This window comes from Phaseolus vulgaris, chromosome 7 (genome assembly GCF_051622355.1).
Source record: "Phaseolus vulgaris cultivar YP4 chromosome 7, ASM5162235v1, whole genome shotgun sequence".
NCBI classification, from domain to species: domain Eukaryota; kingdom Viridiplantae; phylum Streptophyta; class Magnoliopsida; order Fabales; family Fabaceae; genus Phaseolus; species Phaseolus vulgaris.
Genome location: NC_143504.1, coordinates 54,644,913 through 54,789,091, shown reverse-complemented (window position 1 = coordinate 54,789,091; position 144,179 = coordinate 54,644,913). Strand labels below are relative to the sequence as shown.

Genomic DNA, 144,179 nt, shown 5'->3' with positions numbered 1-144,179 from the left:
CATAAATTGTTCAAATTACTGTGCGAGTGATGTTCTTGTGTAAACTTAGTCTTTAAAGGTTATAGTAAGTTTCATACCTTATCTATTTCAAGGTCAAACACTTGATTTACACCATTCACATAAACATCCAAAAATAAGTGAGGTGACAAAGCCTGAAAGATTAAAAAAAAAGTCATAAAAATGTATTAATTGAGATTAAAGGGTCGTTTTCAATTGTCTATTTTAAAAAAATAAACAACATATTTGGAGTCTCACCTGTAGCAAACCAATAAAAAATAGTGGAGATATATCTGATAGTTTTTCTACTGCAAGTAGAGTCGCAGAAATTGTAGCAGCAAACTAGTAAATAGAAATAAAGTTAATTTAAAACAACAAGCTATTATATATATTAACCTTATTAGCACAGACATTAACACAAATATTGATACAACACGGACACAGACACATATATTCGTGTAATCTTTAAAATGTAGGACACGAGAACACAAATCTATATATTATATAATTATGAATTATATAAATTGATAATAAAGATTTATGTGCACAAATATGTTTCGGTTTTTTTTGGAACAGAAAGATATTTTTCATGCCTAGTTCAAAATGATTTGTTCTTTATTTTAATAATCATACTAAAAGTTTATATAATAAGTTTGATTTTTTATAAAATTAATGTGTTTCTACTTTTTAAAGTGTTAAAATCGTGCTAGAATTGTCAAAAATCCAACAAATATTTTTTGAATTAGATACTTCACCAATAAGTGTCCTATGAGTGTCTTTCGAGTGTCGGTGTCCAATACATGTATTTGATATGGACACGTCATTTAAGAAGAGTGTCTGAGCCTCATAAATATTAACCAAATAAGTATTGAATACATAGAACATAATTCACTATTTACCATAACTTTTGAATATTAATTAGGAGAGTAATAAAAAAGTTATACTTACTTGACCATACATTGCATAAGGGTAAATAAATTGGTACAAAACGGCCAAGAAATTTTTGATAGAGTCCCCAGTGTTTTTGGAGTTGGAAGATTTGGATTCTGACTCAGAAGATGGTACCGTGACAGCTTTTACAACATATTTTGTATTGTTTTCTGCATATTTTTGTCCTCCTTCAATGCTTTTGTAACGATGATTAAAAGTTGATGGTTGAAACTTCAAAGGATAATATTGTATTTGAACGTTTATTTTATTCTCAGAAGCTTTTGATCCTCGACAACCTAACATATCAAGTGTGTTTGAAGTTGTATTATAATGTTCATACACAAAAAAGATATATTCCTATTTGGAAATCATTGCTACTAAATCATGACAAGATGATGATTGAGAGAATAATAACTTTGAGAATTTATTTTTCTATTAACACATTTTAGCTAATTGATGAACAAAAATATGTGAAAGAGTGAGAAAGTGAGAAAGGTAGTGAAATAAAGAAATAAAGGTGAATGAAAGGAGTAGGGGATAAATGGTGAGACATACTTGGATAGTAAAAACTCTTGGTGGAGAGTTTCCTACCCCAAAAATTTGCACCTACAATTATACCATGTTTCCAATATTACTCACCAAATAATTTTGCAATGGAAATGAACCAAATTAAAACATAGTGAATATAGATACCACTTTTGAGTAATGAGACGTTAGGAGAAGATATAACATATGCTCTATCCATGGAAACTAGAAACTGAGAACACAGACACACTCTATAGAACAAGTAAGAACTTATAGATGCCCTTTAGAATGTAGAAGAGAAGAGAGGAATGGAAGATTTTATAGACAAAAAGACTCCATAATATTTTATTATTCTTAAGGAGAGATTAGATTCGATTGGAGATACAAATTGATATACCACTCACATAGTCAACATTTAGTAGGTTTAAGTTTTAATGAATTATTATAACGTAAACGTTTTAAATGTCTGCTAAGAGATTGTCTATTGCGTAGATTTCTATAATATATATTCTAAGCTGAAAGATCCCATCAATGATAAATAAGATCCTATGAGTTTCGAAGAAAGAAAAAAATTGAAATAGTTTTTTTAATCATTTAATAATTAAATTAAAAAAATTATTAAATAAAAATTAATTTTAGAGTCTAAAATAATTAGTTATTATATTAATTAAATTAGAAACTATTTTATAAATTAAAAAAATATTAGTATATAAAATAGTTTCTATTATTAATAAAAATTTATAAAATAATTTTTAAATTCGTATCTAACAATTAACTATCAATATTTTAGTTAATGACTACTTTACATGCTAAATTAGTTTCTATTAGTTTTTTTAGAATAATTTAAAAAAAAATAAAATTTAAAATATGAGTAATTAAAACTTTGATAACTAATTTAAATATTAATTTAAAAATTATTTTCTAAACTTTTCTTAATAATAAAAATATTTTTAGATATCAATAATTTTTAATTTTTAAAATAATATTTAATCTAGTGAATATAATGATTAATTAATTTTTATATGTAGATTTAATGATTTTTTTTACTTGATTTATTATAACTTTCACATATTTTTAAGTAAGATTACCCGGGTATCAAAATATATTTAGTCTTTCCTGTACTGTAAAGTTAATATAATATATTTACTATTTTGCGTAATTAAAATTATTAAATTAGACTTTATTTTTAAATGTAAACAATATAGATTAAGTTTTCTCGTTCATGAGCTTGAGATAAATATTAGGGAAAATGACACACGGTTAATTTGAAAAACAATTCTTAGACTAATGATTGCATTTTGGAGTATAATCATTCAAAATATTGGTGTATGTGATCTAAGTGTTTTAATTTAAACTTTAGCATACAATTTTCATACTTATTTTTTTAAAATTATTGATAAAATAATGAGTTTCTTTTTATAGTTTTTTTACATGCTTGCATGGATTAAAAAATTACTAATTATTTAAAAGGTAGCAACTCATTAAAAAAATTGATGTGATATAATTGTTTCAAAGAGCAATGCTTGGACATGCTATTTTGGTTAAAATTGATTAAAATAAAACAAACCAGAAGATGAAGTTGTTAAATAAGTTACCTAACCAGTTAAATATTATAATTTTTAATCAATTTGAATCAACCATAGATTATGTTGCCACCTTTCCCTTTATTCAAATTTACAGAAAAAATGTTATAACACAAGTAAGTCAAATTGTTTTTAAGAAAATAAAATGGTTTCCTACGCCGAAAAAATAAATTTATCTAGCCATATCAATCAACTCGTTCCTAAGATTATATATTTATGGAGGATCCGATAACGTTTTAATGATATGATAAATCCAATAATTTTTTATAAAAAAAATTCTAAATCATTATAATATTATATAAATAAAGGTGAATTTTAAGTGTTATTCAACTTATAAAATAAAATTTACATCTATTTATATTTATATCTAGTTGATATTTAATCTTCAACAAATAATTCATATTTTACATGATTTTATGCTAAGTGTATTTATACAATTACTCTTTGCATTGCAGGGGAGAAGAAACTCACTAATTACCTATGAAGCTCGGACACTCCTTTTAAATGGCGTGTCGGTGTTGGATACTCATATCGAACACCAACACTCGTATGACACTTGTATGACACGTATCCATGAAATGTCCAATTCAAAAAATATTTGTGAGATTTCTGACAATTACAATATAGTTCTAACACAATTTTAAAGAGGAAAAATACATTAATTTTTTAAAATTCAAACTTATTGTATAAATTTTTATTATTGTACCGGCAGGTGCCGGATGAACACACGTGGCCGACTGACCGACCGAACTCATAATAAATGTGAGGGCGCGTGACAAAACTAAGGTAGTTAAAATACAACTCCGAAAAATAAGGAATACGCGTGTGAAGAAGATATATTCCCCGGGTATTCCGGAGCACGATTGGTAAAACCTATCCATAACCACCCTGAGCCCAAGGGGTAGAAAGCCCATTAGACAATCCTATAAATACGGTGCTCAAGCCAGAGAAAGGTACGTTTTTCATAGACTTACTAAACCACACTTAGAATCTCATACTTACTTGAGCGTCGGAGTGCCTTCGCAGGTACCCTCCCCCGCCCGACCGAAAGAGACAGCAAGAAGGAACGACTGACCGAAGGAGAAGAAGATCGACACGTCAGCAATTACACCACGTCAACCGACCGTGCCTGGGCCCCATCTCTCCACTCAGGTACAATTGGCGCCCACCGTGGGGCCGAGGCAAATCTTCAATCTTTGAAGCTATAATGGTTGCGACAAGAAACAACAACGACGCTATGGCCGAACAAATGACTATGATTCAAACCCTCCAAACTCAGATGGAGGAACTGCGACAAAAGGGGATGGAAGACCATAGTCAACACGAAGAGGACAGACGCCGCCAAGAAGAAGAAATCGCCTTATTGAGAGAGCAGAATGCACGACTCCAACGACAGGTCGATAATCCCGAACGAGAAGGTCAATCCCATATGGCCGACCGAATCACCTCTCGCATACCTACACCGACCGATCCTGCTTCCAGAGCTGAAACAGTCGAAAGAAAGTCAAGTAAAAGGGGTCATCCTTTTACATACTAAATTATCACCACACCACTTCCTGACAAATGGAGAGGTCTCGCTATTAAACTCTATGACGGCTCGACCGACCCGGACGAGCATTTAAATGTCTACAAGACACAAATGACTTTGTATACCACAGATAATAATGTGTGGTGTAAAGTTTTCCCCACGTCCCTTCAGGGAGAACCTCTTACCTGGTTTACAGAGCTGCCTCCGAACTACATTGACGACTTTGACATCTTAGCCGTAAAATTCTCCACTCAATATGCCACCAGCCGACCGCATCACATGTCCTCCATGTCTCTCCTAGCGGTACAACAAGAAAAAGGTGAATCTCTCAGAACCTTTCTAGATAGGTTCAACAAAGCATGTATGCACATCCGAGGACTCAAGCAGGAAGTTGCATTGCACCATTTGGTCTCAGCCATCCAGCCGAGCCGTTTCACTGAGAGTCTCATCAAGAAGCCGCCTCAAGACATGGAAGACCTTCGAACTCGAGCAACCAAATTCATGCAAATCGAAGAACACATCGATTACCACCAACGGTTCAAAACCGTTGGATCCGGAGTCCTCAAAGACCAAACCCCGAACAAAGAAAGAGAAGTCAAGACCGAACGAACCATCCAAACCACTCCAAGGTCCGACCGGAACAGAGGAGGCCGAGTCCCCAGGTTTAACAGTTACACCCCCTTAACTGTGCCGAGGGGACGAGCCCTAGATGAAGCACTACAAACAGACTTGATTCCGATATTGAAGCAATATCAAACGCCACCGAATGCAGATACCGCTAAGCATTGTCAATACCATCGAAACTTCGGCCACACGACCGAAAGATGTCAGGCGTTGAAGGACAAAATCGAAGAGCTCATCCAGGCTGGTCATTTGAGGCAGTTCGTTAAGAGGACAAGGAATTCAAGATCCCCACCACGGAGTACCGACCGTCCATCTCCTGGTGTCGACCGGTCATATCGTAACGATTACAAACGCCGAACCGACCATAGCCAGGCTTCGCGGAAACGCAGTGAAAGCCCCGTTCGGCGTACACGCGCCCGCAGCACAAGTCCGCCCTCGCCAACGAGTCCGCGAAGTCATCAACATGATTGCTGGACCCGTTAACTTGGGCGAACCGAATCACGAAGCAAATTATATAGTCGGGGGCTTTGCCGGTGGCGGGTGCTCAAATTCCGCCCGAAAGAAACATCTCCGGGACATCCAGTCCGCTCATGCTACCACAAGGAGGCGTCCACACATACCTCCGATCACCTTCACTAACGATGACTTCACAGCTATAGATCCAGCCCAGGACGACCCTATGGTAATCACCGTAGAAATTGACAAGTTCGCAATTGCCAAGACCTTGGTCGACCAAGGTAGCTCGGTCGACCAAGGTAGCTCGGTCGACATATTATACTGGGAAATTTTCAAGAAAATGCGCATCCCAGAATCAGATATTCAACCCTATAACGAACAAATTGTAGGGTTCTCAGGTGAACGGGTCGACACTAAGGGGTATATAGACTTATATACAACCTTTAGTGAGGAAGACGGTCTCCACAAAACAATAAACGTACGATATCTCCTGGTTAACGCCCAGACTTCCTACAACATCCTGCTCGGCCGACCGTCTATCAACAGATTAAAAGCCATTGTCTCCACCCCACACTTAGCCATGAAATTCCCTTCGGCCACTAACGACATTGCAACCATCCATGTCGATCAAAAAACCGCTAGAGAATGTTATGTCGCAAGTTTGAAAAGTGAGCCAACTCGACGACTCTACACAACCAATCCGGACGACCGAGTCCCACAAAAACGAGGACGATCCCCCACTCGGCGTTCCGGACGGCACATGTCCCGTCGTCAGATGATAGCCCTTGTTGACCTCGACCCTCGTATGGACAATCCCCGTATGGAAGCAGGAGAAGACTTGCATCCATTCCCGCTTCGCGATGATCGCCACACTACGCACATAGGCACTTCGCTGAGACCGGACGACCGAATGGCCATCGATACAACACTTGTTAAAAATGCCGATCTGTTCGCCTGGACGACCGCCGATATGCCTGGCGTAGACCCACAGGTTATCACTCACCGATTATCACTGTATAAAGAGGCTAGGCCAATAGCTCAAAAGAAAAGACATCTAGGCGAGGAACGGCGTCAAGCCGCACGTGACGAAGCGGATAAATTGTTACAAGCTGGATTCATTCGGAAAGCCCATTACACCACATGGCTCGCCAACGTGGTTACGGAAAGAAAGCGAACGGGAAATGGCGAATGTGCGTTGATTACACGGACCTCAATAAGGCATGCCCAAAAGACTCTTACCCTCTACCTACCATTGATCGTCTCGTTGATGGAGCGGCCGGACATCACATCCTCAACTTCCTTGACGCCTACTCAGGTTATAATCAAATCCAAATGCACCCGGCCGACCGAAAGAAGACAGCCTTCATGACTGATTCCAATAATTTCTACTATGAAGTTCTGCCCATCGGACTCAAAAATGCCGGGGCCACTTATCAAAGACTAATGGACCATGTATTCCACGACATGATCGGCAGGAATGTTGAAGTCTATGTCGATGACATTGTCGTCAAGTCCGACTCATGCAAACAACATATTGCTGACCTAAAAGAAGTTTTTTAGGCCCTCCGCCAACACCAGATGTGACTCAATCCTGACAAGTGTGCGTTTGGCGTCGAGGGGGGGAAGTTCTTAGGTTTTATGCTAACTCATAGAGGCATCGAAGCTAACCCCGAGAAATGTAAAGCTATCTCCGAAATGAGAAGTCCCAACTCCATTCAGGAAATTCAGAGACTTATCGGCCGACTCACCGCTCTATCCAGATTTGTTCCCAAACTTGCCGAACGAACTAGACCCATCGTTCGACTATTGAAAAAAGCATCCCGCTTTGAGTGGTCGACCGAATGCGAAGAGATTTTCCTCCAATTGAAAAATTTTCTATCTTTCTCGCTGGTCATCCAGAAACCGGACGTCCGAGAGCCCATTATAGTCTACCTCGCCGTTTCACACGAAGCCCTCAGTTCCGTCTTAGTGCAAGAAATTAATTTTGAAGAACGACTAGTTTATTTCGTCAGCCGCGCCCTCCATGGCGTCGAAATCCGATACCAAACGATCGAAAAAGTAGCTATGGCTCTCGTTATTACCGCCCGACGAATGCGGATGTATTTCCAAAATCATTGCATTATTGTTCGGACAAATTACCCCATAGTAAAGATTCTCACTAAACCAGATTTAGCCGGACAAATGATCGGATGGACGATAGAACTATCCGAATTCCATATTCAGTACCAACCACGAGGGACCATCAAGTCGCAAGCTCTTGCTGATTTCGCAACCGAACTCACTCCTTCTTCAGCCGAGACTAAACACTCATCGTGGATCCTATACGTGGACGGCTCCTCCAACGAAAAGTCGTGCGGCGCTGGAGTCGTTTTAGAAGGCCCTGGCGAGATTGTCATCGAGCAAGCCCTAAAATTCGACTTCAAAACTTCAAACAATCAGGCCGAATATGAAGCCATTTTAGCCGGTCTACGCCTCGCTCAAGAATTGGAAATCACCAAGTTAATTTGTAAAAGTGATTCCAAGCTAGTCATCGGTCAACTTAACGACGAATATGAAGTCCGAGAAAACTTTTTACAGCGATACTATCACTTAGTCAAACAGTCAATGAGCACCTTTTCTGAAATTTCTATGCAGCACGTTCGGCGCGATCACAATACTCGCGCGGACGCCTTGTCCCGGTTAGCAACCACGAAGTGTAAAGGAATGCATAGGTCGGTCATCCATGTTACGCTTGCACGCCCAAGCATCGACCTACAGGAATGCCTAACGACCGACGCGTAATCTACTTGGATTATCCCAATCAAGCAATATTTACTCGACGGCACATGTAGTCCTCTCGGCGAAAAAACCATGAAGTTGCAGGCCGCCCGTTTTGTCTTAATTGGCGACGACCTTTACCGCCGAGGTTATACCCGAACACTCCTTAAATGTTTGACGCCTGACCAAGCTTCCTATGTCGTCCGAGAGTTGCACGAAGGAATTTGCGGAACTCACTCTGGCGCACGAACAATGGCAGTCAAAGTATTCTGAGCCGAATACTACTGGCCGACCGTCCAAGGCGATTGCACCAGTTTCGTCCAAAAATGTCTTAAATGCCAAGAGTTTGGCACTTTATCCCACCAAAAACCTGAGGAACTCCATTTTATGCTATCACCTTGGCCGTTTGTCCAATGGGGTATGGACATCATTGGCCCTTTTGCCCCCGGTAAAGGCCAGTGTAAATTCTTACTGGTCGGCATTGATTACTTCACAAAGTGGATCGAAGTCGAGCCTCTGACTGCGATCACCGCCCGCAATGTTCAAAATTTCGTATGGAAAAATATCGTTTGCCGCTTCGGGCTTCCACAGATCATCATCACCGATAACGGTCGGCAATTCACCGACCGGACGTTATCTGAATTTTACAAGAAGCTCCACATCAAACACATCGCCAGTTCAGTCGAACATCCGCAGACAAACGGACAAGTAGAAGCTGCAAACAAAGTCATCCTGAACGAACTCAAGAAACGTCTCGGCCCAGCCAAGGGTAACTGGACGGAAGAACTCTTAGAGGTCCTATGGGCATACTGCTGTACTCCGCAGACGACTACACAAGAGACGCCGTACAGCCTGACATATGCTACTGAAGCTATGATTCCCGTGGAGATTGGAGAACCTTCTCTCTGCCGACAAACCCTTGATCTTGATCTAAACAAGGAAAGTCTCTCGGGACAAGTGTAGAATCAGAGAAGAACATGCAAAATTCGGGCGGCCAGACGATACAACTCCAAGGTCAAACCGAGACAATTCCACAAAGGCGACTTAGTATGGCGAATGCGGAGTAGCGCCCGGAAGGAAGGAGGCAAGTTCTCTAGCAATTGGGAAGGACCATTTCGCATAGCAGATACGACAGCCAGCGAAGCCTATTACTTAGAACATTTATCTGGGAAGGACATACCGAGAACGTGGAATGCCACGCATCTCAAATTTTATTACAGTTGAACTTAATAATAAAAGTGTACTCTTTCCTCGCTCGGTCGGTTTTTCCCTAAGGAGGGTTTACGACCGAGAAGGTTTTAACGAGGCACTATAAATTAAAATCCAAATCTCCTATTCCTTTTATTACTCAATTTATGCCTCGTCCGGCATCTGAATTATTACTTTAACGTAATTTGAATTATTTATGCCTCGTTCGGCATCTGAATTATTACTTTAACGTAATTTGAATTATTTATGCCTCGTTCGGCATCAGAATTAACTTACTACTTTAACGAAATCGCAATTATTTATTGCTCGTTCGGCGTTCGCATCGTTACTAACGAAATCAACTACGCCTCGTCTGGCATCCAAATAAAAATCTAAACAGCAAACACAAGGTTAAAATATACCAATTCGGTCGATCAGCAAGTAAAAAATTACATCCAAAATAAAATCATTGTACGATGCCCACATGCCGGGTCCAACAATTATCTATGAAATATTCATTAATTCTTCAAACGAGGCGTCCGGCTGTGGTCCCGGAGTCTCCACCTCAGCCTCCTCATTGATGTCACCAGGGTTGGTCGGCACAAGCTTTCCATCGACCACCAATTTCTCAATATCATACCGGTCGTCCTCCAGGGGCGCACCGTGCAGACAAGCCACTTGTTGGATGCCTAACTGGAAGTATTCTTCGCTAATGCGAAGCATGAAGTCCTGACACTTTGCCACTTCCGCCTTCAATGCCTCCTCCCGGTCGGCTCCTTCTTTCAGTTGCGCCTCAAGACTCTTCGTGAGTTCCTCTTGCGCTTTTAAGGCCGTCTGCTTCTCCTCCAACTGAACCTTCAACCTCTCTGCCTTCTCGGCCGACATCTTAGTGGCTTGAGTGGCCTCGGTCACATCCTTCTTTAACCGAGGTATGGTAACGGTCATCACTCTCTCCAGCTCTTCAACCACCGTCTGGCTTGCCATAAGCGCCCGACTTTGCAACTCTAATGTTTCCACCATCAGTTTAGTTGTCGGGATGGTGGCAAAAACCTCATTCTCTTCGGCAGTCAGCTCTGCCTGCAAGTGAGCCGCTATGTCCAGGCCTACCGCCAACAGCATTGGCTCAGAGGCCGTACGGGATGGCCCAGCTCGGCCCTCATGAATTCACTTCGGGGGCCGACCCCTTTTCTTCGCAGCAGTCGAGGCCCCCGCCACAGGAACCGTTGTGGACGGAATGGCTGCCAATGGCCCGGCCGTGTCGACAAAGGCCGACTGACCATCCCTGCTCTGACGCAACTTATTCATATACTCATGCAAAGAAGCGTCCACACGACTCATGATTTCTGCAAAACACACAGGAATTAAACACTATTAATGAAGTTATTCAGTCAAACCAAATTTACAATCACATACCAATAAAATCCGCCCAGGGATCGGACGACGCATATAACGAAATTATCTCCCTCGTAGGTAACTTGTGAGGGAGTTGGTCAAACACCACCATAACGGCCTTATCCAAAGCCGACAGAGCCGTACGAGAACTCGCGTTAAGCACAGTCGGATTCTGGGTCCAATGGAATGGAAACTTGGTAACACCATTATTATAAAAATACTCTCGGCCGTCCGGCTCTACAAATATCTTGAAATATCGTTCCTTGAAGTTCTTGTAGGACGTGGTGAAGGCCGCAAAACGCACACTCCCCCGGACGGCTGGTCAATGACACCCAACTTACGGGGTTGGACGAATGTGTGTTGTAATAAAATAAAAACACTTCCGCTCTGGGCGTCAAGTCAAAAAGTTGACACACCATTCGGAAGGCCTGCATGCACGCCCATGAGTTCGGATGAATTTGGGTTGGAGCTAGGTTGGGAAACCGTAGCACATCCATCGTGAACTCATCGAACGACAATGTCACTTTCAAATCAGCGAATAACGTACTATAAACATAAAAGAAATCTACCGGAGCATTCTCCCTTCCATGACAGACACGGTCGGTGTACCCACATATTTCAGCAATGAGAATATCTGAAGGTAAACCCGACCGCACGACGGGGGCCCTAGCTATCACTTTATCAAGGTCGTCCGGTTTTTTAAAGACAGTGGGTGTATTCCTAACGCTAATATCTACCCACTCATAGCTCGGACCCATGGACCCACTCGTACTTTCGTCACTTCCGGACGATGACTCCCCACTCTCACCCGACTCTCTGCTCCCTACTCTATTTGAAGAAAGTTGCGACATAACTAACCTTTCGTTCACAAATTAACACCTCGGTCGGCAACTATGGTTCGTACAGCGCAACAACTCGCAGTGTGGACTCGACAATCGGAGCAACTCGGATGCCGAACTCAATGAAACGTGATCTCTCTGCAACTGGGGACGCTATTTATAGCATTTCCCTCTCACCCCCATCCGTTAGATTCCATCTCATCCTACGACCCATATCAGCCGGAATTCGAAACGTCATTTAATCCACACCGCCGGATTCATCTCCGCCGTCTTCGACCAAAAGCGAGCGTCCCGTCATACCGTTACATTTAATGCCTGACACCTCGAAAGACACAACAATCATCACGACTCTTCGGCATTTATTCACCTCGAGCCTGGGGGGCAAGTGTACCGGCAGGTGCCGGACGAACACACGTGGTCGACCGACCGACCGAACTCATAATAAATGTGAGGGCGCGTGACAAAACTAAGGTAGTTAAAATACAACTCCGAAAAATAAGGAATACGCGTGTGAAGAAGATATATTCCCCAGGTATTCCGGAGCACGATTGGTAAAACCTATCCATAACCACCCTGAGCCCAAGGGGTAGAAAGCCCATTAGGCAATCCTATAAATACGGTGCTCAAGCTAGAGAAAGGTACGTTTTTCATAGACTTACTAAACCACACTTAGAATCTCATACTTACTTGAGCGTCGGAGTGCCTTCGCAGGTACCCTCCCCCGCCCGACCGAAGGAGACAACAAGAAGGAACAACCGACTGAAGGAGAAGAAGATCGACACGTCAGCAATTACACCACGTCAACCGACCGTGCCTGGGCCCCATCTCTCCACTCAGGTACAATTATGATTATAAAAATAAGAAACAATCCTTGTGAACCAGTCATGGAAAACATCTTTCTGTTCCAACAAATAATCTGAAACATACTTGTGCACATAAATCTTTATTGTCAATTTATATAATTCATAATTCTATAATATATATAGATCCACGTCCTACATTATAGAAATTATATGTATATTCGTATCCAATTCGTATCGGTGTCAGTATGATTATATGTGCTACATAGATAATTACTTGTCACTCATATTCTTAAAGAACTCATTTCATTAAACATAATCTTATCATAACATGTTGCTTCTATTTTCTTATTCCACTTATGAAAGATGTGTCTGTAGACATAAAGCTCTATATAGATACAGAAAATCTTAATGATACAAAACTCATCGTATATATAGGGAACACATATATCTGTAATTTTTATTACTTAAATAAACTTTTAGATGCGAAGGGTCTATGTTATTACGTGGCATGTGTTGCAAACGTTGTTTTAATCTTCAGTGACACCATCGTCTAATTAAAGGCAGGAGAAAGTATGCTCCTATCAACAACTGCAAAACAAATTATGATGTTCCACTTTGAATAATAACATAATTTAATACACAAATTTCGAAATAATATATAGATAAAGTGGCAATAGTTCATGTGCTGGTTTGTTCGAAGGTTTAAATTATATTAAATTTTTAACTAAGAGATTAAATTAGTTTAATATATGATTAATTACATATTTTTACATTTCAATTAAGAAATTTATGTAAAGGTTTGAATTTAATTTGGAAATTGGAAAAATAATAGAAATAAGCTAACATTGTTTCCGAAAACAGTTGAAAAATAATTAGATAACTGTTTCCTTTGAATTATAATCTGAATATTGAACTATGAAATGGTAAATAAAAAGAATTACCTTCCAGTTCAATGAGTAGAAGGATCTGGTGGAAGCTGGATTTGTCACATCTACATATTTGGTATGGTACCAGAGAATTGAAGCTAGAACAAAACTTCCCAGAATCTAAAACATAGCAAACATTAAACTTTTAAATAGTTTTCAAAAGTTTAAATAAGTTTATTTTCATTTTTAAGGATATGAAAAAAACAATAAATATATGCTCTGTCCTAAAATAATGCTTATTTTAAAGATAAATTTTTTCCCTTCACATCCACATTAAAAAGTTGGAATAATCGACGCAAAAAAGACATTCTAGAGAATTTTTTTTTGTCTAAATATAGATTTATGGCATATCATAAGCAAGCCATATTAAACATAATGGAGTTTGTTGGACTCTAAGAAACTTCGTATGCATAGACTGGTTGAAAAGAAAAATGAAACTATTTATTTTTAAAATAAAACAGAATATATATATATATATATATATATATATATATAAAACAAGTAAAAATCTGCTTAATTTATTAGAAAAAAAAATACTCAAATAAAACAGCGTATTATTTTAGAACAATTGTTTATCAAAATCAAACTCAATGTTGAGGAAAAAAAAACAAAAAAAATATGCATACCTAAAATCTCAACCTATATATATATATATATATATATATATATATAATAAAGATATATACCGTGACAATTTTAATCCAAAAGGGAAATGAAGATGTTGCTCCTGCCAAAAAGGCAACTCCAAATGCCATTTCATAAAGGAAAACACAAATCCAAAATACCTATATAAAATATTTAGAATGAGTCAAGTGTTACAGAAGAGAGCATAAGCATATCTGCCAAGATATATTGAATTTAATAAGAACATACTTTTTTCTGGCCTAAACGCATTGAGAAAGACTCAATGCCATGTTGTTTATCTCCTTCTATGTCAGGTATATCCTACATATAAATCCAGTTGAAGGTTTAACATTAATGGAACAAAAGCTTGATGTTAGAAAACAAATAAAGAGATTTTACCTTGGATAATGCTATACCAGCAGAGTAGAAAGCCATGAATAACATAGAAACAATCAGTGATCTTGGAAACACAACTGGCCTCTTCAACACAAACGTCTGAACATTTGTTACAGGAATTAGCAAATAAATAATATACCACTTTCAAGTTGTTATGTTACATTTATACAATGTATCATTTCCTAGGATGATTTGGAGAAAATGTATTCAAGTACATATTATATTACAAAGTGAACTTTAAGCCTAATTCAACCCCATAAAACTGGTTCAATGGAGTGAGGTTTGCACCCACTTATATACTATGAAAGGCTCTAATATCTAGTCAATGTGAGATCTCCAACAAGGCTCTTAGTTATTGAAATCATGATAGTTATAACTATTATAGATTATTTTCAATATATAAATATGTAAGTCAGTAATTCTTCTTTTTAACATCTTCATCATTTCTTCAACTTTCCCACTCATGCTTTAAATCAATCTCTGATTGGTGTATTGAAATGGTTGATTGTGGATCTAATGAAATTAAAGCAAAAATCTTGGGATGAAGGTTTGTTATATTCGTTCAAAAACATAAGCTAAGACATGGTTTTTCAAAAACTAAGGATGTAATTGAAGGAGAGAACCTGCATATGAAGGAAGTATGTAATTGGAAATATAATTGTCCAAGTAACAAATATGAATAATGCTGCAACCACCGGGTATTGCTTCCATCGTAAGAAAGGCGCCTGAAGAGTTTCAAAAGAGTGTTATCAAATGTAAATACAAATATTAAAATGAGCTTTTCTTATTACTGTGTTTTGTTAGAAAATATTCATATATGTTCATTTAGTAGCTTAATTAGTATCTGAATAATGAATTTCAAAAGAGTATGAGTTTTTTTACAAGACTTTTTATACCATTTAGCATAAAAGATATTTTTAAAATTGACAGTTTTCGATACTTAACGTTTGAGTTTGGATATGCAAGGTGGGGGAAATTTATAGTGATCAATGATTAAATGGTTAACCTATCTTATTTATCCATAAAAAACATTTCATAAGTAAGTATATCATGGACCAGAACTGCAACCACTGACCTTTTCATACTTATATACCTATCATCAAGTTAAGCCCAAAACCCTGTAAAAGAGAATAAAACAATAACTCTCCTTTGTCTCTGAACATCATCTTATAAAAAGTATTATTCTAGAAAGGGATGAATCAATATGGCACCAAAATTAGAGATGAGGCAACAATAAAGACACAATTTCTGAAGGATAATTTCCCAGATGCCAATGGAAGATATGGTTTGTTTATCTGCAATAAAACATGTAATTATAGATTAGTTATCAGAACCAATATCTACTTTCTCCAAAAGCTTTTTAAGCTATAAAAACCAGATTCAAAATTATAAAGGGATTACCTTTTTTACAAGAAATTATAAAGTGACTTCTTAAATATTCTCACCTTTTTTTTTGCTGAATAACATTAATAAACTGTAACAAAAATCCAACTATATTTTCTCTTATTTTAATGAATTCAGTTATATATAAATTAAATGTCAAACTACTGTAATGTCCATAAACTTAATTAATTAAAATTAGAAGAATAATTAGGTTTTTGGTAGACTTTTGGGGACGTACCCCCATTAAGAAAAGGTAGGAGTATGTTAGTAAGCCTCAATTATGAAAAGGAGTTTAGTAGCAAAAGTTATATAAATTGTTTAAATTGTTGTACGAGTGATGTTCTTGTAAACTTAGTCTTTATATGTTTCTGAATATTTAACTCTAGATAAATCTTATACCACAACAATGTTTTCATATTTTTTTATAGAGTATATATATATATAATAAAATAATTTATCAGTGATCTATTTTTTTTTATTTATAGTAAGTTTCATACCTTATCTATCTCAAAGTCCAACACTTGATTCACACCATTCACACCATTCACATAAACAAGTGAGGTAACAAAGCCTGAAACATTTAAAAAAAAAACAGTCATAAAAAGTGTATTATTGAGATTAAAGGGTAGTTTTCAATTGTCTACTTTTTTTTTTATATAAAAAAAACAATATATTTGAAGTCTCACCTGTAGCAAACCAATAAAAAATAATGAAGATATATCGGATAGTCTTTCTACTGCAATGAGGGACGCGGAAATTGTAGCAGAAAACTAGTAAAATGCGAATAAAGTTAATTTAAACCAAATAAGTATTGAATACAAATTTAAGGAATAATTCAGTATTTACCATAACTTTTTAATATTAATTATGAGAGTAATATAGAAGTTGTACTGACTTGACCATAAACTTTGTAAGGATACATAAATTGGTATAAAATAGTCAAGAAATTTTTGATCGAGTCCATAGTGTTTTCGAAGATGGAAGGTTGAGAGTCTGACTCTGAAGATGGTACACTGACAACTTTCACAACATATTTTGTATTGCTTTCTTTATATGTTTGTCCTCCTTCAATACTTTTAAAATGATGATTAAAAGATGATTGTTGAAATTTTAAAGGATTATATTGTATTTGAGCTTTTATTTTGTGTTGAGAAGCTTTTGATCCTCCAAGACCTAGCGTGTTTTTAAAGCTGTATTATAAATATTCATGCACAATAAAAATGTATTCCTATTTTAAAAGTATTGCTACTAAATCATGACAAGAGATGATGAATTGAAAAAATAATAACTTTGAAAATTTAAATAAAAGAAATCGTGGTAAAATAAAAGTCTATATTTTTCTTGGAGAAAACCTTAAGAAAACCTTCATATGGAAAATTTTGGTTTTAAAAGAGAGTCTAATTCAAGAGTCACTTAGAACACTACAAGAAAATCATGAAATAGAAATCAATTTTTAGAGGCCAAAATAATGTGTTGCAATAGTAACTAAATTAGATACCATTTTAGAAACTAAATAAAAAATTGGTTTCTAAATTTGCTTTTATTATTGTTAAATATTTTCTAAATTGGTATCTAATTAGCAACCAAGTTTTAACTATCAATTATTTAGTTTCTAAATTTGGTCTCTAAAACTTTGGTTACTAATTAGATATCAATTTAGAAACTATTTAACAATAATAGAAACTAATTTAGAAATTAATTTTTTTTAGTTTATAAAATTAGTGAAAATAAAAAAATGGATTAATGTAATGCATAATATTTATGATAACATCTTTAACTGATTTGAAAAACTTAATATTTGTTTGGGTAACTTCTCCATAATCTTAAAAGAAATAAAATAAAATAAGTTTATACGTAAGGTAATTTATAAAACTTATTTCATATTTCTTTTCTCTAATTCTGATTTTTAATTCATTTAAAAATTATGCAGATTTTTATTTCATCTTTCGCTTTTCTTTTCTTCTCTTTAAGTATTTGTAAAAAAAGAAAACTTATTCACATATGCTTTTCACAATTTTGAAAATATTTATTTTATCTATTAATAAAAAAAGACATTATATTTTATTAAAAAATGAATGAATTCTATTTTGGAAAAAAATAGCATGAGGGCCCAATTATCACTTCTATATATGCTTAGATGCTATTAAAGTCAAAGTCAAAGTAATTTAATATATAGTTAGATGCTATTAAATACAAAGTCAAAGTCAACTTTAACGGTAGATTTTTATTTTTATTTTCACATATATTGTCGGAAAGGTTTACTTTAATTTTGAAAGAAATTTTCTTTTGAGGACAACTAGAAAATTTAAGTGAAAATTAATTTTAGAATATGACTTTGACTTTGACTTAAAATTAATTCAAAATATTCCACTTACATAAATATATGTTAGAAAATTGTTATTTAATAAACCCTTAATATCCTAATGACAGTAAAGGTAACACTCATAAATGAATTATTGAATAAGTACTACTGTAATATTTAATGTTAACATCAAAATTATTATAGTAAATAGAAATTCTGTCAGAAATCTAGTTATCATCAAATATAAATAAGTCCAGTAAGTATTACATCCAATTAAAGACTGTTGTAAACTTTTTATGTTTCGGTCATCATGTGTTTTATAATTTTTATCCTTAACCATGAATCTTTTAAAATTTTAACTGAACATTAATAAAATCATTACTTTTAACTTGTTTATAAGATATACTTCAATAAATAAATTAAATGTATACTAAAATATTCATGATGATCCATTTCTTATAATTTGTATACTCAATTTTTAATTAAACATATTATAAATTATTATTATTATAATGAGATAAAACAGCACAATAATTTTAAAAAGTTGGATCAAAATGGTTAACATTTAATTATAAAAATATATTATAAATAGGATTAATCCAAGTGATTAAGTTTTTAGTAATGACTGTAATATAAACGGAGTTTCAATTTATAACGGAAATTTAAGCATAAACATGTATACACGTGCACATTATTAGAAATTATTAAATAAAAATTAATTTTAAAATAAAAATGAATTAATTATTATATTAATTAAATTAAATATTATTTTAAAGATTAAAAAATTATTGTAAATAGTTTCTTGGTATTTAATTAACTATTTCAAAATTTTAATTACTAATTATTTGAATTAAAACTTGATAACTAATTAAATATCAATTTATAAATTATTTATTAATATTAGAAATTAATTTAAATATTAATAATTTATTATTCTATTAACACATTTCACCAAATTGAGAAAAAAAAATGTGAAAGAGTGAGGAAATGAGAAATGTTAGGAGAAGATATAACATGTGCCATATCCATGAAAACTTGAAACTGTGGTCAGAGAGTACACTACACTCTGCAGAACAGAACTGGTAAGAACTTATAGATATCCCTGTAGAATGTAGAAGAGAAGAGAGGAATGAGAGATTTTATAGACAAAAGGATTCCGTGAAATTTGATTATTCTTACGCAGAGATCAAATTTGGTTGGCAGAGAGATTGATGCCCGACGCACATAGTTAACATTTTGTAGGTAAATCCTGGCAAAATAATCATACCAAGCATAACAGCCACATATAAGAAAAATCTAAAAGACTTTTCTAATAGGATTTAGTAGTTTAGATTTTAATAAATTAATAACGTAAATTGCATAGACTTTTATAATATATATCCAAAAGCTAAAATAGCCCGTTATAATGATAAATAAGATATTATAAGGTTAGTTAAACATTTCACTATTTTTTTATTAACAGAAAATAAAAAATAAATAGATATAGGAATGCTTCAACCCATATAAAAAATAAAATTAACTGCGTATTTTAACTTTAAAAACGAGAATACTTACATCAAAACATAAAGTCTAAATATATAAAAAGCAATACACTTATTCTAGGTCTAATTAAAGAAAAATGATTTAAATAAAAAGTCAACATAGGCTAGAATAATGAAAGATAAAACAAAGGCTAGACATATGTACAAAGAGAAACAACGGATAATTAAAAAAGAAAAAAAAAATTAATATTAGCTTCTTTCTAGAAACCTTGTATCCATATCATTTGTTACCCCCACAAGTTGATGACCAAATATTGTTGAGACCCAACCTGGAACAAATACTCTTAAAAGATTAAGGACTTAGACTTTAGAATAAATGTCACTAAGTTGCTTTGAGGTAGAAATAGGGAGTAAATGTATGAGACCCTTATTCAATTTTTCTCTAACAATGTGACAATTTATTTCTATGTGTTTCGTACGCTCCTAACAAACTGGATTTCTGCAATGTATCTTGTTGAGTTATTGTCACAGTATAAAAGAGATGGCTGCTCAAAAGAAACTTTGAAATTTTGAAAAAGATAAGTTAGCCATTGAATTTCACATGTAACCGTGGTCATTGTCCTATATTCAGCTTCACATGAACTCTTTTGATATTGTTCATTTCTTATTTAATTTCTTAGATATGAGGGAATTCCCAAGATACTCACTAAAGTCAGTTACTGGTTGTCTTGAATCACTATAGGTGCATCAACACTACCACAAAAGGCTTTTAAATGAGAAGTGTTGGAAGAGAAAAATAAACCAAGACGCTCCTTTAATATATCTGAGAATTCTAATTGCTGCATTATAGTGAGTAATTACAAGCTTAACAAGAAATTTTAAAAGTTCTTGCACAGTTATGTCAAATCAGTTATTATGTGAGATACATAAGTCTTCCAATCAATCTTCTTTATGTTTGGACATATATGAAAGAAACACTTCCCGTATAAGATAATTTTGCATGATTATCAATTGAAGTAATTGCAAGTTTGCAAGATAAAAGACATGCATTTGTTAACAATTTTCGTGCATATTTCCTTTGATTCATCATTAAACCTCTCTTACTTCTTGTTATTTCAAGATCAATAAAATATTTTAAATCCTCAAAATCCTTAATCTTGAAACACTTGTTATCTTTGGATATACAAAAAAACTAATAACACATACTCACTACCAACAATCATATCCATTAATTATAAGGACAATTAATCAACCTTTGGGTGATCCACAAATTCCTTAAAATAATGAATTTCAATTTACCCATAAATAAATAATTCAACATCCATTCTATTTGTAATTGAAATAAAATTCATCAATAATTTTGAATTAAATAAAACATAAAGATTTGATCACTTTGGTGATTACAAATCTATCATACAAATAATTCCATAAATAATATCATTAATTGAAATAAAATTCATCAATAATTTAGAATTAAATAAAACATTAAGATTTCATCACTTTGGTGATTACAAATCTATCATACAAATAATTCTATAAATAATATCATTAATTGAAATAAAATTCATCAGTAATTTAGAATTAAATAAAACATAAAGATTTGATCACTTTGGTGATTACAAATATTTCTTACAAAGAATTCAAAAAATAACATCATTCATATAAAATATATACAAATATATATTTATGCCCTTACTTTTTATTTATCATAATCTTTTCATCTTGTATTTAAAATAAGACAAAAATTCATGATTTATGATGTGATGGAAGACTTGAGATTTTTTCATTATTTTAATTTGAAATCAATTTATAATGCAATAGAAATACAGAGATAAATCCTAGAAATAATATCATTCATATAAAATATATATTTGTGTCCTTACTTTTTATTTATCATAATCTTTTCTTCTTGCATTTAAAATAAAACAAAAATTCATAATTTATGATTTGATTGAAGACTTGAGATTTTTTCATTATTTTAATTTGAAATCAATTCATAATGCAACATGAATGAAGGGATAACTTAAACCATCAAAATTATCCTAAAATGATATTATTTTCTTTACAATATTCGTAATTTTAAAATTAGGGTTCATAAAATTGGAAAAAACATCATTCATGGAAAATCATAAATTTGAGCAACTATGCTCTTATACCACATGTAAAAGTAGAAGCTTGCAATAATAAACAATAATATACATTATTATTTTAAGGATCTTAGAAACTTTGATTCTTACCCATCATATTTAATTATAATAGAGATAGACACCTACCTTTATCCATAAGAGTCTTTTGTGAGCAATTTCTTTAATATTTTTTTCTTAATATATCTTTTGGCAATTCTGTTTTTTGTTACACCTTTTATTGATAGCCAACAACCTTCTTTGCAAAACCTCATTTCTATTCTTTTCCAATCTTCATCAGATTAAGTTTTATAATATATATATATATATATATATATATAATTTCTCACATTAATCAATGAATCTTTCATTTTATTAAATTATATTCAAGTCCAAAGTCTAAAAATCTATTTTATGAGTCACATTATGAAATTAATTTACATAATTTTTGACAGTTAAATCCAATAAACTATTATAAAAAAAACTCTAAATAATTTTGATATGATGTAAAAAAATATTAACTTTAAGTTTAACTTAATTTTATACCACAAATTTAAGGTAATTGTTGCTGAAATGAATCAAAAGAAGTCAAATGAAAATACCAAATCCTGTTGCTGTTTATAGGATGTGGAACTGTAAAAGTTGTTGGCTATGATGCTCAAGTTGCAGAACAGTTCTCAGCAACTGTTTGGGCAGGATCGGGGCTTGCAACTGCAGAGCAGGAGTAGGGGAAAGGTTGGTGCAGGGACTGTGAGGTTGTTTGTGTAGTAGCAATTTGGCACAGATGTTGGCACTGAATAAGGAGGCGAATGGAAAAGAGAAGAAGGAATGGCTTGGAGTGATGGAAAGAATTTATGGAACACTAACTAGTTGCTGTGGACTTGAAATCTAACACAAGCCAATCAAGATCAAAAAATTGAAAGATTTTTGCAGTGGAGATTTTGGGAAGCTGCATTCATGTGTGCACAACTTCTTTGACAGCAGTAAACAGTGGCATCATTCTGTCTGCAGAAGAACTGTGTTGGAAATGCATAATGACCAATGTGCAGTTTATATATTTGAATAAATTGAAAAGAAAGAAATAGAGAGTATGTACTTTGGCTGATATATCAATTTTGTAAGGGTTGTGAGGGCTAAATTTGTGAAGCCTAGACTCACCTCTGTTATAGGTCCTACTAGCCATGGTTTTTAATCACTTCACAAACTGAGATCTGTTTATTTCTAATTGATATGTAATTTTTAATAAATAATTCATATTTTACACGATTTTATATGAATTACAATTTTAAGTTGAGTGTATTTATAAAATTACTCTTTGCAGCAGAGAAGAAACTCACCAATTACATGTCACTCATATTCTTAAAGAACTCATTGCATTAAACATAATCTTATCATAACATGTTGCCTCTATTTTCTTATTTCACTTATGAAAGATGTGTCTATACACATAAAACTCGACATAGAAACAGAAAATTTTAATGATACAAAACTCATCGTATATCTAGGGAACACATATATGTGTAATTTTTATTGTTTAAATAAATTTTAAATGCGAAGGGTCTATGTTACTCTGTGGCATGTGTTGCAAACGTTGTTTTAATCTTCAGTGACACCATCATCTAATTAAAGGCAGGAGAAAGTATGCTCCCATCAACAACTGCAAAAAAAAACATCATAAACCACTTTGAATAATACATAATTTAGTACACAAATTTCGAAATCATAGATAAAGTGGAAATAGGTCATGTTGTTCTAAGCTTTTAATTATATTGAATTTTTAACTAAAAGCTGAAATTAGTTTAATATATGATTAATTACATCATTTTACATTTTAATTAAGAAATTTATATCAGGGTTTTGAATTTAATTTGGAAATTGGAAGACAATAGAAATTAACTAACCTTGTCTCCAAAAACAGTTGGAAAATTACTTAGATTACTGTTTCCTTTTTGTTTCCTTTGAGTTATATGTTGATTTTGGCTTAACCCAAGTTCCACATCGGTGGGTTCATTGTTTGTAAAGGAGGTTTGAGGGTTATATATTAACATCCTCTCCTTCACTGTGATATATCCCAATTTGTAATATCTTCTCTCATAATAATAAAAGTGAGTTGTTTTTGCTGTGCTCGGAGATTAGGCTAAACAGGCCGAACTCCGTTAACATTTTTCGGGTGTGTTTTTTCCTCTTTATCTCTTTTATTATGTGCATTCAGATGTGAAGGTAGGCATTATTTTGTCACTTTTGTTGATGATTTTTCCAGGAGAGTTTGGGTGTTTACTATGAAGAACAAAAATGATGTGCTTGAAATTTTCCTTAAGTGGAAAGCTCAAGTTGAAAACCAGACAGGAAGGAAGATTAAGGTTCTCCGAACAGAAAATGGAGGAGAATACAAGAGTGATCCGTTCCTGAAGGTATGCCAAGATTGTTGTGGCATAGTTCAGCACTTCACTGTTAGAAAAACACCACAGCAGAATGGGGTTTCAGAGCGTATGAATAAGACACTTGTGGAGAAAGTTCGTTGTATGTTGTCTAATGTTGAGTTAGGCAGAGAGTTTTGGGCTGAGGCTATGACATACGCTCAACATCTCGTCAATCGTTTGCCATCATCTGCTATAGATGGCAAAACCCCGTTAGAGGTATGGTCTGGAAAACCTGCAACTGATTATGATTCTTTGCATGTTTTTGGTTCTATTGCATATTATCATGTGATTGAATCAAAGTTGGATCCACGGGCAAAGAAGGCTCTTTTCATGGGCTTTAGTCCTGGAGTGAAGGGATACCGTTTGTGGTGTCTAGAGGCAAAGAAGACGATTATCAGCACGGATGTTACCTTTGATGAATTTTCCATGTTAAGGAAGGTAAATCCAGAAGGAGCTGATAGTACTTCACAACAGGTGGAGTGTGCCCGGAAGCAGGTGGAGTTTGAGCAGACAGTGGTGATTCCAACACGAAATACCACAAGTGACTCTCCTATGGCAGAAGAAGAGTCAGATGAGGAAGAGGTTCCTACCCAAGAATCTCAACAACAATCAGCGCCAATTGCAGTTAGAAGACAGAGACGAGATATTCAGAAGCCTGCTCGTTTCATGGATATGGTTGCCTATGCACTTCCAGTTGTTGATGACATTCCATCCACTTACCCAGAAGCCATTCTGAGTTCAGAGAGTGGTAATTGGGCGGGTGCGATGGAAGAGGAGATGCAGTCTTTGAAGAAGAACAAGACGTGGAAGTTGGCACAATTACCAAAAGGTAAGAAAGCAATTGGGTGCAAATGGGTATTTGCAAAGAAAGAAGAATTTTCTAATAAAGAAGATGTTCGCTACAATGCAAGGTGGTTACAAGGGCCAAGTTTGAACATTGTTTAGACTTGGTTAATATTTTGCACATTTGAAGTTGGCGCCCGGAGGCGCAAATTTGAAGCACTGCAAAGTTTGTTTTTGTTATGTTTTGAGAATATTTGTTTTAAGTGAGACTTGAAATTAAGCCAAGGTGGAGATTTGTTGATTTTGGCTTAACCCAAGTTCCACATCGGTGGGTTCATTGTTTGTAAAGGAGGTTTGAGGGTTATATATTAACATCCTCTCCTTCACTGTGATATATCCCAATTTGTAATATCTTCTCTCATAATAATAAAAGTGAGTTGTTTTTGCTGTGCTCGGAGATTAGGCTAAACAGGCCGAACTCAACAATTTTCGGGTGTGTTTTTTCCTCTTTATCTCTTTTATTATTTCGCTTTATTTATTCAATATTATTTGTCGGGTAGCTCTCTTAGGGTTCTGTTTTAGTGGGAAAATTACCCGTTTTTCCCAACATTATAATCTGAATATTGAACTATCAAATGGTAAATAAAAGAATTACCTTCCAGATGAATTTGTAGAAGGATCTAGTGGAAGCTGGATTTGTGACATCTACATATTTGGTCTGGTACCACAGAATTGAAGCAAGAACAAAACTTCCCAGACTCTAAAACATACCACACATTCAACTTTAAATAGTGTTCAAAAGTTTAAAATAAAGTATTTTTAAGATAAGCAATTTTTTAAATTCTTAGAGAAGTAGACAGAATTTACTTCGTAAAATAAAATAAAATAAATTATTTTTAAAATAAAACAGATTAGACATATATATAAACAAGTAAAAATCTGCTTAATTTATTAGAAAAAAAACAGAGGATTATTATAAAACAAATGTTTATCAAAATCAAACTCCATGTTGAGGAAAAAAAACAAAACAAAAATTATGCATACCTAAAATTCCAACTATATATACGTATAATAAAGATATATTACCGTGGCAATTTTAATCCAAACGGGAGATGAAGATGTTGCTCCTGCCAAAAAGGCAACTCCAAATGCCATTTCATAAAGGAAAACACAAATCCAAAATACCTATATAAAATATTTAGAATGAGTCAAGTATTACAGAAGAGAGCATAAGCATATCTGCCAAGATATATTGAAGTTAATAAGAAACATACTTTTTTCTGGCCTAAACGCATTGTGAAAGAATCAATGCCATGTTGTTTATCTCCTTCTATGTCAGGTATATCCTACATAAAAATCCAGTTGAAGGTTTAACATTAATGGAACAAAAGCTTGTTGTTGGAAAACAAATATATGTTCTGAGAAAATAAAGACATTACCTTGGCTAATGCTAAGCCAATAGAGTAGAGAGCATTGAATACCATGGAAACAATCAATGATCTTGTAAACACAACTGGCCTCTTGAACACAAACGTCTGAACATTTGTTACATAAATTAGCAAATAAATAATATACCACTTTCAAATGGTTAATTGTGGATGTAATGAAATTAAAGTACTGGGGATGAAGATTTGTTATTATTCGTTAAAAAACATAGCTAAGAGATGGTTGTTGAAAACTAAGGATGCATGATTAGTTAAAGGAGAGAACCTGCATATGGAGGAAGTATGTAATTGGAAATATGAATGTCCAACAAACAAATACGATTAATGCTGAAGCCACCGGATATTGCTTCCATCGTAAGAAAGGCGCCTGAAGATTTTCAAAACAGTCTTATCAAATATAAATATAAATATTAAAATTACTATTTCTTATATTTAAAAAAAATACATTTTTTAAAATAACAGTTTTCGATAATTAACGTTTGAGTTTGGATATATAAGATGGGAAAACATTTTTTTTATAAGAAAAAAACAAATAAATAAATATGAAGTATTTCTGTAATATAAAAAAGTCTTTATAAGAAACCTACACTCCTACTATCATCATACACAACAAAAACAGCATTGAAATCAAATAACGTAAAAGACGTAACTATTTTGTATATAGTGAATGATCAAATGGTCAACCTATCTTATTTATCCATAAATAATATTTCATAAGCAAGTATATAAAGACAACAACTACAAACCAATGACCTTTTCATACTTATATATCTTAAAACATATTTTAAGGGGAAAAATGCAATTAAAAAGAACTTACATTGACAGAATAGCCGGTCCATAATATAAAGTTCAACAAGATGTTTGAAATCAATGCCGGAGAACCTATCATCAAGTGAAACCCTAAAGACTGTAAAAGAGAATAAAACAATTACTCTGTGAATCTCCTCTTAAAAGGTATTATTAAAGAAAGGGATGAATCTATATGGCACCAAAATTGCAGATGAGGCAACAATAAAGACACCGTTTCTAAAGGATAATTTCCCAGATGCCAATGGAAGATATGGTTTGTTTATCTGCAATAAAACATGTAATTATATATTAGTTATAAGAACCAATATCTACTTTCTCCATAACCTTTCTAAACTATAAAAACCACATTCAAAATTATAAAGGGATTACTTTTTTTTTTTTACAATAAACTATAAAGTGACATCTTAAATATTCTCACCTTTTTTTGGTTGAAGTACATTAATAAACTATAACAAAAATCCATTTATATTTTATCTTGTTTTAATTAATTCAGTTATATATAAAATAAATGTCAAACTACTGTAATGTCCATAAACTTAATTAATTAAAATAAGAAGAATAGTTAGGTTTTTGGTAAATTTTTTGTGACGTACCCCCGTTAAGAAAAGGATAAGAGTACGTTAGTTAGCCTCAGTTATGAAAAGGAGTCTGGTAGCAAAAGTTATATAAATTGTTCAAATTGTTGTACGAGTGATGTTCTTGTGTAAACTTAGTCCAGATAAATCTTATACCATAACAATGTTTTCATCATTTTTTTATGGAATATATATAGTAAAAAAAAAATTATCAGTATCTAATTTTTTTATATTTATAATAAGTTTCATACCTTATCTATCTCAAAGTCAAACACTTGATTCACACCATTAACATAAAAAATCATAAACAAGTGAGGTAGCAAAGCCTGAAACATTAAAAAAAAAGTCATAAATAATGTATTATTAAGATTAAAGGGTAACTTTGAGTCTGTTTCAATCTCAAATTCGAGAGATAGCATTATTAGGGTCCATCACCGCATTCAAGGTATTATTCGTTTTGGAGATTAGTGTTCCATCACGGTTTTATCCTTAAAAGACGTCATTTGTGGGAATCGTAAACTCTTTTCCTTAGCCTTCGACAGGGGGGCTTATTCCGGTTCGAACAATATAGTCTTATATCGCTTAGGAGTCGAGGTCAAGGGTAGTTTAAATACATCTTCCTCCCTCAACCCTCCAAAGTGCCTTTTAAGAATAAAATCGATATGTAACACTGACCTTCAAATTGAACAATATCTCGAATACAGTTATTGATTCTATCTCTCAAACTTGAGATCGAAAAATCTACTTTAAAAAAAAACAATATATTTGAAGTCTCACCTGTAGCAAACCAATAAAAAATAATGGAGATATATCTGAGAGTCTTTCTACTGCAATGAGAGACGCAGAAATTGTAGTGCAAAACTAGTAAAATACAGATGAAGTTAATTTAAAACAACAGGCTATTATATATTAACTAAATAAGTATTGAATATAAAGGAACAAAATTCACTATTGACCATAACTTTTGAATATTAATTATGAGAATAATAAAAAAAGTTTTACTTACTTGACCATACATTGCATAGGGTTAAATAAATTGGTACAAAACAGTCAAGAAATTTTTGACAGAGTCCACACTATTTTTGAAGTTGAAACGTTGAGATTCTGACTCAGGAGAAGGTAGAGTGACAGCTTTCACAATATATTTTGTCTTGTTTTCTTCATTTGTTGATCTTCCTTCGATGCTATTGTAATAATGATTAAAGGTTGATTGCTGAAACCTCAAATAATTATATTGTATTTGAGCTTTTATTTTGTGTTGAGAAACTTCGGATCCTCGACAACCTAATGTGCCAATTGTGTTTGAAGTTGTATTATAATGTCCATGACAAAAAAAAAAGTATATTCCTACTTTAAAACTATTGCTACAAAATCACAAGACGATGATTGAGAGAATAATAACTTTGAGAATTTGTTATTCTATTAACACATTTCAGCTAATTGATGAAGAAAAAGATGTGAAAGAGTGAGAAAGGGAGAAAGGTAATAAAATAAAGAAATAAAGGTTAGTGAAAGGAAATAGGGAATAAGTGATGAGACATACTTGCATAGTAAATACTATTGCTGGAGAGTTTCCTGCTCCAAAAATTTGCACCTACAATTACCATGTTTCCACATATTTCTCATCAAATAATTTTGCAATGAAAAATTGACCAAATTAGACCACAGTGAGTATAGATACCACTTATAACTGAAGAGACGTTTGGAGAAGATATAACATGTGCCCTATCCATGGTAACAGTGCACACACTTCACTCTATAGAATAGGCAAGAATTTCTAAATACCCCTGTAGCATGTAGAAGAGAAGAGAGGAATGGGAGATTTTATAGAAAAAAAAACTCTTTGAGATTTTATTATTCTTGAGAGATCAAATTTAATTGAAGATACAAATTCATACGCCACGAACATAGTCAACATTTAATAGTTTAGGTTTTAATAAAATATTATAATGTAAACATTTAAAATGTCTGGTAAGACATTGTCAATTGCGTAGATTTTTATAATATATATTATAAGCTAAAAGAGCCCATCAATGTAAATAAGATCCTACAAGGTTCGAACAAAGAGAAAAAGTTAAAACAAATTTTTTAATCATTTAATACTTGTATGTAAGAAAATAATTAAATAATAATTAATGTTAAATATAAAAATAATTAATTATTATATTAACTAAATTAAATATATTTTATAACTCAAAAAATTATTGATATATAAAGTAACTTTTATTATTAAATAAAAATTTATAAAGTATAATAAAATAAAAATTTATAAAATAATTTGTAAATTTATATCTAATAATTAATTATCAAAGTTTAGTTACAAATTATTTTATATTTTAAATTAGTCTTTAAGAATTATTTAAAAACTAATTAAAAATATAAAATGTTAATAGTTAAAACTTTAATATAATTAATTTAAATATAAATTTAAAAATTATTTTATAAATTTTTTTAAATAATAAAAATCATTTTAATTATTAATAATATTTTATTTTTTATAATAATATCTAATTTAGTTAATATGATGAGTAATTATTTTTTATCTTTAAATTTAATGACATTATAAATAACTTTCTTATTTTTAAGTAAGGGTATCAAAATATATTTAGTCTTCCTGTACTGTAAAGTTAATATATTATAGTTATTATTAAAATTATTAAATTAGACTTTATTTTTAGATGTAAACAATATAGATGAAGTTTTGTCCTTCATGACGCTTGAGAGAAATATTAGGAAAAATGACACACGGTTAATTTGAAAAACAATTCTTAGACTAATGTTTTCATTTTGGAGTATAATCATTCAAGATATTGGTGTACGTGATGTGTGTGTTTTAATTGGTTTTGACTAATTTTAATTTAATTATTAATATATAATGTAATTGCATTCTTTAGGATTTTAAGAAACTATTTATATAAATTGTGATCATTAGAATTTTATAGTTTGAAATATATCATTGAAACAGATAAAGGAACATCAAAGCTAGCCTCTTCCTTATTCTTGCAAAAACAGATAGCATGACGATTCTAATAGTCCATGTTTTATAAGTGACACTTTTTCCGTAGAAGATAATTTTTTACATTATTGTAGTGAATAAGAAAATTATTAAAAAATCACGTAATATTTTTAATTTAAACTTTAGCATACATTTTTCATACTTATTTTTTTAATTTTTTTAAAATTATTGATTAAATAATTTTTTATTTTTTTACATACATGTAGTTTAAAAAATTACTAATTATTTAAAAGGTAGCAACTCAATAAAAAATTGATGTGATATAATTTTTTGAAAAAATAAGTAAGTAAAATTGTTTAAAAAAAATCTTTATTGAATTTTTTTTATCCCAATAATACCAACCAACTTGTGCGAATATATAAATTTTAAATATAATTTAATTTTATAAAATTAGTTTAAATATAATTTAACTTTATAAAATTAGTTTATAAGATAAAAATTTTGTGTGTATATTTATAAAATTACTCTTTGGAGCCGAGAAGAAACTCTTGTCACTCAAATTCTTAAAGAACTCATTTCATTAAACATATAATCTTATCATAACATAACATAACATGTTGCTTCTATTTTCTTATTCCATTTATGAAAGACATGTCTGTAGACATAAAACTCGACATAGATACAGAAAATTTTAATCATACAAAACTCATCGTATATCTAGGGAACACGTGTAATTTTTATTGTTTAAATAAATTTTAGATGCGAACTATGTCATTCTGTAGCATGTGTTTGCAATCGTTGTTTTAGTCTTCATGTGACAACCATCATCTAATTAAAGGCAGGAGAAAGTATGCTGATATCAACAACTGCAGAAAAAAACATCATAAATTATGGTGTTCCACTTTGAATAATAACATAATTTAGTACACAAATTTCGAAATAATATATAGATAAAGTGGCAGTAGTTCATCTCCTGGTTTGTTCTAAGCTTTAAATTATATTGAGTTTTTAACTAAAAGATGAAATTAGTTTAATATATAATTAATTACATCATTTTACATTTCAATTAAGAAATTTATATCAGGGTTTGAATTTAAGTTGAAAATTGGAAGACAATAGAAATCAACTAACCTTGTTTCCGAAAAGAGTTGGAAAATTAATTTATATAACTATTTTCTTTGAATTATAATGTGGATATTGAAGTATAAAATGGTAAATAAAAGAATTACCTTCCAGTTCAATGAATAGAAGGATCTAGTGGAAGCTGGATTTGTGACATCTACATATTTGGTCTGGTACCACAGAACTGAAGCAAGAGCAAAACTTCCCACACTCTAAAACATAGCACACATTCAACTTTTAAATAGTGTCTCATTTTTAAGGATATCTGAAAAACAATAAACCTATGCTCTGTCCTAAAATAATGCTTATTTAAAGATCATTTTTTCCATTTCACATCGACATTAACAAGTTGGAATAATCTACACAATAAAAACAACTTTTCCAGAGAAATGTTTCTTTATTTAAAGATATATTACCGTGACAATTTTAATCCAAAGGGGAGATGAAGATGTTGCTCCTGCCAAAAAGGCAACTCCAAATGCCATTTCATAAAGGAAAACACAAATCCAAAATACCTATATAAAATATTTAGAATGAGTCAAGTGCTACAGAAGAGAGCATAAGCATATCTGCCAATATATATTGAATTTCATCAGAAACATACTTTTTTCTGGCCTAAACGCATTGTGAAAGAATCAATGCCATGTTGTTTATCTCCTTCTATGTCAGGTATATCCTACATAAAAATCCAGTTGAAGGTTTAACATTAATGGAACAAAAGCTTGATGTTGGAAAACAAATATATGTCCTGAGAAAATAAAGACATTACCTTGGCTAATGCTAAACCAGTAGAGTAGAAAGCCAGGAATAACAAGGAAACAATCAATGATCTTGTAAACACAACTGGCCTCTTGAACACAAACGTCTGAACATTTGTTACATCAATTAGCAAATAAATAATATACCAATTTCAAGTTATGTTACATTTATATAATATAGCATATTTCCTAGGATGATTTGGAGAAACATATTTAACCCTTCTTTTAACAACTTCATAATTTCTTCAACTTTTTCACTCATCCTTTTAAATCCATTTTTGATTGGTGAATTCAAATTGTTGACTGTGGATCTAATGAAATTTAAAGCAAAAATCTTGGGATGAAGATTTGTTATTATTCGTTCAAAAACATAAGCTAAAACATGGTTATTCAAAACTAAGGATGTATAAAAGGCAGGAATAGTTGTAGGAGAGAACCTGTATATGAAGGAAGTTTGTAATTGGAAATATAATTGCCCAAGTAGCAAATGTGAATAATGCAGAAACCACCGGATATTGCTTCCATCGTAAGAAAGGCGCCTGAAGAGTTTCAAAACAGTTTTATCAAATATAAATATTAAAATGAGCCTTTCTTATTAGTGAGTTTGTTAGAAAATATTCATATATATGTTCATTTAGTAGCTTAATTTGTATCTGAATAATGAATTTAAAAAAGAAAATGAATTTTTTTATTTACACGATTTAGCATAAAATATCTTATATTTCAAAAAATATATTTTTTAAAATGACAGTTTTCGATAATTAACGTTTGAGTTTGGATATACAAGGTGGGGGAAACTTATAGTGAATGATTAAGTGGTCAACCTATCTTATTTATCCATAAATAATATTTCATAAGCAAGTATATAAAGACAACAACTACAACCAATAACCTTTTCATACTTATATATCTTAAAACATATTTTAAGGGGAAAAATGCAATTGAAAAGAACTTACATTCACAGAATAGCCTGTCCAAAATATAAAGTTCAACAAAATGTTTGAAATCAAAGCCGGAGAACCTATCATCAAGTTAAGCCCAAAACACTGTAAAAGAGAATAAAACAGTAACTCTTCCTTGTCTCTGAACATCGTCTTAAAAAAGTATTATTAAAGAAAGGGATGAATCAATATGGCACCATAATTGCAGATGAGGCAACAATAATGGCACAGTTTCTAAAGGATAATTTCCCAGATGCCAATGGAAGATATGGTTTGTTTATCTGCAATAAAACATGTAATTATAGATTAGTTATTATAAGAACCAATATCTACTTTCTCCAAAAGCTTTCTAAACTATAAAAAAACAGATTCAAAATTATAAAGGGATTGCTTTTTTACAAGAAATTATAAAGTGGCTTCTTAAATATTCTTATTTTTTTAAATATTCTTATTAAGAAGTGGACTTTAAGCCTAACTCAACCCCATGAAACCGGCTCAATGGGGTGAGGTTTGCACCCACTTATATACTATGAAAGACTCTAATCTCTAATCGACGTGAATCTCCAACAATTCTCACCTTTTTTTTGGTTGAAATACATTAATAAACTGTAACAAAAATCCAACTATATTTTCTCTTATTTTAATTAATTCAGTTATATATAAAATAAATGTCAAACTAATTGTAATGTCCATAAACTTAATTAATTAAAATAAGAAGAATAGTTAGTGTTTTGGTCAACATTTTTGGTGACGTACTCCTATTAAGAAATGGGTAGGAGTATGTTAGTAAACTTCAATTATTTGTTTTGTAGCAAAAATTACATAAATTGTTCAAATTATTGTACGAGTGATGTTCTTGTGTAAACTTAGTCTTTATATGTTTCTGAATATTTGACTTCAGATAAATCCTATTAGTCAATTTCATCATATTTTCATGGAATATATATAAAATAAGCAAATAAAAAAATAATTTATAGTAAGTTTCATACCTTATCTATTTCAAAGTCAAACACTTGATTCACACCATTCACATAAACAGCCATAAACAAGTGAGGTATCAAAGCCTGTCACATTAAAAAAAAGTCATAAAAAATGTATTATTGAGATTAAAGGGTAGTTTTGAATTGGAATCTCACCTGTAGCAAACCAATAAAAAATAATGGAGATATATCTGATAGTCTTTCTACTGCAATGAGACACGCAGAAATTGCAGCGGAAAACTAGTAAAATACAAAAAAAAATTAATTTAAAACAATGGACTATTATATTAATCAAATAAGTATTGAATACAAAATAACATAATTAAGTATTTACCATAACTTTTGAATATTAATTAAGAGAGTAATAGAAAAGTTTTACTTACTTGACCAAACACTGCGTAAGGGTAAATAAATTGGTACAAAATGGTTAAGAAATTTTTGACAGAGTCCACACTGGTTTTAGAAATAGAAGGTTGAGATTCTGATTCAGAAGATGGTACACCGAGAGCTTTTACAACATATTTTGTATTGTTTTCTTCATATGTTCGTCCTCCTTCAATGCTTTTGTAATGATAATTAAAAGGTAACTGCTGAAACCTCAAAGGATTATATTGTATTTGAGCTTTTATTTTGTGTTGAGAAGTTTTTGATCCTCGAGAACCTAATTACAAAGTATTTGAAGTTGTATTAGAGTGTCCATGCACAACAATAGTATATTCCTATTTTAAAGTTGTTGCTACTAAATCATGATAAGATGATGAATTGAGAGAATAATTACTTTGAAAATTTAAAAATAAGAGAATTAGTGGTAAAATAAAAGTCTATATTTTTCTTAGAGAAAACCTTAAGAAAACTTGATATGAAAAATATTTGATTTTAAAAGAGAGTAGAATTCAAGTCACTTATAAATAAAAAATGCATTAATGTGTATAATATTTATGATAACATCTTTAACTGATTTGAAAAACTTAATATTTGTTTGGGTAACTTCTCCATAATCTTAAAAGAAATAAAATAAGACAAGTTTATATGTAAGGTAATTTATAAAATTTATTTCATATTTTTTTCTCTAATACTGATTTTTAATTCATTTAAAAATTATGCAGATTTTTTTCTCTCTTAAGTATTTGTAAAAAAGAAAACTTATCCACATATGCCTTTCACATATTTGAAAATATTTATTTTTATCTATTAATAGAAAAAGACATTATATTTTATTAAAAAAAGGAATGAATTCATTCTATTTTGAAGAAAAAAAATAACATCAGGATTCAATTATCACTTCTATATATTGGTTAGATCATATTAAAGTCAAAGTCAAAATCAATTTAATATATGGTTAGATGCTATTAAAGGATAAGTCAAAGTCAATTTAACGTAGTTTTTTTTTCTTCTTTTCACATATATTGTCGGAAAGGTTGAGTTTACTTTTGAAACAAATTTTCTTTTGAGGACAACTAGAAAATTTAAGTGAAAAATAATTTTAAAATATGACTTTGATTTTGAAAGGATTCTTTTTTTCCAATTAAGAAAAAAATTCCACTTTCATAAATCTATGTTAGAAATTGTTTATTTATAAACCCTTAATAGTGCAATGACAGTAAAGGTAACACTCATAAATAACTTTGAAACACTCATAAATGAATTATTGAATAAGTAGTACTGTAATATTTAATGTTAATATCAAAACTCTGTCAGAAATATAGTAAATAGAAATTCTTTCAGAAATCTAGTTATCATCAGATATAAATAAGTCCACTATTATTACATCCAATTAAAGACTGTTGTAAAGTTTCGGTCATCATGTGTTTTATAATTTTATTATCCTTAACCATGAATCTTTTAAAATTTAACTAAATATTTATAAAATCAATACTTTTAATTATTGTTTCATAAGATATACTTCGATAAATAAATTACATGTATACTAAAATATTTATGATGATCTATTTCTTATAATTTGTATACTCAATTTTTAATTAAAAATATTATAAATTATTATTATTATTATTATTATTATTATTATTATTATTATTATTATTATAATGAAATAAAACAGCACAGACTAATTTTAAAAAGTTGGATGAAAATGGTTAATATTTAATTATAAAAATATATTATAAATAGGATTAATCCGAGTAATTAAATTTTTAGTAACGACTGTAAAAAAACGGAGTTTCAATTTATAACGCAAAATTTAAGCCTTTCTATATACATTATTAAAAAATCTTAATTTTAAAAATAAAAATAATTAATTTTTATATATGATTAAATTAAATATTATTTTAAAAATTAAAAAATTGTAATAAATATTTTTTAAATTCATATTGAATTAACTACCTCAAAATTTTAACTATCAATTATTTAAATTTTAATATTAATAATTAAAACTTGATAGTTTATTATTTTATTAACACAATTTACCTAATTGATGAAAAAAAAAGATGTGAAAGAGTGAGAAATTGAGAAAGGTAGTGAAATAAAGAAATAAAGGTTAATGAAAGAAATAAGAGATAAGTGATGAGACATACTTGCATAGTAAATATTCTTGGTGGAGAGTTTCCTGCTACAAAAATTTGCACCTACAAACCATGTTTCCAATTTCCAATATTACTCACTAAATAATTTTGCAATGAAAATGTATCAAATTAGAACATAGAGAATATAATTACCACTTATGAATGAAGAGACGTTAGGAGAAGATATAACATATGCCTTATCCATGGTAACTGAGAACACAGAGTACACACTACCCTCTAAGAACAGAACAGGCAAGAACTTCTAAATGCCCCTGTAGAATGTAGAATGTAGAAGAGAAGAGAGGAATGGGAGATTTTATAGCCAAAAAAACTCCATGAATTTTGATTATTCTTAAGGAGAGATAAAATTTGAATGCAGAGAATTTGATACTGGATGCACATTGTCAACATTTTGCAGGAAAAATCCTTGGAAAATAATCAAATCAAACCTAACGGCCACGTATAAGAAATATCTAAAAGACTTTTCTAACAATATTTAGTAGTTTAGATTTTAATAAATTAAAAAAGTAAAAATTTAAACGGTTTGGAAAGACTTTTTAAATTACATAGATTTTTATAATATATATTCAAAGCTAAAAGATATAAGGTTATAAACATTTCCCTATTTTTTTATCAGAAAAAAAAAGTAGATAGATATAGAATATTTAAACTCATAAAAAAAGAAAGCTAACTGTGTATTTTAACTTAAAACGAGCATAACCATATGATTTGCGATAAAATTTATAGCTCACACCTCCTAATCAAACTCTCTAACCCTCCAAAATTGTTCCTAAAACTCTTCTGACAAGTTAAGACTGCACCAAATTTGCAGTTTTAATTTTGGGCCCTGTTGAAATCCTACTTCCATTAAGTAATAATCCAGCAACATGGTCTTTTGACAGAAGATTTGGAATTCATGTTGTTGATTGGTATTAACCCTCTACTGCTTGAAAGTTGGATCTATGAGTTATCCCTGCACATATTCACACACACCTTTCAAACTTTTGATTGTCAATTAGCACATAGAGTTATTCACAGTCGTAACTACACGAGTTATAAGCATAAATAAACACTATGTAATGCCTCCAAAATAGTGACTCTATCTCCACTGATTTTAACTCATTTATTTTGTTCTAATTTAATTTTCACACAAATTTATATCAATATCTTCTCAATTCAATTATTGTACATATTCTTATATTACTTAGTGAATATTGCAATTAGAATTTTAAATAAATATTTGTTCTTTATGGGTTCGACATTCGTCTTTCTTTCTATAACACATTATTACAATTGATTCGGTACATTTGCCGTAAATAGTCATTAGGTTTTTGAATGGGAATTTAGAAGATGGTGTTTATATGGACCAATCATTGGGATTCATTGAAGGAAATGGACACATGGTGTGTAAACTTAAGAAATCAATATACGAGCTTAAACAGGCTTCCAGACAATAGTATCTTAAGTTCAACAATATTATTGTGTCATTTGGATTTAAAGAAAACATTGTTGATCAGTGTATATATTTGAAGGTTAGTGGGAGCATGTTTATAATTCTGATTCTATATATTGATGATATCTTACTTGCAACTAATGATCTTGGTATATTAAGCGAGACTAAGAAGTTTCTTTCTAATAATTTTGAAATAAAACATATGGGTGACAGATACTATGTGATAAGAATAGAAATATTTTGTGATAGATCACAAGGACTGTTTGGCTTATCTCAAAAAGAATATATTAATATAGTTTTAGAAAGATTCAGAATGGATAAAATGTTTAGCATCTCCGGTTCCAATACAGAAAGGAGACAAATTTAGTCTCATGAAATGTCCAAAGAATGATTTGGAACAGAAACAGATGGAGAATATCCCTTATGCATCTGTTGTTTGGAGTTTGATTATGCTCAAACATGTACAAGACCAGATATTAGCTTTGCAATTGACATGCTTGGTAGATATCAGAGTGATCCAGATTGGATCATAGAAAAGCTGCAAAGAAAGTTTTATGATACTTACAAGGGACAAGGAATCGCATGCTTACGTATAAGAAATTTGATCATCTTGAGGTGATTAGATATACAGATTCAGATTTTGTCGGTTGTATGGATAAAAGAAAGTCCACATTTGGTTATGTGTATCTTTTAGCTGGAGGAGTGATTTCATGGGAAAGTGAAAAATAGTTCTTTTCTAAAAACGACAAGTATTCGAAAAGTGTTAAACATATGGAATTGAAATACTTTGCTATTAAAGAGGAAGTTCAAACATAGAGTGTCAATAGAACTTAACACTGATTTTATGATTGATGACCCTTTAACAAAAGGGTTACCGTCCAAAACATTTATTGGTCATGTTAAGAATATGGGCATTACGTCTACTAGTGAATGATGGATGTTGTTATTAATGTTTATTTGACACTCTGAGCTCATTGATGTATAAAAGTTTATGAAATATATGTTTTTACTTTATGTATATGCATGCAAATTATGGTGTGGAAAACAAATTATGTTATTGGTGATGAAAATGACATTATGTTTGAACTCATTATAGACTTATCATTATAAAGTGATTAACCGCCATGACTCTTATTATTTATGTATCCTTATGTTGATTGATGATATAACCAATTTATGTATGGCCTTTCAATGCGCATTATGATTTATGTAATTTTTAAAGCATGAAAGTATTATAGCTCATATAAGTCGTGGGAAAATGTTAAAAATGTAAATTAATTTATAATGTGACTCATATGAAATAGATTTTGGGCTTTGGGCCTGAATATAATTTAATAAAATAAAAAGCTCATGGGTTAATGAGAAAAGTTATATATATATATATATATATATATATATATATATATATATATTATGATACCTAATGAAAACCTAATCTAATGGAGATTGGGAAAGAATAGAAACGAATTTTGTCTTTGCAAAAGAAGTTGTTCACGGTTAACCACTATAGGAAAATCATGAAATAGAAACTAATTTGTAGAAATCAAAATATTTAGTTGCAATAGTAACTAAATTAGAGACCATTTTAGAAACTAAAAAGAAAATTAGTTTCTATTATTTTCTATTATTGTTAAATAGTTTCTAAATTGGTATCTAATTAGCAACCAAGGTTTTTGCTACCAAATTTAGAAACTAAATAATTGGTAGTTAAAACCTTAGTTGCTAATTAGATACCAATTTAGAAACTATTTAACAATAATAGAAACTAATTTAGAAACCAATTTTTTTTTTTAGTTTCTAAAATGGTCTTTATTTTAGTTTCTATTGTAACTAATTATTTTGGTCTCTAAAAATTGGTTTCTATTTCATGATTTTATTGCAGTGAACCATTAAGAAAGAATGTGAGTAAGCAAGGAATTGCAAGAGATAGATTAAAAAAAGAGTTAGAAAAAAAAACTGCTCACATAAGGACTCTTAAGATTAAGGTAGGTGCATATCTCTATTATAAATAATGTATGGAATATAAGAATCATAATTTATAGGATTCTTATGATGATGTGCATTATTGTAAGCTTTGATTTTATAGCAAAAACTATACAACCTATCTAATTATCACACATAATTCAAACTATGTAATATTTACGTCCAATGAACATATGTTTTGCAATTTCCTCTTGAAATAGAATAAATATTTCACACATAGAACTCATTTCATTAAACATAATCTTATCATAACATGTATTTTGTTATTCCACTTATGAGAGATGTATCCGTAGACATAAACTCTGTATAGATACAGAAAATTTTAGTGTGATACAAAAGTCATCGTATACGTAGGGAACACATATGTGTGTAATTTTTATTGCTTAAATAAACTTTAGATGCGAAGGGTCTATTTTATTATGTGGCATGTGTTGCAAACGTTGTTTTAATCTTCAGTGACACCATCATCTAATTAAAGGCAGGAGAAAGAATGATACGACCATCAACTGCACACAAAAAAACACATCATAAATTATGATGTTCCACTTGGAATAATAACATAATTTAATTAGTACACAAATTTTGAAATAATACATTGATAAACTGGAAATAATTATGTGCTAGTTTGTTCTAAGCTTTAAATTATATTGAATTTTTAACTAAAAGATGAAATTAGTTTGATATATGACTAATTACATCATTTTAAATTTCAATTAAGAAATTTATACCAGGGTTTTGAATTTAATTTTAAAATTGGAAGACAATAGAAATCAACTAACCTTGTCTCCAAAAACAGTTGGAAAATTAATTAGATAACTGTTTCTTTGAATTATAATCTGGATATTGAACTATCAAATGGTAAATAAAAGAATTACCTTCCAGTTGAATTTGTAGGAGGATCTAGTGGAAGCTGGATCTGTCACATCTACATATTTGGTCTGGTACCATAGAATTGAAGCAAGAACAAAACTTCCCAGACTCTAAAACATAGCACACATCAAACTTTTAAATAATGTTCAAAAGTTTAAAATAAGTACTTTTAAGATAAGCAATTTTTTAAATTCTTAGAGAAGTAGACAAAATTTACTTCTTACAATAAAATAAAATAAATTATTTTTAAAATAAAACAGATTAGACATATATATAAAACAAGTAAAAATCTGCTTAATTTATTAGAAACAAAACAGAGTATTATTATAACACAAATGTTTATCAAAATCAAACTCCATGTTGAGGAAAAAAAACAAAACAAAAATGATGCATACCTAAAATTCCAACTACATATACGTATAATAAAGATATATTACCGTGACAATTTTAATCCAAAGGGGAGATGAAGATGTTGCTCCTGCCAAAAAGGCAACTCCAAATGCCATTTCATAAAGGAAAAAAGAAATCCAAAATACCTATATAAAAGATTTAGAATGAGTCAAGTGTTATAGAAGAGAGCATAAGCATATCTGCCAAGATATATTGAATTTAATAAGAAACATACTTTTTTCTGGCCTAAACGAATTGAGAAAGAATCAATGCCATGTTGTTTATCTCCTTCTATGTCAGGTATGTCCTACATAAAAATCCAGTAGAAGTTTAACATTAATGGAACAAAAGCTTGATGTTGGAAAACAAATATATGTCCTGAGAAAATAAAGACATTACCTTGGCTAATGCTAAGCCAATAGAGTAGAAAGCATTGAATACCATGGAAACAATCAATGATCTTGGAAACACAACTGGCCTCTTGAACACAAACGTCTGAACATTTGTTGCATCAATTAGCAAATAAATAATACACCACTTTCAAGTTATGTTACATTTATATAATATAGTTTTTCCTAGGATGATTTGGAGAAAAAAATACTCAAGTAAATATTAGGCTCTTGATTATTGAAATCAGATAGTTATAATATTATAGATTATTTTCAATATAAAAATGTAAGTCAATCTAATTCTTCTTTTAACATCGTCCTTTCTTAGAATGCTTTTAAATCCATATCTGATTGGTGGATTGAAATGGTTGATTGTGAATCAAATGAAACTAAAGAAAAAATCTTGGGATGAAGATTTGTTATTATTCTTTAAAGCACTTACTAATATGCCTAATAATCCGATAAAATCATTAAAGAATAATTAAATTTAAAAAATAAAAATAATTAGTCATTATATAGATTAAATTAAATATTAATTTAAAAATTAAAAAATTATTGATATTTAATATGATTTGTATTATTAATAAAATATTATAAAATATTTTTAAATTAGTATTCAAATTAACTATCAAAGTTTTAGATACTAATATTTTAGATTTTAAATTAGTCTTTAAAAAATTAATAGAAATTAGTTTAGAATATAAATAGTTTAATAGTTAAAACCTTGATAATTAATAATTAAATACTAATTTAAAAATTATTTTATAAATTTTATTAATAATAAAAATTATTTTAAATATTATTAAGTTTTAGTTTATAAAATAATCTTAATTTAATAACTAATTATTTTAATTTTTAAAATTAATTTGTAATTTTTTTATAGTCTAAGAATGTATAAGATGATGGATTAGTTAAAGGAGAGAACCTGCATATGAAGGAAGTACGAAAGTGGAAATATAAATGTCCAACTAAGAAACATGAATAATGCTGCAAGCACCGGATATCGCTTCCATCGTAAGAAAGGCACCTGAAGAATTTCAAAACACCGTTATCAAATACTCATGGACAATAATTCCAACTCCAACTTCAACACCATTTTTTTATCAGTAAATACAAAATAGGAATAAATAAGAGTATTGAAACAATACTCCAATCTTTATGAAACAAATTATTGAATATAGTTCATCAGAAAACAGTTCTCATTTTCATACTTATATACCTTGAAACATATTTTAAGTTAAAAAAAGAAGTTTAAATGCAATTGAAAATAACTTACATTGGCAGAATAGCCAGTCCATAATATAAAGGTCGACAAAAGGTTCAAAGTCAATGCCGGAGAACCTATCATCAAGGTAACCCCAAAACCCTGTAAAAGATAATAAAACAATAACTCTTCCTTGTCTCTCAGCATCGTCTTAAAAAAGTATTATTAAAGAAAGGGATGAATCAATATGGCACCAAAATTGCAGATGAAGCAACAATAAAGGCACAATTTCTAAAGGATAATTTCCCAGATGCCAATGGAAGATATGGTTTGTTTATCTGCAATAAAACATGTAATTATATATTAGTTATAAAACCAATATCGACTTTCTCCAAAACCTTTCTAAACTACACAAACCAGATTCAAAATTATAAAGGGATTACTTTTTTACGATAAATTATAAAGTGACTTCTTAAATATTCTCACCTTTTTCTAGGTTGAAGTACATTAATAAACTGTAACAAAAGTCCAACTATGTTTTCTCTTATATTATTCAATTATAAATAAAATAAATCTCAAACTACCACAACAAGAAGAAAATCATAAAATAAACAACAAGAAAATCATAAAATAGAAACCAATTTGTAAAAATTAAAATAATTAGTTGCAATAGTAACTAAATTAGATACCATTTTAGAAACTAAAAAGAAATTTGGTTTCTAAATTAGTTTCTATTATTTTCTATTATTGTTAAATAGTTTCTAAATTGGTATCTAATAGCAACCAAGGTTTTAGAGACTAAATTTAGAAACTAAATAATTGGTATCTAAAACCTTAGTTGCTAAATAGATACCAATTTAGAAACTATTTAACAATAATAGAAAATAATATAAACTAATTTATAAACCAATTTTTTTTTTAGTTTCTAAAATATCTCTATTTTAGTTTCTATTGTAACTAATTATTTTGGTCTCTAAAAATTGGTTTCTATTTCATGATTTTCTTGTAGTGTACTGTAATATCCATAAACTTAATTAATTAAAATAAGAAGAATAGTTAGTTTTTTGGTCAATTTTTGGTGACGTACTCCCTTTAAGAAAAGGGTAGGAGTATGTTAGTACTTTCAATTATAAAAAGGAGTTGGGTAGCAAAAGTTATTTAAATTGTTCAAACTATTGTACGAGTGATGTCCTTGTGTAAACTTAGTCATATGTTTCTGAATATTTAACTTAAGATAAATCTTATTAGTCAATTTCCTTATATTTTTTATGGAATATATATAAAATAAACAAATAAAAAATAATAATTTATCAATGATCTAATTTTTTATTTATTTATAGTAAGTTTCGTACCTTATCTATTTCAAAGTCAAACACTTGATTCACACCATTAACATAAAGATCCATGAACAAGTGAGAGAACAAAGCCTGAAACATTAAAAAAAAAAGGAAGTCATATATAAAAAAAAAGTATTATTAAGGTTAAAGGTTTGTTTTCAATTGTCTATATTTTTTTTAAGAAAAAGAAGAACATATTTGGAATCTCACCTGGAACAAACCAACCAAAAATAATGGAGATATATCTGAGAGGTTTTGTACAGCAATGAGAGACCCAGAAATTGCAGCGGATAACTAGTAAATACAAATAAAGTTAATTTAAAAATAAAAAATGCTATTATTATTATTATCCAAATAACTATAATACAAAGGAACAAATTCAGTATTGAGCATAACTTTTGAAAATTAATTATGAGAGTAACATGAAAGTTATACTTACTCGACCATACGTTGCGTAAGGATAAATAAATTGGTACAAAACGGTCAAGAAATTTTTGACAGAGTCCACAGTATTTTTAGAGATGGAAGGTTGAGATTCTGATTCAGAAGAAGGTACAGTGACAGCTTTCACAATATATTTTGTATTGTTTTCTTCATATGTTCGTCCTCCTTCAATACTTTTGAAATGATGATTAAAAGGCGATTGTTGAAATCTCAAAGGATTATATTGTATTTGAGCTTTTATTTTGTTCTGAGAAGCTTTTGATCCTCGAGAACCTAACGTGTCAAGTGTTTGAAGTTATATTATAACTTTTATTAATCAATAATAAAAAAACAATTAGAAAAAAAGCTTGTAAGGTGCTTCCACCTATATACATATTTGTATCTATTTACAAAAATTCCTACAAAATAAAAATATGGTTGCAATAAGCTCATTTTACCCCATATGCATATGAAGTTGTATTATAGTATCCATGCACAACAAAAGTATATTCATATTTTAAAATTATTGCTAATAAATCATGACAAGATGATGAATTGAGAGAATAAAACTGAAAATTTATTATACTATTAACACACTTCACCTAATTAATGAACAAAGAGGTGTGAGAAAGTGAGAAAGGTAGTGAAATAAACAAATAAAGGTTAGTAAAAGGAACAGGGGATAAGTGATGAGACATACTTGCATAGTAAATACTATTGCTGGAGAGTTTCCTGCTACACAAATTTGCACCTACAAACCATGTTTCCATATATTACTCAACAAGTAATTTTGCAATAAAAAATGGACGAAATTAGAACATAGTGAATATAAGTACCACTTATGAGTGAAGAGACATTAGGAGAAGATATAGCATGTGCCCTATCCATGGAAACTGAAAACTGAGGACACAGAATACACTATACTCTCCAGAAAGATAAGAACTTATAGAATGTCGAAAAGAAAGAGAAGAATGAGAGATTTTATAGACAAAAAGACTCTATGAGATTTGATTATTCTTAAGAACAGATAAAATATGATTGAAAATACAGATTGATGTATACACCATGCACATAGTCCACAGCATGTTTTAGGGAAATCCTTGCAAAATAATCAAATCAAACATAACCGTCACATATAAGAAATATTTAGAAGACTTTCTAACAGGGTTCTAGTATAGTATAGATTTTAATAAATTTATAAAAGTTTAAACGGTTTGGAAAGACTTTGTAAATTGCATAGGCTTTTATAATGTATATTCAAAGCTAAAAGAGCTCATTAATTATAAATAATATATTATAAGGTCAAGGGCTGATGAGGTTAACCATGAGGAATTTTTCTGCAGGATTTAATCTCTATGCATAAAGTTTTTGGTAACACGGATAGGGGAAGATATATATTCTGTTTTAATTTATTTTATTTTTAACTGATAAAAAAAAATACTATAAAGTTCGAAGAAAGAAAAATAAGGTGGATCTAAGCCTGCTAGGATTATGTTATATGTGTTTTAAGACTTATGAATATCCTAAAGGCTAAATAAGGTTTTGGTGTATGTGATTTAAGTGTTTTAATTGGTTTTAACTAATTAAATTTAATTATTAATATATCATGTAATTGTGCTTTTTAGGATTTTAAGAATCTATTTATATAAATTGTGCTGATTAAAATTTTAGAGTTTAAAATATATGACGCTATAAAGGTGTGTGGGTGTTTTAAGTAGAGATTGTGTAAAATATATGACACATATCTCGGAGGCGCATTAGAGAGAAACATTTAAGACTTGCATGTAATGGTATGATTTTTAACATAGTTACTTGAGGAAAATGATGGAAAGTGTATTTCATTTTTACATATTATGATCCTTTAGGCATGATTTATAACATAAAAAAAAAATTATATTCACAAAATGTGTACCCCTAGATTTTATCAACATTGGTTTCACTGAAAAAATAGTGTGCAGAACTTTAATGAAGATCGAGTAAAAGTCAAACTATAAGATTGAAGTAAAATTTTATATTTTTTTTTTTATATTCACAACTCATATGTATCAAATTTCTTTAATATTTGTTGTTGAAAGAATCCAACAAGTGGTATTAGAGTCGTTGGTTTGTCTTGATGATCAACTGGGATAAGTACGATATGAAGTGGATAAAAATCTTATGTTTATGGATTCTTTATATTGAAAGTCTTCTAATAAATCACCGAGTTTCTTATAGTTACATAGATGATTCAGTGAGATTGTAACAATGTGAAAGAGACTCACACTTGAGGAGAAAATTGTTGGAGAGTCAAGAGTGATTGAAAAGTCTTACATAAATAAAAATGAGCAAGAAAAATATATGAGAAGAAAAGACAAACAAACTTATTGTCTTAAGGATTTGAATAGAAAAAAATATCATAATTTCTTATGTGAGTCTGCTTTAGATATATTCTTTCTTTTGTTTAAGTTGTTTGCGTTTTTTTTTTGTTTGGGTTTAACGTTATTACAAATTATTTTAATTTTGTTGACTAAATAAAAACTTCTAGTGACAAAATTTAGATTTCTAATATCTTTATTCTTTGATATACTCTAATTACAAATAATATTGGATAAAAAGATGTTTTTATTATAATTTATATTATTAAGAATTTTTAAATTTATTTTATTATTTAAGAATATTTTATTTGAAATCTTATTTTCTTATTTTTTTAAATTTTATTTAGAAAAGTGATATATACATTTTTTTGACCTTTTTATTTTATTCATTTATTATTTATTCAAGAGAAATATTTTAAAATAGAATAACAATAATTTCGATGTAAGGTTATTCTCAAAAATTGTTAAAGATAAAGAGTTATCCGTTAGTTTAATTAATAATTCACTATAATTATATGTTTACATGAAGAAAGTTATAAAATATTACAAATAAATATTTCTAGCGGCTTTAATAAAGAGAGAGTAAATGATTTGTAATAAAAGAAAAAATAAAAATTTAACAACTATCCTGAAAAGAATTAAAGAACAGGAAAGTCTCAATATACATAAAATACTTAACTAATTATGATATTTATATGTTCTATTAAAATATTACATAACATTAAAAGTTATAAAAAAATATAATAAGACTTTTTTATAGGCTATAAACAGTCAGAATTAAATGTTACCAAATCTTCTTTCTTTAAAATTTTTTGATAGTTTTAATCGAATACCAAATAACTTAGTTATATTATTTAAAAATACAATGAAAATTATTTATTTAGAAAAATACTTAAAATTAAATTTAAAAAATAAAAGGATATTTCTATTTATAAATAATTTAAATAAAATAATTATCTTGAAGGAAAGTATTTTTAATAGTTATTCTTCAATGATAGTTTTTTACTGTTTTTCTTGAAAGAGAACACTTTGGAGGATTCAATTTATTATTTTTTAACATCTTTAGTTCTAATATGAATTTCAATATTTTAGTAAAAAGTATCAATAATTAAAAGTATCCTTTTATCACTATATAAATTAGTTATTATAAATAAAAATATAATTTAATATTAATTTATTATAAGCCTTAACTATAATGCAAGTTATATATTTAGAAATGTTTATTTATCATAAATTTGAACTACTTAAAATAATCATTGATTCTATGTGTAGTCAAATATTATTTTTAGTCAGAAAAATGATCATAACCTTTGGGCAGAAATAGTGGACTGTTGTCTATGATGTCTCTTTCTTGAAATTGTCTAGTCAAAGTTATTGGGTCAAGTCAACAGTTTGGAAATATAGGAGTTAATTAAAGCCATAAATCGAAAAGTAAAAGTTTTCAATTTAAAACTTATATCTTTCTTGCACTCGTTCAAACGAGTAGCTTTAAATATTACCTAAATAATGCAAATTTTAAAAAATAATATCCAAAAATAGACCAAAGGAAGATTCTTTTCCAAACTAACACAGATTACTCTTCAGGGCGGAAATTTGGTTTCTAATCTCTTCTTCTAGCGACTCATACTTCAAAGGAATTCAGTTGTAAGGGTTGGATTTCAAGAAGACTTTGAGGTTGTTTATATAGGTCAAAAAAAAGGAAGGAAAAATGAAAAAAAAAACGTAAAATTGATTTTAGGTAAAAAAAAATTAATTAAAAATGACGATAATAAGTTTTAATTGGTTTGAACGAAGGAAGGAATTACAAAATTAAGTAAAGTGACGTATAATTTGATTTTGTAATTCTGTTTCAAATTAAATTTGTGATTATTAATTGCTTAAAAATAAAAAGATTAATAATAGAAAAATAATGATAATTTTGGAGTGTTAGGTTAAATTAAATATATTATTTTAAATAAAATTAATCACCTTTTCTCAATTTATGTGAGTAGTTTTTTTAATCACCTCTTCTCAACCTATCTCTTACAATTCTTCTTTTGTCACACTCTTTCTTGATGACTAACTGATGATGGCTGTTTTGCTATCAAATTAAAATGATTCTAGTGTAGACCTGTCTGCCACTAGAGAAATGATAATATAATTGTGGTCAGATAACCCCAAGTCGACTTCCAACATCAATGTTTAGAATCTATATACAAGCAACAATAAAAATAAAGATAAAAAGGGTTAAGATTGTTGTGCAAAATATAAAAAATATTAAAGAGCAAATAAAAAGTGGTTGATTCCCAAGTTCTTCCACCATTGAATTTTTCATAAATTCTCTGAAGATTAATCCTTTCTCAATCCTCTAACAAAGTTAAACCAGATTGAACATGCACCAATCTAATTCAACTGAAGCTCAACAATAAAGCATGCGTCTACTAGTTTAATCAATACCCACTTTGTTTCATGTGTATACTTCATGAGAATGCTTATCTCCTATCTCTTTAATGCGTCCAAGAAATTAATTAGAATCATGCGAACCAACTAAGAAACCAAAGTTTAAGATAAAGAAGACTCTCAATCATGAGTTCAAGTACAACATCTCACAAAAATTAGTTTTTCAAGAAATTAGAATATTAAAATAACTGTTATAGAAAATAAAAAATCAAAACTTTTATTGATCAAAACCTCTAAACTCATTGGAAAATTACAAAGGAATCAACCAAAAAAGGTTTAGTTTTCCATACATAGACAAAACAAAAGAATTACAAAGAAGAAAATAAACTAAGAAAATCCTATGAAACTCCCCTTTTTCTCTTTGAGGCTTGTGTCTTTTTATAGATTTTGTCTGCTCCAAGGATCTTGGAAAAATATTCTGGTTTAGATTTTGTTAACAGTTTCTCAGTTTCAAATTTTCCAGAATGTTGAGATATTATAGATTTTATTTTCTCCTTCTTTTTCTTAGAATTTGTTTTTTGTTTTGATTTAAAAAAACAACTTAGATTTTTTCATATTTGATCTATTCACAAAGTTAAACACTTCTTTCAGACCATTTACTCTAAAAACATAAAATTAACAAAAATATTCTCCCACTTAACCAATAAATCTTCTTATAATATTAAATAACATTTAGACTCAATGTTCAAAATTTATTTCACATTAATCACATTATAATGTTACATAATTTTTCTAACATTGACCTCCATGAATTATGCAATCATCTGAGACTCAACTTGTTGTAGTATTGTGAGATCATGTAAAAAACACATGTGTGCACAGCTTCGAACTTTATAATTTCCCAACATTGATCCTTCGTCGGCAAAATTGCTCTACACATTCCATGGACACTCTGAATTAAAGCATTGCAACACAAATCTTAAGTCTTTATTGATTTGAGAATTTCTCCTTATACCTGCAATAGTTTTGTATCTGGAAACTGATTATTGCATTCTGTGTTTGTTTTTTTTGTCAGCAATGAATAAATAAAATTAAAGGGGTATCCCAACTCATATACAGTAAGTGGACTTCCTAAAAAATAACCAACATCGGCGACCACCGACTACGCACATGGAGATCGCCGTTTCATCGATCGGCGATCATGTTGACTTGTATAAAGTATCCTTAGAAGATAAATTAAAGTGTCACAGTCAAAGACGCTTCCGAAATTTGGGTGGTTGAGAAGTTTAGAAAGTGTTTATAGTGAATTGTGTTATGTGGTGCAATGTTTGTAAGTTATGCTTAGGAAAATCTCAAGGTCTTGTGGTGGTTCTTGTGCAACTTGTTGGTACTGGTCTTCCTCTAGCCTCACATAGGAACCACTTAGTAGTTGGAACCGGATGTGTTCTTCTCAGTTCCAAGATCTGGGTGGTGGGTGCATTGAGGTAGAATATGGTATTGATTTTTTTCTCTTATATTATTTGTGTTTTGTTGAAACTGTTTGTGTGTTGGCCTCTGTTTAATTAATGGTTATTTAGAGAGTAGTGGAGTTATGAATATGATAAAGGAATACATTGCCTTTTGTTGAATATTAGAAAGTGAACTTTAAGTCTAACTTAATCTCATAAAATCGGTTCAATGAGATGAAGTTTGCACTCACTTATATACTATGAAAGACTCTAATCTCTAGTCGACGTGGGATCTCCAATATTAAAGGGTGTGATGAAGGATTAATGACAGTGATTTTTTTTATAGGAAAGATTGTTTGAGAATGAGTTTTATTGAATGGACACTGAACTATGTAGTTGCAGATTATAAATCCAAAGCATTTTAATGCCATTTCGGGTTGCTTTGAATGACGAGTTTTGGAATTATAACATAAACGATAATTGGAAGCAACACTATCCGTTTAATCATATTTGCATATTTTACAATTTTTTTGCTTCAATGAAATGTCCAACTGAAACTGCTTTAGTAACTTTATTCATTCCATTGTTTTAACAGTTTGTCTTTTTCTCTGCATAATGGCATGCCTATGTTTGTTAACATGGAACTATTTTGTAAATATAATGTGTTGTGTACTTATTTTCAATTTTAGATTTTGACTTCCTTTCATAATTTGATTTCTTTTAAAACCTGATTTAATCTTTTTGGATTTAGAAGCATTTAAATCCTTTAATATAAAAAATAAGTGGGTAAGATTAAGTCTTCATAATGCTTTGTTATTTTCATTTGGTGGGAATAATTTTATACTGAGTTTTTTTTAATAAAAGGACACTTTGCAAAAGAAAAAAAAAAAAAACCTTTTCGTTTATCTCTTTCTGAGAATACTTAACTCCCATGTTTGACTTTCATTGTCTGTAAAACCTTATTAATTCAATAACAATTACGGTATCACAAATAAAATTAGAGTCAGAATTCCAAAAAAAAAAAAAAACGTGACAAAATAAAAGAAAACACTCATTTTATTCGTACAAAGCATAACAATTTACTTTTATTTATTAATAAAATATTTGATAATATAGATTTTTTTTTAACGTGACACAACAACTGCTAAAAAAAAACATATCTCTACACCTTTGACTATTTTAATAAACATTATAAGCAAAACAAATCTCGTTTATTTTGTAAGTGTGCTATGAACTTTGCTTTAACCTTCAACGACATCCTTATCTAATTAAGGGAAGGAGCACGTATGATACGTTCAATAGCTGCAAAAAGAAACAAAAAAAATCAGTATACGTTTTACGTATAGAAGAAAGACAAAGAAGATAGAATAAACAATAAAAAAATAAATATAAAATATACTAATATTGCTCCACTTTACTCCCACAACAAAATATTAATATTTATAATAAAAAAATAAAAAATAAATTTTTTTTTAATAAAAATATAAACAAAATGTAAATTGTTAAAATAATTTTTAAATTTAAAAAGTTAAAATATTAATATTTATTGGAAATGTAGAGTAAAGGATGGAGTGTAAAAAAAATCATTTTCCTTCTCAAAATAGATAAAAATTATTAGATAGCTATTTCTATTAAATAGTAATATTGATATTTGAGTATTTAGATAATAAACATTCTTTAAGAGTATTATTACCTGCCAAATCATCATATAGTAGGATCTAATGGAAGCTTTGTCATTCAGATCTACAAATTTGGCTCGGTACCCGACAATTGCACCTAGAACAGCATATCCAACACCCTAAAAATTGGCACCCAATTTCAAGCATTATTGAAAAGATGTAAAAATAATGAATCTACTCTTTAGAAATATTGGATCATCTAAAGATTCAATTTCTATCCTTCACACTACTTTCAAGATTATAAAGTTGTAATGATCTCATTAAATACGGCCTAATCTTATAAATTAAAATTTATAATGTTTAAGTTATATACTGTTTTATAAATTAAGAAACTATTTATATTTAAAGTAGTTTTTTATCAATAATAAAAATATTTAAAAATACTACAACCTTTATATAAAAAGGTACACGAGGTAGTCCAACAAAAAAAATTCAACAAAATCCATATAGTAAAAGCATAAAGATATAACTAAATATTGTAACATGTCTCAAGTTTTAAGCCAAAACTATATAAAATAAAAAAAAATCCAAATAAGTAATTTTTATTATTAATAAAAAATTATAAAATAATTTTTAAATTGATAAATAATATTAATTATCAAAATTTTAACTACTAACTATTTTAAATTTTAAATTAATTAACTAATAATATTCATATATCACGAAAATAAACTTATCAATATTATATATATATATATATAATAGACCCTTAATCCTAATTAAATAAAGAAATTATTCGAGAAAAGAAAAAACAATTTTAGTGATAACACAAGTATCTATGTAAATTGTTTAGTATTAACACATTATTTGACTTTTGTTTAGAATAAAATAAATAATTTGTAAGTAGAAGAAAGATAGATGTAATTAACAAGTATATTACCGTGACAATTTTAACCCAAAGGAAAGGAGATGATAATCCTGCGACAGAGGCAACTCCAAAAGCCGATAAAAACATGGAAACACAGATCCCAAATACCTGAGGAAGATTGGTTAGGAACATTCATAAGAGGACACAACAACCAACTTAGCTTATATGTTTTATTCAACATACCCGTTTTTGACCTAAACGTGTTGCAAAAGATTTTACGCCAAAAGCTTTGTCTCCTTCGATATCGGGTATATCCTATAGAGATATCCAATTAAAGATTTTATATATAGTAGTAACATATTGAACCAAAAAAGTTTTATGTTGTAAAAAATGTATGGTTTGAGATTGAATAAAACCATTACCTTGAACAGTGCTATACCTAATGAGTATAAGCTCATGAATGCAACTGAAATCATCAGTGGCTTCGGAAAGACAGCTGCTCTCTTGAACACAAAAGTCTGTAAAAGAAAACATTCTTCCATTATTTTTTTTATCAATAAAAAATAAATAAATATATATTTAAGTATTTAAAGATATTCCAATCGAAAAATTCAGACGAATCTTCTCAAAAAAAAAACTGACATTTGAACACACACCAACATAAGAGGAAATTACAAGCACTACATCCTTGATGTCATGGTTCGGCAACTCCTTGATATCATGTCTATGATGGAAGAAGTGTTAATTTTTTGTTCAAGGATTGAGACATTTCTGAAGTATCTTATTATTTAATTAATTATTTGCTGATAAAATTAAATCAGCACTACATCCTAAATGAGGAAATCTTACTACATTCTTCTCATGCAAGCGGGGTCTTACTACATTCTTCTCATGCAATTAGAAGTACAACTTGTTCTTTTCTCTTAAAAACATTTAGCGTTCCTTAGTTTTTTCGATGAAATATATTAAGAAAGGTAAAGGGTAGATATACCCATATATACTCATTTAAATCTCATTATATATGTTATTTGTTTATGAACTTAAATAGTTAATCATAATGACACCAACCCTAAAGACTTGGGAAGGATTTGCTCTTACTTATTATTAGATGCATATAAGATAATACACTTAGTCTAAACTGAAGGTCTAATCATAATTAGTTATAGGACTAACCTTCATGTGATAGAAAAATGAAAGGGGAAATATAAAAGTCATAGTAGAAAAGATGCAAAGTGCCGCAAGCAGTGGACTTTTCTTCCATCTCAATAGGGGACCCTGAAAAGTTACAAAATAATGTTATCACGAAAAAAAAAAATTGTGGGTTTGTTAAAAAATATTCATTTATCTTCGTGTAACAAATTCATCTGTATTTGAATAATAAATTTTAATCGATATTATTAAAACTTTTTTTATGTCTAGTGTTTATCAATTTGCTTTTCCTTAACCAAAGAGATTCATGGTTGACAACAAAATGAGAGGAAAGATTGGCGAAGGTTAAATCAAAATATAAAAACACACAAAAGGAGGTAGAACTTGAGCTAAAAGAGACGAGGGGGTGTAAAAAGTAAAGAAGAAGAATTTAATGGAAATGCTCTTTTAATTCTAACTTCAATATCATCCAAATGTACTTGTTTTAAGCCTGCTAATAGGATGAAAGTATTCGAATAAACCGATCACAAGAAGATGAAATTTATTTTTTTATTGATAAAAAATAATTAGAATAAAAATGAATATTTAAAAAAAAAATTCCAACCCTTTACAAAAATTGGCTCTAGTAAACAACTCACATTGATTGAATAAGCACTCCATATAAAACTGAATACTAGAAGACCCCAAAATAATGGCCAAGAACCTATCATATAGATAGTAAGGAAACCCTGTAAAAAAAAAGAATAAAACATAAGCCTCATTCTACTCCATTAACAAAGATCATCTTGAAAAATGTTATTGTAGAAAAGGGACGAATATATGCAGAACCAGGATTGCAGATGATGCACTAATAATGACAGCAGTTCTAAAGGAAAATGCCCCAGATGGCAATGGAAGAAATGGTTTGTTTATCTGCAAAAAAAAAAACTTAACATAGATGAATAATAACCCAAACAAAGATATTGAATAAAGGATATAGAACAGTTTTTACATATTTATAAATAACTAACTTTAGATAAACTACACAATAATTTTGTCCTTAACATACTTTTTTTTAAGGAAATTATACAAAAGCCTAAAAGACATAAAATAATAATTTATTATGGATTCAAATTATTTATTTTCAATAGTAAGTTTCATACCTTGTCAATTTCAAAGTCACACAATTGATTCACGCCATTAACATAAAGATCAATAAACGTGGAAGGTAGCAGAACCTGAAACATTTTAAAAGTCAGAAAGTGTTAATAAAATTAAAGGAATTTTATGATTGAGTATTTAATAAAAACAATATATTTGGCGTCTCACCTGTAATAGACCAATGAAAAATAAAGGAGATATATCTGATAGTGTCTCCACTGCTAGGAGAGATACAGAAATTGTGCTTATTGTCTGATCAAAGACAAATCAAATTGAAACATTTAAAACATTTAAGGATTGTTCAACATATTTTTCTTCTTAAAAACAAATTGAATTTGTTAACATATTTAAGGTTATTTATTAGAGTAATAGTAGAAAAAAAAAATGAACTTACCCGACCAATCATTGTGTAGGGATAGGAAAACCAAAATAATGTAACAAAGAAATGTTTAATAGAGGCAACAATATCTTTTGGTCGAGAGTCAAAAGATTCTTTATTGGTTGCTTTTGGAATATATTTCTTATCATTTTCTTTATATATAAACCCTCCTTCAACACTTTTGAACTGATTGTTCATGCTTGGTTGTTGGAACCTTGAAAGGTTGTATTCTATTTTATTTTTCCTTTGCTGCATTGAAGCTTTAGGTGCAACAAAACCTACAACACAAAAATGTTTGATGTAGTATCAGTGATAATCTTACTCACAACAAAAATCAAAATATATCATCTAGATTTTTTAAAATAAATGGAATTGTTTTGAACCATTTATTTTTTTGCATGGTTGCTCAATTATGGAAATCAAAGTCATGTAGCACAGATACGGATATGGACACTGACACGACACAGATACGAACACGGAGATACGTATAATTTTTAAAATGTAGGACACGGGACATAGATCTATATATTATATAATTTTGAATTATATATATTGAAAATAAATATTTATGTGTAAAAATATGTTTCAGATTTTTTTGGAAACATGAAGATATTTTTCATGACTGGTTCAAAAGAATTTGTTCCTTAATTTTATAATCATAATAAAAATTTATACAATAAATTTGAGTTTTTAGAAAATTATTGTATTTATACCTTTTAAAATTGTGTTAAAACCGTGCTAGAATTTTAAAAACTCCAATAAATATTTTTTGAATTGAACATTTCACGATAAGTGTCATATGAGTGTCGTACGAGTGTCGACACCGAACGTGTGTCCGACACGGATACATCCATTTAAGATAAGTGTCTGAGCCTCATAACTTATGCCCCATCTGAGTAGGTTCTCAATATTCAGTGTCCAACTTCCGTACTTATGTTTCATATTGACACCAGTATTTAAGAAATACTAAGAGTTCTTTAGCGATATTCAGTATACTATCACTCTAATTTGAAAGTGTTGCAACACAAAAAAATATATCATTAAAAGATTATATTAAATATTTTTAAAATAAAATAAAATAATTTAAAAAACAAAGAGAAAAAAGTAATTTAGCCTTTACTTTATTACCATAATCCAAAAAATACACATACCATTATCATTAATGTCAATATTTTCAATACTAAGTGAAAAAGTAATTTAACCTTGACTTTGACTTCAATTTACCAGAATTCATTGTTGTGTAATTTATCATTACCTTGACAATAATTTGTAATATTCGGTACTTAGCATTGATATAAAGGATAAAAAAAATTCCTCCTAAATAATACAAAAATGTGTAACATAATAAACAAAAATCTTATAATTAATTAGATATCAATTTAAAAATTATTTATCAATAATAAAAACTAATTTAGATAACAATAATTTTTTTAGTCTTCAAAATAGTATTTAATTTAGTTAATATAATAACTAATTATTTTTTGTTTCTAAAATAAATTTTTATTTAATTTTTTAGTAGTAAATAAGTTTTTATCTGTATATTTTTTACCTAACAAATAATTTTTTAACATAAACTGTATTATAGTATAATAACATTCATGACAATCAACATGAAATACGTTAAAATCTATTCCATACTAGAAATTTGTTTTAAAAATTTATTTGAGATCTAAAAAATTGATAATGACTTGTTCCAATAGTTTTCTTATTACAAATGTTTAGAAAATCTAAAATTTATAATAAAAATAAAAACTATTTTTTTTTATAAAAGTAAAAGAAATATATTTAACTCATTTATATTGAGCTTAGTAGAATACATTAAAAGTGTTCATACTTGCATAAGAAGTACTCTTGGTGGAATGTTTACTCCGCCAGATATTTCCACCTACAATTTTAAACGGTTCCTCAAATTAGTAAGCAAAATTTATTTTTGGAAAATGATAAAAAGAATAGGTTGAAAAATAATAAGAAAGTGATTGTTGATACAAAAGCAGAGATAAAAGTACCAGTTGTGAGTGAACAGACATTAGGAGAGGACATAAGAGACATCGAATCCATGGAAACTGAACTCTCTCACCCCACAACTTTCTGAAGAAGAAATAAACAACCACACCATATGGTAGTGAAGAAGATAGGGGAAGAGAAATTTATATACTCAAAATGACCTAATTTATCAATAAATTAATAACAATAATAACCAGTGGGAATGGATAATAATTTCATTAAACCTGCCATTTCATTGGAATCACGGTAGTGAAAATTGACCCTTGTTATAAATCTTTTACTCATTTTGAAAATACTAAACCATAAGCAATATTATATATTTTCATAAAAAAATTAAAATTTTTAATTGGTATCGTGAAAGTATTTCATAGGGTTTAGGAAAAAAAAATTGTAGTCAATTTTGAAATATGTTTGAAAATTGCATGGAATTTGACTGCCAATTAATTTAATTTGAAAAGGAGACTATCAGAAAACTACGTCTCTAGTGTCATATTCCAGAGATTGATAAATCAAGGTTGTCCACACTTGTTCAAAAGCTCTGCATGAATGGGTTTCATTGTTTTAGTTTAATATAAAATTTAGATATTAGTAATGCTTTTCACTTAAAATTTATATTTCTAATTTTATTAAATTATTTGATAAAAAAATCAATCGTTTTAAGTATAATATTGTTTCTAAATTTATAATATTGTTGTATTTGATTGGATCTTGTTTCCATGGTGTTAATTCGCATAAGCAATGTCTTGCTATACAAGATCTACTAACCTAAAGAAACCATTAAATTATTGACACTGACTCAATAAATGGGCCCTAAAATCACAAGTTGAGAAGAAAAATATTTTTTTTTAATAATACTTAAGATCTCTCAACATTCTTTTCTAGAATATTTTCTAGAATATTTTGTGGTCATGTAAAATTGTTCCTACTTTACAAACCTTTACAAATTTTGATGTTCCCTGTCATTTTACTATTGGGTTGGGCCCTCTCTCACAAAATTGTTGGGCTGAGTCCTCTCTCCTTTCGTTCTTCACGTGTATATATATATATGACTCAATGCATGCAACTCGATGCATGAAAAACGTGAAACATTACGTTAATAATAAAAGCTTTAGTATATTTCAGTTTCTCTCTCATTGTTACTGTTCATCTTCTCTTTCCTTGGCTCTGCCCTTTATTACTCACTGTGGGAATGCAGAACCTCAAAATGGTATCAGAGCGGGTCTAACCCGCTCTGCTCTCGCTGCAAACTGGTTGTCTCTTAAACTCTGCTATCTTATCTTGCTCTCTTCGTTCTTCGTTTTTTTTCCTTTTGCTTCTTGCTTTGTTTTTCCGACAATGGCTGCTAGTATACAAGATTCATTCAAGAATGATCTACAAAATCCCGCTAGTCCATATTATCTCCATCCTGGAGAAAACCCAGGCATGGTGCTGGTCACGCCGCATCTTGATGGAACGAACTATCATTCATGGAGCAGAGCAATGAAACGTGTGTTACTGTCGAAAAACAAATACAAATTTGTCAATGGTGAGATTCTTGAACCCTCACGTAATGATGCCAAATACGAAGCATGGGAGAGATGCAACGTTACAGTTGTTTCCTGGATTACACGAAGCCTTAACACACAGATTGCACAAAGCACTGTGTACATTGATAATGCAAGAGATCTATGGAACGATCTTGAAGAAAGATTCTCAAAAGGGAGTCATTTTCGCATTTCTGACCTTCTGCAAGAAATCAATTCTATCAAACAGGGTGAAAGAAGCATCAATGAGTACTACACTGATTCTAAAACGTTATGGGAAGAGCTGGATTCTTTGCATCCTCTACCTACCTGCACCTGCAAATCGAAATGTACGTGCAATGTGATGAAAACCATGGCAGAATACAGAGAATCATGTGCTTTTTGAAGGGATTGGGAGAGAGCTACAACACTGTAAAAACGCAAGTCTTATTAATGGATCCCCTTCCAGGGGTCAACCGTGTCTTCTCTCTGGTTCTGCAACAGGAGAGACATCTAAACGAAAGTGCAGTAGTGGATACAAAAATTCTCATCAACAATGCCAACCAATATGGTCAAAAGATGAATGGAAAGAACAACGGTACTAACCCTACATGGCGCAATTATGGAAGAGGAAGAGGAAAGAATTATGGAAAACAATGCTCCTTTTGCAATAAAATGAATCACACGGCCGACGAGTGCTACTCAAAGCATGGGTTCCCTCCTTGGATCAAACAGAGAATGGGTCATGCTGCGAATGCCATGGAAAGTGAAGTGAGTAGTGAAACAGAGAAAGGAAAGAATACACATAATGATGCTTACAGTGATCAAGTTCTAAAGGATCTTGACTCTGAGCAATTACGACAACTTGTGAATATGATTCAAGACTGCAAAGGAAAACAAAAAGTGGTAAATAACAGCATTGGAGATTTTTCAAAAGCAAGCAACATGGGTAAGGAAGGTAAAAGTTTCTGGATACTTGACACTGGGGCCACGGATCATGTAACATGTTCTATTTCTTCCTTTGTAAACTATTACAAGATAAAGCCTGTGAATGTTAAACTACCTAATAACCATGATGTTATTGCTACTCAAGCTGGAACTATCATTTTGACTCATAACATTACTCTTCATAATGTATTATATATACCCGCTTTCACTTTAAATATCCTCTCTGTGCAAAGGCTGATAACTTCTTTGAGGTGTAAGCTTATTTTCACTGACAATGTTTGCCAGATACAGGAGAGGTCTACTTCGAAGATGATTGGTCAAGCTAACATTGTGAATGGGTTGTATCATCTGCACACGAATGAGAAAGAAAACCTGATCTGCTTCTTATGACAGCAAAAAAGTTTTGAAGCTGCTAAAGATCTCAATATATGGCATTGTAGAATGGGTCACCCATCAAAGAGGGTATTAGAAAAACTTGCTAAGCAATACACTGATATACACTTTGCTGATATAGATGTATGCACCCCTTGTCATCTTGCTAAGCAACACAAACTACCCTTCCCCTTGAACAAAACCAGTAGCGAACGCGTTTTTGATTTAATTCACATGGATATATGGGGGCCTTTAAATGTTCATTCTTTGCATGGTCACAGATATTTTTTAACCATTGTTGACGATCATAGTAGATATACATGGATTCATCTTATGAAAAGTAAGAGTGAAACTAGAGACTACATGCAACATTTCATTGCTCACATCAAAAACCAATTTAATAAAGATATAAAAGCTATTAGAACTGATAATGGAAAAGAGTTTTGTTGGAAAGATTTCTATGATAAACATGGCATAATACACCAAACATCTTGTAATGAAACACCTGAACAGAATTCTACTGTTGAGAGAAAACATCAACACATTCTCAATATTGCTCGCTGCATTTTGTATCAGTCCAACTTGCCAAATCCTTTCTGGTCTTATGCTGTTTTACACTCTGTGCACCTTATAAATCGCTTACCTTCTCCTGTTATTAAAAACGAATGCCCATATAAACTGTTGTATGGAAGCCTGCCTGACCTTTCCAACGTTAAGGTGTTTGGGTGTCTCTGCTTTGCTTCTACACTTGAGCAAAATAGACACAAGCTGGACCCCAGGGCACGCAAGTGCATTTTTCTTGGTTTCAAACATGGTACCAAGGGTTATGTGGTAATAGATATTCACTCTAGAGAGATCTTCACATCAAGGAATGTGATATTCTATGAGACTTATTTTTGTAATTCGAAAAATGAAAATGGTAATGATACCGCACTCGAAGACATTGATTCTGCTATGTATGATGCTGCACCTCCTAAGCCTGCTGTGACCGAAGAGAACACTGAACAAGAAGAGCCTAGACGATCCATGAGAATCAAGAAACCACCAACTTATTTGGAGGATTATCATCACAGCATAATGGCATCACCATGCAGCAATGTGACACAGAAAAGCAAGGTACTGTATCCCCTTAACTCTGTCATATCTTATAAAGGATTAGCAAAAAGTCATCTAAAATATGCTCTGTCAATTTCATGCCAAAATGAACCTCAAAACTATGAGGAAGCCAAGCAATATTCTGAATGGAGGGAAGCCATGAAAGCAGAAATAAAAGCTCTTGAAGAGAATGAAACTTGGAAGATAGTGGAGCTCCCACCAAACAAAACAGCCATCGGGTGCAAGTGGGTTTTCAAAATTAAGCGGAAAGCTAATGGAGACATAGAGAGATACAAGGCAACACTTGTAGCAAAGGGCTACACACAGCGTGAAGGAATTGATTACATGGAGACATACTCACTTGTGGCAAGACTCACAACGATTCGCACCATCCTAGCAGTGGCATCCACCATGAATTGGCACCTTGAACAGCTCGATGTTAACAATGCTTTTTTGCACGGTGACCTAGAAGAGGAAGTCTACATGGAATTGCCACCAGGTATTGCCTCCAAGAAGGCCCATCAGGTATGCCGTTTGATGAAGTCCATCTATGGTCTAAAGCAAGCAAGCAAACGCTGGTATGATAAGCTTACCTCCTTCCTTCATTCCATTAATTTTACGCACTCCAAAGCTGACAACTCACTTTTTGTGAGAAATATTGAGGATTCCTTCATTGCACTTCTTGTATACGTAGACGATATTCTCATTACTGGAAACAATGCTGATGACATTAATGCAGTAAAAGATTCCTTAAATACAGCATTTAAAATAAAAGACTTAGGTCATTTGAAGTTTTTTTTAGGTCTAGAGATCGCTAGGACTGTGAAAGGTATTCATATTTGTCAACGCAAATATGCTCTTGAGATTTTGGCAGATGCAGGGATGCTGAATGCTAAACCAACAGCCACACCTATGGTGCAAAAGAATGAAACACTGTTCGACAAAGATGCAGCGGTGCATGAAGTCTCCATGTACAGAAGAATCATTGGAAGACTGCTTTACTTGGTAAATACAAGGCCTGACATTAGTTTTTCTGTGCAATTCCTTAGTCAATTTGTTGAGGCACCCACGAAAGCACACCATCAAGCAGCACAAAGAATTCTTCGCTACATAAAAGCCTCTCCAGCTCAAGGTCTTTTTTATCCCAGAGACACAAGCCGGCAGATCAAGGCATTCAGCGACTCAGATTGGGCATCATGCGTTACAACACGACGCTCTACCACTGGCTTCTGCATTTTCCTTGGTGAATCTCTGATATCATGGAGAACCAAAAAGCAGAGCACCATATCTCGTTCTTCATTTGAAGCAGAGTATCGAGCTCTTGCAGCTACTAGTTGCGAGATTCAATGGCTAAGTTTCTTGCTTGAAGATCTACGCATTACTTCTGATGGAGTTGCCAGCCTATTTTGTGACAGTCAATCAGCAAGGCATATAGCACAAAATAACAGCTTCCATGAAAGAACGAATCATATAGAAATAGACTGCCATGTAGTGAGGGAGAAGCTGCGTCAAGGTCTTTTCCACCTATTGCCTATTCGCACAGAAAACCAACCTGCTGATCTTCTTACCAAATCTCTTAACAAAGAGATTTTTTACAAATTCCTTTCCAAGCTTGGTGTGTTAAACATTCACCCACCAGCTTGAGGAGGCGTTTTGATGTTCCCTGTCATTTTACTATTGGGTTGGGCCCTCTCTCACAAAACTGTTGGGCTGAGTCCTCTCTCCTTTCGTTCTTCACGTGTATATATATATATGACTCAATGCATGCAACTCGATGCATGAAAAACGTGAAACATTACGTTAATAATAAAAGCTTTAGTATATTTCAGTTTCTCTCTCATTGTTACTGTTCATCTTCTCTTTCCTTGGCTCTGCCCTTTATTACTCACTGTGGGAATGCAGAACCTCAAAAACAAATATAATAATTAAAGGAATAAAATCAAATTTCTAGTATAATGGGCAAGGTTATCCCTTTACAACATATTATGCAGATGATAAATATGACCTTAGAAACCACGTGGAAAAAGCTCATCCAAAGCTAGAACAATTTCATAAAATGAAATAGCACCAAACAATTCAATAGGTTCTGTCTCACATTGAGATCGAACATTAAATGTTTGGTGATCAATGCTCAATTTTCATATAATTTTCTTCTTAACCATCCATCCTTAAACAGTTGGGAGTTGGGAGTTGTGATTTTCACCCTATATCTTAAAGTTAAGTATCCTACTCATTAGGAAAGTGTGGATATTATTCGAGTGGATCAACATGTATCCTAAACGTGTTATAAGGGTAGCTATAAGGGTAGCTTGTACAATCAGTGCTCTTGCTCATTATCATAATGTGAAGTTTACATCCACTTATATACTATGAAATATCATTATCTCTAGTCGATGTGGGATCTCCAACACATCCCTTCATGTCGAGATCTATCAATTCGTACGTGAAACTATATACTGATGGGTGGTCCGACAATGCCCCTTAGCGGGTGGTCTGGTAAGGCCAATAAACTCTTGCTATGATAAGCTATAAATGACTCTGATACTATATTGAAAAATGAATTTTAAGTCTAACTAAATCTTATAAAATCGACTTGTAAAGTAAAGTTTGATATTAATACGTGGAATGGAAGAGTGACGGTGCATAAGAGAACAAACAGAGAAAAAAGACAAGAGAATGATAAACATAAACCTACTAAGAAAAGAGACAACAATGATATGGCACATCTCGCTAACTTGATATGTAGTGTTGTAGAAAGCAACATGTAACAACATCTACCTAAACTCCTTTTCCACTTCTATCATTCTATCAATTAGTTGGTTTTCCACTTCTATCATTCTATCAATTAGTTCTATCAATTAGTTGGTTTTCCACTGCTATCATTTTATCAATTAGTTGGTTGTGACTTTATTATTGTTACATGTACTCACAAATTTAATAAGCTTTACTATCTTTACATTGACCACTTAAGTCTAGAAAAATATGTATGGTTTGATTAAGGATCAATTCATAAAAATAAAAATAAAAAATTAAGGACAAGCTAGTGTGTTCCAAACCTATCCCAATAGAGTAAAAATTGATCTTGGAAGGATAATGAGAAAATATCTTATCATAAGATTATGTAATGAGTTCTAACAAAATTCAAGTAAACTAAATATTTAAGGATGCACAAAGGATAGTTGAGCAGATAATGCATCATATTTTACATTATCTGTATTCACGATGCTAGTACGGAAGCAAAGCCTCCATTTAGGCAGAAGAAGGATGAAATTAACCGTTACTGGGTTTATAATATACCCTAAAATCACCAGTTGAGGAAATAAAAAACATTTACTAAATGCTTCTTATTTAATATCTGCGACTATCATGGATTAGAACAAATATATTATACGATCAATTTATGTTTGAAAATGTTTAATTAATAAATGCATGCAAGGAGATCGTTTTGCGTCGCAATTCCGTTGAATGTTTTCCCTGGCATTCTAGACGCTCTGACTTTGTAGTTTTTACTTTTATTTCTGTGCCTTATCATATAAAATTTCTACATCAATAATTATTTCAAAACTATTGTTACTAGCATATTTATATCCCCAAAAATAATAACTACACTTATTATATATCTTTATAATTAGATAATAATATAAAAATCTTTACACACCATTATCTTTTCCAATTTTTTAATATAAAAAGAATTCAAATGTGCTGATATGAATTTCAAATACCATGGGATTGTCTTTTTAATTTTTTAATATAAAAAGAATTCAAATGTGCTGATATGAATTTCAAATACCATGGGATTGTCTTTTTTAAGACTTATATTTTCTACGTGAAGTTTTAATAAAATAAATTTTAGAAAATTAATATTTTTAAATGAGATTAACATAATCACATAAGAGAGTTAGAATTTAAAATTATTTTACATCATCACTTAACTAAAAAGTATAATATTTTATTTATTTTTAACATAATTATCTTAAAAACCATACCAATAACACTTTATGATTGATTAATAATATTAAAAAAATAACCGAACGGTCATTTAATTCATTGAAGGTCATTTAATTCATTGAATAATATATAATTTTTTATATAATTTTTTCGACAATTTTTATTCAAGTTGACTTTAGCTTGTAGAAAATTATTTATTTATTTAAAAAGATTATGAAAATTTTAGTCTTTTACTTTGATTAAAATGAGTTTGAATTTTTGGCTTTGTCCTATGCAAACTATATGAGGGCTTGTTTGGATAAATGTTTTATTGGAAATAGTCAATTATGAAAATTCCGTCCAGTGTTTGATGCATTTGGTGGAGTGGGGTCCGCAAATTGCACGTTTATTTTATGAAAAAGACTTAGTGTTAAGAGTATGTAGATGCATTTCCTAATTTTGAAGTTGTTGTATTTTATCCCTTTTATTTTTATATATTTTAACAACTTGTGTTCTAAGTTTTTTACTTTTTCTTACTAGTTCAATATTTTATATTCATTCAAGTATTTTGATTTACAATGTATTTGCTCTTTTTCATCATAAAAATGTTAAAAAATACATAATTTTAACATTTATGTCTCTATCTTTATGTGCATAATATTAATTATTATAGATTTCGTGAAATAATTTGTCTGCTAGTTTGAAATCCAAGATCCACGCTTACATATTTAAATATTAAAATGCCTTGATTTTATGTGTTTTAAACCAGAGAAGAAAATGCATATAATAATATTTTTTTACTTGGTCAAATAGAAATGAAAGATACAGAAAGAAAAGAGTGAGTTTTGAATATTTAATTTTTCTTATATTTATTTTTTATGTTGTCTGATTAAAAATGTTTGAATAAAATAGAGAAGAATGGATTGGAAAAAAATACTAAAACTTTTCAAAAAATAATTTTTGAAAAATAAAATAACTCATTTTTAAATAAAAATATATTTTTTATTTATTTTATATAAATTTAAAACTTAAAAAATATTTTTAGGATTTTTTATTTCTAATAAGTTTAAAAGTTTAAAGAATAAAACAAGTAGTGCTAAAATTGAAAATAAAAATATTTTTGTTTGTTTTTAAGATAATGAAAAGTTATTAATAAAAAATACAAATAAAATCTCATAGTTGTATTTCATTCTTTTTTTATCCGACACCTCCATACCTTCCCTTTTCTTTGGATATTTATATTTTTTTTAATTCAAACAATATCCTTTTAAATATGGTGGAAAGTGTGGTGTTTTTTTTTTTTAATTTTTAAGTGGTGGTGACTGGTGGTGAAAGTTGATGATTGATGTAAGTTTTGTATGCACAGCTGAAAGCCAAAAAATTCAAAAAAAAAAACAACAAGAAACAAGAAGGGAGTACAAAACTATAAAAAAAAAATTATCTCCACATTGGGGAATGTAAGGATCTAGAAATTTACCTTAGAGTAGAAGTGATATATTTTAAATGACATCTGAATATTTTATTATTAAAATGAAAAAACATATAAATACAAATTTCAGTTATTCAGGTTTCATTTCAAGAGAATCATCATCTCTATTGAAGTTTCTTTTTCCTTTCCTCTTCCTTCTCTCTAAGATTCTAACATTCTCTCTCATCAGGTTGACAATCGGAATCTGCCATTAGACTTCTGAAAGTGAAGACTACAAGACTATCAGTGAAGACTACAAGATGGCCCGATCAAAATCTCTAATAAAGCAAGATCAGTTTTACTCTTCTCTTTGAGTTAAATTTTAAACTTGTAAGTCTGTATTGATCTAAGTTTACATATGTGACCTTTTAGCTTTAAGATTAGTCTTTGTTAGCTTAGAGTCCTAGTGATATAGTTGGATTTTTTATCAGGACTATGTGTTGCAGGTTAAGCTATTCTTGAAGTTTTTGGTAGGTTTGAAGTTCTTAGTGAGCATCTACTCAAGTAAAGTAAGGGAAGCTAGTTTAAATTTTCAATAGAACCCTTTTCACCAGTTTCAATTTTTTTTTTTTTTGCAGGATTTCTTGTTTTGAGTAGATTAGAATTTGATTGAAATTGAAATGTGAAATTTTTGATATAGTTGTAAAATGTATATGAGTTTGGAATTGAATGAGTTAATGAATGTATTGAAATAATTTGTTGTATCAATTAAAATGAATGTTTAATGAGATAATTTGATTAAAAATTATATATTCAGGACCCTATTTCTAAAAAAGATAATCGCAGCCTTGAATTTATCCTTTCAAATTTTTTATTATTCATTTAAGTATATTTGAATCTTAACTGAACCATTGTGATAAAAAAATAAATAAATTTCGCACTTTCTTCTTGCATGCACCTCCACAATTTTGTAAATCTTGAAATTGACCTTTACCTTTTGTTTGAAATTGGAATTTGGAAGTGAGCTACGGATTCATCGATTCAGAAGTGAATCATGTTGCTTTCCGGATGAGGAGGTGTTCCAAAAGCAAAGTTTACATAAATGGTTATGGATTGTTGAATTCAAAAGCTTAATTTCTATTATGGATTGGTGAGTCTATAATTATTTTTTTCCATTATGGATTTTTGAATTTGAAATGCATATTTTGAATTATGGATTGGTGGATCCGAAATTATTTTTTAATTATGGATGTTATGCATTTTTTTATTTATTTTGGATTAACACTGTCATTCATGTACTACCGGAAGCACCAATCTGGGAGGTTACTGGACGCACCAGTCCAAAAATTTATTGGATTTCTTAATCCAGAATGAAAAAAATAAATGTACAGTTTTTATATAGAGACGATTCTGTCTTTACACAACATTACGGGGGTGCAGGAAGAAAAATGTAAGAGTGCCAAAACCTTTTTTTCCTCTATCCAATTTCTCTCTCTGTATAGTTTAGGCTCACAAATACCTATGGACCGAGTTTTACAGTTTCAGCAGAAGTACTAGTGAGTTGCTTTTTGCAGCTCCATAAGTTTCTCCTGTACCCCTCGGGATATGTAAATGAAGCAATTCTCCCTATATTTAGGTATGTCATTTTCACTTTTCTCCTTCTCACTCTCACTCTCTGACTCTCTTTATATCCACAAAATTACTGTAAGCACAAACGTAAAGAGGAGATAGCATTGAAAATTAAAAAACATAAAAATCAGTAAAAAAATATGTTCCTAAACTGCTTTGCTGGGAAGAAATTGAACATAATCAATTTTACAATTTAGTATGATTGATTATATAAACATAAATAATAAAATGTTTATAAATATATTTTATTATTCTATAATAAAATAAATAATGAACATAATATTATTAAAAAAAATCAGTCGCATCAATTACAGTTATTACAAAATTTTAAGTCAAATCTATTTAACTTGATCCAAATAAACTTGTTTTTCATTCTTCTTTCTCTTATTTCCTTCTTTTGACTGTTTGTGAAGTCATGTACGCATTTATTTTTATTTTCTGACCTGTTGTTTTAAACAATCTAATGAACACATCCACAGAATTTTGAATGAAACTGGCCGGTCGGATACAATTGGATTTTTGGAAGACAATACTCAATTTGCATACTGCTGAATTCATCTAATACTATCAAACATCACTTCTTATTTCTTAGTTTTCATAAAACTTTATTACTTCTTAGTACTTAAATAAGCTTATACTAAGACGCCTGCAGTTGTTTTTTGTACTTCGCAGGTTTAATTATTTGGTTGACCTTGTCTGATGGATCCATTTGTAGATACATCAACATACTGAGTCTACTATATAAACCTCTATTTCCCTCATCTTTTCAACTCTGTGTTGCTCAACTTTTCCTGTGTTCTTTCCATGGATTCTTTGCATGCTATGGCTTCACCTAATAATGCATCTTCATTCACAACTGGTACCTACTATTCTCTAGCTTCACCCATTGCTTAGTTCCTTCATTCAATATATTTTTGGGTTAAATATGTATAATATAAAATTAATTTTTGTCTATATTTCAAATTTTAGAACTCTTGTGTACTTGCAGTGAAGAAATTAGTGGAATGAATTTTTATCGGTGTTTTTTTTAAGTAACAAACTCATTAACGTCAACTGTATTAAACATGGATAATGAATGATACACTGACAATTCACATTTTTCATACAATCATATTACAACTCTCAATACTATTAGTTTAATATTTTTTCATATCATTTAATTTCAAACCTACTATTTATTATATGTATTTATTTTTAAATTCATCACATCAAGAGTTGTATACAACTCCATAGGTTGTCAAAGTATCATTTTTCAATTAAAGATTTACATTCACACCGAAAATCCATTCATCTCATAAAAACTCTAACAAAGATTCATTTAAATAATTTTCTTACTAAGTATTTAAGAAATCTAAAGTTTGGATTAAAAACGATATTAATTTAAGGAAAAAATATATAAAAAAAAAACATATTTAACTTTTTTTTTTATTAGTCTAAAACTAACCTTGGGTATTTCATCAATTTTTCATTACAAATATTTCGGGAACTGATATTGCTTACCATTGGTAATTGTAGGTGGAAATCTCTGGCGTTGTAAAGGTTCAACAAAGAATATTTACTATACAAGTATGTCTCACGTATCCCCATTTCTTTGGATAACCTTTATTAATGTTACATTTTTTATACTAAGAAAGAAAACTTATTTAGAATAAATTACACTGACATTGTTTAAGGAGTTTTTCATATTTTTCTGTTTTTTAATATTTATAATAATTTTTTGTTAAACAGACTATTTCATATTTTTTAAACCATTAAAAATGTTATTGTAATATATATAGCAAGAGTGATAATGTGTTATTTTTCAAACAACAAAAAATAGATGAAGTTTTTAAACTTTAGATTTATACTAAATTTGTAACTTAGTTTATATACATACCTTTATATGTGATTTGTTTGAGTGAAGAGAGGATGATGATGCCATAAAATTAATGTGTCTTGTTTGGGAAGAAGAGAAAAGAAAGAGTATAGTTTAAAAAAAATGAGGATATATATTGTTTGTGTTTTACATATTCTTGTTTATCTTTTTATTTCTAATTAAGTCGATTATACAATTTTAAAAAGATTATTTCTATGTCACATATCTCAGTTGTATAAAAAAATAACTAGATATTTAATTTTTTTTCAATGTATTTCTTCTTTATTTTCTTTTTAGCTCTATCTTCGAAATCAAAGAATATAGGTATTGCTTTTAGGAATAACGAAATTTTATTGACGAGGTAATTTAAGAATAACGAAATGTGTCAAACTAAATTTACTCTATAATTTAATTTTGGAACTTCTCAAACTAAAATCCAAAAGCAGACCACAATAATCATTAAATAAAAATTAATTTTAAACACAAAAAATAATTAATATATTAATATATTAATTAAATTAAATATTATTTCATAGATTAAAAAAATTATTAATATCTAAACTAGTTTATATTATTAATAAAATTTATAAACTAATTTTTAAATTGGTATCTAACTACTCTCAATATTTTAATTATCAACTACTTTAAAATTTAAAATTAATAACAAAAATCTGATAACTAATAAAATAAATTTATTAAATTTTAGTTTTATTTTATTTAAAATTAGTCCATAAGATTTCTCTCAGAACAAACTCAAACGGACTTCCTCTTTCTTACATTTATCCATATGCTTAATTTTTTTTTATAATCTATTATTTTTAAGATTAAAATTCAACAAATTTTAGAAAAAATGTTAATAAATAAAATCAATATTATACCACAGTATAAACCACAGTATAAACTATTTTGTCATTAATCAATATTTTAATCTAATTTTTATATTGAAAATATTTATTTATTATAAATTTTAGTTTTATAAAAATGAGTATTTATCATGTACGTTAAAGTTAAAAAAAAAAAACTTTTTGTGAGACTGATTTAGGAGATCAGTGTCTACCCCAACATTTGATGTAGATATAAAAATATTTGATGTGGGTTGGACCTTGAATATGGAGAAAGGAACATACTGAAATTGGGCTCACGGACTCTTTTTGGATTTTCTAAATAATAAAATGCCAAATTCTAGACTCTTTATAAATTGACCCGTAGTCGTTGTGCTTAAAATTTCCTAAATTGTTCTTTACGTTGAAATTCAAAAGTCAAACAATATATTTTATAAAAACAAATCTGGAATAGATTTTCATGTTTTTGAAATGAAATTTTAGAATAAAATTAAAAAATCAAAATCTCATTTTAAGAAAATAATTCTAAAATGCAAAAAATAGGTGTTGAAACAAAAATTGTATAAAATAAAATCTGAAAATGTATTTAAAAAAAAATCTGAAAGATAGTTCACCACCAAAGTGATGAATAAATATGAATGAATAATCAATTTAACATTGAAATAAGAGAGTTCACCACCAAAGCATTTTTTTCAGTGAAAACTTAAAAAAAAAAAACTTAATACGAAACGATAAGTTTAAAAGATAGATGCAAACCATGATTGGTCGAGTAAGTTCAGTTCTTTCTAATATCAAACACTTTTTTTTTGTGTAATTATAATATCATTAATGCTTTGAATGAATCATTTTTATCTTTGTTGGTCAGACATTAAGCACAATTTCTGCATCTCTCTTGGTAGTGGAGAAGCTATCAGATATATCTCCATTATTTTTTGTTGGGGTGTTACAGGTGAGACTAAATTTAAGTTATTTCTCTTTAACCAGCCACTTATAAAGTACCCTGTAACTTCATTAACAACTTTTGAGTTCTGAAAATGTTTCAGGCTATGCTACCACACTTGTTTATGGATATTTACATTAATGGTGTGAATCAATTATTTGACATTGAAATAGACAAGGTACTAAACTTTCTACTCATCAATCATAAATCACTTTGTTATGTCTTTTGAACTTTAGTATCATTCCATTTCAACATAAATAAATCACTTTAGTATCAATAACTTATGTTAGTTTGTTATATCTTTTATTACAGATAAACAAACCCTATCTTCCATTAGCATCTGGGCAAATATCATTTACAGCTGGTGTCATTATTGTTGCATCAAGTTTAACTCTGGTGCCATATATATTCTTTCTCTTTTACACTAATACTTTTCTAGAACATCTTCGTTGACAGAGGATAAAGAGGCTTTTTTTTTAATTATGTTTTACAGAGTTTTTGGCTTGCCTGGAGTATAGGTTCTTGGCCATTGATTTGGAGTCTTGTATTGTGCTTTTCACTATGGACTGCTTATTCAATCAATGTGAGTTCTCTTCGATTGCACATAAACTTCTTTTCGTCCCTTAAAATGTTTCAAGACATAAGCATGTAATAATATGGGCTCATTTCATCATGATAAACTATCCATAATACTAGAAAATATATTAGTAAAATGAATGAAATGATTTTTTTAGTTCATAAACAATATCATATACTCCTAAACAAATTAAGATAACCTCTTTAAATTCCGATTTACAAAGACAAAATGAACTCTCTCTGGGATTTTTACAACATTTTGGTTCTCAAATCCAAGTATGAAAGTGGCTACGTAAGATTGACCAAACTATACAAAAACCTAAGTTTTGAAGAAAAAAAAAAGATGTTTAGATGGTGATAACAGTGATTTGAAACTTTTCAGGTGCCCCTGTTGAGATGGAAGAGACATCCACTACTTGCGGCAATATGCATTTTTGCTAGTTGGGCAGTTATATTTCCAGTCACATTTTTCCTTCACATGCAGGTAGTCCTATAACTAATTATGCTTATTATATTTCCAATCATGGACAACTATTTATTAGGTTATAAGCATGTAACGATATGCAAATCCTTATCCCAAGGTTTTAGGATAGTTTCATTGGTTCCACCATCAACTATTTTGAATTAACAAATTAGAACTAAATCATAGGATGTGGATGAGAAAGTTGAAGTATGTAGACAAACTAACAAGTTTCACTTTCATTGATGTATATGATTCGGGACTTGTAAAATAATAAAATTGAAATCGTACATGAGCAATGCGACTTCAGGAATATTATTTTACATTTTTTTACAAAAATAAATAAGTCATATATCATGTGGACAATTTTAGAGTGAAATTCGTATTAAATATGTGTGATTTTATTGTAAAATAATACAATTGAAGTGATACATGAGTGATGCGACTTAATTGAAGTGATACATGAGTGATGCGACTTTAATTGTATTGTTTTACACTAAAGTCGTACTGGTCATGTACGACTTCACTTAAAGTTAATTTCATATTTAATCAAAGTCATAAAAATATCATATGATTTTTGTTTAACGAAATTGACAAAATCGTACCGGTAGCATACAACTTCTATATGAAGTCTTTTTCAACCTAAAATCCTATCCATGAGTAAGAATTCCACTTTAAAGTTATCCACATGGTATATGACTTATCCATTTTCATAAAAAAAATTATCCAAAATTGAAATTTAAAAAAAATACACTACTTTCATGCAAAAATTCACGTATTAATATATATTTTCTCTACAAACTTAAGAATGTTAATTATATTCTCTAATCTAATAACATTCGCCATGTTTTTAATTATAGTAAGAAAGAGAGCTAAATACATTTTTTAATGTTGGCTCATGTTACAATGTCCAGACTTTTGTGTTGAAGAGAGCTACTATCTTTCCAAGATCACTTATTTTTGTTGCTGTATTCATGAGCTTCTACACTTTAGGGATTGCACTGTTCAAGGTAAAAAAATTGTAGTTTCTCATAATAGACATTCTTTTCAACATCAAGCTTTTGTTTACTATTTGTAACCTATTATAAAACCTTATATTGGATTAAACAGGATATACCTGATGTCGACGGAGATAAAACATTTGGTATCCAATCTTTGTCAGCACGTTTGGGTCAAAAACGGGTATATTTTCTAATAAAACATTTTAGCTGAGTTAGTTGTTCCTTTTTATGTTGCTTGGTTGTTTCTAACTAATGTTTTCAGGTATTCTGGATTTGTGTTTCCCTTTTTGAAATGGCTTTCGGAATTGCCCTCATGGCGGGACTAACATCTTCTTCTCTTCTCGTTAAAATTGTCGTGGTAATATCTTGTTACATTTATAAGTTGGAATTATAGAGCCTGTTACATATTTTTCACATTATTTTGACAAAATCTATATTAGCAAGTCTCGTTAATATATTTTTTTCCTTCAGCAAAGAAAAATAAATTAGCATGTCTTATAAGAACAATTACCTTCTAACAAGTGAAAGGTCCCAAGTTATAAGTGTTGGATATGAAGTCAGGATCAATTGGGTTGGACTGACTAGACACTATGTTTAGTAAGTGAGTTTAATCATTGTGTCCCTTTATAATTTATAGTTAAAGAGATTATTGTACTTGTAATTGATGTGCAACATGAGAGAATGAAAACCTAATAGTTGTCCGTGTGAATGTAAATTTGCGAAACCCCATTAAATCTTGTATTGTTTATTTTCTGCAGTTAGTGATTATATGTGTTGCTTCCGCGTGCGTTTTTTTCCATAAATTGAAAAATCGATTTAGAAAATACACATAATTTTTTTTCTCACTTTGAACCTCTAAAGGTTTACACAAAGTATAGTGAAGTGAAGCAAATTCCATTTTAGTTTACTATATTGCGATGTGAAAAATATCTAATCTTAAATGAATAATATTCCCTCTAGGAATGTTTTGCTTATTGGATAATCTTGATAGTAGTGTCTTGAAATTTATTTGGTGTGAATGTTTTAGGGTTTGGGACATGTTGTTCTGGCTTCCATTCTCTGGTATCAAGCAAAATTTGTAGATTTGAGTAGCAAAGCTTCCATCAGATCCTTCTATATGTTGATCTGGAAGGTAATGCACTTTAATATTTTTTACCAGTTAAGGAGTTAATATCTATATTATTATTTGAAAGAAATAACCATCCAATTAATTTCCCTTGTTCTGAGAAATAAGTTTTCTTTCTATAATTTCTATTGCTTTTCAATTTCCAACTAAAGTTGATTTTTGTGAACATAAATTTCTATGATTATAATTTTTGTGATAAAAAAAAACCCATCATTGTTCAACCTACAAGGATATTTTAATTTATTTTCACTAAAATCTGTCTTTTTTTTACATTAAAAGTAGAATATATCATATACTAATGTATTTTTTTTTTCTTTTTGCAGTTACTGTACGTAGCTTACTTTCTCATGCCTTTGATAAGATAAAGATGTCTGAAGGTTAAACCAATGTTGATATAACCACATCCAACAAAATGAACAAGATTTGTTTGCATTTGGAAATTATTGAAATAGTTGGTACAGATATATGTACTCCTGAATATTATTACTTCTTGTATTAGTTTATATTTTTCTTTAGTTTTAAGAAGACTTTATATGTATTCTAAAATGACAAAATCATTCTTTTATAATTGTCATCCATTATATTTGCCCATATAAAATCCAATTTAATTCTTCCAAATTATTAGCATAAAAAAAAGGACTCAAATAGACTTGTATGGATTATATAATTAAATAGACTAATGAAAAAAGTTTTGACGATAATGGTTATTTATATATTAAATATATGTTGGAAATATTTCCTATTGCTCCATAATACATTGTGCTGTTGAAATTCATTACAAATATTAAATATCATCTTTAATTGTTCTTTGTATTAACAATAGTAACACTAATATTTTTTATACTATAATATATATTTCAAACACATGTTTCTTTATCTAGCCAAATTTTGTCATATTTTAGATCACATCTCTCTTTGTATAATTCTATTGCGTTACAAACAATATTTTTGTTATTATCTAGTCACGAGTGTTGTTGTTTTAAATAATGCTCAGGTTTTAATAAAGAATAATTACGTTTTAAATAATATTTTAATTTTTTTAATTAAAAGTGGTTAAAGGTAGATTTTGTTTTTAACTTTATAACATTAGAATGAAACTTAATTAAGTTTATAAGAATTAAATGTATTTCTTTAAGTTTATTTATATTGCATATTATATAAGATTTCTTTTTTCAAATAATACTATTTTCACTTGTAGTGAATTTAAATTTAAATATTTATAAAATTGAAATATAATTTTTTTTTTAAAATATCAAAATAAATAATAATAAAAATTAAATAAAATTGTTTGAATATTTTATAAAAAATTAATTGAATGGTTTAAAAAATTATAATAATACAAAAATTAAGTGAATAAATTTATATTAAGTTTAATAAAAACAAATGTATAAATTATAATTTTAAAATAAAAATGAAGAAAAAAAATTATATTTAATATGTGAATGACACGTGATAAAAATTTATCTTTCAGTGAAAAATCATTTTGAAATATTTTTAGCAGAAACTCTGGTGGTAATACGTGTCAAAATTACCCAAAATAAGTAGATAACTTTCTTTTTAAATTAAAAACTACATAATTTTTTAATACTATTTTCATAAATTATATATATATATATATTAAATTTATTATTTTTCTATTTTTTAATTAATCATTTATGATATTTTAATATAATAAAAATGCAAATACGCATACTCGTATAAGAGCCTGCGTTTTTAATTTATTTTTATAATAACTAACTAAAAATCATTATATCATATAAGTAATAACATTGTGAATAAAAATTAAACTCCTAATTTATATTAAAATTTTATACAAAGAGAATATTTTATTTGCTAACTTCTTTTAGTGTCATATTTTCATTCAATAATTTAACAAATAAAAATTGAATAACTTTTTTATTTTATTTTAAAATAATTAAATAACTTTATAATTTTTCTAATAAATTTTTATAATATATATATATATAAATAAATTGAAATATTTTTCTATTTTTTAATTAATCATTCGTAAAATAATAAAATTATAAAATATATAAAACTATATATATTTTAATATAATAAAAATGTAAATACGCGTATAGAAGAGCTTGTGTTTTTAATTTATTTTTTATAAGACTTAATTAAAAATCTTTACTTCAAAAAAGTTATAACATTGTGAATAAAAATTAAACTAATAATTTATATTAAAATTTTATTAAACTAATATTGAAAATTACGCACGATTCTTCTCAATAAAAAATAATTTTAATTGATTGACTAATATTTAAAAAAAAAACCCTTATACATTTAATTTCTTGGAATAAAACCAACATAATCAGTAAAATAATTACAACTTATTTTTCTTGAACACACATGTTTAAGTAATAAGTGTTATTCATTATTTCAGCACAATAAATAATTTCTACCCATATCGCAGTTAAAATAATAAGAATTTAAGGAATAAAAAGTTTAAAGTTGCTAAAGTAGTGCAACCAACACACTTTAATTTTCTAAAAATATAATTTCCAATGAAAATGAATTATCAACTGAAGAAAAGGAAAATGCTGCTGCTGCTAAGTGGTTGGTTCAACACGATAAACCCTGCTCTTGATTTCACCATTTCCATTTGTATCCTCACGCCACCCAAATGCCCCTTCATAGATCCTCCCTTCTCTTTTCTTCCACTCTCTGAGGTATCTTCTCTTTCTGTTACACTCATTCATATTGTGATTCTTCTTTTCGTTATCATCAATTGTGCTTTCTTTCCCTTGCTGTTTCGCTTACCACTTCATTCGTCATTACGATTTTATGCATGTGTTCTTCTCATCAAGTTATCGCCCTGAGCTTGCACGTTGTTGGTATTTTGATTCTACTAACTGCCTTTGCTATGCGGTTATTCAATTGTTTCCCATTTCGTGTATTGCCCCTTTCTGTTCATGTTGTTATGAGCTGCGGCGTGTTAGTGTATGTTGTGTTACATTTTTAGATTTTATTAAAATAATAATAATTTTTGAAATGCAATTAAACAAGGTTAACCAGAGAGTCAATGGAGGGTGGTGCAAGAAGAGGGTATGAAATTGAGAGAGTTTTAATAAGATGAAAACAGAACAAGGAGTAGGAGAAAAAGATGGAAAATATGTAGATGTTTCTGTTTTTTGTTTTTTGAAAGTTTTGGATATAAATTTTAACAGTTGATAGATTTTTTGATTGATTGCTGAGTAGTATGAAATTATTTTAAAAAACATTTGTTGAAACCAATAGGTGAGAAGGAACTCAAACATGCGCTAACATTTGTGATTATTTATTTTAGGAACTGGTATTTGGAGAAAGAATTCTGGGTGAATTGCAAGTTTGAATTGTTTAGCCTCTATTTTTCCTCCATACATTTACCTACATATCCCAACTTTGAAGTTTGATACCAAAAAAATAAAGATGGCCACTTGTGTGTCAACAATTGTTGCACCTTCTAATACTAGAAATTCAGCAAGGGTGTTTACTGTTGGAGGAAGAAATCTGAGGGGGAATTACCCTGGGAGAGCTCGTTATTTGAAAATGTATGACCGCAGGAATGGATTTTCTGGTGGCATCCAAATGTCGGGTTTACTTGAAGTTAAGTGTTCAGCCAATTCTCACGGTGTCAGTCCATATAATAGCCAGGGACCTTTTCTTGATTTACATCCTGAGGTATCAATGCTTAGAGGAGAAGGGAGCAGTACACTGAACAGCCCAAGAAAGGATAGCTCACGTGAGGATTTATCTGAGAGCCTAGGACCTGTGTCTATTCAAAGTGATTACAATGAAGCAAAGATCAAAGTTATTGGCGTTGGAGGAGGTGGTTCAAATGCAGTCAATCGCATGATACAGAGTTCGATGCATGGTGTGGAGTTTTGGATTGTTAATACTGATGTTCAAGCCATAAGAATGTCACCTGTCTATCCCGAGAACCGTTTGCAAATTGGTCAAGAGCTTACTCGAGGTCTTGGTGCCGGTGGTAACCCTGAGACCGGAATGAATGCTGCTAAAGAAAGCAGAGAGTCTATAGAAGAGGCAGTCTATGGAGCCGATATGGTCTTTGTTACAGTAGGTTCAACTACTTTTCTTTTCTTTTTTTCCAATTTTAGCTTCTGCAAATTGAAATTATAATTGTGTATGAATTATCTTTTTAGTACTGGTCTAACTGTTACATGATAAAGTCAGTGTCAAGGACCAATCCTCCTATTCCTTGTTAAGTGAAGGCTCATGAGAGATTTTCACATCTGACGAGATTTGTTTGAGCTAGAAGCGGGCAGCTAGAATTGGATTCATATGCACTTTGTCATAGACGAACTGACCCTCTTAAAAGCTTAACATGTTAAATGAAGACAGATGATTTTTATATCTAACATGTTTATAAGCTAGTAGCTCATAATATAATATGACCAAGATAGTTAAAGGCAAAAAGGGCATAGAAGTTTGTTATTCTTATAATGTTGAATTTAATTTTACTTGGTAATCTCTAATATCAAGTACAAACTTGGTTGTTTGAGATATTTGTTTTAAAAGGATTGGGGTGGGGTTTATAAAAAGTATTTACTATTCTAGTTTTTAATGATTAGTTCCTTGAGATAAGGAACCTGCGGTTCTTGATATTTACAGTTTGAAATCTTTAAATATGTAAAATTTTCAAAATCTGGAACAGGCATGCTCATAGTTCCTTAAATTGTTCTTTATTCGTATATTTCACTAAGCTTGGAAATTGAAATTAACTTGTACAGGCTGGAATGGGTGGGGGAACTGGCACAGGTGGAGCTCCAATTATTGCTGGTATAGCAAAGTCAATGGGTGTACTGACAGTTGGTATTGTCACCACACCTTTCTCGTTTGAAGGAAGAAAGAGAGCTATTCAAGCCCAAGAAGGAATTACAGCCTTGAGAGATAATGTGGACACACTTATAGTTATTCCAAATGACAAGCTACTAACGGCAGTTTCTCAGTCTACCCCTGTAAGTGAAGCATTCAATTTGGCTGATGATATTCTTCGACAAGGTGTTCGCGGCATATCTGATATTATTACGGTATGAAATATTGTCAGTTATCTTTGAACACTAACACTTGCATTGCTATTTTCCTTCATTTTCTTTTGTTCCTATAAAAAATTGATTGTAAAGAAGTAAAAGCGAAAGGGTGAATGAAAAGGGTACGTTGCAACCTTATAGTTTGTTGTGCTGTGCTGACATCTGTTTTCTAATCTTGAAGGCTTGACAATGGACACAGATAAGATACAACAAGGTCATGAGAAATATGATAAATTTTAAAAATCACTGTTTATGACTACTACGCAACTATAATACATCTAAAATTAACATAAAATATTTGTCTTAAATCAACAGTCTACACATAGCAAAACTGTCCAATTTATCCAATTATTGTAAATTTTCATCTGTGTTGGTATGGAAGTTCAAAAATTATAAGTAAAATGGGGCTAGGAGTATTCAAGTGCTCATGAAGTGTCTGACATGGGTACATGTTTAACATGAATATTACATGACTTCTATTTTGAAGTATTTGTTTCTCTGTTTATGCCTACAGGTCACAAAGTTGTTTGACAGGTTAATTTAAAATTGTCAGAACTCAGACAATTATTTGTTTGATTTTTTTGCATTAAATCATATGTTGATAAAACATAAACTGGCCATCTCACTGGTAGATTTCTGATTATATGTTGGGTCTGTTTGTTTGTGCTTAAAAAAAGTGATTGTAAAAAAGCAGAAAACTGTTTTTTTAGAAGCAACTAAAATAGAGTATTTTTCTGCTTCTAATTTTTAAAATAAGTTTACCAAACTTATAAAAATTGCTAATAAGTGTTTTTTTTTTAAATGTACTTTTTTCTTAAAAAAAGGTTTAAACAGGCAAGCCTATTATTGATTCATTGCCCATGGTTTAAAATTGATTATATCTTTCTGTAAAATCATTAATATTCATTGCCTATACTAAATTATTGCAGATACCAGGGTTGGTGAATGTAGATTTTGCTGATGTTCGAGCTATCATGGCCAACGCTGGTTCTTCACTAATGGGGATAGGAACTGCAACTGGTATGTATGGAAACTGCAATGTAGCCTCGCAGTCTTGAACTTCTATTTGAATCATAATCATGCAATGATTGGAATCTGAAGAAGCTCTTGATCCTCTGTTTTGCTTGCAAAAGGATTGTGTAATAATTTGAACCTTCATATATTCAATGGTTGTGTGTTAGCTTTTCAGCACGCATGCCAAGATGAAATGATTTATTCAAATGATGTGATTTGAGGCATAGCTGGATTGCCTTGTAAGTTATAACTAATTTTTCTATATACCTGAAAAGCATTTTGAAGGGTACAAAATAGTAAGCCAGTGTGATTCAATTTTCACTAGCAACTACTAAAGTCAAGTACTAGGTAGTTTTACAAGCCCAAAGTCATAATGCAAATACTAGTGTAATATTACTAACCTATATAAATTAAGAAAACAAACATTACAAAACTGGGCTCATAAGGTGAGGTTTGCACTCACTTATATACTAATGTCCTTATCTCTAGTTGATGTGGGATCTTTAACACACCCCCTCATGCCGAGACCTGTTAACTCGTGCATGAGACTATATATTTTTCGATAGTCCGATAACAGGTAGCTTGATAAGGCTAACAAACTCTCGTTAGAATAGATTGTAAATGACTGTGATACCATATTAAGAAGTGAATTTTAAGTCTAACTCAACCTTGCAAAACCTGCTCATAAGATGAGATTTGCATCTATTTATATAATATGAAATGTCTTTATCTCTAGTCGATGTGAGATCTCCAACCGTTACAATAGGTTAGTAGTTACCTATCTCAGTTATATTAGTTAGTTATAAGATGGTTTGGTTAAGGCACCTTGCCAATAAATAAATACAAGCATTGAGGGTGAGAGATATATCTTGTCATTTTGTTCGAGAATTGGGGTCCCTTGGGCATTGGTAGGTTCAGATCCACAAAATTCTATTTAACAACAGATTTCCTTCTGCAATTCTTTTGTTTAATTTTTCTTTACATGCTCCTTAGAAGTTTCTAAGGCTGCTTCCTCATTTATATAACTAATTGACTTCACAGTATATTCTATGACAATACAAGTATATTCTGAAGATATTTTAGATATTTTAAAGTACTCTGAACGTATCCTAACATTAATGGTTAATAGAATATAATTTTTTAACCTTTTCTTCACCACTTTCTGTTTTTCCTTTATGTAACATTAAAATGTAATGCCATTGTGTTTTGATTTAGCCTCCTTTCTGTCATTTTATTAGCCATGAATTTTGTGCATTCTAATATTTTGCTACCTATATTATTGAAATTTATTATATGACTTCTTTTGTGTTTAAGGAAAATCAAGGGCAAGAGATGCTGCGTTAAATGCCGTCCAATCACCTTTGCTGGATATTGGTATAGAGAGGGCAACTGGAATTGTTTGGAACATAACTGGTGGGACTGATCTGACCTTGTTTGAGGTGGATACCTATCCCTTTGTCTCTTAATATTTGGTTGAGAGCAAAATCTTATGCTTATAAATTTCATTTCAAAAGACAATCCACCCATCTTGTTTCTGTAATTACATAATTTTCTTTCCATTGATATTTGTGAACTTGGATTTTTAATTGCACTAATACTTGTTGGAGGAATACTTGGCCTCATGGTAGGCTATCTATTGAATTCATCATGCTCTTGTAGGGTGCTATGCGCATCATACCCTTTTGTATGTTATGGCTTTTAATTTAATGATTTACAGGTAAACGCAGCAGCAGAGGTTATATATGATCTTGTGGACCCTACTGCTAATTTAATATTTGGAGCAGTAATAGATCCATCACTCACTGGTCAAGTAAGTTAAACTGTGTAACTCTGTAACATTAATCATGTGAAGTTGTAAATGATATTCAGTGATTCCACTAGAAACGAAGTTGTTAGGAACCAAGAATTGAAAAGACCAAGAAAAGAAAGACTTTTATTGAATAAAATGAAAAGAACAAGAAATAGGAGAACACTCTCTCTCCTCCAAGGGTTTCTCCTTCACAAAGAGCTATTATAAAATGATGCCTGGTTGCATCTCCACCTTCAATTGTGTTATTGGTTAACTCTACAATTGGGTTATGAAGAAACTGATCTTCACCGCCTATAATCTTCACTCTCGTTATTCATGCATCCACTTCCTTCAAGGCAATCTTTGTTTCTGTTGCTAATCTCACTTTAATTTTTGTTTCAATTCCCTCAATTCATTATCAAATTTAGGTCCAACAATATTTTTTATTCATATTTTGGAAATATAAATCTGGGAAAAAATTATGCTTGGTTGCATCTCCACCTTCAATTGTGTTATTTGTTTACAATAGCACTCCTAATTTTAACAAAACCAAAGCATTGTCATTCTCTCCGTGCCATGAATGCATTTTGCAGCTTATGGAATGAATAAATTCCTTGAACCTCAGATTTTCTTAGCCTTTGCAGTCCAACCAATTGGATCTGCCCCCACAAACGCCGTCAGCTTCCCCACAGCTCAAATTTGTGCTTCCTCCATCTCTAACATTTGTTCTCCCTCAAACATCCGGACCAATTTGTTAGGGATCAAGAATTGAGAAGAAAAAGAAACGAAGATTTTTATTGAATAGAATGAGAAGAACAAGAAATAGGAGAACACTCTCTCCTCTAAGGGTTTTCCATCCACAAAGAGCTAATGCCCAGTCTACAAAATTAACATGCTCTCCTCTCCTTATTTCCCTATTTATATCTAACTAACATTTTGAGTAACTAACTCATTAATATTCTAACTCTCTTAACTAAGTTCTCTTTTCCTTATATCCTAAAAGAATTGTTCCTCATACTCCACTCCTCTGTAATGTGTATCATTAGAAGCATATATAGAACCATTGTTCCTTGATATAAAAATTAGTTTGATGCAATGGTCGTGTACTAACCATACGTAATTCATGGCTAATTTTAAAAAAGGTTTTACTGTAAGTTGTCCTCTCAAGCGTATAGAGAGACTGATTAGTAATCAATCTGAATTTCTAAAATTTTAGTATAATCCTTCCATTACTTTGTGTTAATTTCACTAAGTGAATGACCATTAGTTTTAAAAAAATTCACTCAACACTATTGACCACAAATATAAGTCGCCAAAAAATAAGAAAATGTCTACTTTTACATTGTGGACCATGAAATTCGAATAATATTCGGAGAAAAAAACTAAAAATAATATATGGCTTGTGTATAAGTTGGTAAAGTTTAAATCACCATACGTACCATGTTAATTGCGTTATATAAAAGAAGTGTTTCTCTTTCTATATGAGGTTCAAGAAGATGTTTTATTCTCCTAACATAATTGTTTATATTTTTAGATTAGATTACAGTGGTAAAAAGGATTAATAATTTTGGGTAGTTAATAATTTTCATAATATGGAAGAGAATGGATTTATACTCAATTTGCCTCTACTGTATCTATCTGTATGTAAAATGTTGCAATATATTCATATAAGTTATTCTGCTGCATTTGAGATCCTGTCATTTGCAAGTCAGTTTCTACCACTCAAATGCTCATTTCTTAATACAAGCTAATGGTCGTAATCTTTCTTCATGTACGGTGAACTTGTCTAGAGATTGTTTGTGTTGCGGGTATTTGGGGTTGAATGCTCTTCAAAGTAGCATTTCTTTAAGTTAGTTTAATATTTGAACATATAGTACGATCATTGTGTTGAACCATGAAATTTGGTTTCATACAGGTGAGCATAACATTGATTGCAACTGGATTCAAGCGTCAAGAGGAGAGTGAAGGGAGGCCCCTGCAGGTATGGATTAACTGTTCCCGCCACCCTTGTTCCTGTCATGCATACATGTAATTCTGGTTTTCTTCCAATCACAGGCAACTCAACTCAATCAGGCAGATTCAAACTTCGGCATTAATCGGCGATCCTCCTCTTTCAGTGATGGTGGTTTGTTTGAGATACCTGAATTCCTAAAGAAGAAAGGAGGTTCACGATATCCAAGGGCTTGATATTCTTCTCCTTATTACGTTCCTTGCATTTCTTCACCCTTGGCTCTACACAACATTGGTCTAGGTATTAGGTCACTGTCTAGCCTTTTTTTGATTTTAGTGAGTTGTGGATACAGATCGTTAATGAAAGTTAATTACTTTCCACTTTCGATGAATGATTTTCTTGGCATATTTGAATGAGTTCATTAGCTTGTACAGAGAATGTTTCTTTAATGCTGAGAGGTTCAACTTCTTATAGTTATCTGAAAATTAAAAATTGGCATCAAAGTGATTATATTTTTTTATATTTCTTTTTTAAAATAATAACTAGTGGTATTATTTTTAATATATATATCGTAGATAATTCCCTTATTATTGTATGTTATTTAAGTAGTTAGTGGGTTGTTGACTAACTGATTATAGTTTAAAATTGATTTTTATTTCATGATTTTTTTTAAGTGCATACTTATTTATTGTCCCAGCAAAATGGTTATAGTATTAAGCAAAACACTTGAGTATATTCAACTTAGACCATGATACTTTGTTTGTTCAACCAAATTAAACACTGGATTTTGACGAGACTTAATGCTTATAAAATTATGTTTTATATTTTATTGTTTAAGTAGATAACCAAAACTAAATTAAATGATTTGTTGAACTTTAATTTAACATGCTTAGATATAATTAACCTTCTAGATTAATTATCTTATAAATCATTTAACATTGTGAAATTATTTCTCTAAAGCAAAAAGTGCATATTTCATATCCTATTAATAGATAGAGAGTGAACCTAATAGTAAACAACTATTTTACTATATAACTTTGAAAGACTTTATAAACTAGGCCTGCAAAATCATTGCATACTTGATTCTTAAATTTGGAAAGAGTTTAACGCATAATCTAAAAAAATGTGTGTATTTAAGTAGTTAATAATGATTTTTTATACTCGTTTTAAGTTAAAAGTAACAACTATAATACTTTGTAGTTTTTATTCATATATGAAATGAAACCTTTAGTTTAGGATAAATTATATATAAAACACGTGTATTCACTTTTATTATTTATTAGATATGTACATCTTCTACTTGACATCTCTTTTAAACTACCTTACGAAAATATCCTAAACTTTCTACAAATCATTACACATGTTCAACACATCTTTTACATGATAATAAAATTTTCATGATTCATTTAATTTATCAATAATTTTTAACGTATCTATTATACTATCTTCGTACTTATTAAGAAAAAAGTTATGCTTTTTTAAAATATAATTAATTTTACTTTGTTTATTTACATAATATTTTTTACAATACGTTACTTTAGTTAATGTCTCAAATTCAGTTACGTACTTTTTTATTTTAAAAAATAGACAGGTAAGAAGAATATTAATTTTTAAACAGTTGATTTTTTTTTAACATCTATGAGTTTATTTACTTTTATATAAATAAGATAGGACATAATACATGAAAAAGAAAGCATTTAATATATATTAATTTAAATTTATAATTTTTTTACTTTTGACAGGAAACTGGGAACCAGTCATGTCATTAATGGAGGTGGGTAGGGTACTGGGGAAGACAAGCATGTGTAATGTATGGTCACTAAAGATGTTGATTATGTTCAACATTGCATCAACTCAGACACAAACAAAGGGGCTGCATCACCTTCATCACCTTCTTGATGTGACTCATTAATGTACCCTCTTAACTATTTCTTCTTAAAAGAATATTAAGATGTTACTTATACTCACTTTTTTTATTCATGGACTCTCTCTGCATTGCTATTAATACTGCAACTTTTTTCCAGATTAAATCCCATATAAAAACAAATATGTCATAATGAATTTATTATTACATTGTGTTCGGTTCAATGTATTTAAAGAAACAATCTTACTTTACCTTTCTTTTTATTCAAATCCATCATATTAATGTTTACTTTGTTATATCTTTCATTGCAAAAGAATAAAATTGTGTTAGAGTAATCCCATTTCTGAATTTAAATAGTAAAGATGGTTTTGCATTTGTCCCGTAAAATTTGGCTTTCGTTGAGAGGAATTTTCTAGTTTATTTTAAGTTTAATATATTTTAGAATAATAATAATAATAATAAGTAAATATACATTTTAAAAATCAAATATATTTAATTAATAAATTTTTAGAATTTGTAAATAATATAACTTTATTTTGATCTCTTTTTATAAATTTTAATCAACAACTTTATGACACTGGTTTTGTTAATATTACAAAAAAAATGGTTAATGCTGAGAAAGACTTTCTACCAGTGTTTTGCAATATTTAAATAAAAACATTTTGATAATGCTTTGATAAATTTATCCAACTATTGATATGTTCTTGAATTCAAGAGGAGTAAATCAAGTATGAAAAATATTTAATGCATTATTTCAAATATAAGAAAGAGTTTAAGTTGAAGTTGCTCATCTATTAGAAAAAATTTTTACAATCATGTCTTTCAAGAAAAAAGAGAAACCATGTCAAATGATAAAGTGCTACAAATGAACTAGTTATGTTCCAAAGTAATACTCAAGTTTTTAGTCACAAATGACTAAATGTTTAAATAATAGTTGATGGGTTAACTAGGAATAGAAGTGACTACATTTCGAAACAATACTCATACGGGTTAGTAAAAAATGATTACGAACCAAAACAATACTCATGTTATATAACTTGCAACATTAGTTTGCATAATAGAACTCGATCTATTGATTCGTAGCATACACTATTAAACAAACTAGTATAAAAATTACTAAGTATCTTTCTTTCTTCTTATTTTGTTAAAATTACATGTTATGAAATGTGCTCTAACTTAAGAAGTAAAAGTTTTAAAACTTAATTTAAGAAAAAAAATAAATTATAGATCATTTGTCAAGTATAAAAATGTCATATGACAATATATCATTACACTATATCTATAAAAACTCCAAAAAGTTTTAAAATACCATAACACAATCCAACCTTTCATTAATATTTTACCTATTTTTCAGAATTGAAATCAAAGTTCAACCTCTAAAATGTTAAGTGACTTAAAGTTCAACCTCTAAAATGTTAAGTGACTTACATCTATTAGAAGAAAAGATTCAACAACATGCCAGAAACGAACTCACATCTAATCATGCAAAAGAGTAATCCTTTTAGGTTAGTAAATGCATCATCCACTACAAGAAAATCATGAAATAGAAACCAATTTTTAGAGACCAAAATAATTAGTTGCAATAATAACTAAATTAGAGACTATTTTAGAAACTAAACAAAAAATTGGTTTATAAATTAGTTTCTATTATTTTATATTATTGTTAAATAGTTTCTAAATTGGTATCTAATTAGCAACCAAAGTTTTAGAGACCAAATTTAGAAACTAAATACTTGGTAGTTAAAACCTTGGTTGCTAATTAGATACCAATTTATAAACTATTTAACAATAATAAAAAATAATAGAAACTAATTTAGAAACCAATTTTTTGTTTAGTTTTTAGAATGGTATCTAATTTAGTTACTATTGCAACTAATTATTTTGGTTTCTAAATATTGATTTCTATTTCATGATTTTCTTGTAGTGATCACATTTAATTAAGTAGAAGCAACTTTGCAACCATACAACTATACAATTATGTTCAACTTTAATGAGTAAAATATTCACCAAAAATAATAATAATAAAAGTGATTGAGTAGGTGATACATGAAGTATTTAGTTGAATATGTTATAATCGTAGTGTAATAATATATCTTTGAATTTTTAGTGAATATGTAATAAGCATGCTGCCCTACCAAAATCAAATCCTGCATCCTGATTGATTGAAAGGCAAGAGGAGTCGTGAACAGTGTTCCACAGATCAACACCAACCTCTCAATCCTTCAAAAAAATCCATCCAAGGAATCGCTCACCCCCTTCCACTCTATTTCTTCTTCTTTTTTCTTCTTTCTTTTTCATTTTTGTATTTAGTTTTTCCTCCTTTGGTCAATTTCTGTAATTTTCAAGCAATAACTAGCTACACCAAGCCACACATTATTAGAATCCCACCATAGAAAAGACACGTACCTTTGTCACTTACCATACAAATGAAGAGTCTCCAAGTGGGTGACGTGTGAACTAATTTCCCACCCATTTCATTGCTCTTTTTCACCCACCACTCTCCAAAATCTTCTTTCCACACAAAAGATAGCAGCAATACTCAAACTACGAACACCACCATCACCACAGCTATAGCACACAGAATCACCAAAACAGCTCTTATGCTATGTCCCTTTTCTGCATGAAAGAGAAAACCCTTCTAATGTCTCCCCAGCCCTCTTACTCTACTGAATCTGACAACCAGATTCCCCCTCTTCAGCCATCAAAACTGAAGAAACCCCACCACCCCAAAGACAGGAAAATGGGCCAAGAACACCAAGAGAAGAGTGACAAAACTTCTAAACCCCACCAAACCAAGGTGGAAACTGCATTGGATAGTGATACCGAAGGAAAAACCGTTGAAGGTGAAGCTAGTGGTCGTGAGAGGTTGAAGAGACATAGAGTTGAAGTTTCTGGGAGGGTTTGGATTCCTGAGATATGGGGACAAGAGGATCTCTTGAAGGATTGGATTGACTGCACAGCATTCGATGCTCCTTTGGTTCCAAGCAGAATAGTGATGGCACGAACAGCTTTGGTGGAAGAAGGTCGAAGAGCCACATCGGGTGGGTTAAGAGTCGAGAACAGGTGTTGAATTCTTGGTTTATATATAATTGGATTATTCAGTTCATTCAGTGACAAGAACCATGTATTGTTATTGGTTATTATGAATGTTTTGTTAATCCTTAATCCACCATCGTGTTTGTATTATCCGTTTTGTTTTGGATATATGTAAACATTTTTACATCCTGCGTTTTCTTATTCTGGAACAGGGTTTCATAAATACATTACAAAAGTTAAATTCTAAAGCCACTTCCCACAACCTTAAACTAGTCTACAAAGTCACATTAGTTATTACTTTGTTGTCTCTTTTTCTGAATATAATTAGCTTCTACTTTGTTAAACCACAGCTTTACCAACTTTCATTTTTGTTCATTTATTTATTCCTATCAAATTAAATACTAGACTAATTAGTAAGTTCTTCATGACTTGTTCTTTTCCACAAAATTTGATTGGGAATGTTTTAAAGCTTTCTATACTTAATAAAATATATATATATATATATATATTAAGAAGTGTAATTTAAGTTTAGTTCAATCTGTTATGTTAACAGATCTAATTTAAATCTAATTTCTATACTTAAACAAACACATTTTTGCATCGGTTATGTTAAACATACCTAAAATAGGGTAACAAGGCCAACATAGATGCAATTAATGACAGTAACCAAGGTAAATAACAATTACTTACGACAGGTGCTTGTTTTTTTTTTTTATAAATTTTGTTTGTTTTGGAATCAAATCAAAACTTGCAAAAAAGAAATCCGACAGTACAATACACTGGCATTTGCCAGATTCAGATATACAACATAAAATAGAATGTTTTTAACTAAAGATTCAATAAAATTATTTAATTTAATCCAAATGACCTAATATGGAAGACAATGATAAATCTAACTACTATTTATGTTGGAGAATATATGTTATTACTGGTGTCTTATTTGCAACATGTAAATATTTTGTTTATGATATTATTAAATGGTTTCCTAAAAACATCTAATGACTTTTTTCTACAATGTAGCTCTTCACAATGAAGTGTTCCCATGGTGTTAATTTTTCATATATTTTTTCAAAATATTTATGTATCTCTAATATTTGATGAGTACTTTGATAACACTTTTAAGTAAATATTCACAAAAGCTTTTCTTTTCTTTTGTATAACAAGTTGGGAGCAAGTAGGTCTAATAGTATGCGAATGTAACTCATAATCTATATTCATCTCAACAAAATCTTCACATATTTTCACTCATTGTCACTTTTTTTTTGACATGTGTCTAACATCTAATTTAGATTAATAAGAAAGATAAAAAAAATATATATAGTTCCCCTGTTCCAAATGTTTTTTTATTTTATTTCAGTTCTTTTGTCTTTTTAAACATAATGTTAATGCTCTTGACCTACTCATATACATGCTTACCATTCTGAAATGTCAATACAACCTTCCAAATCTATTAAATATTTTTTTAATCTATGATATTGAAAATTGTATTTTTTAATACAATTTTTTTATTATCATAAATTGAGTAATTTAAATAACTTTCCTTTAGTTTCTCACTCGAGTATGCAATAAGATGCCCCTTCTTGTAACAAAACTTCCCCTATGCCCACATTGCTTACATCACACTCAATTTGAAAAAAAAATATGTGGAAGATTGGAATGTGAGTTAAAAGATTTTTTATTTGCTAAAATCTTTTTCGTGATCTGCATCCCATTTGAACCCAACACCATTTTCAATAATTTCATTCAAAACAAAAACAATTTTGTTGAAGTCTTTGACAAACCTTCAATAGAAGATTGCTAATATATGGAAACCCCTTTACCTTAGTGAAGGTTGTAGGAGTTTGCCAATCCTTAATGGCTTGTTTTTTTTTTTTGTCTTCATCCACTTTCACTCCTTGAAATCCCATAACAAATCCTAAGAAAATAATTTCATTAAAACATAATAAATAAACATTTTTCTAAGTCAACATATAAGCCTAATATTTGTATTTCAAACAGTGTATCCAAAATGTCATTTTCAAGTTTTAGATTGCTCAATTTCAAAAACCTCTAAAGAGAACATCATATATTAAAAAAAACCATAAAAACCTACCAATATTCAGTAAATGAGTTATCTACCTTCAAACCTTACAAAAACATTAATCTTCAAGTAATTGCTTTACTAAAACTTTTAATATTCAAAATAGCAACAAAACTAGTGAGTTATAGAAAAATCAATGAAAAGAAAGCAAGCAAAACATTCATATATGTTTTTTATATATCCAATATAGTATCATATTATTTATAATTCGAGATTAATCATAATTTATGTTTTTTTTTCTCTTCCAATATTCATTTAGACAATTTTTACTTCAAAACAAACAACACTTCAAATGATTGATTTCCTAACTTTAGATGAAAAAAAAATAATATATAATAATTTCATCCAACCGTGAGAAACCCACCGGCCCATTTATATAATTTTGCCCGCTTAGAAACCTGGCCAACCACACGGAATCCAAAATTAATAATTTACTTTCTCTATGAATAATGTGAAGATCAATTACCACGTTCCACTCTGACAATTTTTTTTTTGTAGAAAAAGTAACAGAATTCTTCGACTTAATTTTATTATTATTAAAAACAAATAGCAGAGAGAAAAAAGTGAGAGTGAAATATGGTTGAACACGTTGGCCACAGTATGTACTTTGATGCACAATCTACTATAGATATTTTGCGTCGAGTGCTTCTGAATCTGCCAACTCTGCTTCAATACCAATTGTGAAGTACCTTTCTCTCTATGTCATAATACCCATCAAAGCCACAATATTCACCCAAAACACAAACTCACTAAAACCACAACAAGGTTGGTTTTTTTTGGAGGAACCTGTGTGAAGTGTACCTTTTCCAAACTCATGGTTATGGCTGCAGCTTTGAGTTTCTCCCAATTCCCCGTTTCTGGGTATATTTGTTTCCCCAAAAGGAGACTACCCAGTAGAAGTTTTTACATACGAGCCATGTCTGAAACCTCTTCTTCCACTTCTGTGAGTAGCCAACAAGAACAACCAACATCTGATTCTTCTTCAGCTTCATCCTCGTCGGTGACAATTGCTCCTCCCCCCAACTTCAAGCCCCCTGAGCCTAAACGCTTTGCCATCAGACCTGACAAGACCGGTGAAGTGTTCGGAGCGCTGCTTCCTCTCCTCTTTCGCTTTGCCACTGGAGTTTTCGTTTCTGGGTAAACCATAGTACGCCTTTTTCTTCATATTTGTCTCTCTTTTGCACTTTTCTGTTTTCAGTTTTGTACCTTGATTCTCTAAGGCCTTGTTTGTTTCCTGGTTTTCTGTTATTTGTTTGCTTGCTCCCTCAGAACATTTGAAAGTGTTTGTCCCATGAGCCTATTTCTTCTTTCGAAAGATTTATCTCAACTTCAAGAAGGGAATGAAAACACATCCCCAACTGATTCTGTTTTTTTTTTTTTTTTTTTTTTTTAAATACTTGTTTGGAATAAACCAAAAAGGGAAGAAGTGATTCAAATAAGCCATTAGCTTTTGGGTTGTGACACTGGAAATTCGAAGTTGATTTTCTTTTAAAAAAATATTTTCTGACACGTTCTTACGGGTTTCAATTCCTAGTCCGTATCTGGTTTGTGAATAAAATTGTTTGGTCAGAAATTTTGATAGTTATTGTGTTGAAATAAAGTAACTATATCGGAAGAGTGGTGGTAAAATAATATCAGTGGCTTGAGTTAGTTGTGTGCTTGTGTGATGTTTTTAACATAGTTCAATACAGAGAAAAAGTCAGTTAAACTGCACAGACAATAACTGCTGTTTCAGTAAGAAAGATTTGAGAACTGTTGGAAGGATCGGACCTGGTTGGTGTTATGTTATGGCTCTTCTGATAGAAGGATCATTATATTTTTTTTTGGTGAAAGAAGGATCGTGATACTGTTGAAGACTTGCTGGAATTGGCTTCCCTTGAAAGATTTAATGTTTAGAATGATGTTACGAGACTGGTGCTTAAATTCATCAAATACATTCTATAATTAAGTTTGGAACTTAATTAGGAGCTGAACCTTAAGCTGGATCAGTCATTTGAAAGGAGCCTCACTTCTAAAAGTATTGTATTACAAAGGGACAATTTTGTCAAAGTTTAATTATTCATTTAGTTCTTATACCCATATAATATCTAAGTTTTAGTCCCTACCCATACACTTTGAACTTGTTTTAGTGCTTAGACATAAACTTTATAATCTGGTTTAGTCTAATAGCTTTTACAGCAAAGACTAAAACAGATTAAAAAGCGCATACGTTGTTGTTTTTAATACGCAAGGTGTAAAACGAATAGTTTTAAGTGTAGAGACCTAAAATTAAAATTTGTATAGGTATAGGGACCAAACGAGTAACTAAATATTGTCTTTAATTTATTGTGTATGTATGGGGGCCGTTGAGTAGAGTTTATTTTTGTTCAAAGAAGTTGAAGACCATAATTAAGATGTCTTGTTTTCATTTTGGAGTTTTCCTTCCTTTAGATTGTAAAATGCTCCTATTGAATGCATGAATGATTTATTTATTTATTAGATTCAATGTATAGCTGTATATATAAGGCCAAGCACTATCTGAAAACCTATCCAACATAATTTACGGGCAGACTGATTTTGTGGAGGTCATTTTGGGTGTTCTAGAAGGAACGTGTTATATGTGAGAATATATCAAGATACTGGCTGAAATTTTAAACTTTTATGCTTTTGTTGTGCCATTGACAGGTATTCTTTTTCATTTGTTTCTAAGGATGAAATTCCTCCAGGCCAATATGCTTTGGAACTTAATGGTAGAATCTCATTCTCTATGTTTAGTTCTCATTATTCTGCATACCATAGTCATTAATTATATGGCTGACTTGCAACTGAGACAAACTCTTAAGAGGCAGTGTTTATAAAGTTCAAATAAAATTACACCCATGCATCTTGCATGCTTTGACTGAAAGATTTTGTTTTTAGTGATAGTATCTTTGCACTTTTAAATTGAGTAGAGGAAATTTTAACCTGGTGAGGAGAGTATGTCACATGGCTTTCAGACCTATGAAAAGGGGCAAAATGAGACTTAGGGCACAGGAAAGGTGAATGATATGACCGAAATTTGTTTTAACCATTCCAATGGCCTTCAATGATCCATGTAGTTGACCTCACTTGGTGGGATAAGGTTATTATTAGAAAGTATGTTTAATTTAACCCTAACTAAACTTCACAAAACTGGCCTGTAAGGCGATAATTGTCCTCACTTATATACTGAAAATTAGTCTTTTCTCTAGTCAATGTGCGATCTTCAGTCGTTATTGTTATTGGTAGTATCTTTGCACTTTTATTGTGTCAGATTCCTATCTCATAGCAGCATCTTTATGCTTGACAGTTCAAGAATCTCTCCCCCCTTCCTTTCCCAGCCTTATTCCTTATTTTTCATGTTAACATGAGTAGCACGATTTCAGGCATTGTGATTAAAGAAACAGCAAAAGTAGGTCCTCGCCCAGAGAAATATATTGAGATATATGAATTTGAGAGGTACTTTACTCTCTTTGCTGTCATGCCTGGACTAAATACTTCCTTATTTTCATCTTTTCTCAAAGCAAAGTTGGATAACTGGCTTTTTGTTTTGCCTTTGTACCTTTACATTAGCCTTTTGGCTTTCTACTTGCTGCACTACAGAATTCACTAATTACAAGTGCTATTTTGTTCTTTCATTATGTGCCATCTTGGGTCGTGAGCAGCTGTCCCTTTTGCCGAAAGGTATGAGTACTTTTAGGATTCAAATAAACTTCTATTTCAAGTTCTTTTCATGAGAAATTTTTTTCTCTTTAAATAAATTTGTTTGTCAGTTATTGTGTGAAGTGTTAGTTACCATGATTTGATCGTCACCTCATGCTATCATTGAAGTCTTGAATAAGCATTGTGCTTATCCTTTGATTCTTGAATTTGAGTATGGAGATTAGCACTGAGTTCAGTGATCTCTAAGGATAAAGTCTAGTCCTGCTCTTCTCTGTCAGAATCTATTGCTATCCTTTTATTGGGAAGAAAATTAGGCATAATAACAAAGTTGAAACTTCAAAATCTTACTAATTGATAGGGTAATGGTGGTTTTCTTTTGGTAATGCTGTTATAATTATAGAAATAAGAATAAAATATTTTATAAACAGGAATATCTAGATTATGTATGTATTATAGGAACTCTTTTATTTATTTTCGTATCATATCTTTATTACTAGAATCAAATCTCCTCTATCTATTTTGATTGTATTTTCTCAATATAAGCAAAGCATCCGTGCTATCTCAAACACACATGGTTTCAACTCAATATCTCTTTCCTGTTGTTCAACAATTATATTAGCAAGACTTATTTGTTGTTGTGGGCTAATATATGACTGCATGCAGGTTAGAGAAATTGTTGCTATTTTGGACCTTGATGTTGTTTTCTATCCTTGTCCAAGAAATGGTCCAAATTTCCGTCCAAAGGTTCTTCAGATGGGTGGTAAACTGCAGTTCCCCTACATGGTAAGATTGATTCCTTTGAGCTTGAATCAAACAACAAATTTTTTTGTTGATTTCGGGGTACATTAAAAAGGAGGAAATTGAAGTGCACTAATCTAAACTGCTTTGATGAAATTAATGCAAAATATATCCTGTAGAGATGCTCATGAGTTCTTGTGGCATTTTATATCATCAACCCTCTTGAAAATTGGCTCAGAAGCTTTAAGTTTTAAAAGAAAAATATAACCTAGAATGAGGTCTTGGTATCAGTTACTCCTGGAAAGGAAGAAAGCGGAAGTCAAATGGTTGCATCTGATAGAGTTCAGAGGATCTACACCGTGGACATTTTCATATGATAAACTACTTTTTATATTTGGTTCATATAAATATCATTCAGTGATGTGTATCGATTTAAAAAATGATTTAAACTGCAGTAAATTTTATCCTTAGAATTACAATACTTTTTTGTTTCTAGTTTTGTATGTATCTAACATCACTATCCTTATCCGGCCTCATGATGATTGCATGGTTTCTTTGAGTGAGAACTAAGAAATAATATTTTACTTTTTCATCTATTGGTTTCAGGTTGACCCAAACACAGGTGTTTCAATGTATGAATCAGATGACATAATTCGGTATTTGGTTGACAAATATGGTTTGTCCCAAAATATTCTGTATTGTGCTTATGCTGTGTGTTTCTATTTTCTTGATACTTTTCAATCTATTAAATTTAATTACATATATTGGAGAGGAAAAATTATCATATGTATTTTATCATCTACAAGCATAAAAGAGGGCAAGTTTAGACAATAATACCTTAGCAGTCATACCAATGTGATTTCTGATTGATTGACAGTGTAAAAAAAAATGAAATTGACAATGCATAATCATTAAACACTTTAATTACATTACTTGCCTCAGAAACCATCTTGGCATATTGCATATATATGCTTAGCACTACAACATTTTGCTAGTACTTCCATTTCATTTTTTCATTTTTAAGAGCCTTAACTTTTCATATATGGTTTAGTGAATACTAATTTTGCGTGCCTTACTCAACTGAAAATATCCTATTTTTTATTGTATTGTCTGTGATGTAGGTGATGGAAATGTTCCTTTATCTTTATCACTTGGATTTTTAACGGTTAGAACCTGACACCATCAATGGTTTCTCACCAGCAGTTGAATTGCGTCATTGATGTTAATATCTAGGGCTATCTTTTTTTTTTCTGCAGACACTAACTGCTGGTCTTAGTATGCTTAGTCGTATTGGAAAGGTATTGTCAACTTTTTCTTCCGTTTTCTTAAGGGTATTGATATTTAACTAAAGTTTATTGAAAATTAATCCTTTCTTCAAAGTTAATGGAAGGAATTTTTAGCATATGCTTGATGGTGCGTATATGGCTGAATTATTTTAGTTGTCATTGTGATGTCACTTTTATCTGTGCAAAGCATATTATAATTTACAACTCTTCGATTTTGTTTTCAGGGGACACCTTATACTATAATTTACAACTCTTTGATTTTTCTTTTTTCAGGGGACAATTTATACTCCAGCAAAGTTCCCTCCAAAGCCACTTAAATTATGGGCATATGAGGTTGGTCTACAACATACAAACCATACATACTAATAATACTTGATGAATCAGGACTTCTATCCCTAAATTAAAGATCAGTATGCATGATAATGTAGCCATTATCTCCAGCTACCTAATATTAAATTTGAAATACTTGTTTCTTTCAGGGGTCTCCTTTCTGCAAGCTTGTACGTGAAGTACTTGTGGAATTGGAGCTGCCACACTTGCTTGTCAGGTAAAACCCACGTTTCTGAGCAATCAACTGTTCAAGTTGATTCCCAATAAGATTTCTTTTTTTGGGGACGTGGTTGTATTATAGAAAACTTAATTTCATGACCTTTACAGTTATGCAGTTACATTTATCTTCTCATGGATGACCCTTGTATGAATTGTTACTAGATTGGACCAAAACTGGTTTTAGTCCCTATATTTAAAAACAGTATGTTTGGTCTTTGTATTTCTGAACTGTGATAGTTATAGAAACTGGATCAGAAACTTAAGAAAGATGAAGTTTACAGAGATAAAAGAAAGACAAACAATGTATATTTCCTTCAATGTATGGTATTACATAAACAATAACTCTGGTTCTTTAAGGGACCAGTCTCCTCCCGACATATGTTTTTCCTGTCTTTTCTCTAGGCCCAACATGTATTTATACAAACCACTCTAGTTCCTAACTACTAACTACTTGTAACTACATAAAATAGGTCTATTCCCATTTCCCTTTTTTCTTTTGGCATAAACCTTTGTAGTAGGGGGTCATATCCTATCAGATAGGTTTTTCACCGACCCTGTACTTCATTTCAACATGACCAATGATGAAATTCACCATATTTCAGAAATGCAAGTACCAAAACCAACAATGTTTAACATGTAAGTGACTAAATTTGATTTTTAATAAATCTTGAGGCTATAATAGTTGTATAATTGTATTTATCAAAGATTAACTAATAAATCAATGCAGTTGCACTTTGTATGCACTGAGGGATCAGAAGGGGGCGTAATGTAGGCAACCTTAAACCCATTTGCAAAGAGCCTACTTCCATGTCTAGAAACATTGACCATCGCCCACAGAAAAAAGTTCATCTTCTATATTAATTAGGAAAAAATCTTATTTTTTGTATTGTAATAAAGTGAACTGTAATTTGTTAAACATTGATTCATGGTTTGTGTTAGGTAAAAGCAAATACAACATGTTGACAATAAAACAAACAAGATTGCAAGATTATTTTAGGAGGAGGTTTAAAAACAATAACTAAGCATACAACTATAAGTTAGTTTTTGTAGCTTAGTGTTTGCTTGCAATTGGGACCCCTTTTATAAGAAGTTTAAGTGTAAAGGGGGTCAGTTTTTGGAGAATTGAGTTTTGTAACTGGAATGATCCAGTGGGAAGGAGAGTGCTCCTTTGTATCTTGGTGTTGTATGATAGGTGAAAATAGAGAAGTTCAGATTTACTTTTCTTTGTTCTTCTCTGAAAGTAACACTAACATTTTTTGTCCGACCTGCCGGATTTGTGAGTGGCATAATGGAAAGTAGAGATTTACTTTTCTTTGTTCTTCTCTGAAAGTAGTGGTGATTCCTAACAATTTTTGTCCAACCTGCCGGATTTGTGAGTGGCATAACATAATGGAAAGTAGAGTGAGTGCTTTGGAGAAATGGGCCAACAAATAGAGGAAGGAGATTGCAAATTGAGAACAGACGGGACTTCAATAAAAGAAAGCATACTAGACATGGAGAAACAAAGGATTTGCTTCTTGAAGTCAAGAAAGGAAAGAAACAATCCGATGGAGGAGAAAATTCAGTCAATGGTGATGAGAAAAGGGAAGAGGAGGACATCGACAATGATAAGGATGAGGATGAACCACTTTTCCCTTTGGTAAAACAAGTGGAGTTGTGCATGTTTGAAGGGAGTGATCCACAAGGTTGTATAGCAAGGGAAGAAATTTTTGTTTTGAAGTTCAGAACGTCAAAGGATCACAAAAATTATGTTCATCATTAGCATGGAAGGAAATGCTGGCCATTGGTTCAAATGCTGGCAACAAAATTCCAAGAACCCTTCTTGGAAGAACTTACAACAACATTGTCAAGGAGATATGGAAACAGCAGGAGAAGCATAATTTTTTAGAGATTGGCCACAATAAGGACAGCCGGAAGTGTGGAAGATTTCATCTAGGAATTCAAAATCTTGGGTCATAAGCAAATCAAACATAATAAGATTAATTGATGGGGTATTTCTTCGCAAGATTAATCACACACACACACACACACACATATATATATATATATATATATATATATATATATTAATCACTATATATTATTATGCATTTATAGCCGGGCTATATGTATGTGTACTATTCATATTTTTTGTGTTTTCATCTTACTTTAATGTTTCATTTCAGTTGTGCTAGGGGTAGCCCAAAGAGACAGATACTATTTCAGAAAACTGGACATTTTCAGGTATTTGAATTTTCAGGTTCAGTTTGTGATCTTTATGCAAAATCACAGTTGTTTGATGATATGGTATTTGGTGTGTGAATGATGACTAGTTTATGCAAAATTCACAGGCACCCTTTTTGGAAGATCCAAATACAGGGATAGAAATGTTTGAAAGTGCAGAAATCATTGAGTATCTAAGAGCAACATACGCTCTTCAGTAGGTGATGTTAGAGGGAAACTCACTCATCATATGTGCCTTCATTTCCTTTTGTAGATGTAACTGCTAATAGCTCTAACACGCTCAAATCAATTTTTCTCTATATACAAATTTCATACACTTTGAATCAAGTCCCTCAATATTCAGCAGTGATTTAAGGTGATTAAAAACGTGGTTGCAAAGTTGTCCTTTGTTTCATTTTTATTTATTATTTGGGACTCTTCTCATTAATCATCAGTGATCTGAAAAAAATTAAATTACAATAACTTCTTGAAAGAAACCACTTAAGGGTGGTTTAACCCTTACATATACCTATATAATTGGAACCAATTTTTCTGATCCCCAAACCATAAAAAATGAGAGAGTCAAACGTACAAACGTAATGTTTTAAAACTTAAAAGCAGGCACATGTGATGTAAAACTGGTAATAAAGTATTTTTTCGAAGGAAAAAATAATTGCACAAATTTAACAAAATTGAAATTTTTATATAATTTTGAAAGAAAAAAAAAAACTCAAAAGATCTTATTTAGGATTAAAAATTTAAGTTGTTATCATAGAATATAATCTCATTTTATATAATTTGCTTAAACGAGTGAAACTCTTCGTTATCTCTGAGTTTTATCAGAAATGTTAACTTTTTATTTATTAAAAACAATTAAATACAATTTTAAGGTTAAAATATAGTTCGAAATCTAGCAGAAAAAAAAATTATGATTTTCACGGAATAAGAGAATGATTTAACAAGTGAATTAATCTTCGCAAAACATTGTTATAATTTAATTAATGGTTTTAGTTTATAGGTGTGTTTGGACATTTTTTTTATAATAATTTCTATAATAGAAAGAGAAAACAAATTCTTCTTAAAGTTAAAATTATAAGTGAATATGCAGAAATTGTTATTTATGGAAATTTTATTTTACTTAGAACTGATTATCTGAATATACATATGTTTTGTAAAAGTTGAAACATTTAGGAAATTTAATTATTAGTTCATTTTAGCTTCAATGAAATATTTTTACAAGGTGATCTTCAAGGATATTAGCCTATGAAAGAGCAATACGAAGTCCCATTTTTGGTGGTATTAAGATGGATGCAAGTGACAAGCGGTGACCAAATGTGTCTTTCATGGCTTCTAATTCCAAGTATATGTGTGCACACATCAATGATCTTTATTTTGTCATGGAGATATTTCATATATTCTCCACCATACTTTTAGAATTATGAAAGCTAAGATAAGAATCCCTCCATATGAAATGAAAATCTTCAAAGTATTTCTAGATGGATAACTTTTATGTGATAATTCCTTTTTTCATAAAGAATTTAAAAGAATAAGTATTTAAAATAGTCTCAGAAATAAGCACGTTAAAAAATATATCACTGAATAAAAATTCTTGCAAATGGTCTCTTATGTATGCATTCTAATTAGACGATTGTCCCTTTCTTAGTGAGACATTAGTAAAAATTAAATGATAGATGATGTAAGTATGGTTTTGACTGGAAGAATTTTGATTGAATAGATATAAATGATTTTTTATTCTTTCAAGATCTCATAACATTTTGTCAACATCAAGATCTCTTGAAGAACATGTTGGAAGCTACTTCATACATACAACTTTTCTGAAAAAGGAAAGATGTTAGTATTGTGAAGTCAATCACTTGTGTTAGGCTCCACGTTTTGCTTAAAAAGTTAAGAAAAACTATTTGTCTAGGCTTGTGAAACCATGTCATGTTCCAAATGTGTTGTCAAAGAAGACACACACATTCAATATTATCTGAAAAGCATTTAATTTGTCTCACGACTTCAAAGCATGTTAGAGCAATAGCATAAGAAAACCCCCACAATGACTATAAAAGATTTACAATTTTTTTTCAAACTTTATATAAAGAAGATTGATGAAAGTTTTGCAACAAGAACGAGCACAAGATCTTAAGTTATCTTTAGCCTTTTATAGTTGTAATGATGAACATTGTTTGCGTTCGAAAGCAGCCTAAAAGAGTGAATCAATCATATATCCATTCTAAGATGTAATCTCTCTTTTAGTGAGTAATCTGATGATCTTTTAGATAATTTTCTTTGTAAACATTTTGGTTTCGTGTAGGAGTGATTGCATTCTAAATAATACTCAATGGGTTAGTCAGGAGTGGTCGGGTTCCAAACAATATTCAAGGTTTTAGCCAAGGGTGATTGTATTTCAAAGAATACTCAGAATTTTAACTATGAGTAGTTACATGTCCAAATAATACTAGGTTGTTTTAACTAAGAGTGGTTGAGGTCCAAACAATATTCGTGTGTATCTTTACAACATTAGTATGCTAAGTAAATTTTCAATTGATCAATAACTAGATGTAGTCTTTTACGGGACAAATCAAGACAAATCAATATAAAGATACTAAGAGTAAATATTTTATTTTCCCAAACTAGTTTACCTTATATGTTATTAAAACATGACTAACTAAAGAAAGGAAAATTTTATAAACTAAATTTTTAAAGGTCTGTTCGTAGTGTGTAATTCATAATACTTTTTCAAATTGTAGAATTTAAAGTACTTTTCTAAATTATATAATTTAAAACACACTTTTAAATTCCAGTTAGCACAATCCATCCTTGAATATGTAACTCAAAATATTTCCAATGTACAAACAATTGAGACTTTTTCCACATTTTTCCAGCCTATGGAGATGGAGAAAGAAGATATGGATGTGTTAAAGAAATTGTTGCCAAGGTGTGTAAGGCTGTACAAAATCTGGACTGGCCTAAAAGCATAAATTTAAAAGTGGCAAAAAATAAATAAAAAAAGGAACGGTTGAAGATATTATGAGATAACAAGGAATAATAGAAGCAACCAACTTGGGCAAACAATGGTAAGAGAAACAAACTATAATTATCAATTAATTTGAAATTTATAATCTATAGCTTTGGTTTGAACAATACCGAAATCGATCATCATAATCAAGATTTCAAGTTCAATCTCGTGAATAAAAAGAAAATAGTTAGAAGAAACGATCTCCCTAAAGATATCAACTAAATTCTCTCACCAAAATTAATCATTAACAAAACCTCTAAACACTTCGTACTAATTACATAATTAAAAAAAAAAAAAAACACTACTAATGATAAAACATGTGGTTTAGTTAGACTATTTTTTTCTTCGAAGACTTCACCAAGCTCGTCTAAAAGTAGAATTACAGTGAATTGTTTCTTTCATGATAAAAACTGTTAAAAAGAAATCAAATTTCTTTTCAAAAATAAAAAGAAAACAAATTTGATGCCCTACTCGATAAAAAATGCGATAAACAAGCACTGAGATTTTTAGTCCACCCAACCAGAAAATTAATTTTTTTTTCTTCTTATTTGGCTGTGGAAAGAAGGGCAGTTACATACCTTCACCAACACCAGGGTCAGCAACTAGTAAATCCTATCCATCTCTCAAAAGAAAAGGTGCAGAGGCAAATTACCAAGATCAAAAACTTTCATGTAGCAAGCATAGAGGAAGAAGTATGAAGAACAAGGCACCATTGGAAACAATTCCACCATGACTGATTTAGCAGCATCAGAGACTGGCCATTCAAGTCCCCAAGAAGGTACCAGAAATTTTTTTACAAATTGTCATACATGATCAAACAAACAAACGTATTTGTTCTGTAAATTCAATGCTGCATCACTGATATTAATGATCACTAGCTAAAGTACAATGTACAGATCTGCATTGCAATAGCCATTTCTCAACACAATATTAAGGATCAATCATATCGAGCCCTTGCAGGTTATAACCAAAATGAAACTTATCCGTGTATGCAAATTGTAACCAAGGAAGACAATGAAACACAGATTACACATGTTGCCACCAATTAGTCAAGGCTTGATTGGTTCAAATTTTGTTGCATACATCTTGACCCTCAGAAGGAGGATCAAATAATAAAGAAATACCTGTCTTTACATAAGACAGCATTTTATCTTTTCTTTCTTCAAATACATGAATCATGTCATCACTTCTAGAATAGTGCTATATTTCCTCAACAATCAACTGCACCACTACTGTCTTAACAAATTAGAATTAGTTCAGATAAGAATAATAGCTTCTCTTTGGAAAAGGGACCACAATCATCATTCCAGCAACTTACCTCTACATGTTACAACCTTAAAAAATAGCCAAATCAAATGATCCCAATTTGACTTCCTTGTTTTCTGCATAACAAATACACAAGCAATTTAAGACCTTCCTAACTTCATTTTCAATCAAGAATTTTAACTTCCCTGTCTAAAACCAACCCATAGCAAAAATGAACGAAAAATTAAATGAGAATAAATCAAAATCGAAAAGAAAATCAAATCTCTAAGTCCTAGCTTGCTGAATGCTAAAAGCTCTGCTCACTACCACTTTGCATTTTATCCCATTCCCGTTTGCTTCTGCCTCCTCATCTCTGTTATCTTCCTGTGGGAATTAGAATGCAAATCACTACGAAAACTTGGGCTACTAGCAGGACGGTATTCAGGCACAAGCCGACCAGACTTAAACCTAACCCCACATGCATTACAAAGTGTTTTAGGCCCAAGGGGACCTGCCCGCCACTGTGGAGTTTTTTCAGCCCCACAGTGCTGACATTTCCTCCCAATTGGCGAGATTTTCATCCCTTCTTCTGCCTTGGAAGTTTCATTACTTGGTTGTCTCCACCAGAATTGCTGACCAGAGTTTTCATCAGCAATACCAGGGCGACACCTACTGCGTCTCTTGCTCCGTGCACGGACTGGGACCTTAAGGTGATCACAACTGTTTAGGAGGGAAATACTGTTACTGCTGTTATTACTGTTGCTACTGCCTGAGCTGTACTCAAGCATTGGGGTTGTTGCTGGGGTTGTTTTGCGCATCTTGGCTGTGTCAGGTTGAATACATGATAGGTCAACAAATGTTTCAACAGAAGGAAATGCATCTTTATTGGATAGCCATTCAAGCTCTTCTTCCACAAACTCCTGGAACATGAAAAGTGGGGTCATGTTAAACTTCGTATGTATAGTAAAAATGGTGTTTCAAGTCAACACAGGCATCAGACCAATGCAATTAATCAAAGATGAGTAACCTATGGATCAAGAAAATAGTGTCCACACTGTTTTATTTTCTTATAAATAGGAACATATGGCTCCACATTATGAAAACCTTGGAACCATAGTAATCATCCAAGTATGTGAAGAGACAGAATATACTGTTTATTTACCAATCTAGGATTTCCAATACAATTATGTCAATGGAAAAATAAGTAAAAATCTCTCAGCACCATTTAATTTTAAACAAAACACATATCTTCATTGGACATGCACGGAGGAAAACATAAGTTTCACCAGCTGATTTGAAATTTCAGAAACCCCTAATCAGATAAATAGCACCACTAATCACAACTAAAGTGGCCACTGGGAGATACTAATCCGGCAACAAAAGTTGCACCCTAATAAAACAAGTTGAAAGTCAATTAGAAACCTTTTATGCTCACTAAAAGATATCCCATTTCTGCATTTCACTCACCCAAGCCACCAGTTCATATTCCAATTCCAGCTGATTCCAATCAAACCATATATTCATAAATGTTCTTATCGGTTCTCTTTTTGCATCACAGAAGCACTAAAAAGTAACAAATCATAACTCAAAAAAGCAATATAATCTATTTTCTCATGACCATAAACATTCCTAAAGAGGTCAATTGGAATATTAAACTTACAGAATATGAATGGTTCGGATCATCTGGTACCAATGGATTAAACAATGATGGGTTGCCACATTTTGAGTTAAGTGAAGGACAAGGTTTCCTAGGTTTGTCTTCGTCATCATCTTCCTCACCTATGTCCAACGAAAAATCCAAGAGGTCATCCACAGAACCAATGGCCTCCATCCCTGAAAAGAAAGGACATATCGAAGCCTAAGAGTGCATTTATAAAGAGATAAAATAAAGGAACGAGTAAAAGTAAAAGTAAAGATGTGTAAACAAAATACATAAAATAGTGAAGAGAAACATTCCAAGTGTTTAAATGAAAAAATTAAAGTCACAAAATAAAAAGCCAGACTATACAATCTTAAGATGTCATGTTTACACATATAACATAGTTGTGAATAAGAGATGAGCCAGCAAGAGACAACATTTCATCAGAAACACTCTCCAAATTAGATTATATCTATATCTTTGTTAATTTAATTTAAAGACCTCAATATATATGATTGCAAAGTAAATATTTGATCATGGAACTCCCTTTTTAGGATTTTTGGTGAGCATTGAGACTGTTTCCCTACCTTGTAGGGACTTTTGCTGGCTTGTTTGAAAAGGTTAAAGGTTTTAAATAGGTCTGCGACCACCATTTTGACCACAACATCAAGGATTTTGGTTGGTTTGTGTGACCAAAATTGTGGTCGTATCAGCCACATTTATCCACAATTTCCTGCAATATCAAGAATTGTGAACAAACTGCAATTGCAATTGCAATCGCAATTTAAAATCTCCATAAAAACAAGATGATTATATTTTGCAGAAGTTTGCATTGCATGTCATCTGTGCAGAATTGCGGTCACATGAGGATCTTTTACGTTGTTACATGTGTTAGTCTGGTTCTAGACCAATTCCACATATTTTCTTAAAAGTTTTTACTTGTACTTTCTTCTTATTATGATATTATGAAGTAGGACATTGTCTGGTTAAGGTTGCCCAGTAACAAGTTTGGCTAAGTAGTTTTAGTCAATGGTTTTAGTACAAATAATAAGGGTAAACTTTTATGACAATCTACCATCTCTGCTACTATTTGCTGCATTTGGTGGAGTACACTTGTATTTTGAAGAAAAATTCCACTACCTCTGCAATTGGTTCTGAATTAAGAATGACCTATAGGCTTTTATTAGGTGTAAAGCATAACCTCCTTTGAAGACTGCATCTTTAGCTGTCATTGTTCTGGGATTGTGCAAATTTGTGTCATTTCTTTGTTCCAGAATAAAACAGCTATGAGAAATTATATATATACCTTAACCCAATGATATTAAGTCATACACACTGCAACCTTTCTGGGATATCTACAATTATTTCATGGAGAGGAAAGCCGCAAATTAAACATGGTAGCAAAAGAAGGGGAAAAAAATGAAAAAGCAACAAGGGAAGAATAGGGTTGGGAGCAACTATTATGAGAAACAAAAACATGGGTATGAACAAAAGAGCAAAAGACTAAGACTTACCCGATTTTCTAGTTGTGTGTACTTGAGTTGTTGCAGTAACAAAATGAGAGAGAAGAAACCCCAGAAGAGAGTTGAGTTGAGAGGGAGTGAGAGAACAAGAAATGGTGAGGCACGTGTAGGGATTAGGGAAGACTCATATTGATATTTTTATTTTTACATAGTTGTATTTTGTCTTTTTTTTCAAAGATAATATCTATATTTTATTTTCCATGATAAATTAATTCAGACAAAGTATTTTATATTACAAAAAAAACTTTTGTAATGAAATTTTATAACACTTCCTTCCAAAATATAAAGGTTAGAATATGCTTAATTTTGCAAAACTAAATTATCTTAAAAAGTATTATTTTTAAGAAAGTCGGTGAAAAGATAATTATTTTAAGAGTAAATTAAAAAAATAGTATTTTCAATTAAAATTTAAGGATATAGAATAGTTTGAAATTTGACCAAAAATGATTTTACTTTTTTAAAACTTTCTTAGAATACAATCTTATTTAATTAGTAAGAAACGTATCTCCTAGTATGGTTAAGGATTAAATACATATAAACTTCAAAATCAAATTAATTATTATGTGATTAAGAAATGTACTATCTTTCATTCAAATTAACACATGTTTGTAATAGGAGTTTATTTGTGTGTATGATAATCTTTTATTTGTTTGCATATTAAAATAGTTTTTTTTTTCTAAAAGTTAATGTTTGTATATCAAATATTATTGCGTATTGAAAAAATATATTAGGTTTAAACTTTATCTTTATAGTAGTCATACAAATATTAACTGTCCATAAAAAATATTATATTATTACTTATGTTCAATTTTTTAATAGTTTTTAATAGATTAACCTAAATATAATATACTTAACTATATTTAATGAAGAATTAAATTACATTCAATATGTTATTTATTATATATCTAATAATTAAATATTAATTTTGACATTATGTATCTATTAACCATAGATACTATATTATTACTTATATGTTCATTTGCTTTAAATTAAAATAATTATATTATACTATATATATTATATTGCCTATTGAAACTTTAAATTTACAATACATATTGATATAATATAATTAAATAAAAAGAAACTAATCATATTTAATAAAAGGTTAAATTAATATTATATTATTTATTATTATATAATATAATTAAACATCATAAAACTAGTTATATTTAATAAAAATAAATTAAATTACTCTCGTTATACTATTTATTATTATAAAATTGTGAAAATTAAACATTCGTTTTTGTATATTTATTAACATTAAATATCATACTACTACCTATCTTCAAATTCTAAATTTTACTTAAAATATTTATAATTTTCTTTAAAAAATAAATATATATTATTTATCTAATAAAAGAGATTCGAAAATGTTTTAGTCATAAATTAAATTTTGGCTTAAAATAGTTATTGATAAAGTGAAACTAAATAAAATAGACCTAGTAGTATTTAATAAAATATTAAATTATTTTAAACAATTTTAATTATTATGAAGATATAAAATTTAGTATGGATAAATTTTGAAATGATATAAGTGTTTTAAGCTTTACTCTATGTAAGAACTACTCTTGTGTAGGCAAAATGATTTTGTTGAAATCACATATTTGATGATGAGATGATATTGATAATATGGATGTGGAGATATTTATATATGAAGTAGTATGTGAATATATGTGATATAATACATTTTTTTTATGATATAATCATCATATATATTATATGTGATATTTGTATTATATACATTGAATGAATGCATATTATATATATATATATGAATGATAGTATCATCTTTGATAGGTATGTTTTATGGGTGTGTGGATAGAAATACATGAAAAGATAATGTGGTCTTATGGATTATAGTATTAAGCACAAAATTTATTAAGAAAAGAAGATATATTATGATTTAATCATGTAGATTAAAGCATCAAGTTTATGTTCTTCCATAAATTTCTAAGTGACTTAGTAATCTTGTATAGAAAGATCTTTGTATATTTTATTTTGTAAATTGATATGTATAATTTTATAATTTTATAAAGTACTTTACTATTATAGTTTATCTTTTCGTTTTGTAATGCTAATTTGACGATATCAATGTATAACAAATATTGTTATATCAAAGTTCAAGATATCATTTTACTTGGTTTTGATTATATGCTTAACAAAGTGTAAAACATAATTTTGTTAAGCATCAGTAAAACACAAGTGTATTGTTTAGCCTAAGAGACCCAAGTATTATGGCTGAACAGACGTAAGCATTGCACTTGTAATCTTAGTTTGATATATTTTTGCTTGGACAATTAATAAGATTCTTTTTTTTACAGACGATAACATCGAAGACTTACAAATGTTTATTCTATGCATGCAGGGAATGTTTGTCTCTTCGGTTCTCTTAAGAGGATCTTGCAATGTGTTAGCATAAAGATTTCTTGATGAATGTGCTTAAAGTTATTCCACTAAAAAAAATTAAGAAAAGAAAAAATGTCAACGTTGTAGAATTAGTCATCTATGTCAGGCCATATGCCTTTCAATGAAGAGAAAAAAAGCCACCTGCCTAGGCTTGATAATTCATCTTGTGCATCAAAAGAGTCGTGTAAAGTAGACATATGCATTTAACGTGTCTACGTGCTTAATGTGGTTAAGAGTAACTAAAGAAGATGAAAGGCTTGTAAACCTCACAACAACTTCAAAGGGATTTGCAACAACTATTTTCTTCTAAACTCTATATAAAAAGGTTTTCTTTGAAGAAGAAAGGTCGACAAAAGCTTGTAAATTTGTTTGTAATGCTTTCAAGCAATTTTTACCCTTGTGTTTGTGAGGAAGAACATTGTGTTTATTACTATCTTAAAGATTGTGCACATTTATATCATTTAGTGAGAAAAACTTTGTTCTCTTTTAGATCACAACATTTGTTTATCAAAGTGTTTTATCCAAGAGTGGCTAGGTCCAAACAATACTTGTACTTAGCCATAAATAGTTGTGGTTCAAATAATATTTGTAACTTAACCAAAAGTGTCCAAAGAATACATGTTGTTGTAGTTAGGAGTGGTTGGATAAAAACAATGTGTATCATACAATGATAGTTTATGTTAGTGGAAATTTGATTGACTATACTAGTTTGTGTGTTTTAGACGAGCTAGTTTAGAAATAACATGTGTAATAATAAGTATCTCTTATCTCTTTTTATTGCATGTTATTTATCTTCCACTAACATAAGAATGTTAGTTTTGCAAAAACAATATTTTAAAAAGAGTTTTTTACCGTATGTTTATCTTATTGAAGTTGCATCTAATGAGCTTCATCAAACGTGTCTCAAGAGAAACAACCCAAACTTTGTTTATTCACATCTAACCGATGAAGCTTTGCGAAAAATTTTATTTTTTGAAAATTTTAAATACATAATTCAATCCTTTTAATTTGTGTATTTGACATGTTTCAAGTTGGTATCAAAGCTAAAGGGTTGAGCATCTTACAACATCAAGAGGGAAAATACACATGGCTGGCATAGAATAACACCCAATCACCAAGGGAGCATCCCTCACAAGGACACCAACAATTTTAGAGGAGGATTACCCATACTAGAAGGACAAGATGGAGATGTACATGAAGTCCACACACTATCATCTTTGGTAAATTATAACGAGAGGACATATTGTCATCAAAGTGTTAAAAAAGACTTGACATAAGAAGAGTTTGATCATATATAGCCAAACAACAAAGCAAGGTACACTCATATCTATGCTTTGTCTAAAAACGAATATAAAAAAATTCAGTACTTTGGAAACAACCAAGGAGATATGTGATTACATGAAGATTAACTATGAAGGAAATGAGGATGTCCAGTTAAGGAAGGTTGTCACCCTCACATGCCACTATGAGTTCTTCACCATTAAGGACGGTGAAATCATGGACGATATGTTTGAAAGAATTCAGAATCTTTTAAATCGTCTAAAAGTTTTAGATAAAAACTTCTCCAAAGCATAGATCAACCAAAACTTTGTAGATAACATGCCTAAGGGTTGGGAGGCAAAACCCACCCTCTCCAAGAAGTGTGGGATTTGAAAAAGTTCATGTGTTGTGAACTTTTAGGAATCTTGAGAGTGCACGAGGTGCACCTCCAAGATCACGAGCAGAAGAAGACCTCTACATCGTTTGATTGTGGTCTACATTAAAGTAGATCTAACTCAGACGAAATGGAGTTATAGAGCTTTGAGATCTCTGAAGAGGAAGAATATACTTTCGTGGTTGAGTTGGAAAAATGAACTAAAGAAATATACCATTTCAAGAAAGTTTAAGCATATGCTTAAAAAAAAAGGCCAAGTCAATAGGAAGTTCTCCCAACAAACAAAAACATGAGAACTTCATTAGAAAGAAGGGTGAGACAATTCTCAATTCCTTGAATCATACTTTGTAAAGTTATTTGGAAGGTCTCACAAAGAAAAACATGGATTTGCTTGAAATTCAAACATATACAATAAAGATCATTAATTTTATTTAAATCATGTTCCCTTTTGTATCATTTGTGATATATCATATAAACGTTTGAAGCATTTTTTTTTTCTATAAATGATTAATCAACTTATGTATATTATTTACTACTTCTTTAATTTTATTTGATCTACAAAATATTTTTGTGATGTTATATTAGACATATTTTATTATCAATTAACTCGTTCTTATTAACCATCTAAGATTTGTAACTTCCTTCTGAATAACCCAACATATTTAGTATTTGTTATATATATCAAGTATAAATAAATATACAACTAACATACAAACAGACAACAGAATATACATGTAATTGTATATATTCAAGTACAACATTTAGTACTTGTTATTATCAAAACTTATCTTGAACAAGTACGTGAATAATAATAGACCGTATAAGTCACAACAATTTTAATTTACTAAAATTATCAAACCTACAAATCCTATTTTCATATATAATATTATTAATTCAAGTTTGAATTTTTTTTTTTTTCAAAACTCTTTGAATGAGAGAGCTTTGCATTCTAAAAAATATTTCCCAGGAGCATTTCTATCTAAATCATATGATGAAAAATCATAGTTTGATTATTTTAAATTAAAGATCACCATTTCTTCTTTCTAATTACATTATATAAGTTTATATATATATATATATATATATATATATATATTTATAGAGAGAGAGGTGATCTTGTTCTATGATTTTTTTTTTCATTTTGAGTTGTATTTCTTTTTATTTGGATTGTTAGGAGCGTTTCTTTGTGATCAGATTTCACAAGTAGCATTGTATAACCTGTAGAATTCAATATCCTGTGCTGTGTTGTATATTTTTGTTCTTTTTCTTAAGGAGTGTCAATAAAACTTAAAAATTAATGTATTAACATAGTCGAGTATTTAAATAACTCTACTCGATGTAGATACGTGACGAGAGTGAATGAGTAGAATTTTGATTGTATTACTCGTACTTTTATCTCATATAATTCTTATCTTTATTAAATTTATATTGAATGCTTTGAAAACTTAAATAACATTAAATATACACGCTTAAAATTAAAAGTAATTTTTCTTAATAAAATTGATTGATGTTCACAATTAAATTTTCATTAATTTGCATAAAGTAATTTTTCATTAATTTAAATAAAGTTTTTAAAAATCTTTAAAAAAATTAACTCATATATGTTTAACTCAACTTATGTTTTCAAGAATTCCATATTTAATAACTAAACAATAAGATTCAAATGAAATCATATTCTTATATATATATTGAATATATTAAAATTACTATAGATATGAATAGAGTTAGTTCCGTAAACCATTTTGTTCCGAAAGAACACTTTCAATAACTGTACTTGATTCAGCAAAGAAGGTAATAAGTTATGGAAAGAAGTGTGGCTCTCAATCATATGATGCATTTAGAAACACATGAATGAGATAGTTTTTAATCAAGCAAAGTCTTCTCACGGGTTCAAGTGCAATCGTAGGCTTGGTTAAAAACAAGGTTCTAAGAGTGTCTTTCTTTTTCTCATGATAAGCTCAAAGTCCAATTACTTATATTAACATGGTAGCATATCATTGATACTTGCGTGATTAAAAAGGTCAGATATTTGTTCTAAACGTTTGTCTAGATTTATCGTCATTGTAAGATTCTTAAAAAAACTTGGTATTTTTTTTATAAAGGTTACCCTTACTGTTCTTTTCTATTTAATTTATTATTTACTGATTAAAAAAAAATCATAAATTAAAATTCCATTGACATAAAATTAAACCATGTAAATGTATAACAAGTACATGTCATGTGAAGGTAACAACCACAATCGAAAGAAGGCCAAATGCTAATATTATTTCTACTTTATTCATACTAGTTTGTAGCTGATTATTAATTTCGACGTGCAGATTTCATGCTCCATGCTCTCAGGTTCTCCACAGTGATGTGCTCAGTACCGTTGTTGAACACAAACAAGTGAGCTTTTTTCTTTATTGCTAGTGTTGGATAAACCCTAGATAAGATGTTTGTTTTCCCTCCAGCTCCAAAACTCTCAATCACCGAGTGATCAATCTGTCATCAAAATTAAATATAAAAAAAAAACATATATATATTCTTCACGATATATTAAAATCATTTAAGAAAAAGATTTTTGTTTAATTTTTTTTATCTTTTAAAGTTTAATTTTCAATTTTAACAAGTAAGCGCTACTTTATTAAAAAAAATAAGTGCCATTTATAAAAACACATTAAATATGAATGTTTATTTAAAAAATAGAGCAAAAATATAAACTTTATTTTATTAAAATTCATGGGTTTGTTTATTTTAAGTGTATAGATATAGTAAAATGATGTGAGAGATAATGAAATTTGGCAATTAATTGGTAAATAAGAAAAGCCTTATTATAATGTTTTATGAGACGAAATTGGGGATGAGATTAGCACATACCAAAGTTCTGAGAGAGAGTTTTTTATGGACGGATAAATCGACGTCCACAAAACCTGCAAATGAAGGCTTATAGAGTTCTTTCTTCAAAGACGAACTGTGAAAGAATGAAGTTAATCAGAAAATATGCAGAAATCAATATTCAGACAAATAGTAAGAAGTGGAAAATTAAAATATTAGTTGAGTTACCTTGTAGCATCAGAGCACATGAGAATGACATGTTTGTTTGAAGCTTTGAAAATTCTGAAGAACACAGGAGTGAACTCTTCCAGTTTTTCTGAAGCCAATGTGAGAATTCCAAATGGCCCAATCCCTCCTTCGTTCTTTGAACCCTTTTCTGCACATAAATTCTCTGCGTTCACCCACCTTGAATCAAATGCTTCTGCCTTCTCCAAGCTTGAGAATGAGAAGCTAATTTCCACATCAGCCTGCGTTACAAAACTCAATTTCGTTTTCTTTGATAACAATACACCCAAATTAAACTCAATTATAAGTATAATTACCTGAGCTGCAGTAATCCCTTTAACTTCAACATAATCTCCCTTTTTAAGCTTCTTGTTCCTTAGGTTAACTTCTTTCTCTCTAAGACTGTTTAATTCCTCAACAGGCCATTGCAGCAATTGTCTCCCATGAGAATCAAGCCAAACAGTTCTCGGAATTGCCTGAAATTAGAAAACAAGAACACACCCAAAGAAAACTTCAATATATATAACATAAACATATGATTAATTAACATTAATTCCATGTTCATAGCTTACCTGAATTCCTGCCCAGCCTTTCTTGACATCATCTTCTTTGGTGTCTGATTCATTTGCCCACGCCCACACAACCCTTCTGTTCTTGCTCGGGTCAAAGAATGATTTGGAAGCATAAAAATTTCCATAATCATATCTCAGACCACCCCAACCATCCTCTGAAGTGTTATCCGGGATATACTTGTCCTTATTCCTAAAATACGTTCCAATTGTGTAGTACTCGTACCTAGTTTTGTCGAGACTATTCTTAAGAACATGCTTAACTCTATTCCCAACACTGGATACCTCTAACCCGTTTTTCCCTTTTAAAGAAACCGGGTAAAAATCCGGGCACTCCCACGTGCCCGTGGACGCAGCCGAATGGATCGGGTGCTTGACCCTGACCCACCTCAGAAAATCCTTGCTCCTGTATGTATAGGCCACTCCTCTATTTTTGCTACTGCCACCGATCAATATCCTCCAATGTCCGTCCCTACTCCACCATGCAGTAGTGGGGTCGCGGAACACACTGGCATTCATGGCGCGATCCGGCCTGATGACTGGATTAAAAGCTTTGGGCTTTACCCATTTTCTTAAAAACGGGTCTGACTTGTTTTCGGGTATGGTGTATAATTGAACCTCGTTGCTGTGTTTGTCAATCACTCCGGTGTAAAGAATGACCGGTCCTTTACCCGGGAGTACGGTGGCTGACCCGGACCAGCACCCGTATTTGTCATACGGGTTGGATGGGTATAAAGCGGGTTCAAGTTCTTTCCAATTGATGAGATCCTTTGATACTGCGTGGCCCCATATAATGTTACCCCAAACAGCTCCTTTTGGGTTGTATTGGTAAAACAGATGATAGACTCCATTGTAGTACATGGGACCTGTTATTGCATGACATGGATCATTATAACAAATTATACACCCTTTATCCTAAATTCAACACATTCATAACTTATTAAGAAAAACTTTGTTTCTTTAACATAAAAAAAAAATTGGAATAACATAATAAAGGTTTATCAAAGATTGAAATAACATACAAGAAGGAAAAACTAGTGAAAGTGAAGGGAGAAGTTGCTCACCATTTGGATCTGCACGTGCACCCGATTGACACCATGAAAGAATCAGAAAGCAAAGAATATCAGCACTCCATAAAGAAAAAAAGGTTTTATCAATTTTATAGAATTAAGACTGAATCCTAAGGTGAAGGAGGATTGAGCAGAAGAAAACCAGTTATAATTATCAATTAGGAAATTAATATGTTGAAACAATTTTCTTACAGGATAATGACAATTTAATCGTTTCTTATATATATGCACATTATATCATGGTATTGTACACGGAAAAAAAATGTACATTTTGTCACAAAGTTCAGTTATTAAATAAACTCGATCTTTAAAAGATAAACCTTTTCTAATCATCATTTTCTCAAGTTATAAATTTAAAGAACCGAATTCTTGGTTGCCCCAATATACGGAAAAACATTATTAGTTCACTACATTAATTAACAAATATATATATATATATATCATTTTCTAATTACATATGCGTGTCTATGTTACAAAACTCTTTTACATTTTTTTCTAGAAAGTAAAACATTTTTACATGTGATAATGTATTTTGTTAATTGATTTAGTTTAATTAATATATAAGGGCAACGATGTTATCTTTTATGTTTAATAACAGTGGAATAACTAGTTTATATTTTTTATAAGCAATTATTGATGATTTTTACTATCCTTTGCTAATAAAGTTTGTTTATCAACGAGATACAAAATTAATTATTAACTATTATATATATATATATATATATATATATATGAATTGAATAAATTTACAACAACACACCTACTAAACAACATTAGCTACACCCCTTTAACAATTATCAACATTAATATTAAACCACTAAATTATTTTGCAGCTTGCTAATACAATAAACATACTTAGATTATAGAACAGAAAGAAAACGAAAACGGATTAAGAAAATTCAGGGTTTGTTTCGGACAACGTTTTTTAATTAATTTTCTTTTCATAAATAAACATAGAATATCATTTTTTTCTTGTTTTTAAAATTTGATGCAAACAACATAAATATTGAAAAAAATAAAGAAAAGATGAGTAGATACTTTACGATTATTTTAAAATATAAAATACTTTGTTAAACCAATTAAGTATTTAAGTTCAGAAAGCAATAATATATTTGTAAAGAATAAAATAATGTGAAGTACATTTTAATTCATAAAATAAGTAGGAACATGATAGGGGGGAAAAATAAAAACGTAGAACTTATTTTATGAATAGGAAAATGATTTATGGTAGAGGAGAATAAATTGTGAAGCAGGAACGTTTTTGACTGAGATAAGACACCGCATTTGCATGTGCCTTAACCTAATACCACCATGTTAATTTGTAGCCATTCATCAATATGATAACACAGCAAACCAGTTTATGAACCAAATTATGAAACTTTCGGACACTCTTTGTTTGCTGATAAAAAAATGAAACTTTTGGACACATGCTGTTATTTTCTATATTAATGAAACTGAGTCCTTCATCTCTGTGTGTTAGTGGTCCATCACAAAAAGACAACGTGGAGGCTAAACAAGAATGTTCCAGCACCTTCACAGGAATAAGATGGGATAGGCCACTCCCATTTCTTATATATGCAGTTCTTTTAAGTATTGCTTACACTGTTCTTCAAGTTTTTTTTTCATTAATTTGTATAATAATATGTATCAAAATATTGTGTTAAGGTGAAAGTTCAAATTCTGGATTGAAGTTTTCACTGTTTTGGAGTATAGACCACTCTCGAATCTTACTGTTATTGGTTAGAAGTTGATTTCATATTATAGCAGAAAAGTGTAAGAGATAGAAAAAGGTGAAATGTGCAGTAAATGCGTGCAACATCCATTTTCTTCCTCTTACAATGGCATGCATCTATGTAATTGAAAAGGGAAAACCCACAGTGAACCTTGACTTTATTTTCAGTTTTGGCACAGATATATTGAAGCACCTAACAAAAGTTTAATACCATATCAATGTTACTATCTTCGTTTTTCCAACAAAGTCTGACATTCTATGCCACTACAAAACTATTCCATGTAAAATACATAGCAGAGTCTTCCAGATACTCAAAATATACACTACACCGCACTAAAGCACTAGTTAGCTTCATGCATGTGATTGTGTCCTACAAAAGAGTTTCGCGTGCAAGATTGTGGAATCAACTATAGAAGGGCATGCAAAAGCCACTAAAACACAAGTTTCCTTATGTTCATATTTCTAATACAAAATAATTTGTGTTTCTAAGTTATTCTTGTCCCATGATAGTCAAGATAAAGTATTGAGTAATTACCGATTATATCACATCTCTCTGAATTTTTCATTTACAAGAAAAATAATAAAACTTATATATATATATATATATATATATTAGAAACTTTATATTCAAATTAAATATATATTAAGATACTAATACAGTGTAGATGTTTGAAGTAAATTTGTGAACTTAAATTAATTTTTCTTTTAGTGACACGAGACAAAATAAAGTATTGTAGCTTGTTTAGGCACCCTATGTAGAGATTAAGAATTAGTGAGGAAAATTGATTGCACTCTAAATGAAGGGTATATGAGTAAGAAACTGTGAAGTTTACCATTGATCCAGTTCCTACGAGGTTGAAAATGGTATGCAGTTCTGTGAAGTTTGCTCACAGAAGGCACTGAAATGGATTGGAGACCCGGGTATATGCTGTGAAACGCTTCAACGCCATCGTTACATATCACAAAATAGAAGCAAATTATTATAATGGTAACACAAATAGGGAGAGCCATTAGAATGAACCAAAGAACAATGTGTGAAGAAGAAACGGGAAGATTGTGAAGGACAAAGGTACCTGTTGATGTTATTTATAGAGTGAAAAAGGTGAAGGTAGATCAAATTAGGCCATGTAAACACTTTTTATACTAGTTTCATTTTGGTATCATTAAAATTAAAATTGAGTTAGCTTGAACAAATATGATTCGAAATTTATTCTCAACACTTTAAATTTTATTAAACAGTGAATTTAAATTGAGTTAATATATATATATATATATATAAAGTTGCACTTTCAATATTAATTATAATTTTTAACTTAATAATAAGTGTTTGATCTAGCAATTGATAGTTAAGATTTCAAATTTGATTTTCATTGAAATAAATATCGAGAATCGATAGCAATTGTCTCATAACGAAAGTTAATGAACCAAATTACACTTTCAATGTATACTTAATATAAAAAGTTACACAATAGCACTTTCTAACAATATCTTGCCATTGTCTTAAAACTTTACTATAAAGTTTATAAACTTGTTTTAAAATCATTAGATGACATAATCAATGTCTAATTGGAAAAACTTTAATATTTAAAATATCCCTTTTCTAGAGTCAGCAATTTCTTTCAAGAAGTGACAACGAAAAATGATTTAATTTCTTAACTAAAATGAAACCCTTCGAGGTTTGAATGCAAGGAGAAGCCAAAGTATAAAATAAATGTTCACGAGACTTTCTTTTACATACTTATATTTATTTTGTTATTCCCAACTATCTTTGCACAAGTTATATAAAATTATTTTAGAATAAATTTTGAAGTAGTAGATGTCGGTTACTAAATAGTCTGCCCGTGTCCGTTTTCCCTGCTAACATTGCAAAAAAATTTAAAGCTTTATTGAACTCGCATCCCTTTTTCCAAAGTTAACATGTTGATAATGTGATATTTTGAGAAAAGTGTCAAAATGTTAATAGTATTTCTTCCTTTTATTCGAGAAGAGATATATATTGTATTTTCAATTCATAAATTGTTACGCCATATTGTCTAATGTATGTGGTTTATTATTTCATATAGGTATTAATTTATTATCAAAATAGTTACATTTAATAGCGATATTGTAAACATCTTTAAATTTATATTATTTCTATTTTTTATATATAAGAAATAATAAATAAATGTGAATCACTTCAGGAATGGTTCAACTCTTATACAAAACGATAACTTATCCTTTAAGAACGAAAAAAAAAATCAAAAACTTCTACCAACGTCGGCGAGCAATACAACTACCAACATCCAATCAAACAACTAGGAAAAAACCAACACTGAATCAAATACATGCAAATCAGAGGGTTTTTTTTTTTATCAGCAAAATCAGAGGGTTAAGACACCAGAAAAACAAGTTGAAGGTACTTTGGAGGCGACCCAAGACCAAGCCTTTAGTGGAATAAGAGCAAACATTTTGAAACATCCACCCCCCCTTTAAAAATTATCTTGTTCCTGTGTCTCCAAATCTCACTTACTATAGCGATCCAAATAGTCCTTCAAACCGCATTAACAGATTTAGATGAATTACACAAACTGTAAAAATTGAAAAAATAAGAGTCAGAATGATCCATGGACGCCAAACCTAACCAAGCGTAGCACTAACTCCAGACAAGTCAAGCTATCCTGCACTCGAAAAACAAATGGCAACAAGATTCCTCTTCCACCCCCGCTCATAGAGCATATAATTTCAATCACTACCCCTCTCCTTTCCAAACTAGCCTTGGTGGCTTATTTTCCAACAACCTCCAAGTTGTGACATGGGTTGATGGCAAAGCCTTAATCTTCCAAAACTTTACGTACACGAACTTGTTTCCCCTTCTAGCTCACCCTTTAAGACAACGTAAGCAGAATTGATCGAGTAAGAAGAATACTCACAATCCTTCCAGACCCAACTACCATCCAAAACCAATTCAATCCTCAAACCTTGAAACTTTTGAAGAAGTTAATCTCCAAAAAAATTTCTCACTCAAACAGACACCTCCTTCAAACTAAATTCCATTCCAGATCCTATCAACCCAATTTTCAAACTCAACTAAATTACACTCAGAAGGAGCACAACCTCAAAAAAAAAATACTCTTCAATAACTTAATAACTATTTTTTATCATACTACATCAATATATTGATAGTTATAGTTTAAAAACATAAATACCATAGAAATAACAAGCTGATAAAAAAGAAGAAGAAACAACAAATAATAATGACAGATTGTTACGTTTACTTCCACTTATATAATCTAAACATATATTAATTATATTTATTGAATAGGTTTGCATAGTTTAAATTTACTTTTTTAGACATGTCAGATCAAAATAAACGTTGGTTTAACTGTATTCATGGTCTAAACCTGTCAAATCCATAATAGTCAAAACTATGAAAACACTGTACATAGTTCAAATACACCATATACCATATGCCAACCAAAAATGAACACATTTTCATGAGCCAAATTCAATACAGTGATAAAAAGTTTAATTCTATAATTGTTTCTAGTTTGTTACAATAGTGTAAGATACTGCATTAAAATTAAAATCAATAAATTATTAATTTAGGAAATATTGATTGATTAATTTTTAAGTTATTTATTGAAGGTTTATATAAGGGACTTGAGGAAACTAAGAAAAATAGGCGTCAGAAATAGAATGACGATCTCTTAATGTTGTCTTGTGACTTAATTTACTTTTGAAAAAGTTTTCTTCAGTATAATTTTTCTGCAAATAAAAATAATGATATAATTGAATATTTTAGTAAACTATCCAAACTCTATCACTATATAATAATAATAATAATAATAATAATGAACCTTTTATGATTTTTTATATCTTTGATATATTGTTATAAATTTTTATATCGACAGTCGATTAAAATTATGATTGATTACAATAGTTATTTATAAAAGAAAAAGTAATAATAGCTATATATGAGATTTAGTGTGAGTGCATATTCTTACCTCAATATGTCATTACTCAAAATGCTACGTCAACCATTTTGTTAAAAAAATTGATGGTAAATTAATTGTGGATTAAAATGCTTAAATTAAAAAAAAATGTAATAAAACTTTTTAAAGTTCAATTGTACATTCATAAAACAATAAGAAGAAAAAAGCGGATTTAAACCCAAAAGATATAATAAAAATAGAAAATAGGTATAAATAGGAGTGTTAAAAGTAACCCACCATAGAATAACTTCCTTTAATAGGTCTTCCTCCCATCCCTTCTCTCTCTCCCTATCTATCTATCTATCTATATATATATATATATATATATATATATATATATATATATATATATATATATATATATATATATATATATATATATATATATTTTATTTTAGCTATATAAATTAAAATTTAGATATTTTTTTAAATAAAAAATTTCATATTAGATATTAATGCTAAGTAACAACAATTATTTACGATCACATAAAAAAAATACAAAAATATAAAGACACATATCAAAATCCATATGTTAATGAAAACGATATATATGTATTCATAAATTTTTTAATTTAGATATTTATTAGTATGTGATTTTATAATTAATATTTACTTACATCTTGAAAGTATCTTTTAAATTGAATTATTTATTGATATATCAAAATATTTTAAGTCTTAAAAGTTAATATATATATATATATATATTCAATGAGAACTTTAATGCAATGATTAAATAGTTATACACGTACCAAATAGTTATATATAAAGTTACAAAAAAAAGTTATATAGCTTTATCTAAAGTTACAAAAAAATATATATAACTTTTTTTATAGGTTTAATCACTATTAATATTTAAAATTTAGAATAAAATTTTAATAGGTACAATCACGAAATGATTTTAAAAACGTTCTTTAGAAATTTTAGATAAATAATCAATTTTGTATGTAATACATATTTCATTCTTAATACGATAAATAAAAAAATTACAGTTTTAATACAATAATTTTAATTTTGTTAGTTGTTTTATTTAAATTTCCATTAATTAAGTATATATTTGATCTTTAGTAATTATTACTTATGTTTATTGAAAAGAAAATTAATATTAGTATACAATTAATCTTAAATAATTATTAAGAATTTTAAATGTACAATGTAAAAAAGAAAAAGTAAAAAAATTCTACTAATAAAAAAATAAGATTCTATAACAATTTACTATAAATATTATAATTTATCCATCAGAAATAAACAATTCTCAATGATATTTTTATAATAAATTACATAATAAAATAAATTACAATTTATTACGTGGATTTTAATTAATAACATAGTAGATAAGTATCATAACAGTTCCCTCATAATTGATATAATAACTTTGCTTTTATGTTAGATATATTTTCGTTCAACATGATAAGTATTATTTTAGGATACGTTACATTTTTATTTTGTTTCTCTCTTCTCAGAATTAATTATTTACTATTTTTAATTTTTTTATTTAATAAATATACGTGTTCAAATACCTTAATCATTAATAAAATTTAAATAAAATTAATAAAATTATATTTTATATTAAATTTATATATTTTTTATTATACAAAAAAGTAAAACATATATTTATTATAGGAAATAAAGTATTTAGACGAAAATTGAATTTGATGATATGACATGATACGAACATTTCCTTTATCCTGAGACTAAACCGTTTTCTGGTGAAACTGACATAGTTGTTATTTCAATTTGGTATTTCTTGGATCATGAATTTAAGCATTCCTTATGCATCTGTCTGTCAAATGTCATTCAATAGATGAAACACCCTTCCAAACCAAGATACTCTGTCAACCAAGTTTCCAAAACTCAACATAAATAAGGTAATATTTAATTCAATTTATTTTTTAATCTATTGTATGTACCTTTTTTTTAAAACCACAAGTCAGTATTGCAAGATCATAAAGTTATTATCATAAATATAAAATTAAATTAAATTAAATAATATATTATTATTTATATTATTTTTTTATTATTTATATTTATATTTATTTAAATATATTTAAAATAAGATAAATAAAAGAGATGAAATATGAAGAAAATTAGCAATATGTTAGGGTTTTTGAAGCATTGAAGAGACGGAATACCTGGTGAAACATTAAGTTGTTATGGCATCAGTAAGCGGCAGTAGCGTGCACCGATTGGAGAGGAGTAGCATACACCAATGATCGAGTCACAAAGTTGCGCCTGTCTCCCTTTCAATTAGGTGTCTAACTTAATGATGGTACCTCTTAATTGCATATGTTAAGCCTTCTTTCCAATAACTCCATCGGAACCATTATTCGTCTTCGTCACTCTCCGTTAAGAGGAAACATACTAACAAAAAGAATGAACATATAGAAGAAGACTTCTCTTTCTTTAGCCTTCTTCTTATTATAAAAAAATAAAAGTAATAATTTCTTCTGAGAAGATTGGGTGTTAGTAACTTAAAATAAGGAGTTAACAGTTAAAGGGAAATCGTGGAGGTTAACCCAAGAAGTGGGAGTTAAAATATTTATGAAAAAAGTTAAAAAGAAGATGTTACATTTCAAAATTGTTGTCACTACTTTGACCACTACTCACGTTTTCTAATATTTGTTCATCTCTCATAATTTTAAAATAAATCATATCTTTCAATTCAAAACCGATAATCTATTTCAAATATTTTTAAAAAATAGAAAATGACGCAATAACCAAAATAATGAAATAGAACCAAATATTAATCTAAGGATAAAATAGGAAAAAATTTGAGAACAGTTAAAGAGGGAATCCCTTTATATATAGGTATAGATATAACTTTTTTTAATTTTCTATGCTTATAAAAAAAATACAAAATTATTATTATATATATAAGTTATTATAGGAATAATTCAGGAAAATATTTATCCACATCACCATAGTCCATTCTTCCTACATTTTTATCACGGTAATATAAAATTTATTTAGTAAAATATAAATTATTAAATAAAGTATTGATTTACTTAGTAAATAGTACAACTTTATTGATATGTTAGACAAAACTAGCTTAAAATATAAGCTAATAAACTAAGTTTTTAATTGATAAATTCCTACTTATGAGTATATTTTGTTATATCAATAAATTAGTTATTAACTTATTCTATTAATTAACTTATAAGTTTTGGTGAGGTACTTCAAAATAGTTTTTTTTAATGTTTAACATATATTTTAACTTATATTTATGTCAAACGTATCTTTTAGCTTGTAAGTTATATAATTTTACTATTATTATTATCTCTGATATTATAATACATTTTCTTATTATTCTTAATTTTTTTATCCATTATTATCTTTTTTTTTCAATTTTATGGAGATAATTAATTATTAAATAATGTTCAGTGTTGATTAGTTTACCTTTCATTTTTTTATGTACTTCAAATTAAAAATAATAATAATACCAATTCAATTAACTAACGTTAATTATATAATATTATATGAAAACTACACACAATAAAATTTTAAAATAAAACTCAATAAATAATAGATTAAATTTAAAAATAAATAAAACTTAAATTTGACTAATAGATAAATTAGTGATAATAAAATTACTTGTATAAATAAAAAATATATCTAAAACATTTTAAAATAATCGAAGTAATAAAAAATTTAATCAAAATTTAATTATTTATCTAAAAAATTAAAATTCCATAGTAGTATTTTTTTTTAAAACACAAATTTTATTTATATAATAAAAAAATTTAATTACATATTTTTTATCAACAAATTCTACAAAGCACTTTTAATTTTATAAGTTAGTTTGCTAGTTTAAAACTTCTAATTATTATGAGTTTATCATGTAACAACTAAACATTACTAAGTGAAGTAGCTTATATTTTTTAAGTAAATTTTTTAAAATAAATTATTTTGAAATATTTTAAAATCTAACTTCTGTAAATAAAAAACATATACTTTTTTAAAAAATATTAAAGCATTAAAAAGTTTAATAAAAAATTAACTACTAAGAAATCTAAAATTATAATTATATAATGATATACACTTTTATCTAAACAACACAAATTTTATTTCTATAATAAAATTTATTAACTAACAACTAAAAGCTAGAAAGTAGTTAATCTAACTTCTAATTTATAAATTATACACTTTTAAAATAAACTATATTTTAAAAGTGAAGTTTAAACCTAACTTAACTTTATAAAACCGGTTTATAAGATGAGATTTGCACTCGTTTATATATTACTGTATGATATCCTTATCTCTAATCGATGTGAGATCTTCAACACACCATTCTTATGTCAAGATTTGTTTTTTCGTGTGTGAACCTATATATTATGGATAATCTGATAATGATCTTATAGTATGTGACTTGAAAGTCTAACAAACTCTCGTTCGTATAAATTCTAAATAACTTTTATACCATATTAAGAAGTGAACTTTAAGCTTAACTGAATTTTATAAAATTGATTTATAAAATGATGTTTACACCCACTTATATATTATGAAATATTTTTGTCTCCAATAATATGAGATATACAACAAAAACATTTTCGCAAAAGTAAATATAATTTTATAACAGGAAAGTCTCATTTATAATTCAAGGCTATTTAAGCAATATTTTTTCATAAAGATTTATTGAAAAAAGAGTTAAAATATTATATAAATTTGTTCATCAGATAAAACTATATATGTATAAATTAAATGAGAGAGTTGTGAGAAAAATGATGTTAAGGTAATTGTAATTTAAAGAGAAAAGAATTAAAAAAATGGTTTGATGTTCTAGAATGGTGGTGTGCATGAGCATGAGCATGTGTTGAGATGGATCCATTAATGCAGGAGTGGATGTGGAATTGGTAAAGGTAAAAAGGAGGTTACTGGTAGTAGTTGGAGTGAAAGTGGGAGAGAATGTGCTCTATGACGCTGCCACCACTACAATACATCAATTGCGCATAATCTTTACCATTAACCAACGTGCATGCCTACTGTCAAACTCTTCAATCTTCAACCCATCAAATGAACAACCATTCTCTCACCTCCTCATCCACATGCATCCCACAACCTTTTCAACTTTAATTCTTTCTAATTCTTTTTTCATTCACTTCTATAGATTTTCAACAATCCAAATTACTTCACATTATCTAATTTATAATTAGTAGTCTAAATAAAAGTATTTACTATCTTAACCTAAAATATTTAATGTAATTAAGAATAAGTATATCCTTAGCTATATGTTCATTTTCGTGTTTCTTTTTATATATATTAATCTCATTTTATGTTTTCTCTATATCTGATTTTATTATTGACTTTTTTTTTCCACAATCAATGTCATCCTCTATTTAAAAACTGATTGTTCTGTATTTTTTGTTTTATACAGATATAAAATCAAAATCCTAAAAACTACGACTTATTATCACATAATATTGGACTTATCAACACTAAATAAATAAATAATTATTTAAAAATGTAAACATATAATTTTTATTTTTTTTAAAGATTGTAAATGATGACTTTGAGTATACATTTATCAAACTAATATCTTTCTCTATTATATTCTAACTAAACACTTTTTATTCAAGTCAAATTCATAACTTACTCTACATGCAAAACTCCCATTAATGGCTCATAAATCAATCAATAAAAAAATAGTTTTTATTATTTGCCGTTTTAATAACTTCTCACACACTTTAACAAAAATAATAATTTTACAAAAAAATTACACTTTTCTTTATCATATTCTTCGTAAATGATGTACATTTAAACTATAATCAATTTTCAATTAGCACTTATGTTAGTTGAAAAGTTGAACATATCGTAATTGCGATTTTCATAAGTATAACACAATTATTAGTTTTTTTTTTAAATAGAATAAATTATCATGTCTTTAATTAAAGAGAGGTTGCACAAGTTTTTGTGCCCAAATTGTAATGTGAAAAATCTCTCATTATCAAGATCATCAAAAGGCATGTCCTACTACACCTCCTCCACCTACTACATCCTATTTTATTGTATAAAGAATCAAAACACATGAAAAATGGAGAAAGTGCTCTGTTCAAGAGTGATGAAAAAAACATGGGTTATTTATTTGATCAATGTATCTCAAAAGAAAGATAAGATTTAAAACAATATTTATTGTTCTAGGTAAAATATTAAATGTTCTCTTCTCATCGTAAACATTTGAAGAGTTTTTATAAGATAATGTATTTTATTTTTGTAAAGAAAGACTTATAACTTTTACATTCTTTAACAGTGGCAGATTAATTTGTTTCAGCACAATTACAAAATAATTTTTTAAATGATTTTAAGACTTTCAAAATATTACTTTCAACAGTTAATTCGTCTTCTAACTTTCAAACTCTATTTTCAATATTTTCAAGCTAATTAAGTCTGTTGGAAATGTACAATCTATTTGTTTTTTCATGCATTCATTAATGGATGTACAAATTTATCACAATTAGCATTATTTTCAATCAGCTCTGAACTTACGTTACTTAATGAATCAAATTCAGCCATCAAACAATATTTACTTCTTCATCTTCCCTATATAAGCACTCAATGAAGATTTATCATTATCTTGACATGATATCATTATTATTATTATTAAGAATAATAATAATACTAATAATAATAATATTCTTATTAGTATTATTAATAATAATAATATTGATCATACTATATTATTAATATTATTATTATTAATAATATTAATAATATTATTAATAATTTTAATATTACTTTTATTATTATTATTATTATTTTATATTACTATTATCTTTATTAATATTATTATTATTATTATTAGTATTAGTATTAATAATATTAATATTAATATTAATATTAATAATATTATTAATAATTAAAATATTTATAATAGTAATAATATTATTGTCAATAATAATAATAATATAATAATAATTTTAGAAAAAAGTTTATCTGCTATTGTGATTATAGGTTTTATGAGTGATTAGTTCAATTCCATCCAATAATATATTATTTATATAATTTATTATAATTATAATAAGAATAATTGAATAATAATAATAATAATAACAGGATTATGGTTTTTCGTAATTATTAATTTTTCAAAGACAGACAATAAAATGCTGCCAACCCTTGCGAATTCATAGCTATATCAACGACTATAATGCTCTAACACATGAACAGAAGATAGAATTGCACATGAACCTAATCTATTCATAAATATTCTACAACTATTTAGAAAACTATTTTCTAGACTAGTACATAATCCTTCTACATAATTTACTAACAAATTTATCAAGAATAAAAGTTTTTCAAAATATTTTAAACCTCTTTTCAATTTGTACTCTTTTCTATTAATTTATTTTTTTCCAATTAAAAAAAAATGATGTAAGAAGGAAATCCAAATACATGTGGAACAAAAGTCTTGAGTTCCTTCTAAGTTACTCCCTTTTGTGTTCAATCAAGAATTCAACCATTTGTTAGTCTTTAAGGAAACTAAAGGCTACCACCGAAAAGGACAAAATGGAAAAGAAAACTTTCCAAAATTCAAAGATTCAAACTCTACGAACAAAGAAAAACTCTAAGATACTCTTAAGCAAAGAAAATATAGTGATACTTGTTATATGAAGAATTTATCCAAGAGGGAGAAGATCGAGGTTCAAATATTGGAATTGCAAAACAGATGAAAAATATTTAATGTCAATAGCTCAAGACTTGTTAAAATAAAAAGGATAATAATATTTTGACATTTAATAACCAATAATAATATTATTTTAATAATTTTATATATTTTTTTTAAAAACTATTAAATCAAAAACTATATACAACTATAAAAAGAAGTCAAAATATAATTTTTTAATAAAATAACTTCAAAGTTAACACCAATATATTACTTTCCTTTTATTTATATACCCTACTTTATATATATTTTCGATAGTTGCTCATTTTCAATGTGTGAAGACACATTTCTTTTTTCTTCATCCATCTTTTTTTCTTAGTAGAATTGTAATATAGTTGATTTCTTCCTGTATCACCATGTTTTTTCCTGTACCTCCCTAGAAGACATAAAATGAAAAATTTGTCTTTTTCTTCATCTTCTTCATTGATACCGTTCTTTCGTTCTTCCATTTTTATTTCAGTTCATAATATATTTTTTGGGTTCAAAAATACATTCTTTATATTTCAAATTCTACAGTTTGTAAATTATTTTTTAAGTTTGAAAATTCATTTTTTGAATTTTAGAGTTCGGATTCCAAATTCTAGAGTTAAAAAATCTACAAATTATACAATTCCGAAATAAAAAAATAAAAAACTTTGTACCATTTATCGAAGAGTAGTTTTGGAATTAAAAAAACTTATGGTGGTATAGAAATAAACTTTGGAGGTGCAGGAAGAAATAGCCTGCAACTTGTGCCCATGATCCTTCATAGGATTGCAACGTAGCATGAGTGTGAGCTTTTGTTTTGAAGGAAAGGATGACTCTCTTTGTAACTTCCTTCTCTATTTATTTTCAATTAATTAATCTTTAACTTTTAGTACCTTCTTCTTTGACATTTTTATTTTGTTCAAACTCAAATTTTATCTTCATATTATTCATTCTTGTTACATTCATACCTCATTTTAAATTTCCAAAATTCTAACCATTTTTTTCCTAAATGATTAATTGTTGATAATCAACAAGTCTTTCCTATAATTTTTATACAATTTTATCATGTTAAAATATCGAAATCATCAATAGTATTTTCTTTATTATTAATCATTAAATGGACAATAAATGTAGATATGTCTATCCGAAGAGACAGAAATACTGGCAGAAACAAAAATCAAATTTTAAGAGTTTTAGGATTAATTGTCATCAAGTTCTCTATCTAGATTCTTCTCATTTTTCTTTTCTTCCAGTTTTTTTAATGAACTATGATAACTTTTAGCGTCAGTGGAATTATAACATTCTATAATATTTTTAAATGAATGTAAAATGCCTTAAAAATATAATTTTTTAAAAGCTTTTGCTTTCTCCTTAACGTTGGGGTCCTTACGACTTTCGACATAGATATTAGATCCAAAATCGTTTATTCAAACAAATGACACCACTTTTGAGATGATTGATTTTAAAATGAAATTTTACTGAAACTATACTATTTCATATCTTTCTTTTCTAACAAAAGAGTGCTTAAAAATGAAGATATAAGATTTGATACGGCTTTTTAAAGCACGATTCAGTATAGAAACGTTAACTCTGCTATTTCGTGGCTAGCATTTTTTAGCCTTTCTCTAACTTGAGATTTTATTTCATAGTTTCTTATAGGATAACGCAAGAAGACAAAATTAAACCATTATTCATTTAGAAATGAATTAAATATGTTTTTAATTCATGTAATTTAAAGTAAAATTGATTTTCGTTCATAATCTACATTTATATGAATAGTTATAGTAAGAAAACTATTAAAATGAGTTACTATTAATTTTTTTACTTAACAATTTTTTTTTTCAGTAAGTAAAGTGGATTATATTATAATATTTATGTTAGTGTTGGTATAAAGCCAATACCAATTGAGTTGGGCTGACTAGACACCATGTTTAGTGAGTGAATTTAATCATTGTGTCCTTTTATAATATCTATTTAAAGAGATAATTGTACTTGTGATTGATGTGCAACAGGACATAATGAAAATCTAATAGTTGCCCATGTGGATGTAAGTTGCAGTTGACGTCTGAACCACGTTAAATTTTATGTCGTTTATTTTTCTGTAGTTGATTCGTGATTGTGTGTTGCTTCCGCGTGCGTTTTTCCCATTAGTTAGTACCATTTTTTTTACCTGAAACCAATTTTCAACGTGAAGTGTATTATAATATTATAACATTCATTCCAACTATGAATCAACATGAAATACTATATTTTAACATCATTCTTACTAGTATCTAGAATGTTTAAAATTTGGATTAAGAATGAAAATTAATCTTAAATTATATAAGGGAAAATATATTTAATCTTTTAAAAAAAAGTTTAAGTTTTGGACTAATTAGTGGGTCACCAGTAATCACGCCCATGGTATTAGTGTGGTATTATCATTTAATGAGAGATATGAATGTTTAATGATAGATGGCACCCTTTTGTAATATATTTTCTTATCCAGGAGCAAACAAAGGGTATTATGCTCCAGTTCAATGACAGGTATGCATAATAATTGAGAAGCAACAAATGTGGACGCAAGACTGAGCAATGGTGCTATGAAACTAAACTCTAAAGTGGTGGTAGTAGTAGTGTGGCACACGTTGCTCCTATCTTTTTCATATTTTATAACCATACCAACTTATCTAATTTACTCTCTTAATTTAACTATTATTAAGTCAGCAGGCTTCAGCCGACGCCCGCTTCAAGACAACTTGAAAGAGTTGAGAATATTTTTTTCACACTCAAAAACATTATAGTCAAACCTCGAACATTAGACTTTTCAAAAGGACAACATTCCCCTTCTACTCTCATTTCTCTCTCTCTAAATCTTCCCTTTAACTTCCTCAGTACCCATTTTCTCATCTACACTTGCACATTCTCAAAAACCCTTTGATGTTAAGATTAATATCTGAAGCAAAATGCTAGGGAAAAAGATGGTGTCGTTGAAGAAACTGGCGAGGAAAGTGAAGGGTGTTGGTGGAGCTGAAGCTGAGCCTCCCCACCAAGAATGTCTGCTGAAGGAGTACGAGGAGGAAAAGGAATCCCCCTCTAGCGTGACCCCAACTGGTTTTTTAGCACTTTATGTTGGTGAGGAGAGGCAGAGATATGTGGTCCCAACCAGCTACCTTTGCCACCCTCTATTCAAGATGCTGCTGGAGAAGGCCTACAATGAATTTGGCTTTGCTCAGAGGAATGGCCTAGTGGTTCCATGCACTGCTTCAACATTTCAAGAGGTCGTCAATGCGATTGAATGCAACAATGGCAAGTTTCACTTAGGAAAGCTTTTTCAAGATTTTGCTTAAAGCTGCACAAAACGGATCATCTGCCATCTGCCATCTGCCATGTGCTGATGTATCAGAACTATTTTGAAGAACACTGATCTGGGTAGCTTTAGTTTCAATTGAAGCTATTTCAGCAAACAATTTTCTAGTATGATTTTTCTGACTTGTAAATTAGTTTTTGTCGTATGATAGTGAAGTATCAATAATTCAATACTTTAGTCAATCCGAAGCTTATAATTTCCGAAATTAAACGTGTCCCTTACTTTTACAACTGCCATCCAGTGCCACAAAAGTGACCTCAGTAATCAGTGGCAACAATTGTGCATGTTCAATCAGTCAATTGGATGTTTTCAATGGAAATCTTGTTCAATTAGTGTCTCCTAGATTTGGAATGAATAAAATAATGTACCTGCATTTGGATTTACGTGTATTATGTGCTCTTCCTTTTCAATTTACTCCACCAAGGGCTAGATAAATGAGATTCTTCGTGGATTTATGTGAATGTGTTGGCTACCTTTTACACAAAATCGTCAATGGAAATATTTCTCCCATGTAATCTTTCTTTCATTGTTATACAAAAAAAACATGATATATTGATACCAATTACATTCATTTAACATCTAAAAAGTTATTAATTTACTATAATATAGTATTTTGTTCTATAAAACAGTAGTGGGATACATGTATTTTTAAAGAGTGGTGTCATTTACACAGTACAAAAAAAAAATCAAAATTGACTGTCCTGAGATTTTTAGTGCCGTCGATAGATTAACTAAAAAAAGTGTCCTTAAAATTCTATCTCAATTAATTTGTTTATGCTCAGTGCAGATTTGCCTATAAAAATTTTCATGATTAAGATTTTTTAAAAGTTATTTCGAATTGAAATTATAATAATATTGTTTAATTTATCTTGTGGCAGCAGAACCCGAATAGAATTTTAACAATTTTAATTTTGAAAAGCTTCTTTAATAAATGCAAAATAATGTAATAATTATAAGAAGAGTTATAATGTGAAACAAATTTGAGATTTTTGTAAGTATTCTGAAGTTTTGACTAGAGAATGGTTCTAAGCAGCACAATATTCTAAAAGGAGAGATTGAGTAGGGTGTAAGCCAATTTTTGAATGACATCAATTTTTTGTTTAAATAACTCGTTAAAATTCAATATAATCAGTACATGATGTCACTCCTATAAAAAACAAATACACAAAGTTATATATGTAGATAGGATTGAAGATGAATCTAATGAAAGAAAAAAATGAACAAGAAGAAGAATCAAGAACTCAAATAAGAAGCATGAAAAGAAAGGTACAAATATAATAAATACATAAGAATTTTTAAGGGAGATTTGCAAGAGGGAGGCTAAAGGAATTAAGAGAAAAAAATGATGAAGTTCCTTGTCAAAGGAGAAATGAAAAAGGAAGGTGGAGATATTGCAACGGAATTCAAGAGAAAATAAAGATGTTATTTCTACTAAATTTTTTTATTATTAACTACTCATACTTACTTAGGAATTTACATTCATATAAAAAAAAAATCATTGAATATAAAGATAAAAAATAAGTAGTTGTTATATTGACAAAATTAGATATTATTTTATAGACTAAAAAATTATTAATATATAAATTAATTTTTATTATTTATAAATAGATTCTAAAGTTTTATTATTAATATATATCAATTAAAAAATTATTTATCAATAATAGAAATTAATTTAGATACCAATAATTTTTTTAGTCTTTACATTAGTATCTAATTTAATTAATATAATAAATAATTATTTTTTTGTTTTTAAAATTAATTTTTATATAGTAATAGTGATAGATAAATTTAGACTTTCCTACAAATTTTCTGTAAGTGAAATTAAGTTACCTACGAATTCAATTTCATAGTTACATTAATATTATTGTGAATATCAATAATAATAATAAATTAATATTATTATTAACATTTTTAATAATATTATTAATAATAATATCAAAATAATAATAATAATTATTATTATTATAATAAGATCAAAATGTTTCTTTGGTACAGTGCTTAAATGTTATATGTCTACTAATGATCTTGGTTTCGATTCTCTTGTAACAAAATATTAATAAGATTAATAATAAGAGTATTTAATTAAATATTCATAGGTAACTTACAAATTTATGTTGTAGGTAATTGCAAATTTTCTTATGGTGTTTGAATTTCACTATCTTTCAAGAGAGCAAAGTTTTGACAGACTGAAGGAGAATGTTCTCTTTTGTGTACTCTAACCTAAATGAAATTCAAATTTAAATATTAGTAAATGTAATGTACATGTATCTAACAATATACTCTACTATTAAAATAAAGTAGCATGTGAAACAATCTAAATCCTAAACTCTACACTCTAAACGAAAACATATGCGTGAACATATGCGTGTTACTCCTTTGTTTGTTTCAACACTTAATTAAAATATTAAAAGCTTGGTTGATTTTGGATCTTACCGGTTTTTATTAATTGTTTCTTTCTTGATATCACCTAAAATTTATTTTATATTTATACACTTTTTTATTTTTTCTTTTAATAAAAATTATTTCAGACTTCGCAGTGTGATGAAATTTCAGTCTACTAACTAAGATAATAAAAAAAGCGTATGTCTTTCTTAATATTTTTTTATAAATTTCTATTCAACTATTTTTTTTGTCCTCATCCACTTTTATATAGTTTATAGCAATGAGAAGTAAAAATAATTTGATTTCTCATCTAAATACAAACTAAATTTACACAATAACTTTCCATTTTCTTTTAAATATGCAACTTTGTAGATGAATTGAAATATAATTTTACTATATATATACATATGCTCTATTATATAAACACACTAGTTTAACTTAATTTTAAGTAATAAAATATATTTAAACATTTTTTTATGACAAGTTTCGGACATTTTATAATTTTGAGAAACAAACGGAGAAAGATAATGAAGAGGTGTGGTGTCAAATGGAGACCCATCTTCACCAGTGCTACTGCCACACTTCCAAATTTCTGGGTCACCCTATTCCACCTTCGCTACCATCTTTCTCATGGCGACCCTTTCTTCATGCTAGACCCTTTTCCCCTTCTCTCGTCTCTTGCTCCTACAACAACTTCCCACGTTGGGATTCCAACGCCGAATCCTTTCGACCCCGAAATTTCACCTCCAACGGCCCCAGAGGCAAGGAACGGGAAGAGCAAGAACAAGGTTATGGGAGGAAGAGACGCTGGTGGTCTGATGGGGAAAGAGAGTTCGTGGAAGATGAAGAAGAAGATACTTCTAGAGGGATTGTGGAAGAAGCCATTGATGGTGTCTGGTTTCTGCAGGTGAAGCTCTCTCTCTCTTTCTATAGATTTTGATCATTTTATTACATCATCATATTCATTTATTGTGATGTGGCAATGATGAATTTCATCAGATATTTATGTAAAAAAGTTATATTGATAGTACATATAAATTAAACTCCATAATCCATTATAGAAACTCCAAGGAGTTGATTGAGTAGATATGAAAAAATTTCGCATCTAATTAGTCATGAATTTGAACTCCTTACTAGACTTTAGGATAAGATGAATGCAAGTTTTTCTGCAAATGTTCTTTTGAGCTTGGAGGATTTTCCTGCTTTAGAGTTTAGACTGCAGCAACATCCCTTGCTCTAAATCAGTTACCACATACTTTATTATATAGATTTTGAATTTCTTTCTTGTTTCCTTGCCATTCATGATGAAATCAGGACTCGTATTTGTAGTTAGTTAGATAACTGTTGAAGTGTGAAAATGTGTTAAAGATACTACTGTCTTAATGATTTCCCATTATTTGCCCATGCTGCCATGACTGTAATTAGCTTGTAAAGTGGTATAATTTGCATATTCTCTGTTAGTATCATAGCTCTCTCTTACAACAAGAAAAAGGGAGCAGGGGGACTCTTTTGTATAAAAGCATACATTTTGACTCTGGACCTCAAGTGTCACCCATATTTTTTAGTGAGCTGTTTTAATACATGGAACTGACATAAGAACACAGTGTCATATGGAAAAAATCATATTGGTTGGGGCAGCCATACTTTAATACATATAATTTGATTTTATTGTCAGACAAACCTCAAGTATTTCCTTAATACTTAGCCTGAATGTCTTGTAACCATGGGTTCTGATGATGCTTTATGTAATGTATTCTGTTAGAAACTTGGCCCAATGGGCTGGATTGTGAAATCTGTTAGTGAGGGAGCTAGAGCTAGAGTTAGTGATTACGGTTAATTAAACATCTAACAGATTTTGACAGACAGGCTATAAAGAGAGAGATAGTGAGAGAAGATTAGGGCATTCTGTTGAGTGAGAGATTGGTTTTGGGAGAGATCTCAGGCCTTTTTGAAATCCGGAGAGGAAAACTTGTATTCGATTTTTCTCTAATATTCATAGCTTTCTTAATGCGTAATGCTAAAATTTTGCTCATATTGCTATCAAAATTTCACAACAAATGTAATGGAAATATAGGTTTCAGTTAAGTGCCATAGGAAGAAGCCGTTCCTCACATTCATATATTTCTATTTGAAAAATATTCTATTGCATGAGGTATGACATATTTTGATAATGAGTATATTTTTCTATCTCTAATTTAGAGCAAGCTAGTAGTTGTTTATAAAATTGGCAGACAACTGATTTTCAATGGATTGTTTGTTGAGGTCATCTCTTAGTGATTGAAGCAGTGCATCCTGATGAGAATTGTCTCAGCTAAGCTACAATAATTGTAGTAGTCCTATTGTGGATTTCCATTGCTAGAGACAAGACAAGGACTTGTCTTGCAGATTCTGTTGGCTGTATTTCAATGCATACATGATTTAGGGTACAAGACCACAAAACAACATTTCTTAACCATGAAGTAAGATTAAGGCACCAAGCTCACCATGCAGAAAGATCTTAATAGTTTGCTCTATATATGACATGATCTCACCAAGCAGATTTTAGTATGTTTAACATACTATTGTTCTTCTAGTATAGAAGTGAAGACTGTTATTGGATTCAACAATTTTTAATTACTATCATAGGCAAATAGAACTACAGAATGCGTGGATTGAGGGACTGAAACCTACTCTGATACCCAAGAGACCACACACGGCCTCTTGTTTTGCCCCATGTCTGTCAATATTTTGTGCCAAAAGTCATGACATAGTCTTCAAATTCTAAGCTAGCTATTTGGACCTTTTGGTCCTCATCAAAATTACAAAATCTAAAAATTTGTTGAACTTTAGCCTCTTACTCAAAGTACTTTGTCGAATCATTGGTACCATAAAATTTTGGAATCTTGATGTTGGGCTTGTTCACTTTGATGTTGATAGATTCATGTCTTCTTGAATTGTATTTATGGACCTCCCATTAATCCTCTTCCTCTTTATAATGTTTTGACTCTTCAAAGAGTCTTTTCTCTTCTTCAAATCTCCTCCTAGCATCATCAAATTCTTTGATTTATACTTCTTTTTTTCCTATCTTTCATGTGTAGTCTCTTTTTAAAGACAAAACTTGTCAATTTTAAAGACTAACTAAAAAGGTATCAAGAATAAGCCAAACCAAGTGGAAGAAATATGTGACAAAATTAGATTATGACAAAGATAAAGCACATTTAAAAGACTAGAGTCTACTTAAGTAATGTAGGATTAAAAACTAATAAGAGAACACTTGATAACAGATTAAGACAACCACAATTTAGTGAGGTAATTTGCCAAAATAAAATGAATCAACCATTACTATTGCATCATTTGAGAAAAATACAAAAGAATATAGAAAGAATTTGATTCCCCTCTATTGGGTTCTCATATTTATAATGACATTGGAAATTTAGATACAATGAATGACAGGAAAGAGAAAAGAATAAGAAAAGTCACATCTAGAAACTAGGTACATGAGAAGGATTCTGACCATGAGTTGAATGGTGGTAGTCTAGAAGGATTCTGACCACGGGAAGGCGGCACATGAGAACCACATGCTTAGGTCAGTCAAGAAGACGACGACGCATGGCAGCATGCACTGGAGCCTGACATTGTGGATGAAACTGTAATGGCTAACCGGGTGGATTGTGACCGGACAACAGCATACGGCAGCGAAAGGTGACTGGATGGCGTTTTATTTGCTGGACAGATAGAAACAGGCAGAGTGGGATCGACATGCTTTGTTACCAACTTGAGAAAAATACAAAAGAATAGAGAATGAATTTGAGAGCTTGATTCCCCTCTTTAGGTTCTCATATTTATAATTACATTGAAAGTTTAGATACAATGAATGAGAGGAAAGAGAAGAAAATAAGAAAGGTCACATTTAGAAATTAGGTACAATACAACACAAAGGACAGAGCAGTCTTTCAGTGAAGTCTATTTAAGATGACCTATTTTTAACAGAAACTAAGTTTTAGAACATTTGATTTGCAATTTTATCTTCATATTTCTTTTTCTTTTTTTTAAGACAATGTATCGGCAATTCAATTTTTTTTTCTAGTGCTTTTGGTTCCAAACTTAAACAAAAAAAAAAAGAGATGATTCAAGCCTTGCTTATTAATAATTGTTGCTGTCATTAAGTCATGAGACCATCCTAGAGTAGAGAGATCACTGTTATATAATGCTTGGTTTTCTAGACAATTCTTGTAGCATTTTTACCACTGGCTGCACAGTCAATCTTAATCCAAAACTGGAGGATATTTATTGGCATTTTCTCAAAATCAGTATCTTGTTTACTCATTCTCATTTTCCTTAATTGTTATTCTCTCTTCTTAAGTCACTATATGGATGTTGCTCTCACTTTTGGTTAGGAACCAGGAATTGAGAGTGGAAGATAAAATATATTTGAAATGGATGAAAAAAACCACAGAGGAAAACACTCTTCTCCAAGGGTTTCCCCTTTCACAAAAAGAGCTACTGCTCTATTCCCACAAATCTTTACTAATCTCAATGCACTGAAAGATTGAAAAGCTTTCAAAAGTAATTGCCAGTTACATATCACTTATGTATTTGTAATTTATTCTGTTTATGAATATATTATCCATCATTGCTTTGTCATGTAAAAGTATAATACTTCCCAAAAGCCTTAACTAATTAAGCAGTCAGAATTTTCAACACCCAGTGGGTTAAGAGACTTTTGTTGTTTCTGTTGTTATTTTCATTACATAAGCTTACAACATCTTACTTGTGTCGACATATGGATTGAAATATTTTTGTTCGCATGAGGTTTGGTTTTACAACGTATTTCACTTCTCTTTATATGCAGATTTTGAAATCCTATGGTTGGACTCTACCGGTCATCCTTGCATCGTGGTTGCTATCCAGTGGCCCTAAAGCTTTCCTTATGGCATTAGCTCTTCCCCTTGGCCAGTCACTATTGGCACTAGCATTTGAGAAATTATGGGGACAGCCCGAGAGCAAACCAAAACGCAAGTACAGGACGAGGAGGAAACCCCGCCGTGGTAACAACACCAGAGTTGAGGAAGAACCAGTGGAAAACCAGAAAACCAAAAAGGGGTACCAATCATGGGTAGTTGAAGATAATGGTTCAGTTGATGAGGGCTCCCAAGAAGCAGCACAAAATTTTGGTGGATGGGATCACTTGGAGAGGTCAAGACCCGTGAAAAAGTCTTCCTTTGCCATGGATGGATCACGAACGATTCCTGTAGACGGTGGTAGGTTGAGTAGGAGAGAAAGAAAAAGTGACACACCTCTGCTGTTTCGATTGCTTATTGCAATTTTTCCATTTTTGGGCATATGGACAAAGATGCTGTGATGGTCTCTCCTCTGCCATAACTTGATCTTGGATGAGTTGGATGTCATCTTTTGCATCTTCCTCGGATGAAAAGAAACCAATACGTTATTTTATTGGATGAGTTGGATGTTTATTAATCCTATTTGATTTGTAAGCCTTGGAAGAATCTAAGTTCTCCCATCATAATCATTTCAAACTCATTTTCTCATTTTACATAAAGTGAAAAACTCCTCAAAGAGAGATTCATTAGTGACACTAAAAATAATATCATCAACGTATATTTAAATAATTAAAAAAAATCATTAGAATACTCTTTGCAGAACAAGTAGTGCTTACTTTCCCTTGTGAAACCATTTTCTATTGGAAAAGAGATTAGACATTCATATCAATATTTAGTTTAAAGACATGATTGAGAAAAGTAGTACTCTCAAACCCAATAGGTTATTTTAAATAAACTTCTTCTTTGATTAGACCATTGAGGAATGCGATTTTTTACATCCATTTTATACAACTTCATTTTACCGAATACTGCAAATGAGAGTAAAATTCATATTACCTCTTGTTGAGCAACAATAGCATAGGTTTCAATATAATCTATACTTTCTTTGGTTTTATTCTAAGGTATACTTACTAAGTTCTAGACGTTATTCTTCTAAAACTGATCAAGCTCTATTGCATAACCTTTATGCAGATTTCATCGTATATAATTGACATTCTTTGGTTCAATTTTTGAGATCATGGTTGCTTGATCCTTGAGCTTTGACCTCATTTTTACTTCTTTACTGAATTTCCAAGGATAACATTTACTGGGTGATTCTTGGTTAGTGTTGAGTTTCTTCTAATTGGTTATCATTTCTCTATTAGCTATGTGGATTTTGTATTCCATCCCTTGAAATATGCTAACTAGAAGCTTGATATAAAATGTTTGAAATGAATGAGCTTCTAACTTCTTTTGAAAAGGAAATAATTGAAACGCATAACAGAGATAACAAAAATAATATTTAAATGCAGTTTAAGGCGTATCACGTTTTATAATGTGTATAAAAGTCCTAAAATGACTTTGTTTTAATATTTCAAATCATTTGTGTTTACAAATTTGATTACGTGTTATCACTCTAAATACATGAATATATCTATATACACATTGTTATTAGATGTCAAATGTTAAGAAAGACTTTGTTTGGTATGTTTCGTCTTATGCACTTGAAGGACAAATAAATTACATGGTCAAATGAATTGAAGAACTCATCAGACAAACTCAATAACTTTGTTTGATGTTGTGTACAGATAATCTAGTGAACTTGTCAAAAATAAAGAGAAACTGATAAACTCATTAGAAGAACTGAGGAACTGCGTCTGAAGAACTTCAACGAGTTAAAGAACTTCATCTTATACAAATTGAAAAACTTTGTCTGATCAACTTTGGCAAATTGAAGAACAAACAATATAAATATGATAAACTGAAGCTAACATAAAGCACACAATAAAAGATTCACGTGAATATAACATATTTAAGACCAGATTCATCTAATTTTTATTATCATCAAACTTTTTTGAAGATACTAGATTGGGATTAAATCGTCTAGATGAGCATTAAACCATCTAGGGTGTAAACATTTTGGACAGTAGATAAAATTTCTTCTTCTTCTTAGTCTTATAAAAATTTGTATAAATGCAAAATAGTTTGTATTACTTTAATTTCTTTTTAATAAACTTGTAAATAAATTTGGCTTCAAAATTAGGTCTGAAACTAAAGGGGACAAGGAGGCACCACATGGAGCAAGGAAGGTGCCACCTGATCACATGTTCATGACATGAGAACTAAAATTTAGATTTCCATCTCATTTTAGGTAGCATTAAATGAGTTTTATTTAGACTAAAGTGTAAGAGAAACTATCCAATTCTATAAATAGTTCTCTCTTGCATCTTCTAATCACTTTCGAATCTATTGAAAATTGACATTGCTCTAACAAATCTTTCTCACAGGTCATAAAGGAGAAAATTCTCCCTTACAAGAAACCTTTCTCGGTTTTTAGAAACTTGACTTCTCTTGGAAGCTATTTGGAAACCGGTGCACTTCTTCATCTCCTCTCCATTTCTGCTGCAACTCAAACGGCTTCTCCACCCCTTCTACAACAAGAAACTTCATCATTCTAACTTAATTGGGTCATAATATTGTCGAAAATTGAGAATGAAATAAAT

At 29.8% G+C, this 144,179-nt stretch overlaps 14 protein-coding genes and 1 pseudogene across 22 annotated transcripts in view; 6 read left to right on the top strand and 9 right to left on the bottom strand.

Moving 5' to 3' along the window:
• LOC137830339 (glycinol 4-dimethylallyltransferase) overlaps positions 1–1,727 on the bottom strand; it is a 5,235-nt gene extending 3,508 nt beyond the window's left edge. For 2 of the 3 annotated variants that reach the window (XM_068637618.2, XM_090304608.1), the window contains exons 1-5: positions 1,621–1,727; positions 1,483–1,533; positions 946–1,223; positions 256–339; positions 78–152 (exon numbers count right to left, since the gene is read on the bottom strand). In XM_068637618.2, the coding sequence (XP_068493719.2) occupies positions 78–152; positions 256–339; positions 946–1,223; positions 1,483–1,533; positions 1,621–1,672 (540 nt within the window). In that variant the 5' untranslated portion in view covers positions 1,673–1,727. The remainder of the gene's footprint in view (positions 1–77; positions 153–255; positions 340–945; positions 1,224–1,482; positions 1,534–1,620) is intronic. The other variant, XM_090304607.1, reaches the window with a different exon arrangement.
• Positions 1,728–13,156: 11,429 nt separating this feature from the next.
• Positions 13,157–23,040, bottom strand: LOC137829427 (glycinol 4-dimethylallyltransferase-like; annotated as a pseudogene).
• Positions 23,041–23,245: 205 nt separating this feature from the next.
• On the bottom strand, positions 23,246–28,964 carry LOC150026001 (glycinol 4-dimethylallyltransferase-like). Of its 2 annotated transcripts, XM_090304611.1 has the most exons (11): positions 28,897–28,964; positions 28,668–28,751; positions 28,142–28,216; positions 27,495–27,578; positions 27,323–27,412; positions 26,771–26,872; positions 26,500–26,595; positions 26,335–26,406; positions 26,147–26,245; positions 25,716–25,820; positions 23,246–23,514 (listed from the first exon to the last, which is right to left on the bottom strand). In XM_090304611.1, exons 1-11 carry the CDS (start codon positions 28,906–28,908, stop codon positions 23,473–23,475), a joined length of 861 nt encoding a protein of 286 aa, XP_090160737.1. In that variant the 5' UTR covers positions 28,909–28,964; the 3' UTR covers positions 23,246–23,472. The 2 variants fall into 2 exon arrangements, with proteins under 2 accessions (XP_090160737.1, XP_090160736.1); XM_090304610.1 differs by lacking the exon at positions 28,897–28,964.
• A 2,433-nt stretch (positions 28,965–31,397) lies between these two features.
• LOC137829426 (glycinol 4-dimethylallyltransferase-like) lies at positions 31,398–37,459 on the bottom strand. The gene is made up of 13 exons (XM_090304609.1): positions 37,320–37,459; positions 37,179–37,229; positions 35,031–35,308; positions 34,804–34,887; positions 34,657–34,731; positions 33,865–33,948; positions 33,683–33,772; positions 33,164–33,265; positions 32,738–32,833; positions 32,573–32,644; positions 32,385–32,483; positions 32,076–32,180; positions 31,398–31,712 (listed from the first exon to the last, which is right to left on the bottom strand). The coding sequence occupies exons 1-13, from the start codon at positions 37,369–37,371 to the stop codon at positions 31,671–31,673; spliced, it is 1,230 nt and encodes a 409-aa protein (XP_090160735.1). The 5' UTR covers positions 37,372–37,459; the 3' UTR covers positions 31,398–31,670.
• Positions 37,460–40,820: 3,361 nt separating this feature from the next.
• Positions 40,821–46,328, bottom strand: LOC137830338 (glycinol 4-dimethylallyltransferase). Of its 2 annotated transcripts, XM_068637616.2 has the most exons (13): positions 46,052–46,328; positions 45,916–45,966; positions 45,232–45,509; positions 45,003–45,086; positions 44,808–44,882; positions 43,710–43,793; positions 43,528–43,617; positions 43,177–43,278; positions 42,262–42,357; positions 42,098–42,169; positions 41,910–42,008; positions 41,478–41,582; positions 40,821–41,108 (listed from the first exon to the last, which is right to left on the bottom strand). In XM_068637616.2, exons 1-13 carry the CDS (start codon positions 46,101–46,103, stop codon positions 41,067–41,069), a joined length of 1,230 nt encoding a protein of 409 aa, XP_068493717.1. In that variant the 5' UTR covers positions 46,104–46,328; the 3' UTR covers positions 40,821–41,066. The 2 variants fall into 2 exon arrangements, with proteins under 2 accessions (XP_068493717.1, XP_090160732.1); XM_090304606.1 differs by lacking the exons at positions 45,232–45,509; positions 46,052–46,328.
• Positions 46,329–52,434: 6,106 nt separating this feature from the next.
• Positions 52,435–58,682, bottom strand: LOC137828446 (glycinol 4-dimethylallyltransferase). Its single transcript, XM_068635032.2, has 13 exons — positions 58,558–58,682; positions 58,386–58,436; positions 56,567–56,829; positions 56,341–56,424; positions 56,175–56,249; positions 55,861–55,944; positions 55,671–55,760; positions 55,057–55,158; positions 54,306–54,401; positions 54,127–54,198; positions 53,956–54,051; positions 53,090–53,194; positions 52,435–52,698 (listed from the first exon to the last, which is right to left on the bottom strand). The coding sequence occupies exons 1-13, from the start codon at positions 58,607–58,609 to the stop codon at positions 52,657–52,659; spliced, it is 1,212 nt and encodes a 403-aa protein (XP_068491133.1). The 5' UTR covers positions 58,610–58,682; the 3' UTR covers positions 52,435–52,656.
• Positions 58,683–70,240: 11,558 nt separating this feature from the next.
• Positions 70,241–76,601, top strand: LOC137828278 (glycinol 4-dimethylallyltransferase). The gene is made up of 12 exons (XM_090304852.1): positions 70,241–70,295; positions 70,952–71,002; positions 72,985–73,082; positions 73,177–73,251; positions 73,386–73,469; positions 73,567–73,656; positions 74,032–74,133; positions 75,024–75,119; positions 75,220–75,291; positions 75,373–75,468; positions 76,138–76,242; positions 76,560–76,601. Exons 1-12 carry the CDS (start codon positions 70,241–70,243, stop codon positions 76,599–76,601), a joined length of 966 nt encoding a protein of 321 aa, XP_090160978.1.
• Positions 76,602–78,705: 2,104 nt separating this feature from the next.
• On the top strand, positions 78,706–86,408 carry LOC137830337 (cell division protein FtsZ homolog 2-1, chloroplastic). The gene is made up of 8 exons (XM_068637615.2): positions 78,706–78,908; positions 79,526–80,295; positions 80,970–81,269; positions 82,199–82,289; positions 83,598–83,722; positions 84,001–84,093; positions 85,988–86,053; positions 86,128–86,408. Exons 2-8 carry the CDS (start codon positions 79,648–79,650, stop codon positions 86,257–86,259), a joined length of 1,455 nt encoding a protein of 484 aa, XP_068493716.1. The 5' UTR covers positions 78,706–78,908; positions 79,526–79,647; the 3' UTR covers positions 86,260–86,408.
• A 3,782-nt stretch (positions 86,409–90,190) lies between these two features.
• On the top strand, positions 90,191–91,171 carry LOC137830336 (uncharacterized). Its single transcript, XM_068637614.1, has one exon. It carries the CDS (start codon positions 90,493–90,495, stop codon positions 90,955–90,957), a length of 465 nt encoding a protein of 154 aa, XP_068493715.1. The 5' UTR covers positions 90,191–90,492; the 3' UTR covers positions 90,958–91,171.
• A 2,306-nt stretch (positions 91,172–93,477) lies between these two features.
• Positions 93,478–101,825, top strand: LOC137830335 (Thioredoxin family protein). 2 transcript variants are annotated; one of them, XM_068637612.1, is made up of 12 exons: positions 93,478–94,140; positions 95,668–95,732; positions 96,387–96,459; positions 96,666–96,684; positions 97,327–97,446; positions 98,008–98,077; positions 98,523–98,566; positions 98,658–98,699; positions 98,961–99,020; positions 99,167–99,234; positions 101,402–101,459; positions 101,567–101,825. In XM_068637612.1, the coding sequence occupies exons 1-12, from the start codon at positions 93,818–93,820 to the stop codon at positions 101,657–101,659; spliced, it is 1,035 nt and encodes a 344-aa protein (XP_068493713.1). In that variant the 5' UTR covers positions 93,478–93,817; the 3' UTR covers positions 101,660–101,825. The 2 variants fall into 2 exon arrangements, with proteins under 2 accessions (XP_068493713.1, XP_090160781.1); XM_090304655.1 differs by having other exon boundaries at positions 93,660–94,150.
• A 3,890-nt stretch (positions 101,826–105,715) lies between these two features.
• GATA1 (GATA transcription factor 1) lies at positions 105,716–108,980 on the bottom strand. Of its 4 annotated transcripts, none has more exons than XM_068637611.2 (4): positions 108,859–108,980; positions 107,366–107,538; positions 106,033–106,625; positions 105,716–105,842 (listed from the first exon to the last, which is right to left on the bottom strand). In XM_068637611.2, exons 2-3 carry the CDS (start codon positions 107,534–107,536, stop codon positions 106,044–106,046), a joined length of 753 nt encoding a protein of 250 aa, XP_068493712.1. In that variant the 5' UTR covers positions 107,537–107,538; positions 108,859–108,980; the 3' UTR covers positions 105,716–105,842; positions 106,033–106,043. The 4 variants fall into 4 exon arrangements, with proteins under 4 accessions (XP_068493712.1, XP_090161497.1, XP_068493711.1 ...); XM_090305371.1 differs by adding an exon at positions 108,651–108,699 and having other exon boundaries at positions 105,716–106,625; positions 107,366–108,580; positions 108,859–108,973; XM_068637610.2 differs by adding an exon at positions 108,651–108,699 and having other exon boundaries at positions 105,716–106,625; positions 108,859–108,973.
• Positions 108,981–115,101: 6,121 nt separating this feature from the next.
• LOC137830332 (beta-fructofuranosidase, insoluble isoenzyme 1) lies at positions 115,102–120,389 on the bottom strand. The gene is made up of 7 exons (XM_068637608.1): positions 120,171–120,389; positions 117,600–117,608; positions 116,539–117,401; positions 116,284–116,442; positions 115,970–116,208; positions 115,784–115,877; positions 115,102–115,408 (listed from the first exon to the last, which is right to left on the bottom strand). The coding sequence occupies exons 1-7, from the start codon at positions 120,346–120,348 to the stop codon at positions 115,229–115,231; spliced, it is 1,722 nt and encodes a 573-aa protein (XP_068493709.1). The 5' UTR covers positions 120,349–120,389; the 3' UTR covers positions 115,102–115,228.
• A 13,249-nt stretch (positions 120,390–133,638) lies between these two features.
• Positions 133,639–134,790, top strand: LOC137828274 (auxin-responsive protein SAUR21). The gene has a single exon (XM_068634764.2). It carries the CDS (start codon positions 133,872–133,874, stop codon positions 134,253–134,255), a length of 384 nt encoding a protein of 127 aa, XP_068490865.1. The 5' UTR covers positions 133,639–133,871; the 3' UTR covers positions 134,256–134,790.
• Positions 134,791–137,151: 2,361 nt separating this feature from the next.
• Positions 137,152–142,239, top strand: LOC137830328 (uncharacterized). Its single transcript, XM_068637601.1, has 2 exons — positions 137,152–137,564; positions 141,489–142,239. The coding sequence occupies exons 1-2, from the start codon at positions 137,205–137,207 to the stop codon at positions 141,996–141,998; spliced, it is 870 nt and encodes a 289-aa protein (XP_068493702.1). The 5' UTR covers positions 137,152–137,204; the 3' UTR covers positions 141,999–142,239.
• A 1,665-nt stretch (positions 142,240–143,904) lies between these two features.
• LOC137830327 (uncharacterized) overlaps positions 143,905–144,179 on the bottom strand; it is a 3,862-nt gene continuing 3,587 nt past the window's right edge. The window contains exon 4 of the mRNA XM_068637599.2: positions 143,905–144,107. The gene's annotated coding sequence lies outside the window, so the exon portion shown is untranslated. The remainder of the gene's footprint in view (positions 144,108–144,179) is intronic.

Excerpts from the sequence above, each read along its gene's own strand:
- LOC150026001 (XM_090304611.1), bottom strand. Across the intron at positions 27,413-27,494 it reads TTGCCTCATCTGCAATTTTG|TCTTTAGGGTTTCACTTGAT; the intron begins GTGCCATATAGA and ends TCTCTTTTACAG. Across the intron at positions 26,596-26,770 it reads CATACTTCCTCCATATGCAG|ACGTTTGTGTTCAAGAGGCC; the intron begins GTTCTCTCCTTT and ends ACAAATGTTCAG.
- LOC137829426 (XM_090304609.1), bottom strand. The coding sequence starts at position 37,371 with ATGGATAAGGCATATGTTATATCTTCTCCTAACGTCTCTTCATTCATA. Across the intron at positions 34,888-35,030 it reads CTTACGCAGTGTTTGGTCAA|TTTTCCGCTGCAATTTCTGC; the intron begins GTAAGTAAAACT and ends GTATTTTACTAG. Across the intron at positions 32,645-32,737 it reads CTGGTTTAGCATTAGCCAAG|GATATACCTGACATAGAAGG; the intron begins GTAATGTCTTTA and ends ATTTTTATGTAG.
- LOC137830338 (XM_068637616.2), bottom strand. The coding sequence starts at position 46,103 with ATGGATAGGGCACATGCTATATCTTCTCCTAATGTCTCTTCACTCATA. Across the intron at positions 45,510-45,915 it reads CAATAGTATTTACTATGCAA|GTTCTCGAGGATCAAAAGCT; the intron begins GTATGTCTCATC and ends TTGACACGTTAG. Across the intron at positions 42,009-42,097 it reads TTCGTTTAGGCCAGAAAAAA|GTATTTTGGATTTCTTTTTT; the intron begins GTATGTTTCTTA and ends TCTTTTATATAG.
- LOC137828446 (XM_068635032.2), bottom strand. The coding sequence starts at position 58,609 with ATGGATTCGATGTCTCTTATGTCCTCTCCTAATGTCTGTTCACTCACA. Across the intron at positions 56,250-56,340 it reads TTTTCATTGGTCTATTACAG|GTTCTGCTACCTTCCACGTT; the intron begins GTGAGACGCCAA and ends AAAATGTTTCAG. Across the intron at positions 52,699-53,089 it reads ACTATATGATGATTTGGCAG|CTATTGAACGTATCATACGT; the intron begins GTAATAATACTC and ends TTCTTTTTGCAG.
- LOC137828278 (XM_090304852.1), top strand. The coding sequence starts at position 70,241 with ATGGATTCTTTGCATGCTATGGCTTCACCTAATAATGCATCTTCATTC. Across the intron at positions 73,083-73,176 it reads TTTTTGTTGGGGTGTTACAG|GCTATGCTACCACACTTGTT; the intron begins GTGAGACTAAAT and ends AAAATGTTTCAG. Across the intron at positions 73,470-73,566 it reads TTGCATCAAGTTTAACTCTG|AGTTTTTGGCTTGCCTGGAG; the intron begins GTGCCATATATA and ends TATGTTTTACAG.
- LOC137830337 (XM_068637615.2), top strand. The coding sequence starts at position 79,648 with ATGGCCACTTGTGTGTCAACAATTGTTGCACCTTCTAATACTAGAAAT. Across the intron at positions 82,290-83,597 it reads GGGGATAGGAACTGCAACTG|GAAAATCAAGGGCAAGAGAT; the intron begins GTATGTATGGAA and ends TTTGTGTTTAAG. Across the intron at positions 84,094-85,987 it reads ATCCATCACTCACTGGTCAA|GTGAGCATAACATTGATTGC; the intron begins GTAAGTTAAACT and ends GGTTTCATACAG.
- LOC137830336 (XM_068637614.1), top strand. The coding sequence starts at position 90,493 with ATGTCCCTTTTCTGCATGAAAGAGAAAACCCTTCTAATGTCTCCCCAG.
- LOC137830335 (XM_068637612.1), top strand. The coding sequence starts at position 93,818 with ATGGTTATGGCTGCAGCTTTGAGTTTCTCCCAATTCCCCGTTTCTGGG. Across the intron at positions 98,700-98,960 it reads TGCTTAGTCGTATTGGAAAG|GGGACAATTTATACTCCAGC; the intron begins GTATTGTCAACT and ends TTCTTTTTTCAG. Across the intron at positions 99,235-101,401 it reads CTGCCACACTTGCTTGTCAG|TTGTGCTAGGGGTAGCCCAA; the intron begins GTAAAACCCACG and ends GTTTCATTTCAG.
- GATA1 (XM_068637609.2), bottom strand. The coding sequence starts at position 107,536 with ATGGAGGCCATTGGTTCTGTGGATGACCTCTTGGATTTTTCGTTGGAC. Across the intron at positions 106,626-107,365 it reads ATCCGAACCATTCATATTCT|GAGTTTGTGGAAGAAGAGCT; the intron begins GTAAGTTTAATA and ends TTCATGTTCCAG.
- LOC137830332 (XM_068637608.1), bottom strand. The coding sequence starts at position 120,348 with ATGGCTCTCCCTATTTGTGTTACCATTATAATAATTTGCTTCTATTTT. Across the intron at positions 116,443-116,538 it reads AAGGCTGGGCAGGAATTCAG|GCAATTCCGAGAACTGTTTG; the intron begins GTAAGCTATGAA and ends TTCTAATTTCAG. Across the intron at positions 115,878-115,969 it reads ATGTGCTCTGATGCTACAAG|TTCGTCTTTGAAGAAAGAAC; the intron begins GTAACTCAACTA and ends ATTCTTTCACAG.
- LOC137828274 (XM_068634764.2), top strand. The coding sequence starts at position 133,872 with ATGCTAGGGAAAAAGATGGTGTCGTTGAAGAAACTGGCGAGGAAAGTG.
- LOC137830328 (XM_068637601.1), top strand. The coding sequence starts at position 137,205 with ATGGAGACCCATCTTCACCAGTGCTACTGCCACACTTCCAAATTTCTG. Across the intron at positions 137,565-141,488 it reads ATGGTGTCTGGTTTCTGCAG|ATTTTGAAATCCTATGGTTG; the intron begins GTGAAGCTCTCT and ends CTTTATATGCAG.